This window comes from Tachyglossus aculeatus (assembly GCF_015852505.1).
Source record: "Tachyglossus aculeatus isolate mTacAcu1 chromosome 12 unlocalized genomic scaffold, mTacAcu1.pri SUPER_6_unloc_1, whole genome shotgun sequence".
Lineage (NCBI taxonomy): Eukaryota > Metazoa > Chordata > Mammalia > Monotremata > Tachyglossidae > Tachyglossus > Tachyglossus aculeatus.
In genome coordinates this window covers 11,840,276-11,954,287 of record NW_024044828.1, presented here as the reverse complement: position 1 = coordinate 11,954,287, position 114,012 = coordinate 11,840,276, and the positions used below count along the sequence as shown (strand labels likewise).

Here is a 114,012-nt window from a genome sequence, read left to right as displayed (position 1 = left end):
AAGCTGCTCCCAGCCTGGTCTCCAAGGTGATGAATTAGAGTGGGGACAGAGGTGCTTGCAGGGAATGTTTGCTCTGCTAAGCTCAGCCCAGCCCTGCCCCACCCTAAAAGCCTGTCAAAATAGCCATCCTTCACCCTGACTGTCAGTCCTCAAATCACCCTTCTAACCGACTCTTGCAAACTCTTTCCTAGGTCAGGTTTCATGTACTGAAAACGACTGTGAGGTCCCAGGAATGGTTACTTACAGCTTATGATGCCTGTTGCTGACTGTAAGCTCGTAGTGGACAGGGAATGTGGCTTGTGTACCAACTCTGTACTCTCCCAAGCACTTAGTACAGTGCTCTGCACACAGTAAGCACTCTAAATACCACTGATTGTAAAAGCAGGTGGGTTGAGGATTTGCTTTGCTGCCGGACTTTTCAGTCTCTAACCCTTCCCTTGCAATCTCAAGGAATCTTTCCTTTCCTTTCCTTTCCAACTTTACATAGCCATCTCCCTCACACTCCTTAGAAATATCTTTCTTCCTCTCCTTCTGGGCCTCCAAAACAACACACTGGAGTGGATCCATCCTTATGGTAGGCAGGAGAAGAGCAGCATCTAAAGCTGGGGAGAAGAGAATTCCTTCTGTGCTAGGCATTGTTTGCTATTATTTGCTACTTTCGATTTTAATGGTATCTGTGAAGCACTTACTATATGCCAGGCACTGTTCTATATAGATACAAGATAATCAGGTTGGGGCTTGGTCTTAATCCCCATTTTACAGATGAGGGAACTGAGGTACAGAGAAGTGAAGTGATTTGTCCAAGGTAACACAACAGACATGAGGTGGAGTTGGGACTAGAACCCAGCTGCTTACCCGTAGACTCCGGGGATTTCCTGTTATCTAAGGGAGTGAATGTTGAAGGCGTGTTTCCTTCCATGCTGGCATCTTTCCTTGAACTCGGTTGTTTAGGGTGAGCTCATCAGGACTTTGGTTAGGACTCTGAGAAGCAAGAGGCCTTAGCTAGCTTAATCGATGGTCAGTGTGCTCTGGGTATCTCCTCCACAAGGAGGCTGGTGGCCTAAGCTTGCCAGCTCATGACTTCCTATTTTAGGTTGATCTTCTGATCTTCCTACCCTAGTCCATGCCCAATGCAGGCGTGCCTGTTTTGTCTAGTTGCTGGGAGGAGTTTAGCACTTGAAAATGGAAGTTAAGGAGATTTGGCCACTTGATTACACAGGTCACACTCCATATACTTCAATCTCGAAATGTGAAAGTATGAGGCAGGGCAGCTTTTATAAACTTGCTTGAAATTCCTGTGGTGAAATGGGGGTAGGCTGTTGATCAGGCCCGTAGGTTTTTCTCCCCACCCTAACAGGTTTGATTCCATTTTGTGATTTTACTGTTTATTTTTCCAGGTTTTTTGCAGGCTTCGGTCAACCACCGAGCTCTCTCCCCTAGCTATCAGGGATCTGTTAATACTAATCTTGCATCAAGAGGCTCTTGGTCGTTGCTTGTTGTAATGACTAATGGTGCTTTTGTTCGCCAGGGCCTTACACAGAATGATGTCATCCCCAAGTACTGCTGATAAGTCATCCTAGTGGGGGGTAGAGTCAACCTTTCTTCACTCTGGTTTGTTTTCCTGCAAGACTTGTTTCTACCAGATAGGGAATGGGGACAATTGTTCTTATCTGTGTATTTATAGCACCTAAGAATTCAGCGAAGAAAGTACGCTTTCCAAGGGCATACCTGTTCATGATCTGTGTGGCCAGACCCGGGACAGAAATCTAGCAAAGAGGAGAGACCCTCCTCCCTGGGATAATGGGATAGCTGTCCAAAACAGCAAGAGCTGCTGGCCTGGTTGGAAACCCACTGGTGCATCCGGCAAACCTACCTAGTCCAGCTTGCATTCATCATGTAATTTTCCAGATAGTCCACTGTTTTAAAAAAGACTGATGTTTTCAACATGTCACACTTTTCTAATTAGAACTGAGTCCCTCTGGATGGTAAGCTCATTGTGGGCAGGGTCTGTTTTATATGATACTTTCCCAAGCAATTAGTACAGTGTTCTGCACACAGTAAGCCCTCAATAAATAAAATTGAATGAATGGTGCAGAGTGCAACCCTTTGACACACCAGTTTCAGCCAGGCCCATGGCTCCTTGCCCTGGAGATCAGACGATCTGAACTGTTTTTTCCAGAGCACAAGTGGGAAGTGAAAGAAAAAGGGCTTGCCTTGATCTGATTTTTATGATGATTGTTTTTTTTTCCGTAGGTAAATTGGTCAGGTGGTGGAATAAGGGGACAGAATGGGGCTCATGGAGTGGAGGGGGAAGTGGAACGAGAGCAGAGAGGGCAGAGGTGTGGGGAGCAGTGGGAAAGTTTTTTTTGTTTAATGGCACTTATTAAGCATTTACTATGTGCAAAGCACTGTTCTGAGCGCTGGGGAGGTAACAAGGTGATCAGGTTGTCCCACGGGGGGCTCACAGTCTTAATCCCCATTTTACAGATGAGGGAACTGAGGCACAGAGAAGTGAAGTGACTTGCCCAAAGTCACACAGCTGACAATTGGCGGAGCAGGAATTTGAACCCATGACCTCTGACTCCAAAGCCCGTGCTCTTTCCACTGAGCCACGTAGGGTAAGCACCATGAATTGCCCCGTTTGTTTTAACGCCCCTGCTCACGGACTGTTTCCAGGCCTAGATGAGTTCAAGTGGAAAGTACCCAAGGCGTTTCTTGGCTGCCTTTTTGCTGCCAGCGTTATTGCTGGACAGGCAGCCAGGCTTTGAGGCCACGGGGAACACCTCCCCATCCTGAACTGTCCTCAGTGGGTGGATTCCAGCCTGTAAATGCTTCTTTTCTTTATATCTATCATCTGGGGTCTTGAATCCATAGCCCTGCCTTGGCGGAGAGGTGCTGGGATGAAGAGATGGAACTTCGTAAAAGTGGTAGGTGACATGGAGGCGTGCACCTGGGGAGACTGCTGTTTTAGGCTGAGTGTAATGGCTTCATTCTTCTGACTGTCTGGGTGTTGGAAAATATTCAAAAACCTTTCAAGAGGGCCTGTACTAGAGAACCAGTATAAACAAGATTCTGACTTCTAGTTCTGGTTGGAATACTGCCGTGCCCTGACCCTGGAAGGAAAGAAAAAGGGGAAAACACATAACATGCCTGTCTACGAAACAGGGTGAAGTGAACTGGGCTCAGGAGCCCTCCATCCTCCCCAATCAATCACATTTATTGAGTGCTTACTGTGTGCAGAGCAGTGAACTAAGTGCTTTATGGTATTTAAGTGCTTACTATGTGTCAGGCACTGTACTAAGCCCAGGGGTAATCAGGTTGGACGCAGTCCATGTCCCACATGGTGCTCACAGTTTTAATCCCCGATTTACAGTTGAGGTGACTGAGGTACAGAGAAGTGAAGTGATTTGCCCAAGGTCAAACAGTGAATAAATGGTGGAACTGGGATTAGAACCTAGGTCCCCTCACTCTCAGGCCTGTGCCCTTTCCCCTAGGCAACACTGCTTCTCTACAAAACACAATATAACAGTTAGTAGATACGGTTCCTACCCACAAGGAGCTCATAGGACCCTAGGAAGAAGTAATGAACTAAGCTGATCGCAGAGCTTGGGGAAAACGGCAAAGGGCTGTATACACTAAATGTTAAGGAAGCTGAAGTCCATCCTTAGGCATTTTTTTCCTGTTTTTCTTTAGTCAACTAGTAAAATGTGTTCCTTTTCCCTTGATGGGGGTGGCTTCCTCGTGGTCTTCCCTGGACCTGGAATAGAGAACCCTGCAGAATTTTTTTTTTTTTCCACTTGGGATTCATACAGCTTTTCCCAGAACTGGGCTCTCCCTTCTGCCTTGTGGAACTCCTCCCAGATTAGGAAGTTCCTGCCCAACACACACTGGCTTGTCTGCCAGGTTTCCTTCAGCTGCCTCGGGAGAGGTGGAAGAAGGAGCTATTTTGGGTTACTGTATCACCGGTGACGCTGCAGCCTTCAGATTTTCCACCAGGTTGGGGTGAGCCCCGAGGAGAAGAAAACCTTGGAGGGAATCAATTGGAGCTGTGTTGTCAGCTAGAGAAATGGGAGTTGTGCTAGCAGTCAATCTGGATGTTTCTGACAAAAATAACTCATCTGAACTACGTTGGTTTGAAGGCGTCGGATTGGCTAAAGTGACAAAATAGAGGTCTGGGTACTGGTGCCTTGTGCGCCTCGGACCATTTCTCCTCGATCTGTGCTCTTGGGCTTCTCTGTAGGTTTCAAGCTAACCTGCTGCAGCTAAACTTTCCCTTCAACACACTCCACAACTGCTACTTGCCCTGGAAAACTGTGTCTCTCTGGGCCTTAAGGTTCAAGGTTACAGAGTGACCCTCCTCCAGCCCTTTTTTTAATGGTATTTGTGAAGCACTTACTTTGTACCAGGCACTGAGCTAAGTGCTGAGGTAGATTCAAGATAATTGGGTTGGACACTGTTCCTGTCCCACACTGGGTTCACAGTCTTAACCCCATTTTACTGGTAGGGTAGCTGAGGCACAGAGAAGTGACTTGCCCAGGGTCACACAGCAGACAAGTGGCAGAGGTGGGATTTGAAACCAGGTCCTCTTACTCCCAGGCCTGTGCTCTTCAAGCAGTCCTCTCTGAGCATGTTGTCAGTTCTGAAAGGCCTTAGCGTAGGGCAAGTGGGGCAAGCACAACCAGCCAGGGATTTCAGAGCTGCTGCTACTGCCCTGGATTCCTTTGAGCGTACAAACTGGGGACAGAGATGCCCTGATGTGGGAATATTAGATGGGGGGGGGAGTAAGAACCCCCCAGGGGAAACAAACAGCTTGCAAAATGTATTTTTGTCACATGATGGCTAACCACAAACTGATGGATTTAATAATAATAATAATTATAATGGCATTTATTAAGTGCTTACTATGTGCAAAGCACTGTTCTAAGCACTGGGGAGGTTACAGGGTGATCAGGTTGTCCCATGGGGGGCTCACAGTCTTAATCCCCATTTTACTGATGAGGTAACTGAGGCCCAGAGAAGTTAAGTGACTTACCCAAAGTCACACAGCTGACAAGTGGCGGAGCCGGGATTTGAACCCATGACCTCTGACTCCAAAGCCTGAGCTCTTTCCACTCCACCAATTGCCAGCTGTGTGACTTTGGGCAAGTCACTTAGCTTCTCTGTGCCTCGGTTACCTCATCTGTAGAATGGGGATTAAGACTGTGAGCCCTCCGTGGGGCAACCTGATCACCTTGTCACCTCCCCAGCGCTTAGAACAGTGCTTTGCACTTAGCAAGCGCTTAATAAATGCCATTATTATTATTAGGTCGGACACAGCTCCCATCCTGCGTGGGGATCACAATCCAAGACCCACGCGGTCTCGGGTGAGTCAAGGCTCATGGACAGAAGTGGTAACTTCGCTCCTTCCTCCCATGGTGTGGTGGTTGTGCCTTTGCTACCATCTCTCTAGGGCCTCAACCCGGATCCAGTTGGTTCTGTTCCTTCTGCAGATTCCCTGTCCTCATCACCATCCTCAAGCCTTCCAGTAAGGTGGGTGGCACCCCCCCCACACCCCCTCTACTTATAGAAATTAAGGGCTGGAAGAGGGGTGGGAGTCTTGATGGGCGCTGCCACTCCTCAAATCTGTTTCCCACCCTGCACAAAGAAGGTGAAGGGCTCGGATAACTTCCTGTGACCCAGGAAGGGGTGGCAGCAGTGGCAGCAGCCATCAACAGCTTCACGATTACCCACCCAGCGGGACTCTGATGAAAGCCAGTCCTGGACCCTGCTCTCTGAGGAGAAAACAAAAAAGAAGGGGAAAAGTCAAAAGACAGTATGTCTCCATATTGTTGGGGACAGCCAAACTAGATGATAATAATAATAATGGCATTTGTTAAGCACTTACTATGTGCCAAGCACTGTTCTAATATCACACTGTCCAGGAGGGGCTTTCTGTGAGCCAAACTGGTGGCCAATCCTTAACTCGGAGGCTCTCCGTAAAGGGAGCCAGCAGCCTAGGGAATGATTTGTGTTTTGGCATTTGACCTAGAAGTTTGAGGAAGTGCGAAGTCGTCTTTAGAATGCTAACGTTCACTAGCAGAGGTATACCACTATACCAAAGGAAAATCAAAAGGAAGTGAAAGTGAGCTCTATCTATGGTGTCCCTCTCCAGTGAAATGCTGGAGTCATTCTGGCCGGGGTGGGAAGCTGGAGGACCACCCGAGGGAGGAGTGCTACCAGGACACGTCCCCAGTTTGGTCCAAGCTGGGAGGGCTGTAGCACTGGGAACCTCTCCATTTTAAACAGTTGCGGCAGGCTTGGGAGAGATGGAAAATCTGGCCGAACTTAAGGTCACTGGGAAAGTTAAAATTTAACACATTCAAGGTCATGGATCTGACTCAAGGGCAGTGGCAGAAGCTGAAGGGTTGGAGAGAAGAGTAAGGGAGGAAAAAAAATTAATCCACTTTATTGGATCTGTTTTCTAGGAGCAAGTTAGTCACTTTAGGAGGTATTGATAAGGAAGAAATGGCATTAAACAAGGAATGATTTGGGGATTCAAACCAGATTTGTCCAAACTCTAGCTCTTGTCATTCAATTGTATTTATTGAGCACTTACTGTGTGCAGAGCACTATACTAAGCGCTTGGGAAAGTATAACATAACAGGCACATTTCCTGCCCACAATGATCTTATCTTCCAGAGGAATTGGTTGAAATGATTAATTAATCATCCTTCCGTGAAAGGGACTACTTAGCCTAGAGAAGAGCAAACTGGAAAGCAAATTGTCAGTGGTCTACTAGTTTTCAAAGGGAACTATATGGACTGTAGTGACAAGCTCCATTTAAAAAAAAAAATATCTGTTAAGCACTTACTATATGCCAGGCACTGCTTAGATGCAAGGTAATCAGGTTGGACATAGTCACTGTCCCACATGGGGCTCACAGGCTTAATCCCCATTTTACAGATGAGGGAACTGTGGGCCAGAGAAGTGAAGTGACTTGCCCAAGGTCACACAGCAGACAAGTAGCAGAGCCGGGATTAAAACCCAGTTCCTTCTGATGCCTAGGCCTGGGCTCTGTCCACTAGACCACACTGCTTCCCATTTCCTCTAAAGGGAGAACAGGCAGAAGTAGAGTTGTTGTAGCAAGAGTAATTTAAGCTAGACACTAGGAAGAATTTCAAGACAGTGAACAGTGGAATTCATTCATTTAATTGTAGAGCGCTTACTATGTGCAGAGCACTGTACTAAGTGCTTGGAAAGTATAATTCAGCAGTAGAGACAATCCCTGCCCACACCAGACTTACAGTCTAGAGGGGAATGTGTTCTTGACGGTGGGGTTTTGTTCTCTGGAAATCTTTAAAAATAGGAACAACTTTCCCCTGACTTGGATTGTTTAGGTATGCTCCTGCATACAAGCAGGGGGGTAATAATAATAATAGCATTTGCTAATCGCTTATTATGTGCTAGGCACTGTACTAAGCACTGCGGTGGATACAAGCAAATTGGATTGGACACAGTCCCTGTCCCGTACTAAGCACTGGGGTGGATACAAGCAAATTGGATCGGACACAGTCCCTGTCCCGCATAAGGCTCACAGTCTTATTCCCCATTTTACGGATGAGGTAACTGAGGCACAGAGAAGTGAAGTGACTTGCCTAAGGTCACACAGTAGACAAGTAGCGGAGCCGGAATTAGAGCTCATATGTCAATAAATACGATTGATTGAATGAATGAATGACCTTCTGACTCCCGGGCGTGCGCTCTATCCTCTGCTAGTTGACCTCCTGGGGACTCTAGTCTATAACTAACTGCTCTTTCCTCTACCCCAGCATTTTCTTAGCCTGAACCAGTGTCCTCAGTCAAATCTAACTTTTCCTGTTTGGAGTTTTGGGTGTTAAAAGGGGAATGAATCATTTTTACTGTCAAGAGAAATGCGATATGGGTGAGCGGGAAGCAAAATGATTGTTCCAGAGGGGAAGTCAGAAAAAGGCAGGAACTGCAGTAAGTGGGCGTTTGGAGAAACAAGCAGGGAATTAAAGAGAATGGTGACAGAGCGCAGAGGGTGTGTACGGTGCTTTATGGCCCACAAGAAGGAAGTCTGATTTGTTTCGGTTGGGTCAGTTCATCCTGAGGAGGTGACCCAAGGGTGGTAGAAATGCATGAGCCTGGTGGAGAGAGCATTGTAGTCTCTAAGACTCAGCTGGAGTCAGGCAGCCAATGGCTCCATCTCTCTGCTGGGAAATAGCTAGGCTGGCCGTCTTGTCCGGTTTCATACCAGACAGTCCAGTTTCTGGCTGGCCTGTCCTCTGTTCGCTATGGCCCTTTGTCTGGTATTTTCTTTTAAATGCCCATCTACCTCATCTTCTGCCAGTGAGCCCCCGTAGCTCAGAAGTAGGCCCTGTGTCTACAGGGACCTGGGAGGAGAACGCAATGGCTCCAGAGCAAGGGAAGGCTGGGGGAGGTCCGGAGGCCCGCCAGCAACACTCTTGGTTCTGCCAAACGTTCGGTGGGAAATCTTTGGGTTCCACTGTGAATGCTGAGGAACATAGGGCTGTTATTCTGGGTCAGCAGAGGGGCATATAGTATTCCTAACAGCCATTAGTGGAAATCCTAGAAAGAGCAGCCTGCTGGGCTGGGGCACGTGGCCTGAGGCTGTGACTGGACTGTATTTCTTGGCCTTCTCCTCCTCCCCTATCAGAGCAGCCTCCCATGAACTTCCAGGACAGAAATCTCTATTCGGTCTAGGGGGTGGAGTGGGGCAGGGGGCAGCAACAGTGGAAGGATTGATCCATCCATCTCCAGAGAATGTGGCTCAGCCCACAGACAACCCCAGCCCCACCCTCCTTCCTAGACTTGCATCTGTTGGGCTGCTCTGGGACAGACAGCCCACAGCAGAGGAACTGCAGGGTCAGGCCCAGACTTAATAATAATAATAATTATTATTATTGTATTAAGTGCTTACTATGTTCCAGGCACTGTACTAAGCGCTGAGGTGGATACACACAAACTGGGTTGGACACAGCCCCTTGTCCCACACGGGGCTCACGGTCTCAATCCCCATTTTACGGATGAGGTAACTGAGGCACAGAGAAGTTAAGTGACTTTCCCAAGGTCATACAGCAGACAAGTCATAGAACCAGGATTAGAACCCAGGTCCTTCTGACTCCCACGTTCATGCTCCTTCGACTATGCCACGTTGCTTCTCTTTGACAAGTAACAAGCTGCTGGACCACTTTCTCAACCCGCTACCTGCAGAAGAGCCGGAAACTGAACTGTTGATCCCACCCTGACTAGCTTGGCCTCACGCCTTTGTCCAGGGACGTGTTTTTTGTCCAGCTAATGCCCAGCTCCCGCTCTAGACTGTAAGCTCCTTGTGGGCAGGGAAGGCATTGACCAACTCTTCTATACTGTACTCTCCCCAGTGCTTAGTACAGCGCTGTGCACACAGTAAGTGCTCAATAAATTCCACTGATTGACAGTTTCAGCTGGTCTGTCCCCAAGCCATTACTGATGCAGTACTGGATGCCTTTCTGTTCAGTATTTCTATTTTAAGTCCCAGCCTCTCTCCGCCTCAGCTCCCGCCCCCGACTTCCCCGACTGGCAGGCCGTGCCTGTGTTCGTTCTCAGGGTCCTGGGGGGTGAACACCATGGCTCTGGAGCTAGGGAACAACACCCTCTAAGTTCTGCAGATTTTTTCAAAAGGTTCTACATGATGTCATTTGGGTCCATGGGCTAGCCTGTGCAACATAGGCCTAGTTACTCACAGGTCACAGGTCAGGTAATAATAATAATGATGATGGCATTTATTAAGCACTTACTATGTGCAAAGCACTGTTCTAAGGTAGGAGCTAACTGGTCTGTGTCTTCCATTGCTGCCCGCAAACTGCCCCACCCGTCCTCCCCAGACCCCCTGGGATAAAGACAAGTCCAGATCTGCTTTAAGAGCCTTAATCACCTCTCTGTGCCTTTACCTCTGAGCTCTTTTCATCTGAAGATCTCCAAGCACCTGACCCACCCTCGTTAAATCTCCTGGTAGCCCATGTGTCTGTCATTATCCCCCTTTTTAAAGATCAGGAAGAGGTAGAGCAGCAAGTCCAACTTGGTCAGTGAGTCAGGAGAAGCTGGAAAACACAGCTCTGAGGAGTCCTGACTTCTGAGCTGAGTCCTGTCCCATCCCCTAGGGTGCTGCCTGGCTACACTTCCAGGGTTCAAGCCTCCACAATAATTTAACAGCCGCATCCTCTCGGGGACCAATTTCTGCCCATTTAAACTCATTATTATATAGTATTATATTACAATATTTATAATTGTATTTGTTAAATATTGTTATTATATTACAATATTAATAATAGTATTTATTAAACACTTATGATGTGCCAAACACTATAGTAAGCACAATGACTTGGGTAAGTTACTTTACTTCTACGTGCCTCAGTTTCCTCATTGGTAAAATGGGGATTCAACACTTGTTTTCTCTTCTATTTAGACTGTGGGCCCATGAGGGACAAGGACTGTGTCCCGTCTGATTAACTTGTATGTACCTCAGTGCTGCTTGACACAGTAAGTGCTTAAGAAATACAATAATAATATTTTGCTTTAAATGAGGTTAACTATTGGGCCACAGACTTCCAGAATTCCACCCATCCTCCGACTAGAGGCGAGAAACTAATTTCCACCAGTGCATTCTTTCCCAGAGCTTAGTACAGTGCTCTGCACAGTTAGTGTTTAATAAATACTACTACTACTATTAATCAGGTTGATGTTCAATCCATTCAAGAAAGAGAACCACATAACACTTTTCCTAAAGCTACCCAGAGAAGGAGATTCTCCAGCATCTCTGGATGATGTGATCCATGATACAATGTCTCACAATCCTTAACCTCAGGAAGTTATTTCCTAATGTCTAACCTCAATCCTCCAGCAGTTTGAGCCTGTTCCCTCTTGCACCTCCTCAGGGGACAGTGGAGGTGGATTCTGTTCAGCATTACTCATTCACTGTCCCATCATTTCATCACCATATAGTAGGCACTTGGGAACAAACAAAATAAAGGAGCGATGCAGTTCTTGCCCTCAGGCAGCTAACAATCTAATGGGGGAGAAAATTGGCAAAATTATGAAGGGCACACATGTGAAAGCAACACACATGGAAGGTAGAATTCTCCTTGGAAATGAGGCCGGAGATGGGGCATGGGAAGCAGTTAGTGGTTGTGAGCTCACCTCCCTGAGGGACAGGGAAAGTGTCTAATATCCATCTGTGTATTCTCTCCCAGTGCTTAGTACAGTGCTCTGCACACAGAAAACATGTAATAAATACTATTATTACTACTACTACTCTGCCAAAGTTTCCCTTGCATGGATGGGAAAGGTGATAGCAGCAGAGCCCAGCACAGTGAAGGCAGAGGTAGAAGCAGTGGAAAATCCCAGCGTGACTGTCTCTTCCTGTCTTTACGGGCCTCGTATTAGATGGTGACCTTCTCCTTTCCCTGCTGTTGGACATTAAAGACACGGGCCTCAGTGAAGGCATGTGAGTGGGTCTTGGGGGATTGTTTGCTAGCACCTCTGCTACGTTCATTTGATATGGTCCTTGACTGCCACACTGCAGGCCTCCTCCACCCATTTCTCTCCCCTCCGCTCATTCTATCCTTTTCCTTGAGTGTGCCGCTCTGATTTTATGCAGAGAGGGGAAAGTGTTTTCAAGCCCTTGGATGATAATAATAATAACAGCGGTATTTGTTAAGCACTTACTATGTGCCAAGCACTGTACTAAGCACTGGGGTGGGTACAAGTAGATCGGGTTGGACACAGTCCCTGTCCCACGTGGGGCTCACAGTCTCAATCTCCATTTTACAGGTGAGGTAACTGAGTCACAGAGAAGTGACCTGTCCAAGGTCACACAGCAGACATGAGGTGGAGCTGGAATTAGAATCCATGACCTTCTGACACCCAGGCCCGTGCTCTATCCACTATGTCCTGCTGCTTCATCATCATCAATCGTATTTATTGAGCGCTTACTATGTGCAGAGCACTGTACTAAGCGCTTGGGAAGTACAAATTGGCAACATATAGAGACAGTCCCTACCCAACAGTGGGCTCACAGTCTAAAAGGGGGAGACAGAGAACAAAACCAAACATACTAACAAAATAAAATAAATAGAATAGATCTGTACAAATAAAATAGAGTAATAAATATGTACAAACATATACATATACAGGTGCTGTGGGGAAGGGAAGGAGGTAAGATGGGGGGGATGGAGAGGGGGAGAGGAAGGAAGGGGCTCAGTCTGGGAAGGCCTCCTGGAGGAGGTGAGCTCTCAGCAGGGCCTTGAAGGGAGGAAGAGAGCTAGCTTGGCGGATGGGCAGAGGGAGGGCATTCTAGGCCCGGGGGATGACGTGGGCCGGGGGTCGATGGCGGGACAGGCGAGAGCGAGGTACGGTGAGGAGATTAGCAGCGGAGGAGCGGAGGGTGCGGGCTGGGCTGTAGAAGGAGAGAAGGGAGGTGAGGTAGGAGGGGGCGAGGTGATGGACAGCCTTGAAGCCCAGGGTGAGGAGTTTCTGCCTGATGCACAGATTGATTGGTAGCCACTGGAGATTTTTGAGGAGGGGAGTGATATGCCCAGAGCGTTTCTGGACAAAGATAATCCGGGCAGCAGCATGAAGTATGGATTGAAGTGGAGAGAGACACGAGGATGGGAGATCAGAGAGAAGGCTGATGCAGTAGTCCAGACGGTAGAGTGCTTCTCTACTACTCCATGCTGCTTCCTCTCAGACCCACTCTGGGATGGAGTGGAGCTGTACCCCTTGGCCGACCAGTAAGTTCCACCATCCCTGCTAGGCTGATCAGGCTCCACAAACCACCTGCCAGCTAGATTCTTGGGACGCCCTTCCCTTCTGCAAGCTGGCGATGCTGCCTCCAGAAGGCTGGGCACAGAGCAAGGCTCTGCTGGGAAGCCCATAGCCCTCCTCCCTTGGGCCACCCTCTCCCGCGTGGGCGGTGCTGGCGCCGTGGCTCTAGGGAGCTGCCCGCCAGGCCCCAGGGGACAGTCCCAACCCCAGACCCATCCTCAGCCCCAGGATCATTTTCCTCCACACGCCCTCCCTCCCACTTCTTTCCCTCACTCCCTGCCCTCTTGGTCCCTGAGTCACTTCCCGTCTCGAGTCTCACCTGGAGACCTTCTGATTCGTTTTTAGCCTTTGGGGAATGCTGCTGAATCCTAATCCCACGCCCAGGATTTGAATGTTGAGTTGGGACTATACTCAGTGGGTAGTCAAGTAGAACTTTCTCCAGCAGGAAGACAATTTAGAAGGAGGCGGGAGAGGGGAGGGACGGGATTGGGGGGAAAAGGGCAAGTGTGAGGAAGGACCTGCTCAGTGGTTGACTCTCTGGGTCGGGGCAGCCCCAGTGTGATCCTCTGGCAGACCTTGCTTCTGTCCCTTCTTATGTAACAAACGGCAGGCCGCGGGAACGTGTCTAAACCCTCTGTTACACTGTACTCTTCCAAGCCTTTAGTACTGTCCTCTGCACGCAGTAAATGCTCAAGAAATTCCATTGATTGATTGATTAATTGATTGAGCCCTGCTCGACCTGCCCACCCTGCCCGGGGGAGCCAGGAGAGGGAACAGGCAGAGAAGGGTGAAGTGTTGGGTCAAAAAGGGGGTTGGGGAAGGGGCAGACCCGCTCCAGCCCAGTCAGAATTCAGGGCTCCTCTCAGGTTCCTGCCTTACTCCATTGCTGAGACAAGCTGCTTAAATCTCCTTTGAGAAATGGGCTTAGGGCAGAGCTGCTCTCTCTGAAAAGCGGGGTTATAACTCCCAATCTTCTCTATTTGACAGGGTCTTTGCAAAGATAAATATGTCAATACTTGCTATCAACTGATTGACTGAAATATAAACTATTGGGAAGGAAGATTGCAATGGAAATCAAAGGAATATCAGGTCAGTTTTTCCATTTGGAGTATGAGGATAAACTTGGGGTGGGACTTTGGCGCGTGGGGTGGTGTGGTGGCCAGGATGGGTGATCTTCCCTTTCCCTGGTGACGGGAACCTAGAGTTTAGAGCAAAAAATATCATGAATGGGTGATAGAGAAACAATGTAATTTAGTGGCAAGAGCCTGGGCTTGGGAGTCAGAGGACATGGGTTCTAATCCCTGCCACTTGTCTGCTGTGTGACCTTGGGCAAGTCACTTAACTTCTCTGGGCCTCAGTTACCTCATCTGTAAAATGGGGATTAAGACTGTGAGCCCCATGCGGGACAACCTGATGACCTTGTGTCTACACCAGTGCTTAGAACAGTGCTCAGCATATAGGAAGCACTTAACAAATACCATAATTATTATTATTAAGAGAGAGGTGTTGATTTTGAAGTCCAGCGAGGATGAAAGAACACAAACATCAACAAGCAGTGTTGCCTAGTGGAAAGAACATGAGCCTAAGAGTCAGAGGTCCTGATTCTAATCCTGGCTCTGCCATATGTCTGCTGTGTGACCTTGGGCAAGTCATTTTACTTCTCTGGGTCTCAGTTTCATCATCTGTAAAATGGGGATTAAATCCTACTCTTTCCTACTTAGACCCATATGGGACAGGGACTGTGTCCATCAGCATGGCTCAGTGGAAAGAGCACGGGCTTTGGAGTCAGAGGTCATGGGTTCAAATCCCAGCTCTGCCACTTGTCAGCTGTGTGATTTTGGGCAAGTCAATTAACTTCTCTGTGCCTCAGTGACATCATCTGTAAAATGGGGATTAAGACTGTGAGCCCCCCGTGGGACAACCTGATCACCTTGTAACCTCTCCAGCACTTAGAACAGTGCTTTGCACATAGTAAGCGCTTAATAAATGCCATTATTATTATTATTATTATTACCCCAGTACTTAGTACAATGCTTAGCACAAAGTAAGTGCTTAACAAGTACTAGAAAAAAAAATGTGGACCCATCTTAGAAGCTGCATTTCGGGTGGTTAGTTCTGGCTGCCTGCCCTGCCCAAAAGCTGGGGGCGGGGGTGAAATTAATAGTTTCGCCATCCCCTCCACCCCTCCCTAACAGTAGCAGTGCAATGGGGACGATGGTCGCCTTTTCCACAGGGAGCTTGGCACCCTGATTTCAGTTTCCACAACTGTAAAATGGAGTCGGCACCAACAGACCCTTCTCTGGTCAAGCACTCTTCAGTAGGCCTGCACCTGAACAATTTTGTTATTTGTTCAAATTCGGGTCAGCCAAAGGCCTGCGGGAGTTGTCTCCGAAAACGATACGGCACAAATGTCTGGCTGTTCACCTGGACGACTGAGCCTGGACCCACTTTCTATTTATAGCTCTGGCGTGACCAAAGGAAGGGAATGTGTTGGGAGGGAGAGGAGGAGAGAGAGGGCGGGTCTGAGAGGCAGCTGCTTCACATGAGCTGATTTTGTGAGGAAGAAATGTGTGGGGACCACAGGGGCAGGCCAACGGGGAGGTAAACAACATACCAGCATCTTGAGTTCCTGCAGGTCCGGCTCTGAAATATGCAGAGGAGCACGATTTTACCCTCCGGATATTGCTCGTCTGGGTTTCTTTGGTTAATCATTCCTTTGACCTCCCGGTAGGAACAGAACAAATGACCAAACAAATAGTCAACTAATGATAAAAAAAAAAAAAGTCAGGTTTACCGGAGCTCGGGCTGCAGGGCCCCAGCTCCCAAAGAATAGCATTTATTTCTTCCTGGTGCAGGAATCTGATCTGCATATTCATCCCTCCTGACCCCCAGACTGACCCTGGAGGGGGGTCATCATCATCATCATCATCATCATCATCAATCGTATTTATTGAGCGCTTACTGTGTGTAGAGCACTGTACTAAGCGCTTGGAAAGTACAAATTGGCAACATATAGAGACAGTCCCTACCCAACAGTGGGCTCACAGTCTAAAAGGGGGAGACAGAGAACAAAACCAAACATACTAACAAAATAAAATAAATAGAATAGATATGTACAAGTAAAATAAATAGAGTAATAAATATGTACAAACATATATACATATATACAGGTCGTGCAACCGCATGTCAATTCTTACCCCTAAAAGGAATCTGAGAAGAAGGCTACTTGGGCCAACCTGCTTACTCTTCTTCAGCTCCATTTAATCCCAAATCCCTGCTGCTGCTTCGTGCCACAACCTGTACTTGGGAAGAAGTTTGGCATAGTGGAAAGAGCAAGGGCCTGGGAGGTCAGGAGGATCTGGGTTCTAATCCCATATCGACCACTTGTCTGCTGTGTGATCTTGGACAAGTCATTTCACTTCTTCTGTGCCTCAGTAACCTCATCTGTAAAATGGGGATTAAGATTGTGAGCCCACATGGAACATAGACTGTGTCGGTCCCGGTTACCTTGAATCTACCCTAGTGCTTCATACGGTGCCTGGCACACAGTAAGTGCTTAACAATTCCCTTTAAAAAAAATTTTAAAAGGGTTCAGGAAGTCCTGTCTGCTCATGGTAATGACTTCTCTGTTCACTCTTTCCCCAGCCAATCATATTTATTGAGTGCTTACTGTGTGCAGAGCACTATACTAAGCACTTGGGCGAGTATAATTCCCCACTGCCTGCTAAGGAGAGGTTTAGCTCTATTGCCTGAAACAACACCTCTGTTTTGAAATTTGAGATTATCTCTACTTTCTCCTGCTTCATATTATTTTCCTAGTGGGTCTGAACCAGCACTGGCTTTACAGATCGGGGTATCTGCAGCACTGCTGCCTATGTGGGTATAGTTCATTCAATCATTCATTCAATCATATTTAATGAGTGCTTACTATGTGCAAAGCACTGTACTAAGCACTTGGAAGAGTACCATAAAACAACAAACTCATTCCTGCCCATAATAGTTCCTCTGTGGGGCTGGGACTACATTTTCCAGGAGAGGTAGGGGGAAATGCCCATATTTGACTGTTCCCCCAGTTGGACCAACTTCCAGTTTAGCTAAAGATTTACTTCTGTTCAGGTTCTAGGCTTGCCAGGGGCCCATAGTAAGTGCCAGGCCAGGCCTGGGGCAGGCTGAACCTGAGGCAGGCAGGGTCAACTGGGATCCCAATTTCTAGTCTTTACAGGGCTCAACTAACACCCCTTTTTTGGTAACTAACAGACAACTCATCTGGCTCCCAAATCTCTTCTTTAGGGAGCAGGGAATTGTTTCTGAATTTAAGTGACCAATCAGCTGGGGAGGTGGGAGTGTTTTCTCCCAGATTGTCAGGGCAACAGCCAAAGCTAAAGTAACCTGATTGATGACATTCCAGCTATTGTTCAAGTACACTTTTCATTGGCCAATGAAGCACATTTGCTAAAGGCTTCTGCCCTAGGTTTTTAATCAGCCAATGTCCAGCCCGCACTATCTCTTCACTTTCAGCCTTGCCTTGCTGACTGTAGATGGATTTGGGGAGTTGTCACATAAGATGCTTAAGTTTCTTTACCTTTCTGCCCCTGAAGAGCTTTGCTGACCTCTGACCTGCTGCTATCCTGGTTAGTTCATATCTATTCAGCCTCTGTTGCCGGAAGCTAGGGTCGGAGAGGTGGCTTTGTCCGGCGTGGGGCAGGCAGGGACCCCCGGCATTCAGCCAGCCTATGTGGGACCCTGGGCTGCCTTCCCCCTATAATGCACAATCAGAAAACAAAACAAAACATACCTTTTTCCCATAGCCAGTTTATGAAAATTCTAGTTTTCGTTCTGAAAAGGAACTTGGATATCCAGCAGATGATCGAAGAACGACTGAAATTGAGTTCTCTGGATATAGAGAGTTGAAATGCCTGCTCAGAAAGAGAATTTTGTCCAGATACATCAGGAAGAACAAAGCTGTAACTCAAAAAGAAGCCATCTGAGGCCCAGGGATTCAGATTGTCCAACAGGCATCAATACAGAGGAAAATACATACCACAACTGCTTTTGAAAGTCAGGGCCAATCCTACAAGCTTAGATGGAACATACTGCTGATCAACTGTCCCCATCCACCACTGCATCTACTAAGAAGTGACAGCTTTCCCTCCTATCAAGTGAATCTGAGACCTTCTGCAACAATTTGCCACTTCAACTGAATTTATTTAACAGGGCAGAAAAGTGAGATTCTGCAGCTAGTCCCATTTTGGTTCAAACCTTGAATGTTCAGCAGCTCATTCTTGATCAACTGGGCACTCTAAACTTGCAAAAATACCTAATTACCTCATCTGGGGCTCTAGGTTCATCTAGAAAAGAAAGGCAGATGACTATCTGCTCTAATGCTAACTTTCTCACCGAACCTCAATCTCATATGTCTTGCCACCGACCTCTTTCTTGCCCATGCCTTGCCTCTGGCCTTAAGCATCCTCCCTCCTTACTTTCCCCGACTTCCAAGTCTTACAGAAGGCACATCTCCTCAAAAAGGCCTTCCCTGACTAAGCCCTTTTCCTCTTCTTCAACTCCCTTCTGCAGCACTCAGACTTGTTCCCTTTATTCACCGCCCCACAGCACTTATTATACATAACTGTAATCTATTTATATTCATGTCTGTTTCCCCCTCTAAACTGTAAGATCTTTGTGGACAGGGAATGTATCTGTTATATTGTACTCTCCCTAATGCTTAGTACAATATTCTGCACACAGTAAATGCTTAATAAATAAGGCTGAGTGATGAAATATTCTTCTGGTTGCCTGGTTTCTCCAAGACACGAGGAGGAACAAGTGCCAATGCTATCTGCTCTGGCTCTCTGGGGAGTAGGTCAGTGGAAACTCTCTCATCCTCATGCAAATTCCTTAAAAAATTGGGTAGGAAGGACCAAAGAAGAATGCCATTTCAGACTCAGAGATCTGTGTTTCAGATTTGCAAGGTGAATCACATTTCACTGATTAACATCTGCCATAGCTTTTGTTTTTATTTTTTGTCCCTTTTGTGCTCTTAAAAGTGGCTGACACCTCTGTTAAGCAGCAACTACAATTTGTGAAAACGGTTTCAAACAGCATTTGGCTCCCATTTCATATTTCTCTACAGGACCTCCATGTATCTGCCACAGATCAGGACTGTGCAAATTTTACTGTTGGAGAAACTGGAGCTTTCAGAAAATATTAAAGTTCCCAAGACTACTGAGTCATAAATAGAACCCAAGACTTGGGCATCAATTCCATGTTTCATTGAATCCCTATAAGTAAGAAAAAGCAGCAGCTTTGCCTGGTTGATGGAGTATGTATGGGCATGGGAGTCAGAAGAACCTGGGTTCTAATCCCAGCGCCACTACTCATCTGCTGGGTGACCTTGGGTAAGCCATTTAACTTCACTGTGCCTGTCATCTCATCTGTAAAAATGGGGATTAATACTGTGAGCCTCATGCGGGACCCAAAGACTGTGTCCAACCTGATTAGTTTGTATTTACCCTAGTGCTTTGTACAGTGCCGGGCACAGTTAACACTTAGCAAATACTATAAAACAAACAAAAAAACCCCAAATGATCAGTCCATTTAGTAACAGCCTCCAAAGTATGACAATGAATACAGAATAATTTCCATATACCACCAGGTGTTCCCTTGCCATTGCTTATTTCAAATATAGAAACACTCTGTGGATAATGAGACTCACTTTGTCTTCTAACCATCAACAATGTGCTATTTAATGCCTTGGGCTGATCCCAGCAGCCACTACAATTGTGATGACAGCAGTGGAGCATGGAGGGGGGGATTTCTTCTTATCTGATCCACTCAATTCCTGCTGGACTCCCTGCAGAGGCAAAACCTGGGAAGCTGTTAAGAAGCAACAGGACTGAAGCAGGTAAGAATAAGCATTACTTCACTAGTTTCTGGCCTCCTTAAGAGTTTGAACCTTTGAGGGAGAACATGATGGAGAAAGTGGAGGCAGTTGCAGGGGCAGGTTTATTCCATATGGGGCTCATATTGTAGTGCAGGGGGGGGAAGAAAACAGGTATCACGCCCATTTTACAGATGAGAAAACAGGCACAGGGGAAGTGCCTTGCCCCAGTTCTTAAAGCAGGCAAGTAGGGGAACCAGGATTAGAACTCTGGTCCTCTGACTCCCAGGCTAGTGTTCTTCCCCCTAGATCACACTGCTTCTCAAGTACACTAGTAATGGTACAAAGAAGCTGCTTGTACATGGTATATTTCTGGGGAAGCTGCTTCCCTGTTCACGAGGAGTAGATCAAGGTTGATATTTGAAAACTACAGTAAAAGGGACAAACTTGGTCTACTAGAGTTTTTGAGTCAGTGAGCCTCCAGGACCCTACTCAGCGGTGACCCCAATACATAAATTAAGCAGGCAACTGTCAGAAATAAGATTCAATTAGGTTGATTTAATAATTGTGATACTTGTTAAGCACTTACTATGAGCCAGGCACTGCACTAAATGCTGAGGTGGATATGAGCAAAGCGGGTTGGACGCAGTCCCTGTCCCACATGGGGCTCACAGTCTTAAAATCCTCATTTTACAGATGGCAACGGAGGCCCAGAGAAGTGAATTGACTTGTCCGAAGTCACACAGCAGACAAGTGACAGGGCTGGGATTAGAACCCAGGTCTGTCTGATTCCTAGACACATGCTCTATCTGCTAGGCCTTGCTGCTTCTCTATTTGCTATCAAATATGAAATTGTGCTTTTGGAAGCTGAATCATGTGAACTCCCAAGTGAAAGCATATTCAACTCTCATTCACAAGGATTTTTATCCCATTCTCCCTTCTGGCATACTTGGTATCCCAACAAGGATTTGTGTGTCCTGAAGGAGACTCCCAACAGGTTGATGATGATTGGGCCACACAAGCGCCCTGGCATTCAGGTCCTAATGCGGGGGCGGGGGTTCTGAGTCTTTCTTCTGAAGTTGTTGGATCCTGCTGGAAGGAGGTACTCATCATCTCCATCAGTATTTATTTAGTTTCTACTTAGTGTAGAACAATGAACATACACCGGAAGACAGGATAGTTACAAACTATTCTCAGCCTCTTAGCAGCCCAGCCACCTCAGGGATATGTCACTAACTTTCCAATGACCCCCAGCTCTTAGTTGTTTAAGGCACTATTTCCCCCACTACTCTGGGCTCACTACTTTTGACTTTGCCGGGAATTCCAGGACTCTGAGTTGGCAAAGATGAAACTCTTTGACACATCTCACTATCTTCTAAGAACCAAACCTTAGTCTAGTAGCAAAATCTTCTAACAAAAACTGAATTTAACATCTCTCTACAGATATTAGACGACTGTTATTAGATATTAGAAGAACAGAAGACTCAATAGAGAATTCCTAAGTATTGCCTAGAGATTTGGAGAATTCTTTCATCCTTCCTCTTGAACTTCCCCTCCATATTTTCTCCCCTTTCTAGTGCTCAAGCCATGCCTTTATAAGGACTCTTGTCAGGTCACCGGTGTTTCCACCATGCTGAGCCACATCCAAGTTTTTAATTTTTTCCTCACTGATTCTCCTGAACCCTTACTCATTGCTGGTAACAGTTCCAAACTGCTTTGTCGAAAATGTCGAGATGTGGTATGTTATCTTGTAGATAACTTTTCACAAGAATTAACATTCCTTTGGGCACAAGGTCGAAACATCTGCTTAGAAGAAACGTTGAAACTCTCCCCAAGGATGCACGCTTCACAGACAACTAGCTGGTCCCAACAGATTCCAATTTACTACTCAGTGAGATTCTAAAAAACAACATACAACACATGAAATCTAAATTACAACACTTTATTGCAGCATCGGCAAAGGTCAGATTTCTGAAGCTGGTGAAGATCGGGCATTTCTGTGTGAAATGTTACAACTTTTGTTTCTTGTTTAATTCTCCATGCAGAAACAGAAAAGGTGATAAAAGGAAAAAAATTAAAATTGCTAGAAAAAAATGGTTTAATCAAGTAGAAGCATACAGATGTGCTCTTTAAAAGTACAAGACCTACCAGAAAGCAAACAAAAGACACAACTACTCTAATAAATAAAGATTGTCAGAAGTGGACCAAGAAACTTTAATTCTACTTAGGAAACAAAAGACAAAAACAAAAACAGAAAAAAAAACGAAAACAAAATAAAAGCTCTACTTGTTTCCAGACTTCGTTAGAGACAGAGGCTGTAAACCCATGAAGGTCAACAAATCTTCCGGATCCACTTCTTGTTGTCCTTCAGTCATTTTTCCGTGACATGCTGACTGGCACATTTTGGTTTTCAATGATACTTACAATGGGCTCGACTTTAACCCTGGTCTTAGGCTTGTTACCAGACTTTTAAGAGCAATCTGGATCACCACTCTCTTTCTCTCTCTCTCTCTCTCTCTCTAGGAATAGTCTTTACATTTTTCTTCTACTTTAATCGCCAATTTTATCTCATTGGCTCTGATGGCTCAAACTGATTTTCTCTCCCACGCTTTGCTCCTTGCGACGTATTCCTAAAACGAAAGTCTTTCTTGTGGGGTACCTGGCTTTTGGAGAGCTTTCATCATTTTGTTGTCCTGCATGGAAGGTTTTACTAGAAGATTTGACTGCTTGCTCTATACTTTTTCTACTGTAATCTCGGAGCCCCCAAATGTATATTCTTCCAACACAGGATGTTCAACTCAGAGACAATGTATTTCACCTCAACTTTATAACTCAAGTTCATTTTCCCTGTCACATTACCATCAAACCTCTTCTGTTCTGGCACAATCCAGCTCATTGGCAGTTGTTCTTGGAGGAACTGCTCGGTAGTAAAGTTAACCATCGCTTTTTCTTTACTTCCACTCCCAGGAGAAGATTAACCCTCGCATGGTTCCCATTACAAAAGGCCTTTTTTATGCTGTCACTGGAAGCCTCGGCTTGTTCTGGTGGTAGTGGAGGCTGGTGTTTCCGCCTCGTGGCCCCAGCTTGTTCCGGGTTTAGATTCTCAACTCTCCAGACCGACGTGCTGAGATGTGTCCACTGCTCTCGTTCAATTGCTGGAGGACTCCTCTATCCACAACATCAGAGATACAGGACCTAATGAAATGACACTTGCTGCTGGATCAACGTCTCCTAGACAGATAGATATGGGGATATTGAAGTGAGGACCGTTACCAAACTGCATCTGTTGGCAAGGAGATGGGCAGGACTTGCAACAGTTATTCATTAGAGAAGAGGCTGCATCTACAAAAAGTCAACAGCATCCCAAGGAAAATGGGAAGAGCGATTCTCCCAGCAAGGGGGGAGGAATGGGTGATGGCTCTTTCATAACTGATTTTCAAGATACTCTGAATATTCCATTTATTTCTTGAAAGACAAGGTATCTGTCATTTTGAAAGTTCATATATTCAAATGCTAAACTCTTGGGAAGGTGGACTGAAATAAGTACCTGTCAGCAACAAGTACCAGAATGCCTCCTAAAGTAAAGGAAGCTCAAAGAAATAGTCTCGAACAGAGTAGTTGGCTCAAATCTGTAGGCTTACTGGGTGAGGGAGAAACGTACATAAGTTTTCTTATATAGTATACACAGGCTATTCCTGTTATACCGCATTGTATCTGGTGCCTGAATCTCAAGGGATGCAACTGTTTCAGCTCACAGTTCAAGAGTTTTTATATCATACATCCTGGACTATATACCAGACTGCTGCTGTTTAAGGATAGAGTGTAAATAAAAATCCCATTTTGCCAATCTTCACTGAATTAAAAATAACAAAGTTTTTGAGGTTCGATAGTTATTGGAGATTATGCACAATTGCTGGGGCTTCAATCTTTGAACACTCACACTTGCCCCGTATGTTCAGTTTCCCTGAGTGCTGGCAACTGGTTAACAGAGTGGAAGTGTTGACTAACCTTATTAATGACTGAGGAAAGTTAGGTAGTTGAGGGTGTAGTGCCATTATAACCCCACTACAACCAAACATTCATTACTAGTTAGAACAAAAGAGTTCTGAGATGGAACTTCCGTTTTAATTTACATACAAGGGTCTCACTTGATAAAACAATGGAAAAAACCTCAAAATTCTGATTTGTAGTAAAGGAGTCTGTGAAAACTCCTAAGAGGTCACAATACCACAGCCATTAGGTACTTGGAAACTGCTGATATTGAAATAATTCATTTCCAAACAGATTTCCATTGGACAAGCAGTGTGGCCTACTGGGTAGAGCACGGGCCTGGAAGCCAAAAGGACCTGGGTTCTAATCCCAGCTCTGCCACCTGTCTGCTGGGTGACCTTGGACAAGTCACTTACCTTCTCTTTGCCTTAGTTACCTCATTTGTAAAACAGGGACTAGTACTGTGAGCCCCATGTGGGACATGGACTGTGTCCAACCTGATTAGCTTGTCATTACCTCAGTGCCTGGCACAAAATAGGCTCTTAATAAATACCATAAAAATGAATTTAAAAATGACAGACAGCAGAAAGCTTCTTTCACGCTGGACTAGTAACAACCCTGTTGCAAACTGCCATTATTTGAAGAGGCCCTTTGCCCAATTATTACACAGTTATTTGTTTTCAAACAACCATAAAAATAATATTCCATTTTAAACAGATCCTCGAATAAGAAAGCAGGAAGACCTTTACTACTTAGGCTTACATCTTTAGTTATCATCATTTTAACAGTATGAGTTTCATGAAAAATGGATCACTATGGACTCACTAAAGATGATCTTACCTCCCACCAGTCTTAAAGATTAGATCTGCATTAGGTGCTCCCTTTGGATGCTGGTAACGAGGCCGTCGCTCACGATTGGTGTTTGCTGGAGCCGGACGCTGTGCTAGAGACTGTAACATCTCTGTAGTTACGGGTACACAGACACACACACAAACACACACACAGACAGGCACAAAAAAAAATCAATTCTAAGGATTAACTTTGGTAAATGTCATTTACCCCCATGGAGCTGAAAGAATTCTGGGGAGATCAAGCTTAAACACCTCTGCAAGAGAGGTGGCTGAGATTAAAAACACAAAAGGACTGTGAGAGCTTGCTGTGGGCAGGGAAGGTGTCTGTTGTTATACTGCACTCTTCCAAGCACTTAGTACACTGCTTTGCCCACAGTAAGCACTTAATAAATACAACTGAATGAAATGTACAATAATAACTAGTTAAGGGTACTGGACCAGGTGGTTCTAAAACCCAATGACCAGATGATCCCAGATGTTGCTAGTTTAGTTCAGAAACTAATTCTTTCTTCACTTGGGGAAGTGTTTATGGAAACTGGATTCTACAGTAAGCACTCATTTTAATCCACCCCAAAGACCCAGCCCAAGTGGGTTCCTTCATTTTGAAAGCTCTTTCAGAAGGAGGGGCTGTGGGGGCAATGGATAAATCACCCAAGACAAACTATCCCCTATGCCCAAATGAACTGGGACCTCTAGGTGGGTTTTTGAACAAAGGTGGCCCCTCAAGTAGTCCAATGTAAGAAGCCGTGGCCCAACGAGCTAGGCCCGGGACCTGCATTTTATAAACCTTGATAATCTTCTTGTTCTTGCCGTTCGTTGATATCCAGTGTGAGTTTTTTCATTCTCATTCTCTCCTCTTGCTCTGCCTGCTGTTGGTTCCAATGATTTGCAGCAAGTTGGGAAGACATGGGGACATTAAGGATCTTAAACTGAAAGAAAAACACAGGTTTTGTTCATAGTTACAGACAGAAGTGAAGAAATGGGAAAATTGACTTTAGAAAAGAAATCATATGTTCTTATTTCCACTGCTACAATCAAGAGAATTTACTGAGCATCTATTTGGGACAATGAAACGTACCAGGTGCTAAGGAGAATATAGGAAAAACACATTTACATATCTCTAATTTTATTTATCCCTTTGTTCTTCCCCCGTCCTAGCCCCAAAGCACTTACGGGCATATCTGTAATTTTATTTACTTGTATTGCTGTCTGTGAGCTCGTTGTGGACAGGGAGTGTCCCTGTTCATGGGTGCACTGTCCATTTCCAAGGGCTTAGTACACTGCTCTGCACACAGTCAGTGCTCAATAAATACGACTGACTGAATGAAAGGCAAGACGCCATTCAATGGCATTTATTGAGCACTTACTATGCTCAGAGCACACTGATCAGAAAAAGACGCTCTTCCCCGCAGATCAACAGTCTGCCGCTGCCTCCCGTTTTTTCCTGGTGGAATTTGGGGCGAGTGCCCTAAGGCGCCACATCTCTGGGTAAGCGGCAGAGCCCCCAGGTGCAAGTCGTGGGGCCCCCTGCTTTGACTGGCCCAGTCTCAGGGACGGCCCTGACACGGTACGAAGGATAACATGGTTTTTTGGGCAGACGTCAGCAGTACGGAATTGGCTGTTAGCTCAGTGACTTACAGGGTTTATCTTAAGCAGGAAGTATAAATGGATCGGTTTGTTCGAGTCAACAAAATGACCCTTGAAAACTTCACGCGCTCCCTCTCCATGTTCAGGACCCACTTAACTTATACAACTCTAGGGTCAGGAAATTGGGCACAGTATGAACACAATTATTTTCTTTTGAATTATCTCAGTGTTTATGTGACTTCAGAAGCAAGTTATTTCTCCACACAAATTGGTGTACAAAGAGACCTTTCATTTGCTCGAGAATCAAAGATTCCTATACTGCAACAAATTTCACCTTTCTAGAAAAGCCAAAGAAATTTCTGCCAGAAAGGCCAACTCCCAAAAGCAAATAACAGTATTTTAAAAGATCAGAACAAGAAACGCTTTCTTTCTCAGACACGCCACAAAATACCAGTGATATTTCTTCACATACGATGCTCCTAGAAATTGAACATTCTTCAAAATCCCAAGAAAACAGCCTGGAAGAGCTAAAAAAAAAAAAAAATCTACTCATAGAGACTCCATGAAGTCTCTTGGCGTTCACTAATAACTGCTCTTAATGTAGCTCTGGAAAAGGGATATTTTATCCAATTTATGTTTAACCCAGAGTTCCAAGAAATAAAGACTTTAACTCTGCATCTTATATTATCACCTCTACATTTTCTAGAATGGTAGTTGTCCGACAGCTACTCTCCCCTACTTTAAAGCCTTACTGAAGACACATCTCCTCCAAGAGGCCTTCCCTAAGCCCTCTTTTCCTTTTCTTCCACTCCCTTCTGTGTCCCCAACTTGCACCCCTTATTCATCTCCCAGCCCCACAGCATTTATGTACATATCTGTAACTCATTTATATTAATGTCTGTCTCCCCTTCTAGGCCGTAAGCTCACTGTGGGCAGGGAATGTGTCTGCTATACTGTTATACTCTACTCTCCCAAGTGCTTAGTGTAGTGCTCTGCACACAGTAAGCACTCAATAAATGCAATTAAGTGACTCACCCTAGGTCATGTGGAAGGCAAGTTGCAGGAGCCACAATTAGATCCCAGATCCCCTCACTCCCAGCCCCATGCTCTTTCCACTACTACGCAATGCTTTAGTCTTTCTCCTTTTCCAGAAAGAATAACATGGTTTTTACACATATATACTTTAAGGCATACCCTCCAGCTTCTTGGTAAACCAATACCCTTCAGTAACCTAATTTTCAGAAACAAACAGGCCAGTTAAGAGTTTTTCACTGACATGCTAAACCCCTTTCTTCCCACAAGTCTAGATAATAATAGTCACATATAAAGCAAATAATGCAATAATAATGCATTCCTTTCCAAAAAAGTAATGACCAGATAAGGCTTCAAGGTAGGAGTTTATAAAACGAATCTCAAACAGAAATATTCCCCCAAAGTGGGCAAAGCAATTTTTTGTACTCTCCCAAGGACTTAGTACAGTGCTCTGCACACAGTAACTGCTCAGTAAATACCACTGATTTGATAAGTATAGCCTTGTTACACTGCAATACTACTGCTGATTATAATGCTTGAAACAGTCATTAAAAATCGAAGACAAATTGAAATATGTATGCATTTAAACTGATATAAGGTGCAATCACTTACTTGTTGTTTGTTGCCTTTCCTAGTTAACATGACAAATGGCATTGTATCTGCAGACTCGGTTTCTCCTTCCCCACCACCCAGTGGAGGTCCTTTTCTCAGCTGGCTTTTGAGATGCAAAGGGATAGCGACATCAAGTTGGTGCACTTTAACAGACTCACCACTGCGTTGCTAGACAAAACAAATGTTTTCAGAAGTGTAAAATGTGTAAAATACCATTACATACATATTAACATTTATGTAGAAAATTGTTTACATTTTAAATTACAAAATGTTATATTTCAGTTTACATTTATTTTCCAATGGATACTATAATTATTGTTATTTTAGCATTTATATTGCATTTGAGGGCTTAACTATCATTTTTATTATTCCACGCAATTCTTTGGAGGTATATCTTGAACTGGGTAATCATGAAAACTACTGCTTCTTATTTACATTTTTATTATTGAGAATCTCCTGGAAGTTATCATCTGTTTTATGGAGACCTAAGAATGATTTTAACCGACCACTAGAGATATTATTTTACACCAACCCTTTTGGAGAAATGATTTTTTTGGAATATTAACTAATATAGGTGCTAAATAAGATGTATGCAAGACTGTCAGAGAAAAGATCCATAAGACTTAGTTATTGGCAATGAATCCAGTTTAAGCAAAATCAAAACTAGATTTAAGTCTAAAAGAAGTAGCTAAGAAAAAGGAAACAGAAGAAGAGTTTGAATGAGCAGATTCCTAATTGACTTTCTTACAATTATAGTTAGCAGTGCTGCACAGTACTGGCTCAAGACTGGATGGAGGCGGTACTGAAGTCTTTTTGGCTTCTGGGACAGTGCACTAAACAGTATCCTTGTTAAATGAAATCCCAAATACCGCTTCAAAGGGTGACCAGCAGGCTTTTCCCCAGCAGGTTTAGTTCCATTACCCTCTAAATGCGCACATTTAGAGGGATTGTGATTTGGTAGAACGTGCAAGTTCTGTTTTATGTGGTCAATGTCCTGCCCTTAAAATTCAGTCTCCTTGGTTCTAGATACCTTTTAGGCTTCTGAGGAAATGCCATTTTCAGGAAGGTGAATGAAGTTAACACGCTCAAAGTCTATAATGCTAGGGGTGTACAACTGCAGTTTGGGAGGTAATCTGTTAAGAGTGGCGAGTTGGTGGAATAATTTAATGAGCATGCACCACGAATCAATGAAACTTGATCATAACAATTATCTTTGTTTATCTCTGTTTTAACAATTATCACTAGTTGAGGCAAGTTCTCATCAGTTACAGGATCACTACTGTTGTCTGAAATTCCAAAATAAGGTTTCTAGGCAGCAACTTCTCTGCCTATCTTTTGTAAAATTTCACTATTAAGCAAAATGCAAGAAAAAAGGAGAGAGGGAGAAAACGAAGCCTTGCTGAGAGCAATCTGGGCACAACGGAGGCATGCTGCCCAAGCCCTGAGGCTTTTACGTCACTGTCCCCTACCTGAAACGTGTGTGACTGGACTGAGGCTTAGAGGTCAGTAAGTTTTGGGGGAGCTATGCTGGGTTAGCAAATCTACTACAGAGGAAAGTAGTCAAATAGTGCATATAGAGCCCTCATTTTTCAAGCATTTAGAGCCTGCTTAAAAGAAACTGGAGGGAGGGTGAGAAAAAGGGGAAGGCTGAAATGCATTTTACTCATGTTTGAGTCTTCAGGAGAACCCAACAAAAACTGGTACCTGAAGATTTTCCAGCATCATTTTATCCAAAGCCTGAATGAAGTCTTCATCCTCTGCACATGGAACATGCTTTAGTCCACCTCCTTTAATCATCACCTCCTTGCAGGAAAAAGAAGATCACAAATTTAGGTGACGATCAGAGCTGGGGGGTTTTCTGTGTGTGTGTGTCCAGCAAAATGTCATGAAAAAGTGAGCTCATATGTACTACCTGTTGATAAACTGGAAAAAAATGTGAGAGAAAAAATGCCTGTGTTGTGTAATCAGATATAGTTCTTCATTTTTACTTACTTTTAAAAGGACACGATGGTAAAGGAAAAACTAGGTCCAAAAGAAACTCTCTCTATAATCTGAGTACAAAGCTGCCGGCTATCACTCAAACTACGTGGAAATGGTTGATAAATTATAAAAACAATGTCCTCAGTAATACATACTGTATTCTCTTCATCAGTCTCATTTTCTTTATTGGAGTCCGTTAAGTAATCTGTATTCTCCTCTTCTTCTTCCTCTCTCTCATCTTCATCATCAGAACCCTCCTAAAATAGTAATGTTTTTAAATTAAAAGATAAATGCCATGTTATATATATTAATTTATTTTAACATGTCACCATGGAACAGTAAAGGTATTCATGCCATATAAATCCCATTTCCAAAAGTTGAAGGTTATCATTTATTGTCACTGAGCTTCACCAACTACAATGCTTGCTTAGAATGGTAGTGCAATGTCAGCTGACAACAGTTACTGAATGCCTGTAGCTGAAAATTCACTTCATTATCTTCTCTTAATCTGGACAATACAAAGACTCTTTGTAGGGTTCTTCCTTGTTTCTAATAAAGAGCAACTTTTGCAAACCGTCTGTATTTTCCACCCTGAGAAACAGATCTGAAAACAGGTTGAATTTCTACATAGGGAAGGCTGAAAACTGCAAATATAGAATCTTACTGGCTCCACTGAACAGATCAACTTGGTTTCACCTTAATCCATCCAAACAGGAAGTACACCAAGATGCTTGGGGAAATCTCATATCAGTAAAGAATCCTTTTTTATTGATGAGAAATTAAATCATTTCTAAGATTTGGGGGTCCTTGGAATGGTGAGCACTCAACCACTCTAAATTTCCAATTTCCATCTTAGTTGATACTTATCCAGCACTACTAATTAGAGATGCTGGCGCATTTACTGAAAGAAAAAATATATTTCCCTACAAGTACGTTCATTTGACAATAATTTTGTAATCACCTCTTCCTCAGGTTCATTTACTTCACTTTCATTTCCAGACTGTTCTTCAATCTCTGCTCCCCCTTCTTCCTCTTCTTCATCCTCTTCGAGGTTTTCTCCTTCGGCCATAGACTCTTTTGAATCTTTGTCATTCATAAGGCCTATTTGTTGACAGAAAAGAAACCTCTTTCAATATCAGAGTATCTCAACTGAAATGTATATGAAATAGTTTGACAACACCAATGATAATTTACTGAACTATGAAACTCTAATGGTCAATTTCTAAATGAGAAATATGGATGGAACCAGCATTCATTCCCACAGGTACATACACATGACTAATATTTAAGTGCCAGAATTATCACATTTTTTTTTTTTGGGGGGGGGGTTCCTTATTAATCTTAGTAACAATAGCCCCCCCCACCTCAAAACTTGAGTACTAAGAAAAAGGCATTCTTTGACAATATTTTGTATTTTAAGAGTAAAGTACTCTGATTCAGGGATGTTCGGTAGTTTTCCATTGCTATCACAACTAATCCCATGGGTATTTCTTCCAAACTGGTATCACTTCACCAAATTAAGTAACGTGCCAGGCATATATTACCTAACGTTATTACATAACAGGTAAGACTAAATGTCCAAATGAAAACTGTAATTGATAATGGAATTAAGTAAAAAACCTGAATTACTCTGGCAGGTATCACTTTGGCTTTCTCTCTATATTATTTGCTTACCTAGTTTGATTAAGAATTCTCGTTCCAAGTCTTGTACCTGTCTGATAGATTCTTCCAGAGAACTGCAAAGTTTGATTTTTGGTCTTAGCAGTTCCAGAGTATCACTGATCATGTAATCTATATCAATAGGAAAAGGATGGTCTTTTGTCCAGACCTCCAGATTTTTCTTCCACCACACATATCGCTGGTAATAAATGGAAAATAAATATGAAAGTAAGAAATAGAACATATGTCACAATTTTAAATTGTCCCCAAATGAGAAGTATTTTACATAATTAACAACTGAACTTAAGGGTACCAGATATATATGATGCATTTTCAGCTTGATTTTCAACTATTTGCACAAAAAAAAGAAAAACTATTTCATTAAAAATACCTACACTAAAGCAGCCTCATCATTATTCCAAGTATCATAATAATAATAATAATGATACTCAATCGTATCCATTAGACTTTAAATGATTAACTAAAATATCAGAATGACGGTAGGAAAAGATACCAATTCTGAAACAAGTAAACTTTGTCTTTTTTTTATTGGCTTGAACAGGTATGTGCTAGGGTACATTCCTCAGCTATCCCCACAAAATTGTTTTCAGACCAAGTAACACAAAACATTACTTCAAAAAAATAATATGGACAAGAAAAGTGGTATTAAAGCTTCATTCAATAAAGTCCACATGAAACAGCAAGATCTTAAAATACATAAAAAAGAAAAATCTATTCCTGAGAATCTTAAAGTTAAATTTCAAGGGAAGAAGCTGTATAATACACATATTCCTTCATTTCATTTCTTCCTTGCTACTTTCCTTCATTTCCGGCTCCCATTTCAGAACATAAAAAGCTCATTAGGAGAATTAAAAGCTGTTAAAAAAACTGAAGCAAACATGTCCACATGAGACATTTATTAAACTTGCATAAAAGTGGTAAAATACAGGTGGTAGTTTCACCTGAATTAAAGAGGGATTGAAGAATTTTAAAGCCCACGAACTTTTACTTCAAAATATAGAAATACAAATTCCTATTTCTGGACATGAAGCAGTTGAATATAACAGCTCTTATATGCTCTCTATTAAGACCCTCTCCTCTTCTAACGCTACCAGTCTCTGGCTACCTAATTTTAGCTCAGGTTAGATGCTTTATTTCTCCTCTATCTATCCCTTTGCTTTTCTCTCCTAATTCTCTCTTCACTTTCCCCCATGTTCCTCAAAACTTTTTGTTGAATAATCTGCATTTACCTGCCTCTATTTCCAATCTCTTTGCCCCAAATCTGCTGTCCACTGCCCTTTTAATGTCTCTAATGTCTCTTTCCCACTCCTGTTCGCAGTTTTTCCTCTTGTCTTTTGTCCTCTGTTTTATTCATTCTCCTGCAGTCACTTCACCTTTCTGTTTCTCTATCACTATGCCTGTGACTCTCCTGTGGGCTCGTGCTCTCTCTCCCCTTCCCCCCTTCGGTTATCCCTTATCCCAGCATTCCTAGGTTTCACCTCCCTTGGCCTGGATTCTGCTCCTGGGTAGTTCACACAGATTAAAGAGCAGTAGTTGGAGATAGGGTTCAGAGACTGGCATAATGCTGAATTGTAGATATCACTGAATGCAGAAACTAGTATTAAAATGTACTTTGGAAGCTTTGATCCTGTCTACAGCAGGGAAGGTGGCAAGAAAGCAAAGCATTTGTTTAGGGCTCAGGGTGAATAGAGAAGTTAACTGCCTTTCCCATCACTTCTCTGTCCCTAGGGCTGACAAAAAAAAAGTCCCAGGGCTGTGTTTCTGCAGCAACAGATGTAGGTCAGGTTTTGGGTCAGGTCCTTGCAGGCATCTTACTCCTTGGGGTACAACAGAAGTGACGCAAGGAAGAAATGACTGGATAAGAACCACATGCCCCTTACAGTGAAACAACACAGAAATATCTTGTGTATGATCGCCCCATATCAGCCAATCAGTGGCATCGAGCCCCGTCGTATCTCTATATTCAGCCTGGATTTTTACACATACAGTTCTACATCACCATTAAAAAATATTTTACTACGTTCCTGTAATACATCTTTAGGAATGCATTAAACCAAGGGTCCAGATATTTAAAAATCAAACAACAGCAACTTATATCTCTATATATGGATCCATGATGTAGTTTTCAAAACTTCTTTCACTTCATAGAAGTAAAAAAAAAGACTATGCACCAATAGTGCATAAAATGCCGTACAAAGGCACATGTGTAAATTTTACCATACCTGAAAGTATACAAGGAAACAGTCCAGCTTTCGTTTACTAGAGCCTCTGTCAAAGTACTGGCCGCAGGTATCCAGAATGGTGCACACTAGTCGAATTCTAAAAAGATGCTCGGGAGGGTCCAGTGGACTAGAAGTTCCGTCAGGATTCACACCAAATGAAGTAAAGGAATAAAGAGTTCTAAAAATAACTGCCGATTCCACCATCCGATAATTGTAAAGTTCTCCCAAGAACTTGGCACTGCTGATACGCCGCTGGTTAAACTTAGGTTGGTTAACCTTCAAAACAGAAAATCATCCGATGCAAATGATGCATTACCAAAGACTAGTGGAACATGGTTGTAAACAGACCAAACTCCCCTTCCTGATGCCCTGTGACAAGTGAACTTACTGAGGACAATAACCTTTCACAGTAATAATTAGGTAAATTTCTGGATTAACTTTTTTTCCTCTTGTAACTAGAACATGCCCTTTAAGTTACACTTACTCAAAACACTTATAGCAGAAGAATAAGGAATTCCTGTCCACTATTAGCTCTTTGAGTGTAGGGACTGTCCTCCTTTTACTGTGAGTTTCCAAGCGCCTGTATACAGTTTCCTAGCTCTGTATAGAGCAGGCATACAGTAAATGCTGTTGTTGAGAATGATTAAGAAGATTCTGAACAATACCTGGACAAGCATAGATCTCTCTTCCCTACTACTTATCTATCCTCTAGGTAATCCAATAATTACCTAAGAAAGGGATATCAATATGGCTCTGATACTTTAATAAAGTTTATTATAATATATAATAATTTTCCAAAAGAAGTGAAATCTTCCTCAGTAAAAATACTAAAAAACTTATTTGGAATAAAGTAGAGAATAATCTTAAATTATCCAGGAGGTGAACGAGGTGACCTATTCCAACACAATACTTAGCAAGCTAATAAAGCCCATGAACTTTTACTCCAAAATATAGAAATACAAATTCCTATTTCTGGACATTAAACAGTTGAATATAATAGCTCTTATATGCTCTCTATTAAGACCCTCTCCTCTTCTAATGCTACCAGTCTCTGGCTACCTAATTTTAGCTCAGGTTGGCTGCTTTATTTCTCCTCTATCTATCCTATCAAGCTAAAAAAAAAATCACCAAGGAAATAATGGACTTCCAAATCATCATTGTTAAAAACAGTACATTACTAAAAGATTTTATTTTAACATTTCCATTTAAGTGGGGGGCTGGAGCCTTGAAAGAAAAATAATTTTTACCTCCATTCCTAGTCGAATATCCTCTAATACTCCATCCACAACATGAATTCCAACATCCTCCTGGTAAAGAACTAATCCAGCTAAAAGGTTGGCTACACAATGAATACTATTATATTTTACATTCCAGATGTTTATCATACAACAAATAACATAGTCTTTCACTTCTGGGTCCTGCCAGGGCAATTTGCGCATCTGTCTCAAGACCTAAATTGAGAAGATTTTACAAAGTTAGTTTTATTAATACACAGTTTTGATAGATGTCATTTTTCTTATCTCAATTGTTGAAAATATTTAACTTCAAAAATTTTCTACTTCTTTCCCAAAATTCCTGAGTTTCTGAAGTTGTGTATATCTGGAAATGACAGCACTGCCTGACTCTAAAGGCTACATTTGGAACCACAATAAAACTCTAATTTTAATGAACCTCGGGGATCCATACAAGCAAACAATCTGAAATTTTGTCCAACCAAGCTCAGTTTTTTTTGTTTGTTTTCTTTTTGTAAAAAGGAACACATTTTTAAAAATGGAAATATGAGACACTTTGGATTCTGGGACTCAGGGTAAGAAGGGGCTAGCCCCAGAATTGTCCATTGGCATCAGCCCAAAGGAATACCCAAGGATCTGTCTTAGCAAGGCAGGGGGAACTTGGGTTTCCCAAGACAAAATGAAGTGGACAAAAAGTCAACTCGTGCCCAGCAAATGAACTGACTATTTAACTGCTGAGATCATACTCACCCCACTTTTTTTTTGCTTCGTTGAGCCCTTTTTTATTTACTGTTTCTTACTGATAGCCATAAGCATATCATTCTTCATTAAAAAAGAAAATGGAAAGAGTAGAATAATTCTCTTCAACATTCAAGGTCATTTGTTTTTTTTTCCAAAAATCATATGCCCTTTGAGACTGGTTTAATGAAAAACCTTTCTGAAAACACCAACAATCAAGAGGTCAGCCTGCCTCAAATTAACCCCAATCAACACTGATTTCCCTTCACCTATAGTCAAGTCCATGACAATTCTGTCTAGTAGAAAAAATGATATTACCTGGCAATGCCCTTTCCTTTTACCTTTGCTATTTCAATTATTCCCCATTCAAATATCAAATGTTATTAGCTTCTAGCCTGATAATATGCTCCCTTCATCCCATCCCTTTAGCAAAAGACCATGTTTTTCCCTTTCCCTCATTCTTAAATTCTTTCCATTTTTTAGGCTTCAAATAATTCCTCATACCACAAACCTAGTCCCTCAATTTCTTTAATTGCCATCATCACCTCTCACCATTTGTGTACCTCCTCCACTTTTCTTTTTATCCTCTGACAAACTCAAACCATGGTCTGCTTAACAGAAAGATGGGACAATTCACGATTTCATTACACATTCCTTTGGATAATAATCATTTGTCTTAGTTTTCTGCATTGCAAAATTGAAAGAATACTGCTGCCTACCTATTTTTCATCTCGGCTGTGAAGAATTAGAATTAAAATGATCACAGAGCAACTCAGACAGGAGGGATCCTATGTGAGCCAAACACCATCATTTAATCAGCAACATTTATTAAGCACCTACTGAGCAGAGTAAGTTAAACTTCCTTTTGAAAAATCCTCACTACACAAACTAAAAGAAAGGAACCCACTTGATCAAATCCATCCTTTTTTAGAAAACAAAAGGATGTAATCTGATTGGATGGGACACCATTATATTATTACCTCAGAATATACCATCCCCTCAGTCACCTAAGGTCTCTTAAAGCACTAAAAATAGTAACAGTAGTAATAGTATTTGTTCATCACTAGCTATATATACAGCTCTGTACTAAACACTGGGAAAAAAGTCCCCAGATGAGATATAGACATAGTCCCTGATCCCCAGAGGGCTCATAATTTAAGAATACACTTCGCCTATGTAGGCGAAGTGGTTGGAAAGGGACACATAAGGTGAACCAAAACAAAAAACACCTCAAAAAAACCCCAAAACAAACAAAAGAACCCAAACAAAAAAACTTATGTTTAGTATTTACATCCGCTCTGAGGTTATTTGTTTATCCCATATTGATTGTTTCCCCTTTACACTGAAAGTTCCTTGTGGACAGAAATTGTATTTTACACTTTTAACATGTCCCTGGAGCACCTTGCTCAATGCTCTAGCCACAGGAGGTACTCAAAGACTACTGAAATGGTGATTACCTCTGCAGACACAAGATTCCACATTGGATTTACCTTCTCAGTGGTAACTTTGGAGAGATCCTTGTAAAGCAGTTTTCGAATATATTCCTGAAGAGGAGGCCGCTTCTTCTTCACGGTTTTTTCAGCTGGAGGAGGGTTACAGTAGTAATATGCATTCTCCACCATTGTGACGTAGCGGGCATCTAGATGCATGGCTTGCTTCTTTCTCATCATTTGTTCCTGAAAACAAATGCTTCTAATAAGTTCCCCAAATTTTCATTCTAACAGTTCTACACTCCAAATCCATCTTGTGTGCTTCGGAATGGGAACTTTTCACGACAGGGAACTAAAAAAATATTACTGGGATTTTGTGGCTCACTTTATATGGGACAATGGAGTGTTTCTACTTTCATAAGCTCCTGATGATTTAAAATTGACTTTCATTATGATAGACATATGAGAAGCTATTCTCCAAAAAAAACTTTCCAGAAAAATAAATTTATGACTGAGTGACAATTTCTACACTTTAATAAACCCTAAAAATTTGGTAGGCTTTAGTGAGAGTGTCGTCTCTCAGTCTGTAATGCCTTCTGGCCACCACCCCTTTCCCAAATAGACTTCTGTGTGTGTACGGACACGGACACACACACACACACACACACACACACACACACACACACACACACACACACACACACTCTCCTTCATAATTTGAAGAAGGCACGACTGATGGGGAAATTGACCTATATGAGTTTGGCTGGTTGGAAAGGTCATTGCAGGACCCACAGTCCCAGCAACATAGTGTGTGTGCAGATGATTTTCCTATTTCAACTCAGAAATAGTGGACTAAAACTGCATTTTTAAAGGAATAAAATTTAGTTTTCTAAACTCTAGCTTACAAGTTATTTTTGTCCTGGTGTTGACACTCAATAGGAAATCAATAATGCAAGACAAAGTCATATTCTGTAATGTAATAGCCAGAGCAAAATAAAATTTTATCACTCTGTCTCACTAAGACATGGAAATTTTAACCAATACACCTAAGAAAATGTGATTTAAATAACTGATGTGCAATAGGAAAATAATGAAATCTAGGAAGAAGAGTGGAAAGCAAATTAAACCAAATGTACAAGATTATTTGACTAAGAAAAGCATGTGCACAGAGGAAAAGAGGCACAGGAAAGGTAAGACTATCTATCTTATCTATAGAGAATCCATATCTACAGTCATCTTTTGACACAAATCAGAAAAACATTGAGAAAAATAATTAGGAACAATGATGAAGAAATGATCTTTTACGCCTCAACTTCTGACTAGTGGAAACATTTCTCAATCAGTACAGATGAGATGAACCTGGGAGTGTAGCTTGAGTGTACAGAAAAGTCTTTAAAAAAAATCAGATTCTGATACACACCTATCTGTCACACACACTACATGACTGCAGATTCTTGCTGGCAAAAAATTAACATTTCAGCATCTTTGCTCACTGTATTTAGGGAAAAAAAGTAGCTATGTCATATTAGGTTTAAATTTATCTGGGGATTACTAGCAAACTCTGAGAAATTGTTATGTCAAGAAATGAGTTATAAAATAAAGCTAAAACTGAATTAAAGATTATAAAACACAAAAGCCTATTTTTGGATTATGGAAAAGCTTTGGAAAGGAGGAGGTTTCGGCATTTAAGAAACTTCAACCTAGATGGGCCGAAATAATAAAAGAGATTCTAGAGAATGTGGTGCTCTTGAGTCTACTGTTCCACCAGATTTTTTTTTTTTTTTTTTTTAACTTACAGGGCAGCATTTTCCTCTTCTGAGTGTGCACTCCATCCGTACTCCCAGTTCTCATAGAAAATAGCACATGTAACAATCCTTAGAACCTAACCAGGTACGGCCCAGTGGCAGTGGCTAAGTGGTTTGCTTGGGACACTGTGTTTTTCAAAAGGTGAACTGCCGAAGGCCAGAGATCTAAGTGCCCTCGGACACTTACTATTGGTTCTTTTGGACACCCAGGGAATGAAATACTGTAGGTTAAGTATAAAATTGACCAGCTGACACCACCAACCTCAATTTGCAAAGCTGGCTGAAAACTGGAAACAAGAACCAGACCATGTGGTGCAAAGGTGAGGCAGCAAGATGTTGTGGTCTGCCCTATTTACAACTCTGAATTCTCTTTCACAAAATTAGTTAATGTTGGACCTTACCAATAAAACACTCGTTCTCAAGTGAGATTCGGGAGATCGGAATAGGAATCTTCCACACGTTTCCAGCAGGGTGCAAGCCATTTCAATATGATGATGGGAAAAGTCTGATAGAAGCATCTGAGAAAACATTTCTAAAATACTTAGAACCATTTTCCAATGGTAAAAGGTACATGCATAGTTGCTGACAAAAATCAATCTTCAAAAGTACTTTTTCTTGAATATGAACTAAAATCCTTCATTTAAAAGGATAAACTATTTCAAGTTCTCAGTCTTCCAGAGATTAATTGTCCTTACTGTCAGAAACATTTCTTCACCTCTCTCTTAAAAGCTGCTTGCTGCAATGTTTCTTGATATGACCTCAGTGGACATAGAAAAGATTTGGATGGACCCCTTTTGCCATATTTTTGATGACTATTCACTATTAAGCCTTCTTGTGTCCTGATGAAATGATTTGCTTTCTTAAATTATCATTTTATCTGGTCTTGTAAATACAGCCTAAGATCTTTGCAGGCTGCCTCATAAAACTTCTGTCCTCCAAGTCCACATAAAGTGCTCAAGAAACAATTCCAGCAAAGCAGACTTACTCGATCTTCACGAAAAAAATTCAACAAGAGCTTACTAAGAATTTACTAAATTCATGACACCAAACACTAACCTTTAAACAGTGCAGTGTATCGTTTTTAGTGAACATTTTAAACTTGGTTAGTTCTCCAATAAACCGAACAGTTTTATTCTTGGTTTCGATATTAATCTGGTCCTTTTTTCGTACCTATAGAGAAAAATACATACAGTATTAAAATGATAATTTCCCAATTATATTCAAACTTCCAATCAATCAGTTGCTTTGTTTTGATTTTTAAATTTACTCTCAATTTTTTTTAAGATGAATACACTGCATGAAGCATAATTTCTTGTGCTAGTACTATTCAGAAAAATTGAAAGTAAATTTTATCCCTTGGCATAACCAATGATGTACTTTAATGAAGACCATAATCACCACTTCAACGGTACTATTTTTAGATTACTCAGCTGGAGTCAAGATAAAATGGGTTTTAAGATAGTTTTTAATAAAATTAAGGAGAAAATGATTAAAAAGCATATTACAGAATTGCCCTCTTCCATTCATCATTTAAGCCCTTCCAATAAAACAAAATAATACAGAGTGATAACTACTGTAATGGGAACTTGGGGCTTGCTTTCCTAACTCATGCATCTTAAAGAGTAAAGCAAGACTAAAGAAACCATTTTTCAGGAATAAGCGTGTGATTGGAATGAAGTGTCATATAACAATAATAATAATAATAATAATAGAAGTGTTTATCAAATGCTGACTAGGAACTAAGTACTATGCTAAGCACTGGGCTAGATAATCACATCAGACACAATTCTTGCCCCTCATGCCCCTTGCAGTCTAAAGGGGAAGGAGAACAGACAATTAATCTCCATTTTACTGATGAGGAAACTGAGGCACAGAAGTTAAGTGACTTGCCCAAGATCACACAGCAGGCAAGCAGCAAAGCCAGGATTAGAACTTGGGTCGCCTGACTTTCAGTCCTGTTCTCTTTCCACTACACTATGCTGCTTCTCATCTAACTATATCTAATGAGCATCCTAAGGCTGAACCTATATTTTTTGAATTTACTAATTTGAATCTTGCACTAATTCAATTCCAATTCTTATATTTTTATATAAATTCAAAGGTAAAAGTTCCTCAGTGGCAGGACCAAAATATTGTTTTCCTGGGTATTTCAAAATGAAAACAATGAAAATTGAATTAACAGGCTTGAGCACAGAAATAGTGCTCTTCTGTGTTTTTGTACAAATTATACATGGAACCAATTAAAATGCTTTTAACTGTATAATCAATTGCAACTCTTCCTCCCATTTGGGTTGTGAGCCCCATATGGGACAGAGACTTTTGTCAAACCTGATGGTCATGTATCTATCCTAGTGCTTAGTAGGGCCCTTGGTATATAGTAAGTGCTTAACAAATACCATCATTATTAATCCGATTTCTTGGCCTATTTGTATAAGAAGGTAAGAATTGTAAAACGCACATGAAATCTGAAATCCCCCTTTAGCATGGAACAAAGATCCTCAGCTACATCAGACATGCAGGGATGCAGTGTGGCAACCAATCTTGCATAAAACGGTAGCAAATCCAACCTGCAAAAGTCATATGTATGGAAGGTCAAGACAAGTCAAAAGCAATCCATTTTAATACACCAGATTTCTCTATACTCAAAACAGCCAGAAAATGCCACATATATCAACGCATGCACTTACTGACACAATTATATAATTATGAAAGAACATGTGTTGACTTTAAGCAGTTGATTCTTTTGCCTTATTTTCTTTTCTGAATTTGAAATTCAGAAATGTATGAAAAGGGAACATCTGCTACTTCAGGGGTTGTATTTATTAGTAAAACAAATCACTGGGCCATAAATTCTTCCAAAATACTTACCCACCCCAATATCTGAATAGCGTATATGTGGTACAAGCACCCCCCTGCCAATCTAAACTTTCAGTTTACCCACACTACTTTGGGTTCTTAAGTGAGGATAGGGCTAGATGCTTCACTTGCCTGGCCTGGAGGATGACAAGCTTTCAACGTGCCATTGTTTAAAAGACTCTGAAGAAAGACCTGGATCTAGAATATCTGGAATTTCATGTATTGAAATATTTTTCATAATACTGGGTAATCTTAAAGGATGCTAACTCTACTTGAATAATTCCTCTTGCCTAGGTTTCTTTTTCACTTGATGTCTATTTTTCTCAAATTCTAAATGAGAATACATTGTCCAATTATTTTATCCATACTGATGCACTTTTACTCTTCTCATTTTCAAATATATTCAAGACTTGATGCTAATTGCTATTAAAATGGGAAGAAAACAAAAGAAATACCCCTCCTTTTCCACCCCAACAGGAGTGATTTAATCAAGCTTTAGTCTGGGAGCTGAAAAGGAACATCTTAAAAGGCAGAAATGACACTTTTTAACAATATTAAGAACTTAATTTCCAAGTTCATACTGCAGATAAAACCACTTCAGTAGAAAAATGCCCAGGGGATACCCTTCAGACAGAGAAAAATCAAATCTAATGAACCTGAAAAACTGTCACCCTCCCATAAGAATTGCTTTTTATGAGAGCTGGTTTCCCTGTTATGTTTTGGTAAGTGAGAATCTTCAATGAAAGCAACACTGAAGGCAAAGCAAAGCAAATGAACTTCATTTTAAACCATTTTGCATAAGGGTAAACTTACACAATTATTTTACATTGCCATTTAAAATCTTCTCAGGAAAAGTTACTGACTGTTGAAATGTAAACAGAGGCACCATTTTTTTCTCTTGAGTTTTATAAATGTTTCCGTTTCCACATTCAATGGTTTTCTCTTTCTATTTAACCAACAATAAAACTCTTGCTTGTATTTCCAAGGCCTGCTGGGCCAGGTAGTCAAGTTGGACTACTTAAAATTAATGATCGACACATTATTAAATAGCCACTAGACATTAACTCCAATGAAAATCAGTCTGAAAAATGGAACAGTGACAAAAACAAGAAAACTTTGATAGTTTGCCATCAAGGGAAAAAAGAAGACAATGTTTGCCAGTTTCTCTCTCCCAATCAATCATCTTTTGAAAAGGCAACATTGGGAGTTCCTCCTTTTAAGATCTAAGGCATTCGACTGTTGAAAGCCACTAATTTTATCTCCTAACTCAAAATATCTGGGAAAAATGAAATGTTAGAGTGCATTGTTACTGTTCATTTAAAAAATACAAAGGGTTTCCTTCATAAGCAGTGCCACGCAGGGCTGATTCCAAAAGGAGAAATATAATAAAGAAAAGCCTGGGGTCAATTACTGTGAAACTGGCATCAGAAGTACCCAAGGTAATCACATCCCAGGAAAGTCAAAACTCCAATCCAATAGCACCACCAAGTGGGAAATGTCTATTTTAAAAGAGCATACATTTTGGTTATCTCCAAAGGCTCCCAAGTTTTCTTTTTGGGATGAAAGGAAACGCTTGGGAAAGGATCATCTCCCTATCTCTGCCTTCCCAAAACTGGCCTATCACTATGGCATTCTTCCTCACGTCAGCTTCTGTGGATGACTGAATGACAAAAAGTTGGGCCTTCCCCTAGTATTCCTCCGCACCTCAACTCTTCTGATAGGGAACTGGGACAAAACAAGATTAACTGCTATCAATCTGCCTTACTTCTGAGTTCCATGAGAAAGAATTCTATTTACCAACATATTTACTATTATAGTAACTTCTGCTTGTAAGCTCTATTCTCGTAATAGACTACAAGGACACAAGACTCTGGACCAAAAGAACTCTCTGCCAAACTTATCTGTTACACAATCCTAACCCTTTGCTTAGCTTGAGTTTTTAATACCATTAGATGGGGGCTCAAACTACACAACAGGTATTTAAATACAGCCCTTTCAGAAGCATCCAATAATATCATTAGTTTTACAGTGATTTCCATATATTTAAGTTTTTAAATATCTTTCTGTTCTATGAAATGAAAAGTTAGGATTTCATATGTTTCCTACATTTTTCTAAAATAAACAATAATTATGTAATTTGTTAAGTCTATGTGCCTAGCACTATAATAAGCTCTGGAGTAGATTCAAGAGCATCACGGAAGCCTTTGGTTTCAATACATTCAACAGGCAAGTGACATTTAGAAAAACCATAAATTTGGGGTACAACTGTCTCTAAAGAAAACAACCAAAGCAATGTAAAAATTGCTCTACTGAAGCAATGTAAATGAAAATTACTCTAGTTTTTCAATGCCTACCTTTGTCTAGGAACTATGAAGAGGGCTCGTACCAACTTCCTTCTGTTTGCTTTCGTGTTCATATTCATGCAAAAATCCATTGCTGCCTAAAGTAGAAAAATCAGGTGTTTTTTTTAATTTAAAAATATACAGACAATAGAGACTCTACTTGCTACCGTGATTTCTTAATGATCCCTGAAAAATAAACAAAGCTTATTCTAAGTACATTAAATACAGTTCTCTCTTTACATAATGAAAAATTATGTGATATCATCATTAAGGTTTATGAAATTTGCATATTTAAGTAAAATTAAATTTCTAATAATAATAATGATAGAATTATTAATAATCTAATAATGATTAGAAGCACCGTGGCTCAGCGGAAAGAGCCTGGGCTTTGGAGTCAGAGATCCTGGGTTCAAATCCCAGCTCCACTGCTTGTCAGCTGTGTGACTCTGGGCAAGTCACTTCATTTCTCTGTGCCTCAGTTCCCTCATCTGTAAAATGGGGATTAAGACTGTGAGCCCCCCGTGGGACAACCTGATCACCTTGTAACCTCCCCAGCGCTTAGAACAGTGCTTTGCACATAGTAAGCGCTTAATAAATGCCATCAATATAATAATGATGATGGTGGTGGTGGTGATGGTATTTGTTAAGCACTTACTATGGGCCAAGCACCATTCTAAGTGTTGGGGTAGATACAAGGTAATCAGGTTGTCCCACATGGGGCTCACAGGCTTAATCCCCATTTTACAAATGAGGGACCTGAGGCACAGAGAAGTTAAGTGACTTGCCTACAGGCACACAGCTGATAAGTGGTGGAGCCAGGATTAGAACCCACGACTTCTGACACCCAGCTCGGGCTCGTTCCACTAAACCACGCCGCTTCAACCTGCTTTTAGGGAGCCTTTCTTGACCTGGAGTAGAGATATTAGTTTTAGGGGCTTATTTGGCAGGTATTTGATGGGAAAATGATTTGGATATGCTTTAAAAAGGTAGACTAGCATGAGACTTTGTTCACTATATGGATAGAAGAGGGCATTCAATTGGGATTCCTGTAGAGGACGAGGATTAGAAGAGAGAGGTGGAGCGGGATTTCTCATAGCAGGTCTAAGAAGGAAGGGAATGACATACTTGTATTACATGGGTCTAGAGCAACACACCTCAATCAGTGTAACTCTACAGTCTCACCCTTATAACATGAAAACCCAGTTCTCCCCTGTGTTGGCTTTTAACTGTGTGAGCTCATCTCTTCGGAGCAAGTCCATTCATGCCAATGCAAGTGTAGGAGATTTTTTACATTCTGAGCTCATAAAACAAAGGAGCAGCAGACTGTAGGTATCTTCCCACCTCTCCGCTTCCACTGACACTGAAGGGTTGCTCACGGATCCCTGGATGTGTTTGGTGCACCCAGGATCAAAAAAAAAAAAAATTGAGATGCAGTGTTTTGGAGGGCTGGCCATCAGGCCTAAGCATAATGAGGTTTACGATCAAAGGCAGTCTTCTCAGTTCTAAGGCACAATTTTTAGTTTAGAAAAAAATCAATTGACCAATGGTATGTATTGAGTGACTGCTGTATGCACAGCACTGTACTAAGCACTTGAGAGAGTACAACATAATTTTTTTTATGGTGTTTGTTAAGTGCTTACTATGTGCCAGAGACTGTTCTAAGCACTGGGGTAAATGCACGCTAACCAGGTTGGACACAGTCTATGCCCCACATGGGGCTCACAGCCTTAACTCCTGTTTTACAGATGAGGGGGCTGAGGCACACAGAAGTCAAGTGATTTGCCCATGGTCACACAGCAGACAAGTGACGGAGCCGGAATTAGAACCCAGGTCTTTCTGACTCCCACGGACCAGGCTCCGTGCACTAGGCTATGCTGCATCTCTAAATTGGTAGACGTGTTCCCTGCCCATCAGGAGCTTACAGTCTAGAAGGCAAGACAGACACTAAAATAAATTATGGAGATGCATGTAAGTGTTGTGGGGCGGAGGGTGGGGTGAAAAAATACCCAGTTATGCCATGAATTCTAGAAGACCACTGAACTGAAGATGAGGGCTTTCTAAATTAGGAACTTTATCAATATACACTATCAAAGGAAAAAAGTTACTGTTCAACTGGTTATCTTAGCTTCAAGTTAATAAATTTAAATAATTTTAAATGGAATAATTGCAGTCAAATAATCTTTTAGCCATCTCCAGCTCATATTAACCTCCCTCAGAAGGTTAGTTATGGGATTAAACATGAATACTAATTTAAAATTAACATATACCCTGTAGAGACTGTTAGTTATGATACAGTAAGTGAATTTTCAGATTTCCCTTATCAAAACCCCTATTACCACTGTTTGATAGAATGTGCTCTTACATCACATTAGAAACCAGGTCTCCAAGAAAGTGGCACTGCTTGTCACATTTAATATCTAACTATACTACACAAGGTAAGAAAATAGCTCACACATGGAAAATTACACTTCTATATTCACCAAGCTGTAATTTAAAATGTTCACTTGCCTTTGGCAGGGGAGTGAAATCACTTCTCATTTATTAACTTTTTTCTTCGGGTATTTCAAATGGACAGTATAATTAAATGAGCTATTTAAAATTTACATAGGACTAAGGTTATTATAAGCTAGGTAAAATAATACAGAAAAACAAACTATTTCAACCAGTTCAACCACACAAAAGCTTTGGAATATCAGAACTGCAGAAAACTGATCTTCTGCACTATTCTTAAGTAGACTGAAAGAACAAACATATGAATCATCATTTTAGCAGGACACAATTCCTAAAAATCAAGACCGTTACTAACAGTAAGAGCATTAAAAATGATAAAACAAAACAAAAAAGCACCTAAAGAAGTCTCTCCCAATGATCATACAATTACCATATAAATTTTGAAATATAAAATGAGAAGAATCAATGATTGGAAATGATATGTGATTTAATTTTAAACCTAAATCATCTAACTTCATCTTGGAAAAATTGATTAAAATCCTTACGTGCCACTGTCTAAGATGCGTGTTATTCAAAGAGAAAATGTAACCACTTGTTTCATCAACTGGCATTTTCTGGGGGTGCTACAGACTGGTCGGTAGCCCAGACCTTGGGAGATTGCCCAACTAAACTAGGCCAATGATATAGATTTGGTCTGGCACAGACTGTGAGGCTCAGCGTTGGTTCCCAACTTTCAGAAGATCCTCACGAACCTCGGTTCCGCACTTCTTTTGGAGGTCCCACTCCACTCAAGGGGAGGTCAGGAGAATTTCTCGAAGGGGAGCTTCTGAGCTTAATCCAAACTCCCCGTGGGTGGCCTACCTGGGATGCAGACTTGACTTGAAATAAACTCTTGGGGAAGGCTAAAAGCCCCTCAGGCCTATTGTTGACCCAACCTGAAGCCAAATGGTGATTTGGGTTCTTTGGAAGCCACCTGAAAAATCAGGATAGGCACAGCTCCCACGCTCACAGCCTGGGTGGCACGAATTCTGTCTTACCCAGACTGCAGGGGATGGCCGACAGTCCCCCCACTGTCACCTTTTCCTCTCCAATCTATTCTCCTCGACATGCCACTTAGCTGCTACTCTGATGAGAAGTTCTCTGTTTCACTGCTACAGCAGGTGGCCCTTTTCAGGACCTGGCTAGGTGCTAGGGAAAAAGATTTAATTTCCCTCACCTTATCCCCATTACATTGTCCAAGATCGCCTATGTAGCAAGTGATGCCATAGGAGTTAATGTTAATATTTTCAGCAGCTAAGTATGCACTAAATGACCTAGGGATTCAACAGAATACACTTAGTTCTGTAATTACCACCCTGAATTCTTGGTACAAACCAGTCCTCACACTTCACTCCTCTACTGCTAACTTCTCATCTATCTCATCTATGCGCACTTCCTCCCCCTAGCCTGGAATTCCCTCCTCCTTCACATCTGACAGACCACTGCTCTGCCACCTTCAAAGTACTTCTAAAATCACATCTCTTTCAAGAAGTCTTCCTTAAGCCCTCATTTTCCCTTATTCACCCCACTTCTGCGCACCTTAGAGAAGCAGCATGGCCTAGTGGGTAGAGCACAGGCTTGGGAGTCAGAAGGACCTGAGTTCTGATCCTGACTCCACCAACTTTCTGCTGTGTGACCTCAGGGAAGTCACTTAATTTCTTTGTGCCCCAGTTACCTCATCTGAAAAACGGGGATTAAAACTCCGAGGCCCACAGGGACGTGGACTGTGTCCAACCTGATTGGCTTGTATCTACTCCAGTGTTTAGTACAGGGGCTGACAGATAGTAAGTATTTACAAAAACATTAAACCACCTCCACCCCCCAAAAAAGCCTATGCACTTGCATCTATGCTCCTTAAGCACCTGATATGCTTCCATAGAGCAGTTATGTACATAACCTTATTCTCTCCCATTTCCCCTGTCATTCATTTTAATATCTGTCTCCTCCTCCAAACTGTAAGGTCCTTGTGGGCATGGACTGTGTCTACCAACTCTAATATTGTATTCTACTGTGTGCTCTGTACACCGAAAGTACTCAATCAATACCACTGATTGTTGATTGATCACTGTTATAACCAAGAGACCCTCCTTCAACTTAAAATGTTATTAAGACTCAACAAGAAAGGAAAGCCAATCACAGCAAGAACCTAAGATCACATCTTACTTTTCAATCAGCTACTGTAGGGAAATCTGGCAGGATGAAATTTACATCCATGAAAATCTGATAGACAATTATATAATCCTTTAGATGGGAAAGGAGAGAACAAAGACTCCAGTAGAAATCAGGAGCAACCTCACCACTGCTGCAGTTGGGTATTGTGCTACATTTAAGACACGGCCACTATAGAGAAGGGCAAATGTGGCCAAGAGCCTAGAGTGTCAAGGTGTTTTTGGTTACATAAATGATTATAAGTCATATAATTCAGCTAACACAACTAAAAATGGAAAATTAGAGAGGGCTACTATTGACAACTTTCGTTCTGCCATCCCATGAATAGCCCTGACGAATGGTAAAATAATACAGAGAACATACCTTGTCTATGAGATCCCGGTTGACACAGTTCGGCAAGCTGCTGGAGGAAGGCATCTACTATAAGCTTAAGGTGAGATCCAGTACTGGCTTCTTCATCCTCTTGTTCTAGTGAAATAATTATACATGACCACATAAGCATAAGCTTGACCAACATAAAGCTGGACTCTTGGTAACTGTATTCTAGACACCTAAATCAAGGACAATCAATCAATGGTATTTTTTGAGGACTCACTGTGTGTGAGGCACTATACTAAGTGCTGAGGAGAAAGGGCTGACAAAGTATTCTGCTCTAGATTAATCAATCAACGGTATTTACTGAGAGCTTATTATGTGCAGAGCACCGTTCTAAGTGCTTGGGAGAATACACTACAACAGAATTAGCAGACACGGTTCCTGCCTATACTAAGCTTACAGTCTAGATTACTGAAGAATCTAATTTAGTGTTTAAAAGGTAGTACCATCATCATCATCATCATCAATCGTATTTATTGAGCGCTTACTATGTGCAGAGCACTGTACTAAGCGCTTGGGAAGTACAAATTGGCAACATATAGAGACAGTCCCTACCCAACAGTGGGCTCACAGTCTAAAAGGGGGAGACAGAGAACAAAACCAAACATACTAACAAAATAAAATAAATAGAATAGATATGTACAAATAAAATAAATAAATAAATAGAGCAATAAATATGTACAAACATATATACATATATACAGGTGCTGTGGGGAAGGGAAGGAGGTAAGATGGGGGGGATGGAGAGGGGGACGAGGGGGAGAGGAAGGAAGGGGCTCAGTCTGGGAAGGCCTCCTGGAGGAGGTGAGCTCTCAGCGAACCCAATGGCATAGATCATTAAGGAAACCAGGACCGCAAACAAATTGCAGTATTCTTCAGATAATGGCTGTGAGTCAGGGGCAATTACTTTGGATGAGGGTAATTTTCCACCTTATAGAAACATTTTGTGGACTGGCTGTCATGTAAAAGTGGGAAAAGAGGTTTTTTTAATAACTAATCAGTTGGATTTATTGAGTACTTACTGTGTGCAGAGCACTGTACTAAGCCCTAGGGAGAGTTCAATTCACCAGAATTGGTAGATACATTCCCTATCCATAAAGAGTTTACATAATAATTATTTTGTTATCATTATTATTATTATTGCAGTTACTACGTTACTTATTGTGACACTAAACGCTATGCAACATGACCTAGAGGAAAGAGTATGGGCCTGAGAGCTAGAGAACCTGGGTTCTAATCTTGACCTTGCCCTTTTCTGCTCTATGACCTTAGGCAAGTCATTAAACTTCTCAGTGCCTCAGTTGTCTCATCTGTGAAATGGGGATTCAATGTCTATTCTCCCTCCTACTTAAACTGTGAGCCCCATGTGGGACAAGGACTATATCTAACCTTATAGACTACCCCAAAGTTTAGAACAGTCCTTGACACACAGTAAGTACTTAATAGATATTTGAATTAATTAAGCACCATACCAAGACCTGGGGTAGATGCAAGATAAAAGATTATTTGTCTCAGGGTTCTGGGAAATAAATCAGGGAAGGGTTATTGAGGAGTAGGGATTTTAGGAGGGCTTTGATTTTGGAGAAACCTGTGGTCTGTCTCCATATGAAGGGAGGGAATTCTAAGCTGAGGAAACAGTGTGGGCAATGGGACAGAGACGGGAGACTCAAGAGAGGGGTAAAACTTGGAAATTGGCTTGGGAGAGATGAAGACGGCAAATTGTGAAACAGTAGGTGAAGAGAGCAGAAAGTTAAAGATTGAGCCAAACAGTGGAGCGCCTTAAAGAAGCAACTGGGAGTTTTTGTTTGATGCAGAGAAACCAAGGAAGCCACTGGGGTATTTTGTGGAGAAGAGAGTAGTCAGTTGTTCTAAGTTAAGCAGTTAAGTGAAATCCTCTTACTCTAACAAAATCTTAATATTCTGCTTCAAATTCTCAACTGTGAATTTTTCAAGCATTTTTAGTATATAGAGTAATTTGCCCACAGTAGGTACTCAATAAATCCTACTGAACGAATTCATTCATTCATTCAATCGTATTTATTGAGTGCTTACTGTGTGCAGAGCACTGTACTAAGCGCTTGGGATGTACAAGTTGGCAACATATAGAGACGGTCCCTACCCAGCAACAGGCTCAGAGTCTGGCTGGGGGGCAGGGGGGTGCAGACAACAAAACAAAACAAGTGAACATCATTATTACCACACTTATCCAGCGGACGGTCTTTACTGAGCGCTCACAGAGTGCTGTGCACGTTGTACTAAGTGCTTATTCATTCATTCATTCAATCGTATTTATAGAGCGCTTACTGCGCTCAATTAACGTGTGAAACGATTTGAAGGCTGAACGGTGCATTAACACTGACTGCAAAGGAAGTTTCTAACAAGGTGCTCAAGCATAGCTTTAAAAATGACAGGACTGAAAGCATGAGACCTGGATACTAATCCTGGTTCCAAGATTTGTCTCCTGAATGGCCTAAACTTTTCATTGCTTCCACTTCCTCCTCTGTAAAATGGAGATTAAATACCTGTTCTCCTTTCAACTATGAATCTGAACTCCACATGGGACAAGGACTATGTCCAACCTGATAATCTTGCTTCTACCCCAGCACTTAGTACAGTGGTTGGCACATAGTAAGGACTTAAATACCACAGTTATTGTTAGTATGACTGTGCTTCTCATACTGAACAGTTTTGAAGGTTCTACAATTTGAAGGTATACTTTTTAAATAAATACTAGGACCTAATTTTGCCACAGTGCACAACTATGCAATTGAATATGAGCATATCTTCATTTTGCATGTTCAATTTAGGTATCAAACTTTGACAAATCTACCTCCAAAGTGACAGACTGACAGGTAGAGACATTTGGAAAAAAACATTTCATCTAAATTCCTTTACATAATAGCTGAAAATAATATTATCTCCTATTTCAAATAGATGGCAGTTTATACATATCAATGACTTATTTGTATCTAAATTTAGTAGACACAAGCACCTTAGAAAACATTATGCTTTGCAAAAATCCAACCATAACACTTCACAATATTGACAAAAGTCAGATTGACATAAGCAACTAGATAAGTGAGGCGCTGTCATACCTCAATGATATCTTTTCCAAAATTTCTAAGGAAATGCTCTGCAGCCTTATTAGGGGAAGGATCCCACGATCTTTTGGCTATGAAATCATGCTTCCTTTCTTAGAAAGACAAGTTATTTCCCCCTGTACTTTGGGATTTCAATAAAAAAACAAAAACCTAAAAGCTAAAAAACAACTCTACCATTAAAAGGCCCTGTGTTCAAAATAACGTGATTTTTTTTTCTTTTTACAGCCCACGTAAATAATATTACAAACTTGATCTCATCCTGCATTTTAGACTAGCTTTTGGCCCGCCTGTAAATCCTGGCCCTGGAAATGAACACAAACTAACTAGCAGATGAACACTGGCAAAAAAAATAGCATGACAGAGAAAATATTTATACCTACCATGTAGAATGTTACAAATGATGTAATTTGAAAAAGGAAATAACAGTTGCTTTTTCGCAGATTTTAGTGTTTGCTTCAAATAATACAAATTTTGAATGCCAAAAAAGGCTTAATCAGTCTTACACAGAGCAGGATTGTGATCCCAGAATTTTTTTACAGTTAAGAATAATTCCCCCACAAAGTTCCCAGAAAGCTATTCTGTGGAACACCAACGCAAAGGATGCTAAAAATGATCAAAAACAAATTCAAATTCTCTACAATGGTGTTTCACCTTGTTCATCAAGAATTTTTTTGGTAAGATCTTCTGCCTCATCTCCTCCCTCCAATTCCAAAGGGTCGTCATTGATGTCTAGGTTCTCTAATTCAAGTTCCAAATCATCTGTACATGACACATCCTTATTATCCTTAGATTCTTTAGACTCTGTTTCAAAGAGAGTAAAGGCATTTTAGAATTAAATGCTGCTAAACAAGAGTGGTATGCTAAAAAAAAAAAAAAAAAGCACACAGGAATTCAATTAAGTTCACTAGGAAAATCCAGATCCCGTGATGTAACTGAACTGCAGACACCAGCTTGCAATGAATGTGAAATAAACTGTAAACAAAGCTTCATTATACTCTTTTAATTTAAACATTCAACGAGTCAAGGGAGCGTACCACTGCAGATATGTTTTGGGCTCTACATGAAATAAAATGAAAGGAAGCACTTTTTTTTTTTAGTCTTACAAGGTATAGTTGAAGGGAGACATTTTTAATGCTCCAGGAGCTGTTACCACATAGAGAACCATCCTCGCTCTCTTCCCCGTTCAACTTGATTCCTGGATAGTAGAACCAACCCCAGCAGTCCATTAGGATAACAACAATAGTATGTTTTAAATAAGTTACATCTATACATATATCTACAAACAAAAAGTTTGGAATTTGGCAAATCTAGGCTCCAAAAGGTTAAAAAAAACGACAGTCTTTTTCCAATTGAAATCTTTCCAGTTGAAACAAACTTAGATTGTTGATTGAAAACTATACCAAACTGGAAAAGAAATTTCAGAAATGCAAAACGTGTTTACACCCAGGATGATAAAATGAAGAATTTTTTTCCCTTTAGTCCTTCTTTTTCCTATTATTAAATTAGCAAGGCAGCATGAAAAGTTTTCTAAACATTTTAGGGGCTTCCAAAACATAAATCCTTCTGGTACACTAGCATCTGGAACAACAGTTGAAAATGAAAACCCTCTTGCTAATGATGGTAATGTGGCTGAGGATGAAGAAAATGGAAGTAATGATACACTGGCCACCTTACCCTGGGCCTTTCAAAGGTCATTTTTCAGCAGAAAGTTTCTTTTTTACTGGGGTAAACATAGCATTAAGTTCCAATTAATGCTAAAATGAATGCAGAGATTAGGTTTTGGAGCCACATCCCACTTCTTCCATCTCCGAATCCTCCTTGGGCACTCTGATATCAGAGCATTTCAGGCTTCTCAGGCTCACAACTCTGTCTCCCCACCTCTCTGGGTCATACTCAGTTCAGTCTCACACTCTAGCTTGACCTGTCATGGGTGCCCTTGGGTGCTCTCCAACAGGAAGACTCTGAACCAGTCAGAAGACATGTAAAAAGGCCCAAATTTCCCCAAAATGCATCGACTCAAGCCAACATTATTTAAATTCTACTGAGTTAAATTACAGTAAAAGTTTGAATATTAAGTTCTTCCTAACAGCTGCCTATTTATAATTAGCACTTAAGGCCACATGCAGATTCCATGAAATTGTTTCCAACTTGCCATTAGAAACCTGAGACATTGTCCCATGCATCCACAGTCTCCAACTCTATGATGGTTCTACTGTCTATTCTTAAGTCCATTACATTTTGAGTCAAATACCCACTTATCTCTTAAAGGGACTTTATATACCATCTGTTGGAAACTGCAATCTTAGGCCTAGTTGCTAGTTTTGAAAAACTAATAGGCTACCTGCACCAATAAAACTCGCCTTATCCAAATACATTTCCTGGAAAAGTCTGTTTTACTCCACTCCTCTTATCCACTTTAGATGTATTATTTTAATGACTAACTAGATCAGACTTGTCTATTTTTAATTTTTTTCGTAACTTTTAAAATTACCTTTGGATTCATCTTTATTGGAGTCCTTGCTCTGAGAACTTTTTTCATTGTCTTTAAATAAGATGGCTGGAACAAATGCTTTCAAGTCAATAAGGTTCTCATAAAAATTTCTAGCATCTTCATCCTCCCAAATGCCTCCTTCCAGGTCATACTCTCCAGGTTTACCAGGTGTAAAAATATCAATTCCAGGACCATGCTCTATAATCACATAAGACATAAATAGCACCATTTCAATAATACTGCACTGAAAATTGAAAATGTACATTACACACAACTGGTCTTTTTTGTAAAATGACAATATAACTCAAGTAACAAACCACCCCAGGTGAACAATACAATTATCCGTGTTAACTACTGCAAATATCTGCTCATATGACAGCTGCACAAAAATATTACAAAACAGACATATGAGTGTTCATTTGAAGTCAAAGACAGCCATCTGGTGGCTTAACTGGCATGATATTTTAAATATTTTCATCCCTATGCTTAGATTTGCACTAATGAGAATTTAAAACCCCTATTAAATATGCTTCAGGTTAAACTGGACCAAAAGTTAACCCAGACAAATTACACTTCTAAAATAACCAGAAAGCATTTATTGAGAATCTCAAAATATAGGATGGAACAAAAAGAAATCTTTTTCATGAGAATAAGCTTGTCTGCACCCACTGCCCTCACTTCTCCTCCAATTTTCTCCCTGAACCCCTCCAATCTGGCTTCTACCCCTTCATGTCACTTGAAACAGCCCTCTCAGAAGTCACCAAACGATTTCCATCTTGCCAAATCGAAAGGCCTCTACTCCATCCTAATCCTCCTTGACCATTCAGATGCCTTGGACACTGCCGACCACCCCCTTCTCCTGGAAACATTATCAACCTTGGCTTCACTGATGCTGCTCTCTCCCGGTTCTCCTCCTAGCTCTCTGGCCGCTTCTTGTCTTCTCTTTTGCAGGCTCCTTCTCCGGCTCCCAACCCAGAACTGTGGGAGTTCCTCAAGGCTCAGTTCTGGGTCCCCTCCTATTGTCCTCCATCTACACTCAATCCCTTGGGGAACTCATTCGCTCCCACGGCTTCAACTACCATCTCTATGCAGACGACCTCCAAATCTGCATCTCCAGCCCGACCTCTCCTTCTCTGCAGTCTATTTCCTCCTGCCTTCAAGACATCTCTACTTGGATGCCCTGACGTCACCTCAAACTTAATATGTCCGAAACAGAACTCCTTATCTTCCCACCCCAATCCCGTCCTCCCCATGACTTTCCCATCACTATGCATGGCACCATCAACCTCCCTGTTGCGTGAGCCCAACACCTTGGCATTTCCTTGACTCATCTCTCTCATTCACCCCACATATTTAATGTCACCAAATTCTGTCAGTTCAACCTTCACATCACTAAAATCTGCCCTTCCCTCTCCATCCAAACTGCTACCACATTAATCCAAGCACCTATCCTAACCCACCTGGAATACTGAATCAATCTTTCTGACCTCCCTGCTTCCTGTCTTTGCCCATTACAGTCCATACTTCACTCTGCTGCCCAGACCATATTTCTACAAAAATGTTCAGTTCATATTTCCCCACTCTTCAAGAGCCTCCAGTGGTTGCTCATCGACCTCCGCATCAAACAAAAACTCTCTACCATAGGCTTTAGGGCACTCAATCTCCTTGCCCCCTCCTACCTTACCCCCCTGATTTCCTAGTACAACTCCAGCCCACACACTTTGCTCCTCTAATGCCAATCTACTCACTGTACCTCGATCTCAACTATCTTGCCGCTGACCTCTCGCCCATGTCCTGCTCCTGGCCTGGAACCCCCTCCCTCTTCATAGCCGACAGTCACTCTCCCTACCTTCAAAGCCTTATTAAAAGCACATCAACTCCAAGAGGCCTTCCTCAACTAAGTCCTCATTTACTCTTCCCTCCCTCCCTTCGGCATCACCCTTGCACTTGGATTGGCACTCTTCATTCACCCCTCACTCAGCCCCACAGCACTTAAGTACTTAGCTGCAATTTATTTACATGAATGCTTGTCTTCCCCTCTAGACTGTAAGCTCACTGTGGGCAGGGAACGTGTCTACCAACTCTGTTATGTTGTACTTTCACAAGTGCTTAGTACAGTGAGCACTCAATAAATACGATTAACTGAGAATGCCACAAAACTGTAACTTGAAGCCGACTATCTCAAAATTTGTTGAAAAATTTATATAAGAAATATAACCACACCCTATGTTGGAAAGTGGGCAGAGAAAGTCCTCTAAACTTTAAACTTTTAGAGGCACAGAGCCTCTAAACCTGAGGAGGTTCCATATGTGCTTTTAAATTGTGAAGCATGCACCAATAAAATGCACAATGAGGCGAAGTTGGGAGGAAGGTTAATGGGTCATACCACACATTTTAGGGCCAGGGGGTAAGAAGAGCTCAGTATGACATTGCGATCAAACTAAAATATTGAACAAAGAGCTCTCAACCTGCTCTCTATTTTTGAATGTTTTCCCTTTTTTGTGACTAATTTTAAAATGGAACAACCTTTAAAAATTATATTCATCAGGGTGCCTTACATCATCCTTTATATTGTGAACCCCTTGGGGACAGAGAATCCCAGGTTAACTTTAGTTTTTGTAACTCCACCTTATAGGCGTCTTTTCTGGCAGGAATGTTTCTATAACTAGAGTTTATCACCCAGTGAGTGCTTAGTAAATGCAGCAGCTTATCAGTGTGGAAAATAGAACTTGCAGATCACCAAATCAAGCACATGTTCCTCTGATAATTAGTAATTCCAATCCTGAACCAACAAATCCCGTGCAAAAAATATTAAAACTAGATTACCGAAAAGGCAGGAACTCAGTGAGGACACACTCTGGGTGTCTAAGCAGCATCTTTGGGGAATCCACTAATCAAACCAAATGCATAAGGAGGTAGAATAAATGCCCCTTCAGCAGCAAATAAAACAGCACTGCAAAGAATGATTTTTAGGTACTTCCAGTGGGGGAAAAAAACTGGCACATCAGGCACATCAACTCATATGAACAAAATGAATAAAATCTCACCAAAGATGCTAAGACTGATTACAACAGAAAATACAACTGCCGAATACCTCTACTGACATACACGCTTACATATTTTATAGAATACGTATTCTGTGAATAATCTATGCTTGAAAACTTTCTGAAACTTAATTTCCCATTATCATCTTCCCACTCACATGTTAACATTGGATTTTTATACAGTTTATCATACTATCCGTCACTTCTTACAATGAAAAGAGGGTTCTGAAAAAACCCAAAATTGAGAATTGGTACAATGTTCATTTTTAAACAAAAAGGTTTTCAGTTTGATTAGCAACTGCACATTATTAGGCTTAAACAGTGTCATGCAATAATATTTGCTACGGTGAAGTCATCCTACCCTCTGGCGTTGGTTTGTCCTGGGGGAGATCAGGCATATTTTCATCCAAAAGATCTGCTAGAGACTGAGAATTTGCCAACAGTTTCTGATAAGACATAGCAAACTCCTCATACTGCTTGTGTCGATCTTCACTCAGCTCCCCTTTAGAATGTAGAATGCGCCTAAGAAAATAAAGTCAAGAATGAAATAATCAGCAACTCTTCTTACCAAGAGAGTAGTTCTATATCTGCAACTCATGGCCTGAAAAATTCCTACTATGAAGCGTATCAATCGTATTTATTGAGCACTTACTGTGTTCAGAGCATTGTACTAAGTGCTTGGGAAAGTACAATTATAACGATATTACATGGTTGGTAGATGTGTTCCTTGCCCACAACAAGCTTACAGTCTAGAGAGATAGAGTCTACGGGACTTGTAAGCACTTTTTCTATTAGCCTAAGACAGACTTCATAAATATGCTTATAATTTGCAAAATCCAATTGAAACTTAAACGTCGTACACCCCAGGGACAGATTAAGCTTCTGGTTGGCCCAGGGTAGAGGATTCCTGGTGATTACTCATGCAAGAGTGTATCCCCTCCTATCTACCATCCCTAGGTCTCATCCACCCCTGCTCCCCGTTTTCCTTCCCAATAATGTGAGGGCTATTTTTTTTAGGGAAATGCTGCCTGGATCATCATGAGGAGAATCCTCCTGAGGCTTAGCCAATGGCTAAAGTGGACCTATATTTTCAAATTAGGCGATAATCTTCAAAACCATCATATTCCACCCTAAAACTGCCAAAGTACCAGGAAATTCTTTTTTAAAGGTCTCTCCTCTAGGAGGCCTTCCCCGACTAAGCCCTCATGTCCTCTTCTCCCACTCCCTTCTGGGTCGCCTTTGCACTTGGATTTGCACCCTCTATTCACCCCTCAGCCCCACAGCACTTATGTATATCACTGTCATTTATTTATTTCCATTAATGTCTGTCTCCCCACCTCTAGGCTGTAAGCTGGTAGTCAGGGAACCTACCAACTCTGTTATATTTACTCTCCCAAGCACTTAGTACAGTGCTCTGCACACACAGTAAACGTTCAGTGAATACAACTGATTGATTAAATAGAACACAGCTGGCACATCAACACTCCTGTGGATGACTAATATATACAACTACTCAACAGAAAGCAGCTTACGTTTTACTGATGCAGATTACCAAAAGTATTTATCAAATTAATTTTTAGCGACCCGATATAGTGTACTGAGCTTTCTCAGTGATGTGTCAAACAAAACTTGCTTTTCTTTCATTCACAAACCAAGATAAGCAGAAGTTAAAGTAAATTAATTACAAACTGTAACTTGAGTATGAGTGCGGCCTCCTTACCTTCCAAGTGGTTTCTCAAGAAGCGGTCTCTCCCCTGCTCTCTAAATCTACCCCTCTATCTGTGTCTCTGGCCCCATCCCCCATCACCTCTTAAAAACACTCCCTCCCTCCCTGCTCCTGTCACAGACCTCTCACTTCTAGAATGAATCCTTTTCCTGCTGCCTAAAAACAGTCAAGTCTCTCCAATCCTAAAAAAGCCCCCTCCAACTCGCCCCCCGCCCGTGTGCAAACCCCTTGAACAAGTTGAATACATTTTCTGCCTTCACCTTTCTCCACCAATTTTCTTCTCACACTATTACTCTTCTTCACCTCACTTTACAATTACTCTCTCAGGGAGGTGATCCACTCACATGGTTTTATCTACTAGCTCTACGCTGATGGCTACCAAAAATACATCTTCAACCTCGCCTACAAACCCACCCCATATTTCTTATTGCCTCCGGGATGTTTCCAATTCGATATCCTGCCAGCATCACAAACATTTTCATCTTCCCTCCTAGACCACCTCCCCCACTTGATTTTCCCATCTCCTCCAACAACATCCTCCTTATCCCAGAGGCCTGAAACTTTGAGGTAATAATAATGATGGCATTTATTAAGCGCTTACTATGTGCAAAGCACTATTCTAAGCACTGGCAGGTAGTTTTTCAGCTCTAACAGTCAATCAACTATGAAATCCTGCTGATTCTTCCTCCACATTTCCTGAATCTGCCTCTTCTTTGCCCCCACTGAAATGCTACCATTCTGGTCTGAGCTTGTGTCAGATTATGCTTAGATTCATGCATAGTTCTCCCACTCAATAGCCTCTACATTCCCCTACAGCCTATACTATATACAACTGTGGGGATCACCTTCTCAAAATGCCATTCAGCACTCACCTCCCTCCCATCAGAAATCTCCAATGACTACCCAGGACCTGGGTTCCAATCTCGGCTCTTCCATGCATTTGCTGTGTGACCTTGGGCAAGTCACTTAACTTCCCTGTGTCTCAATTACCTCATCTGGAAAACGGGGATTAAAACTGTGAACCCCACGTGGGACAACCTGATTCTCTAGTAACTTCTCCAGGGCTTAGAATAGTGCTTGGCACATAGTAAGTGCTTAACAAATACCATAATTATTATATGCTACGATAAGCTATTTATGTTTAGACAGTTCCCTTATCCTATAGAATAGGTTCATAACAGTCAAAAGACTCCCATTTTATTTTTAATTTGAAAGCAAGTTTTAGTTGTTTAGTAAAATCATCTAATATAGCCAGCACTTTGTAAAATAGAATTCCTTAAAAGTTTGAAGGCAAATTATAGGTCAGGCCCATTAATGAAACCTAGCAGTGGGCTTTAAAAAGTAAAAATTGCTTAATACCATCATAAATGACAGTGCTATTTGGGTGCTTTTGGTGCATAGAGCACTGCTCTGAGGACTTGGGGAACATACAACAATAATACAAGGTATGGTTTCTGCCTTCAAGCAGTTTGCTATCCAACAGAGATGTACAGGCAACAAATTGCCAAACATACCATTCTAAAAGCATTTCAATACTTGTAGCTTTAAAAATAGACTTCGTATACTGTAGTATATGTTCTTCATTCAATAATAATAATGATGGCAAATAATAATGATGGCATTTATTAAGCGCTTACTATGTGCAAAGCACTGTTCTAATTCAATGCAGTATGAACTAATTAATACACCAATTCTATCTTGGAAGTTTAAAGACTCAGAATTGAAGAGCTTTTTCCTTCAGCAAACTTTCCCATTCTAGTCATCTGAACAAACGAGAATATCCAGTTAGACAGGATACTGAAATGATTAGATATTTCCAGTATGCAAAAAGAGATTACTTATCAGAATGATAAATTTTGGATTGGAATGACTCCAATTCATTCCCTCATGAAGTAAATTAAAGGTGGAGCTGAATGTTGTTTTCCTCCACCTTTGTAATGAGAATAATTAAGAAGTTCAGGTAGAGTCAACATACAAAGGAACTGGGATTTTAACCTCTCCATTTACATCAAAGACAACTGATGGTTAAAATTCATCAATGTAACCTATACTGTTAATGCCAAGTGATGGAATTTTAAATTAGTTGTGAGAGGTAACAGAAAGATAACTTTAAAGATAATTCTGAAGACCATGTGACTATTTTCACATGGAAGTAAGAGACTCAAGGTCAGGACTTTTGAAAGACTAGGCTAAGCAAGGTATTTTCTGTTTCAAATGGATGTACCAAGTGGGCTCTCTACTAGTTCAATTCAGTTCAATCATATTTATTGAGCGCTTACTGTGTGCAGAGCACTGTACTAAGCGCTTGGGAAGTACAGGTTGGCAACATATAGAGGCGGTCCCTACCCAACAGCGGGCTCACAGTCTAGAAGGGGGAGACAGACAACAAAACGAAACATATTAACAAGATAAAATGAATAGAATGTGTACAAATAAAATAGAGTAATAAATATGTACAAACATAGATACATATATACAGGTGCTATGGGGAGGGGAAGGAGGTAAGGCGGGGGGATGGGGAGGGGGAGGAGGAGGAGAGGAAGGAGGGGGCTCAGTGTGGGAAGGCCTCCTGGAGGAGGTGAGCTCTCAGTAGGGCTTTGAAGGGAGGAAGAGAGCTAGCTTGGCGGATGTGCGGAGGGAGGGCATTCCAGGCCAGGGGAATTTCTTTTATATTTTCCTAGCTGATATATTGAAATCAACTTGGAATTTTATATTTATTAAGTCCCCAGTGTGCATTAGGGAATGTATACAATGCCACTGTAGAAAGACATCAACTATAAACCTGATTTAAAACATTAGGCAAAGCAATGGGAAGGGTCCGTGAGACAGAAATCAATATTACAGAATTCTCTCAGTAGTTACAGCGTAGAAAATTACAGAATCACATTAGTTCAAAAATTCTGTAAATTGTCACCACACTATAAATCAAAAAACCTTGGCAATTACACAATAAATTCATTTTGGTTTTAACCTTGTGCAGTAATGCGAATTAAGCACATGCCCAAAAGCTAGAGAAATCTGTCACCAGTAATTCTCTGCAATATTTTTTCTGCTTCCTTACTGTCCAGTTTTCATGGAAATGTTTGTGAGAGTACTCTGATTTTATTGTGCTCTAGGCAAAGGAAGGTGACACAAGCTAATAATCTGATAAGTGCCACCTTCCTATGTCTTCAGCCCAATAAAATCAGAGTACTCTCATACACATATTTCCACGAGAAAGAAAAATCTGCCATCAGAGCCAAATTGAAATCTAACATGGAATGCAGTTCCCTCATATCATCAATGGAAGCTGTGGCTAAACAGTGGGAGCTAAAAGCAAATACACAATTTATATGTCCTTCTGGGACCAAAACAAAAAGATTGAAAACATGCATTTAGCATCTTTCTTTCACCTCAATCTTTCCTTAAAATTGGGCTGGTAGAGGAGGGAGGTGGGAGCTCTCTGAGCTTGGCCAACCCCAATTATGTTCAGCTTTGTGTCAGTCCAACCTGCCCCATCGGGAAGTTAGTGGGCCTTATGCAGATGAACGTGGGATTGGACTGCTCTCTCTCCCTCCCTCCAGGCTCGTATCTCCTCTTGCCTTCAAGACATCTCCATCTGGATGTCTGCCCGCCATCTAAAACTCAACATGTCCAAGACTGAACTCCTTATCCTCCCTCCCAAACCCTGCCCTCTCCCTGACTTTCCCATCACTGTTGACGGCACTACCGTCCTTCCCGTCTCACAAGCCTGCAACCTTGGTGTCATCCTTGACTCCGCTCTCTCGTTCACCTCTTACATCCAATCCGTCACCAAAATCTGCCAGTCTCACCTCCGCAACATCGCCAAGATCCGCCCTTTCCTCTCCATCCAAACCGCTACCCGGCTCGTTCAATCTCTCATCCTATCCCGACTGGATTACTGCATCAGCCTCCTCTCTAATCTCCCATCTTCCTGTCTCTCCCCACTTCAATCTATACTTCACGCCGCTGCCTGGATCACCTTTGTGCAGAAACGCTCTGCGCATGTTACTCCTCTCCTCAAAAATCTCCAGTGGCTACCAATCAACCTACATATCAGGCAAAAACTCCTCACTCTTAGCTTCAAGGCTCTCCATCACCTCGCCCCCTCCTACCTCACCTCCTTTCTTTCCTTCTACAGCCCAGCCCACACCCTCCACTCCTCTGCCGCTAACCTCCTCACTGTGCCTCATTCTCGCCTGTCCCGCCGTTGACCCCGGCCCACGTCCTCTCCCTGGCCTGGAATGCCCTCCCTCCGCACATCCGCCAAGCTAGCTCTCTTTCTCCCTTCAAAGCCCTACTGAGAGCTCACCTACTCCAGGAGGCCTTCCCAGACTGAGCCCCCTCCTCCCCCTCCACCGGCCTTACCTCCTTCCCCTCCCCACAGCATCTGTATATATGTATATATGTTTGTACGTATTTATTACTCTATTTAGTTTACTTGTGCATATTTATTCTATTTATTTTATTTTGTTAATATGTTTTGTTTCGTTGTCTGTCTCCCCCTTCTAGACTGTGAGCCTGCTGTTGGGTAGAGACCATCTCTCTATATGTTGCCAACTTGTACTTCCCAAGCGCTTAGTACAGTGCTCTGCACACAGTAAGCGCTCAATAAATATGATTGAATGAATGAATGAATGTGAAGTGCAAACATGCCCAGAGAGACTTTTGTAGAAAAGTGAAAATGGGTCTGGGCTGCCCAATTTTTAAAACACATCTACAAAAGCTGACCTCCAGTAATACGACAGCTCTAACAGTTGAAGGGCTGGCAGCAATTAATGTCAATAAAAATAAAAGAAATCCCTAGTAGACTCCCCAGTTTTCTGGACAAAGCCTAGGGCAAATGAGAATCCAAACAGTGAGACTGACAAAAAAAAAAAAAAAGAGCCAGATTTTTCCAAATGCCTAAGAAACTCTTAGGCAAAGGCACAACTCCCAAGTATGAAATATGTATCTGAAAGTTCAACTTTAAAGTAAACAATTTATTATGAAATCTAATTTCCCATAGACCGGACAACAGAAATAGGGGCTTCTAGTCCTAGACATGTCAGTTACACTGACCAATACAAACACACACCTACATAGGTACAAAAGGATTTTTTTGCATTTTGCTCTTTTGATAAACTGAAATGAAAAGTGCTAAGAAAAATCCTTTCTTGTCCTCTTGACTTGTCCTTTCTTGTCCTCTTAATGAAAATGAAGATGTGCTTTCTCCACTCAGGCTTTGGATTTCAAAAGAATGCCAGTTTAGAAAAAAAAAAACATTAAAAACCCTCAAAGTGATGCTTTGCAGCACCTGACTGCAGTGACCACTCAATGAAACGGTTTTGCCAATTTCTCCTGAAGATCTTTTGTAATGGAGGAGAAAACACACAGCTAAAGAGCTTTGTAAACTAGAAACAGTTAGAGCACAGGAAGGACTCCTTGGGGATATTGCTGTTGGGGTGTTCTGAAACCTGACCTACCTCAGCACAGACCCTGTCTTCCAGGAAGCCAGCCAAAGACTGGAAAAAGACTCCTAAAACAACTCTTCCAACTTTCTGGAAACAGAGGAATTGGCTGAAGGGCAGAAATCGGCACCACATAGGGCCAGCCGGGCTGGGAGTACAGCAGAACAAATGTTCCAATTCTAGATGGGCCCACACAGCTTAAGGTCACCAGTTCTACAGTTGTTCAGATAACAGGGAGCACATTATATAAATGCTTAAAGCTAAAAGGATGTCCACACTGAACAACAGCAACCAAGAATGGTCCTTAAGAGGATCTACTGAGCAAGCCAAAATTCTGGAAGGAGCTGCCGATTTGGGGCATCCACCATGACTCTGACCAGGTCCCTAACACGCAACATCAGCATAGAGGGGCATGTCTGGAGGGGGCCCAGGTCATGGCTTCACTTTCAGTTCTGCAGCAGCGAGGCCTAGTGGAAAGAGCTCGGGCTCAGGAGTCAGAGGACCTAGATTCTAATTTGGGTTCTGTCACTTGTCTGTTATGTGAATATGGGCAAGTCACTTCTAAATTCCTCATCTGTAAAATGGGGATTAAGACTGCGAGCCCTATGCGGCATAGGGACTGTGTCCAACCTGATTATCTTGTATAATAATAATAAAAATGATGGCATTTATTAAGTGCTTACTATGTGCAAAGCACTGTTCTAAACACTGGGGAGGTTACAAGGTGATCAGGTTGCACCACAGGGGGCTCTCAGTCTTAATCCCCATTTTTACAGATGAGGTAACTGAGGCACAGAGAAGTGAAGTGACTTGCCCAAAGTCACACAGCTAACAATTGGCAGAGCTGGGATTTGAACCCGTGACCTCCGACTCCAAAGCCCATGCTCTTTCCACTGGGACACGCTGCTTCTCCATCTACCCCAGTGCTTAGTAGAGTACCTGACACACAGCATTAAAACCAACAAAAACAAATGAGGAAAAAAAAAACTATTCTGGATACCTGTATCACCAACTTGGAAACTGACTCTAAAGTGGCCACTATAAACAAGCGATGCTACCTTCGTGCAAGGTGATTACATTCTACTGTGCCCCAGCCTAGCCTATAGATACTTCCCCAACCCAGGCCATAGCACATGTCCACTCCAAACTTGAGCAGCACAGCCTAGATGACCTAGATCCTGGGAGCTTTGAGTATTACCTCTCTACCCATCAATTAATCATATTTACTGAACACTTACTGGATGCAGAGCACTGTACTAAGCACTTGGGAGAGCCCTGTGTAGTCGAGTTGGTAGACACGCTCCCTGCCCACAGTCTACCCCAATCAATCAGAATGATCAAATCCACAGGCACTGTTGACTATTGTGCTTGTGTGTAATATAATAATAATGATGGCATTTGTTAAGCGCTTACTATGTGCAGAGCACTGTTCTAAGCGCTGGGGAGGTTACAAAGTGATCAGGTTGTCCCACGGGGGGCTCACAGTCTTCATCCCCATTTGACAGATGAGGTCACTGAGGCCCACAGAATAATCATAATAATAATAATAATGATGGTGCTTTTTAAGCGCTTACTATGTGCAAAGCACTGTTCTAAGCGTTGGGGGGATACAAGGTGATCAGGTTGTCCCATGTGCGGCTCGCAATCTTCATCCCCATTTTCCAGATCACTTCTCCATATGAACTTAGAGTAAACACCCACAAGCCCACCCTCACTCACTAATGAAATCAGACTGGGCGTAGGAAATCCAAGCTGAGAGAAAATTTAAAGTCAGGTCATGACTATAAGCCCCACAATTTCTGGGATCAACCTTTTTTTTTTTGTGGCACTTTGTTAAGCGTTTACTATGGGTCAAACCCTGCTCTAAGCACTGGGGTAGACCCAACTGAATTAGGTTGGACACAGTCCCTGTTCTACATCGAAACAGGATCTTGGCCCACGCTCAGCTATACCAGTAAGAATGGCCTGACACGTCATGCTAGGATATATGTTGCTACTGGCTCCTAACTCTTGCCGTCTAAGACTAGATTCCATTACCTTCAAGAGTTCCTCTGCCCCTACGCTTTCCCACAGCAGTTTGACTCCCCGGAAACATTCCTGTAACCCATTTCAGATTTCCATTAAGGAAAAGGAGGCAGGTCACTTTCTCCACATGGTCCACTCACCTAACAAACCCAGTCTAGTGAATCAAACTTTAATACAAGAATCATTTTCAAAACTATATAGTTATAACTGCTTTGCAGGCTTTTATAACTTGATTATTTCTACTTCAAAATGTCAAGGAAAAAAATGCCTCTTGAAAATACCAAAAAATGCCTATTATGTTTACTAAAACTAACCTCAAACAGAAAACTAGAGGAATATTTTGAATACTGAATTTTTAAAGGACTGTGGCTAGGTATAGACCTTGAAAGATGCAATCCAGATGGTCAGTTCTTGTAAGAATTCTAGTTTAGGCCAGTAATAGTAATGATGGCATTTATTAAGCGCTTATTATGGGCAAAGCACATAGTACCGAGACCTCAGAGCACGGCCCTGGGAGTCGGACGGTCCTGGGTTCTTGTCCCGGCCCCACCACTTGTCCGCTGTGTCACCCTGGGCAAGTCATTTAACTTCTCTGTGCCTCAGTTACCTCATCTGTAAAATGGGGATTAAGACCGTGAGCCCCATGTGGGACTTGGACTGTGTCCAACCTGATTACCTGGGATCTACCCTAGCATTTAGAGCAGTGCCTGGCACATAGTAAGCGCTTAAATATCTCAATATAAACCTTAGTTTTGCTATGTAACAAAGCTGCAGTAGCACCCCACTCTCCTGAGACTAGAACTGGGGAAGCCGGTAAGCCGTTTCAGCAAATAATTTCTTTTAATATAGTAAAGATTAGTCTAGAGACACAACTCTACTTGTGAAGCTGGCTGAGTGAGGTATCTATTCAGGAACTGGCTCCTCCCTCTATTCTCCGAGTCAAGCTCCTACCCAGCCTTCCTCTGTAGCCCACGGGGCAGGGCTGAGCATCAAGCTGCAGCAGGTACAGGAGATGGATAATTGCCAGCACCTTAGGCCAGCTCCTTCTCACTGGGGTGAGGGAACTCACTTTCCTCCACAATCCCTCATCTAGTGATTGACTTTTTCTTTTTTTTTTTTACCCATTATTACTGACATTATGCATTCACTAAGTGCCAACCACAGTACGATGCACCGCAGCAAATATAAGATTGTCGATCATCTATCGATCCCTTTAAGTATCTGCCAAATGAGAAAAATGGAAAACTGACCCTGAAAAACAGAGAGAAAATGAAAAAAAAGCTACTCTAAAAAATGGTTAGTGTCGACTTGGGTATGTGGGATGCAAGTGCTCATGTCATCTTAGCAGGAAAGTTCCCAGGGGCACAAACTGGATCCTGTGAGCCCTCTCATGGGCCTCTGCCAAACTCGAGAAGTGTGAACTGGTACCCTGCCTGACACCTGACCTCATTTAAGGTTAGGAGGGAGAGCACACGAGTAATTATCCCTGAGGAGAGAAGAGGGGCTTCAGGACACTATCAATTCCTCACGCACGTACACCAGGCTCCATGTGATTAGAGGCCCACAGAGCTCTCTAACCCAAGGAGGCCTAAAATGTAGGGGAGGAGGAGGAAGAAGGTTCTGCAGGCCAAAACAAATAACCGCTATTTTCTCATTTGCCTGTTGGATATGTTAAATTCTCAGTCTGTTCAAAATTGTTCCTCAGGTGAAATGAGTAAACTCTACATGAAAAATCATCAGTTGCAAAGTGCCAAAATGGCATAAAGTAGTTCGAGGATATTATTCAGTCTGAAAATATACTTAGAAACTGCCTCCTTCCAGCCCAAGGCAGCCTCAGAAGTAGTAGTAACCCAGTATTTACTAAGCTAAACTACGCGCTGGGACAGAAGACACAGGTGGGATTCAGACATGGTCCCTGTCCCTTCGGAGGGTCAACAGCATAAAAGACATGCAGGTATACCTTTTTTTTTTTAATGTAGCCAAGTTCACCTTCAAAACTGCCCTCTTAGACACACAAACTTAACTCCAGCACCATTTCCTGAAGCTCTCAGCGGTCCCTTCTCGGGCATTCCTGTTCCTTCCTGAAACCCAATGACTCTGTTGCAATCAGCGGCTCATTTACGGCATCCCTGCCAGTCAAGTTGCGCCCATCAGTACTCCCATTCTCATATATTCACCTAAAACAATATTCACCGACACCTTACGCTACAGGCAAAGTCAAGAGGACAAGAAAGGACTTTTCTTCTGCCACACTAATGTCCTCAGAGCCAGAACACAGCCAGTTCTGCAATGACGCATGTTTTCATTACACACTTCAGATAGAACATTTTTAGGTACTTGGGGAATGTTCTTTCTACCTGGATACAACCCAGGGGGGTGCTGAAAGAAACGGTTTTTACCTACGGGTACTGTGTCAGTCAAGGGGTGAGTACCGTTGCGTGAATTTTCTGTACTGTAAGGTTCTTTAGGAACAAACCCCACACTGCAGAAGAACTGACCCTATGGGAAAAGTAATAATTTCAGAGGATCAGGCTTGCTTATAAGAAGCAGCCAACTAGGTATCTGGCCCAAAATATAGTTACAAGTGAGACTTCCATGACAACAATGACTTTTCGATGCTCTTGCTCCTTAATTTCCCAGATTACATGACCATCACAACAATGACAAGAGTAAACAAAAACACAACCTAAATTAATCCACTTGAATGGGAAAAGAATTCAGAGGGAAATGGGGCAAAGAGGAAAATTACTCAAGTGGCAAAGAAAGAAATGCAGTCCTTGATCTTAATGGGGCTGTAGCAAACCAAAGCAAGGGAAAAAAAAATTCCACAGACTAGAAACCGCAATAAAATTGCCAGACTCACTTTAACTAGGAAACAAACCCAGCAGTTGTTCCTAGTTCAAAGAGCTTATGACACTTTGAAAATTTCCCAGTATTTCCACGATTAATCTGCACTCACCCCTTTTCTAAATTTTTCTCCACAGACACCAAGACTAAGAATAAGATTTACTCCAGAACAAATTCTCAAATCCTGAGAAATATCTGAAAAATCACCTGTTTTGTCTCTCAATATTCTGTAGCTCCCTGTGGTCCCTTTTCAGGTGTTTGGTCAAAGATGTAAAGTATTCTTTTAACAGGTTCTGGAAAGGCTGCTGTTTCTCTGGGCTGATTATCTCACTAGGAGGAAAACTCAAATTAAACTTCTCTGCAGCACCCTTCACTTTTCTTGGTACCAACCCAGCAATATCATCTCCACAGTGCCGGCAAAAGCTAATCACCACAGAAACGTGAGTATGGGATTCACGATCTGCATTAATAATGTTTTTCAGCTGCTCATAGATTAAGGATAAACCTTCCTTGTCAGTGAAAATCCCAACTATTGTCAGCTCTGCAATGAAACGCAAGTCCGTTCGTAATTTGGTAATGTTAGGAGTTTTTTCCTCTTTTCTTGCTTCAAAATGTTTCTTCCAAACCTGAAGAAGTGATGGAGCAAAGTCAGCATACCGCTGATGAAACAAAGAGCACAAGTGCACAGCACAGTTCACATCTGATATTTTCAGCTTCGCTTCCACGATGGACGCGACAGCTTCCGCGATGTATTTACTTAAATTGAGGCCATTAAAATCGTGGGACAAGGAGTCTCTCTGTTGCTCCGTAATTGTTTTTAGCTTCTTGACGAAGGCGGTGTTCTTCTTCAAACTTGAGTCCAGCCTGCTGAAGAAATTCTCCTCAGGTCGGTTTTCCGGCGCATTCTGATTTTTGCTACGGAGTTCCTTTCTCGCCTGGTGGCGTTCCCACGCTTCCTGGTGGAGCTGATGTGCTTCCTCTTTCTCTCTAGGATCAAAACAAACACAACTACGAATAATACTTTGCATTTTTATTTTAGCCATTCATAAATTATACATCACCCTCAATTTCCTTATAATTCAAACCAGGAAACCGACGCAGAAGTAAGCAGTCAGCCTACCTTGTGGATGTTAGAACTTGGCTGGCGTACAAGGACAACCACCAACCATCCTGCAAAACGGGCCTCTATTATCAATGCCTCGAATGATATAATAAAAAGTGTATTCATTACGTCTGCTGCTAACTCTGGGACGTCCAGGGTTTGGAGGTAAATCGAAGTTAAAAATCAACGTTACTATGGCAAATTGGAGAACTAAGTGGCTTTTAATAGGATGGGCTTCAATAGGGACAAAAGCAGAGGGATGCCTCTCGAGAAGAAAAAGACACCCCGCAACATAGTGAGCCACAACTGTCTTCATGCAAGAACAGACAAGAAAGAACCACAAGGAGTATGAAACACAAGGAAAGAGGAGTCAGCAATGTAGCGCTTACTGTACTTTAAAAGAAGTTATGAAATTCGGATGACTAACAAGAATGTAGCGGGAAGCACATCATCTTCGTCTATATTGAAATGACATATAAGGGATAGCAAACAGTTGTTCCCACTGAGGACAGAATGAGAAAACAGAAATTGCAGCAGAAAGGATGCGGTTAAACCTTAGAAAGAACTTAAGTTTGGAATACCCAATGAAATAATGATAAATGTAGACTCTGTCTCTGGAGATTTGAGAAGATATAAAACAATTCTCTTCCTGGCTGGAGTAGAGAGAGATGGCCAATCCTTGGATTCTCTGCTCTCCCAAGGATCACCACTCCTTACTTGCTAAGAAATATTTAGAGGGAAGAGTCTCCGAGACCATAAAGCAGTCTGAGTTCCTCTTGTAAATATCCTATTAATGCATATACAAAAGTAAATACTGCCTTACTTCTGATATTATATCTTAGAAGCATGAAGCCCCTTGATAGTTGTACAACTCCAATTTTCTTAAGTTACTGAAGGCTTTCTGTATAGATGATGCTGTATAGATATACTGTGTTTTACGTATAAAGTTTTAATTTTAAAGTTCAGTATGACATGGGAAAATGTGCTCTCAAAAAAATTACAAAAAAAACCAGGCTTCTGATTACTTTGGATCCAAAGGACATCCCCCCCCATACTCGGAACAATAAATAGGAGACTGACTTAGTAATAAAAGTAAACAGAACTGTCTTACTTTAACTGAGCAGCTGCTTCTTCCTGCTGACGCTTCACCTCTTCTTCTTGCTTCTTTCTCTCTTCCTCTTCAAGTTTCTTCTTTTCCTCTTCCTCCTTTTTCTTTAGTTCTTCCTCTGCTTTTACCTTCTCTTCCTCTTTCTTCTTTCGCTCCTTGTCCTCTTTTTTTCGTTTATCTTCTTCCAACTTCTTCTTCTTATCTTCAGGCACCTTTATTGCCTCTCTCTTGGTGCTAATTTTGATATCATCTTTGGGTTTTTCCCTGCTGCTCACAGTTCTCCTTTCATTGCAGTCTTTCTCTTTGCTGTTCAACAAAGATTCTTTTTCTTCCATGCTTGCCGGCTTTTTACGCTCAGCTGGCATTATGTTTCAAAGTCAAACCTGCCAAAGTAAAAGAATATCAATGGACTTCGTGATTGTTTTCCTCTGCACTTTCAAAGAACAGTCACTCCCCCAAAAGACCCATGAAATGCAAATCTTCAAATGATGATGAGCAAATAACAACTGAAGCAAAACTGAGCCCATTTTTAACATTAAACAGACAAGTTTGTAGTCTCACTTACTACTGCTTTTTGTAACCCTTTCCTGGGTTAAAGCGCATTGAATTTTTTTTAACGTACATGTTTCATAAGGCTACCTTATGGCTTTTTATCCACCTGTTTCATAAGGCTTCAATAATGTTCCCAAAATGCAGCAGCTGGCGTAATTCCTGCATCGCAAACAGAAATACTAGGACTTGGAAACATCAGATTAATCGGCCAAACAAATCAACATTAGGAATATATTTATGGTTCAAGACATTCAATGATGATCTTGTTGCTTTAACTACCACATTAGATCACTTAAATCTTTGGCAAAAACAAAAAACCCAAAAACAAATAAAAAACCCCACTCTTTTTAGACAGGTTAAAAACATTCAGTTCTGGAAGGTACTTTAAACGCCAGGCTTTCCACGAAGCTCCTTTACAAGAGGTTTAAAATGTACCCCCCCAGAAAAAAGAAAAGGTCTTTGCAGGAAACAAAGTGCAATTTCTTTTAGAAAGCTCCTCATCATCAAATATAGCTGAACAGTTCTACAAAAAGTTCTAGTTATTTCTTGGAGATGGCAGACTTTTAACTTAGCTTATTCTTTCAAAGATACTTGAACTTTTAGACTCGTAAACTGCCTGACGATATTAAGCATGTCCCAAAATAGTTGTTTTCTAAAAGTCATGTGTGGTTCAAAGTTCTGCATATTTAAAAATCTCCCTGGAGAAGGAATTTTTTTTTTAATCAAAAATTTTGAACTCACGCAGATTCATGATTTTCACACTACGGGATCTGCAAAGGATGGTTTAAAAATGATCATGATTTTAATGGCTTATGATAGAAGGATTTATGATTTACCACTTTTTGAAAAGCACATCTATCAGCCAGCAGGCAGAGCATTACCCAAAATGATGGCAATCAATACTGAATTGCCCATCATCTACATACCTATTTGACCATTTTTTTTTTCACATATTAGGGCGCTGCTTACTAAGACACTCTTGTCTATTACAACTAAGCCTTGGAAATAATCAAAGTTTCAACTAAGAAAGTTATTCTCAGACATGTAGACATGTAGGGGAAGCAGCGTGGCTCAGTGGAAAGAGCACGGGCTTTGGAGTCAGAGGTCATCGGTTCAAATCCCGCCTCCGCCACTTGTCAGCTGTGTGACTTTGGGCAGGTCACTTAACTTCTCTGTGCCTCAGTTCCCTCATCTGTAAAATGGGGATTAAGACTGTGAGCCCCACGTGGGACAACCCGATCACCTTGTAAACTCCCCAGCGCTTAGAACAGTGCTTTGCACATAGTAAGTGCTTAATAAATGCCATTATTATGTAGACAACCTAGAATTAGAGAACTAGAGAACTTAGCCCAAGGTAAGCAGGTTCAAATGCTCTTCTGGGAACAAGATAACCTAGGCTGTATTCTTGGCTCTGACATAGCATCCTCTTTTGACTATGAAAAAACCCATGATCCTCAAATTCCATCAAAACAGAGATTTTGGTTAGATAAATGACCAGCAGGGCTGTAATGAAAATGCCTGAGGCACTTGAAGTTGATAAGACAGAAACTGATGATCTCTACGTTAGTTAGTTTCAGCATTTTCAACTACACGCACTGAAGCCAGCGCGCAGTAACAAGTGTGCTTTTCCAGAGACCATCCTGACATTTCCTGGCTATCTCCTGGCAGCCTGGTAAGGTACTTCTCGGCAGAAAAAATCCAGAGGTAACACAATGAAATCACGATAATTTTGGAGTGGTGAAGTTTAATCTCATAAGGCTGTGCTTTCTGAAACAACTGTGAACCTAGCTTCAAAGTTATACCTTTTCACAACAGGAATGATTTATTAAACTGTGTCCTACATGTCACAATAAGACTTCCGACGTGTGAGTTTGCACAACTGACAAGAGGGAATTCTCCACAGTAAAAAATTAAATCCCTCTAACAGGGTCTCTAATGATGAAATCAACCTTACCACTGTCCCCAAACTATTAAAAGACGACTTACTGGTAAACCGGCATATAAAAAAAAGATGACCCCAAATTTAAGAATCTCAATACGTTTATGAAACCCAAGTTTACTTATTTTAAGTAAAGTGCACACAGAGTGCATGGGTCCAAACCAGAGTGCTCAACATTTAAGTTGCACGAAAGTCCCAACGGAGCTCTAGATCCACTTTAATGTAAGCCTGGAAATTCTTATTTTACCTGATTCGAGTTATGATTTAAATTTAAATCTGAACCTTTCATTTAGTCCAAATGCTTCAATAATTAAAGTAACGAGAAGCGGTGTGGCCTAGTAGTCAGAAGGACTTGGGTTCTTTAATCCCTGGCTCTGCCATTTGTTGTTGGCTATGTGACCTTGGGCAAGTCACTTCACTGAGCCTCTGTTTCCTCATCTGAGCAACGGATTAACACTGAGTGCCCCATGTGGGACAGGAACCGTGTCCAACCAGGTTATCGCAGCACTTAATACAGTGCCTGGCACGTAGTAAGCGCTGAAAAAATACCATAAAAAAATGAGTACTTACATTTAAAGTAGATATGGACAGAAAAAGCCATGGTAGAAACATAATTTGAAAGGGCAGAAACTGTGTCTTTAGCTGTACCCTTCCAGGGGCCTAGAACACTGTGATGCACCCAACAGATGTTTGGTAAATACTAATGATGATGAATTTTCCTTTTAGCATATTAGTATTACAACACCATGTTTAGTTTGAAAAGATCTTCGATGGGCACCCATTTTGACAAATCTGTTGAACTGCCCACTGTCTTCACCTCATTCAGAAAGTTACACAGAACCCTTGAACTTTAATTTATTTGAAGGGAGTGGGTGTGTTCATTTGCTCTGAGTGCCAATGTTCAATTATCATCGGGTAGTTTTATACAAGATTTTGAAACTTATTTGGCATCTTAGGGGCAACTCTCTTAAAAGAAGCACAAAAAGCCCCACTATAATCTACTTCCTCAGAATGAACAGATTTACCAATGTCACAGGATGCATTCAGGATACGAATTGGCATAATTTTTTGAAGTTCCTCTCTAGTCCTAAGCTCCTACTTACTGAGGCATGCAGATGTCTGAGATGGTGAGCACCCATTCACCACGTATACTAGAAAAGTTAAAAGAAGTAAAAGCCGCCCATGTAGGTTAAGCTGTTAGGAGCCAGGCTAGCAGCAAGTGGAGAATCAATCAATCAATCAACTGTATTTATTGAGCGCTTACTGTGTGCAGAACACTGTACTAAGCGCTTGGGAAGTACAAGTCGGCAACACGTAGAGACAGTCCCTACCCAACAGCGGGCTCACAGTCTAGAAGAACTGGTCTCCCCCTTAAATGCATCCCTTAAGGACAGGACATGTGGACTACAGGAGATACGAATTATATTTTATGAATCCTCATGCCCGTAAAAGAGAATATTCGTTTCTCCCATACTCCCACGGATTGGTGTGGTGTGCCTCGGGACAGAATCCGCAAACTTCCAGATCCAGCTCATCGTAGCCTTTGGTTTAAATGTGAAGGGACGTTACCGGTGTGCGGGACTCCGGGGTCTGGTGAAACACGAGTTCCAGACTAGCCCCCAGGCCAATAATAATAATAATAATAATAATTAATAATAATAATAAATAATTTTGGTATTTGTTAAGCGCTGACTATATGCAAAGCACTGTTCTAGGCGCTGGGGAGGATACAAGGTGATCAGATTGTCCCATGTGGGGCTCACAATCAATCCCCATTTTACATCATCATCAATCGTATTTATTGAGCGCTTACTGTGTGCGGAGCACTGTACTAAGCGCTTGGGAAGTCCAAGTTGGCAACATATAGAGACAGTCCCTACCCAACAGTGGGCTCACAGTCTAAAAGGAGGAGACAGAGAACACAACCAAACATACTTAACTGAGGCCCAGGGAAGTTAAGTGACTTGCCCAAAGTCACACAGCCGGGATTTGAACCTATGATCTCTGACTCTCAAGCCCAGGCTCTTTCCACTAAGCCACGCTGCTTCTCTAGTCACGAACACGTTCATCCTTCTGTAGCAAACCACCCACCCACCCAAGTGGGCCGGTACCACGCCGCTGGTCATCATCAATCGTATTTATTGAGCGCTTACTGTGTGCAGAGCACTGTGCTAAGCGCTTGGGAAGTACAAATTGGCAACATATAGAGACAGTCCCTACCCAACAGTGGGCTCACAGTCTAGAAGGGGGAGACAGATAACAAAACCAAACATACTAACAAAATAAAATACATAGAATAATAATAATAATAATGATGGCATTTATTAAGCACTTACTATGTGCAAAGCACTGTTCTAAGCACTGGGGAGATTACAAAGTGATTGGGTTGTCCCACGTGGGGCTCACAGTCTTAATCCCCTTTTTACAGATGAGGTAACTGAGGCACAGAGAAGTTAAGTGACTTGCCCAAAGTCACACAGCTGGCAATTGGCGGAGCCGGGATTTGAACCCATGAACTCTGACTCCAAAGCCCAGGCTCTTTCCACTGAGCCACGCTGTATGTATCATCATCATCATCATCAATCGTATTTATTACGCGCTTGCTATGTGCAGAGCACCGTACTAAGCGCTTGGGAAGTACAAATTGGCAACATATAGAGACAGTCCCTACCCAACAGTGGGCTCACAGGGTAGAAGGGGGAGACAGAGAACAAAACCAAACATACTAACAAAATAAAATAAATAGAATAGATAGGTACAAGTAAAATAGAGTGATAAATATGTACAAACATATATACATATATACAGGTGCTGTGGGGAAGGGAAGGAAGTAAGATGGGGGGGGATGGAGAGGGGGACGAGAGGAAGGATGGGGCTCACAGATGCCACGGGGGTAGAGGAAGGGAGCGCGGAGGTCCGCAGATGGTGTATTTTAGTTTCACTCGGGTGGAGCTGGCGCAGGCGGCCCACCCTTCGGTCCCTGGGTGGGCCCAGACCCGTGGTGCAGACGCCCCGTGCCCGGTGGTCGTCATCATCATCAATCGTATTTATTGAGCGCTTACTATGTGCAGAGCACTGTACTAAGCGCTTCGGAAGTCCAAATTGGCAACACAAAGAGACAGTCCCTACCCAACATTGGGCTCACAGTCTAAAAGGGGGAGACAGAGAACAAAACCCAACATGCTAACAAAATAAAATAGAATAGATATGTACAAGTAAAATAAATAAATAGAGTAATAAATATGTACAAACATATATACAGGTACTGTGGGGAAGGGAAGGAGGTAAGATGGTCATCATCATCAGTCGTATTTATTGAGCGCTTCCTACGTGCAGAGCACTGTACTAAGCGCTTGGGAAGTACAAATTGGCAACACATAGAGACAGTCCCTACCCAACATTGGGCTCACAGTCTAAAAGGGGGAGACAGGGAACAAAACCAAACATGCTAACAAAATAAAATAAATAGAATAGATATGTACAAGTAAAATAAATAAATAAATAGAGTAATAAATATGTACAAACATATATACATATAGACAGGTGCTGTGGGGAAGGGAAGGAGGTAAGATGGTCATCATCATCAGTCGTATTTATTGAGCGCTTACTACGGGCAGAGCACTGTACTAAGCGCTTCGGAAGTCCAAATCGGCAACACATTGAGACAGTCCCTACCCAACATTGGGCTCACAGTCTAAACAAAACAAAACATATTAATAAAATAAATAGAATAACAAACATAAACGGTAGGTCTCAACTGGGGAGTACTATCAATCAATCAATCAATCGTATTTATTGAGCACTTACTGTGTGCAGAGCACTGTACTAAGCGCTTGGGAAGATACAAGTTGGCAACACATAGAGACAGTCCCTACCCAACATTGGGCTCACAGTCTAAAAGGGGGAGACAGGGAACAAAACCAAACATGTTAACAAAATAAAATAAATAGAATAGATATGTACAAGCGAAATAAATAGAGTAATAAATATGTACAACCATATATACATATATACAGGTGCTGTGGGGAAGGGAAGGAGGTAAGATGGTCATCATCATCAATCGTATTTATTGAGCGCTTACTACGGGCAGAGCACTGTACTAAGCGCTTGGGAAGTCCAAATTGGCAACACATAGAGACAGTCCCTGCCCAGCATTGGGCTCCCAGTCTAAAAGGGGGAGACAGAGAACAAAACCAAACATGCCAACAGAATAAAATAAATAGAATAGATATGTACAAGCAAAATAAATAGAGTAATAAATATGTACAAACATATACACAGGTGCTGTGGGGAAGGGAAGGAGGTAAGATGGTCATCATCATCAATCGTATTTATTGAGCGCTTACTACGTGCAGAGCACTGTACTAAGCGCTTGGGAAGTCCAAATCGGCAACACATAGAGACAGTCCCTACCCAACATTGGGCTCCCAGTCTAAAAGGGGGAGACAGGGAACACAACCAAACGTGCTACGTGCAGAGCACTGTACTAAGCGCTTGGGAAGTCCAAATTGGCAACATATCATCATCATCATCAATCGTATTTATTGAGCGCTTACTACGTGCAGAGCACTGTACTAAGCGCTTGGGAAGTCCAAATCGGCAACATATCATCTTCATCATCAATCGTATTTATTGAGCGCTTGCTACGTGCAGAGCACTGTACTAAGCGCTGGGGAAGTCCAAACTGGCAACGTATCATCTTCATCACCAATCGTATTTATTGAGCGCTTGCTACGTGCAGAGCACTGTACTAAGCGCTGGGGAAGTCCAAATTGGCAACATATCATCTTCATCACCAATCGTATTTATTGAGCGCTTACTACGTGCAGAGCACTGTACTAAGCGCTGGGGAAGTCCAAACTGGCAACATATCATCTTCATCACCAATCGTATTTATTGAGCGCTTACTACGTGCACAGCACTGTACTAAGCGCTTGGGAAGTCCAAACTGGCAACATATCATCTTCATCACCAATCGTATTTACTGAGCGCTTACTACGTGCAGAGCACTGTACTAAGCGCTGGGGAAGTCCAAACTGGCAACATATCATCTTCATCACCAATCGTATTTACTGAGCGCTTGCTACGTGCAGAGCACTGTACTAAGCGCTGGGGAAGTCCAAATTGGCAACATATCATCTTCATCATCAATCGTATTTATGGAGCGCTTACTACATGCAGAGCACTGTACTAAGCGCTGGGGAAGTCCAAACTGGCAACACATAGAGACAGTCCCTACCCAGCATTGGGCTCCCAGTCTAAAAGGGGGAGACAGAGAACACAAACATGCTACGTGCAGAGCACTGTACTAAGCGCTTGGGAAGTCCAAATTGGCAACATATCATCATCATCATCAATCGTATTTATTGAGCGCTTATTACGTGCAGAGCACTGTACTAAGCGCTTGGGAAGTCCAAACTGGCAACATATCATCTTCATCACCAATCGTATTTACTGAGCGCTTGCTACATGCAGAGCACTGTACTAAGCGCTGGGGAAGTCCAAATTGGCAACATATCATCTTCATCACCAATCGTATTTATTGAGCGCTTGCTACGTGCAGAGCACTGTACTAAGCGCTGGGGAAGTCCAAACTGGCAACATATCATCTTCATCACCAATCGTATTTATTGAGCGCTTACTACGGGCAGAGCACTGTACTAAGCGCTGGGGAAGTCCAAACTGGCAACATATCATCTTCATCACCAATCGTATTTACTGAGCGCTTGCTACGTGCAGAGCACTGTACTAAGCGCTGGGGAAGTCCAAATTGGCAACATATCATCTTCATCACCAATCGTATTTATTGAGCGCTTGCTACGTGCAGAGCACTGTACTAAGCGCTGGGGAAGTCCAAACTGGCAACATATCATCTTCATCACCAATCGTATTTATTGAGCGCTTACTACGGGCAGAGCACTGTACTAAGCGCTGGGGAAGTCCAAATTGGCAACATATCATCTTCATCATCAATCGTATTTACTGAGCGCTTACTACGTGCAGAGCACTGTACTAAGCGCTGGGGAAGTCCAAACTGGCAACATATCATCTTCATCACCAATCGTATTTACTGAGCGCTTACTACGGGCAGAGCACTGTACTAAGCGCTGGGGAAGTCCAAACTGGCAACATATCATCTTCATCATCAATCGTATTTATTGAGCGCTTACTACGTGCACAGCACTGTACTAAGCGCTGGGGAAGTCCAAACTGGCAACATATCATCTTCATCACCAATCGTATTTATTGAGCGCTTGCTACGTGCAGAGCACTGTACTAAGCGCTTGGGAAGTCCAAATTGGCAACATATCATCATCATCATCAATCGTATTTATTGAGCGCTTACTACGTGCAGAGCACTGTACTAAGCGCTGGGGAAGTCCAAACTGGCAACGTATCATCTTCATCACCAATCGTATTTACTGAGCGCTTGCTACGTGCAGAGCACTGTACTAAGCGCTGGGGAAGTCCAAGTTGGCAACATATCATCATCATCATCAATCGTATTTATTGAGCGCTTGCTACGTGCACAGCACTGTACTAAGCGCTGGGGAAGTCCAAACTGGCAACATATCATCTTCATCACCAATCGTATTTATTGAGCGCTTGCTACGTGCAGAGCACTGTACTAAGCGCTGGGGAAGTCCAAATTGGCAACATATCATCATCATCATCAATCGTATTTATTGAGCGCTTACTACGTGCAGAGCACTGTACTAAGCGCTGGGGAAGTCCAAACTGGCAACACATAGAGACAGTCCCTACCCAGCATTGGGCCAATCGTATTTATTGAGCGCTTACTACGTGCACAGCACTGTACTAAGCGCTGGGGAAGTCCAAACTGGCAACATATCATCTTCATCACCAATCGTATTTATTGAGCGCTTGCTACGTGCAGAGCACTGTACTAAGCGCTGGGGAAGTCCAAACTGGCAACATATCATCTTCATCACCAATCGTATTTATTGAGCGCTTGCTACGTGCACAGCACTGTACTAAGCGCTTGGGAAGTCCAAACTGGCAACATATTATCTTCATCACCAATCGTATTTACTGAGCGCTTACTACGTGCAGAGCACTGTACTAAGCGCTGGGGAAGTCCAAACTGGCAACATATCATCATCATCATCATCAATCGTATTTATTGAGCGCTTACTACGTGCACAGCACTGTACTAAGCGCTTGGGAAGTCCAAATTGGCAACATATCATCATCATCATCATCAATCGTATTTATTGAGCGCTTACTACGTGCAGAGCACTGTACTAAGCGCTTGGGAAGTCCAAATTGGCAACACATAGAGACAGTCCCTACCCAACACTGGGCTCCCAGTCTAAAAGGGGGAGACAGAGAACACAACCAAACATGCTACGTGCAGAGCACTGTACTAAGCGCTTGGGAAGTCCAAATTGGCAACATATCATCATCATCATCAATCGTATTTATTGAGCGCTTGCTACGTGCACAGCACTGTACTAAGCGCTTGGGAAGTCCAAACTGGCAACATATCATCTTCATCACCAATCGTATTTACTGAGCGCTTACTACGGGCAGAGCACTGTACTAAGCGCTGGGGAAGTCCAAACTGGCAACATATCATCTTCATCACCAATCGTATTTACTGAGCGCTTGCTACGTGCAGAGCACTGTACTAAGCGCTGGGGAAGTCCAAACTGGCAACATATCATCTTCATCACCAATCGTATTTATTGAGCGCTTGCTACGTGCAGAGCACTGTACTAAGCGCTGGGGAAGTCCAAACTGGCAACATATCATCTTCATCACCAATCGTATTTATTGAGCGCTTACTACGTGCACAGCACTGTACTAAGCGCTTGGGAAGTCCAAACTGGCAACATATCATCTTCATCACCAATCGGATTTACTGAGCGCTTACTACGTGCACAGCACCGTACTAAGCGCTGGGGAAGTCCAAACCGGCAACACATCGCGACTGACCGTACCTCCTGGAGTCCGCGGGTCACCCCGGCGGGGCCCATCCTTCGGATCGGCCGTCCGGGCCCGGGGGTCGCGACGGCCTGGGCGAAAGTTGGGGAGAGGGAAGTGGCGGCCTCGCCCCGCCCAGCCTCAGTTTCCCCGTCCCTCCTCCTCAATCGTATTTATTGAGCGCTTGCTCTGTGCAGAGCACTGGACTAAGCGCTCGGGAAGGACAAACTGGCAACACCTAGGGACAGTCCCGACCCAACAGTGGGCTCCCCCCATGGCCCCCGTCCGATTCCTCAGGCGGCCCGGGGAGCCTCCCCCTCCCCTCCCTCCCCAGTGGGGGGGCTGAGGGGAGCCCCTCGGCGCTCACCTCCCGCCCGTTGTCAACGTGGGCGCTCAGCACAGTGCTCCGCACATAGTAAGCGCTCAATAAATACGATCGACGACGGTCAGCCCCGGGTTTCCCAGCACCAACTCCGCCACCCACCCACTCACTCTAAGGCTTCTCCTCCTCCCCGTCGCCGCCGCCGCCGCCGCCGTCGTCGTCTTCCCACCCTCCCCTCAGAGGGCCCGCCTTCGCCTCAGCTCCCCGCCCGCCACTCACCGGCGCGGCCCCGCCGAGGGGAGGGGGCGAGGCCTGCGGGCCGGGGCCGTACCGTTACCGGTCGGTCGGGGGGGGAGGGGGAGGGGGGGGGCCCGGGCCGGTGCCTCAACGGCGGCGGGAAACGGCGGGGCCCAACCGGACGGCGGAGGGGGGGGACACGGTGTGGGAATGTGGGACTCGGACCGTGTATATGTGTGTGTGTGTGTGTGTGTGTGTGTGTGTGTGTGTGTGCGCGCGCGCGCGCGGGTTGGTCACCAGGAAGGGCGGGAGCAGGAAGGGGAGACGCGCATGCGCGGGCGCAGGCGCACTGGCGCCACCGAGGGGCGGGGGGGGGGGTGGCGTGAGGGGAAGCGAGGGGCGGGGGGCCGGCCTCCTCCTCCTCCTCCTCCTCAGCATTTATTCACCCAATCGTACTTACGGAGCGCCCGCTGTGTGCAGAGCGCTGTGCTAAGCGCTTGGGAAGTACAATTTGGCGACAGTCCCTACCCAACAGTGGGCTCACAGTCGACAAAACCATACTAACAAAATAAGATAGATAGGTACAATCAATCAATCAATCCTATTTATTGAGCGCTTACTGTGTGCAGAGCGCTGGACTAAGCGCTCGGGAAGTCCAAGTTGGCAACATCTAGAGACGGTCCCTACCCAACAGCGGGCTCCCGGTCTAGGAGGGGGAGACAGAGGACAAAACCAAACAGACTAACAAAATAAAATAAATAGGATAGATAGGTACAGTCAATCAGTCAATCATATTTATTGAGCGCTTGCTATGTGCAGAGCGCTGGACTAAGCGCTCGGGAAGTCCAAGTTGGCAACATCTAGAGACGGTCCCTACCCAACAGTGGGCTCACGGTCTAAAAGGGGGAGACAGAGGACAAAACCATACTGACGAAATAAAATAAATGGGATAGATATGTACAATCAATCATATTTATTGAGTGCTTACTGTGTGCAGAGCGCTGTACTAAGCGCTTGGGAAGTACAAGTTGGCAACATCTAGAGACGGTCCCTACCCAACAGTGGGCTCACGGTCTAAAAGGGGGAGACAGAGGACAAAACCAAACAGACTAACAAAATAAAATAAATAGGATAGATATGTACAGTCAATCAGTCAATCATATTTATTGAGCGCTTGCTATGTGCAGAGCGCTGTACTAAGCGCTTGGGAAGTACAAGTTGGCAACATCTAGAGACGGTCCCTACCCAACAGTGGGCTCACGGTCTAAAAGGGGGAGACAGAGGACAAAACCATACTGACGAAATAAAATAAATGGGATAGATATGTACAATCAATCATATTTATTGAGCGCTTACTGTGTGCAGAGCGCTGTACTAAGCGCTTGGGAAGTACAAGTTGGCAACATCTAGAGACGGTCCCTACCCAACAGTGGGCTCACGGTCTAAAAGGGGGAGACAGAGGACAAAACCATACTAACAAAATAAAATAAATAGGATAGATATGTACAATCAATCAATCAATCAATCATATTTATTGAGCGCTTACTGTGTGCAGAGCGCTGTACTAAGCGCTTGGGAAGTACAAGTTGGCAACATGTAGAGATGGTCCCTACCCACCAGTGGGCTCACAGTCTAGAAGGGGGAGACAGAGAACAAAACCATACTAACAAAATAAAATAAATAGGATAGATATGTACAAGTAAAATAAATAAATAAATAGAGCAATAAATACGTACAAGCATATATACGTATATACAGGTGCTGTGGGGAAGGGAAGGAGGTAAGATGGGGGGATGGAGAGGGAGACGAGGGGGAGAGGAAGGAAGGGGGTCGGTGTGGGAAGGCCTCCTGGAGGAGGTGAGCTCTCAGCAGGGCCTTGAAGGGAGGAAGAGAGCTAGCTTGGCGGATGGGCAGAGGGAGGGAGGGCATTCCAGGCCCGGGGGTCGATGGCGGGACAGGCGAGAACGAGGCCTAACGGTGAGGAGATCAGCGGCGGAGGAGCAGAGGGTGCGGGCTGGGCTGGAGAAGGAGAGAAGGGAGGTGAGGTAGGAGGGGGCCAGGTGATGGACAGCCTTGAAGCCCGGGATGAGGAGTTTCTGCCTGATGCGCAGATAGATTGGTAGCCACTGGAGATTCATTCATTCATTCATTCATTCAATCGTACTTATTGAGCGCTTACTGTGTGCAGAGCACTGTACTAAGCGCTTGGGATGTACAACTTGGCAACATGTAGAGACGGTCCCTACCCAACAGTGGGCTCCCAGTCTAGCAGGGGGAGACAGAGAACAAAGCAAAACACATTAACAGAATAAAACGGGTAGAATAAATATGTACAAGTAAAATAAATAGAGTAATAAATACAAACAATCAATCAGTCAGTCGTATTTATTGAGCGCTTACTGTGTGCAGAGCGCTGTGCTAAGCGCTTGGGAAGTCCAAGTTGGCAACATCTAGAGCTGGTCCCTACCCAACAGTGAGCTCACAGTCTAAAAGGCCTCCTCCTCACACCCCCACCGAACCTTCATTCTCGGGCCGCCGTGCCCAGTTGCGCGAGGGAGGGGGTGGGAGCGAGGGGGCGTCGAAGACACGGGGGGCGAAAGAATAACTATGGCATTTATTAAGCGCTTACTACGTGTAAAGCACTGTTCTAAGCGCCGAGGGGGGATGCAAGGTCATCAGGTTGCCCCCACCACGGGGCGCACGGCCTTCATCCCCATTTTCCTGCTGAGGTGACTGAGGCCCAGAGAAGTGAAGCGACTTGCCCAAAGTCACACAGCTGACAGGTGGCGGAGCTGGGATTTGAACCCATGACCCGTATATCATCATCAATCGCATTTATTGAACGCTTACTGTGTGCAGAGCGCTGTACTAACCTTTGGGAACTACAAGTTAGCAACATCTAGAGACGGTCCCTACCCAACAGTGGGCTCACAGTCTAAAAGGCCTCCTCCTCACACCCCCACCGAACCTCCATGCTCGGGCCGCCGTGCCCAGTTGCGCGAGGAAGGGGGTGGGAGCGAGGGGGCGTCGAAGCCACGGGGGGCAAAAGAATCATAATAATAATAATAATGGCATTTATTAAGCGCTTACTATGTGCAAAGCACTGTTCTAAGCGCCGAGGGGGGATACAAGGTCATCAGGTTGTCCCCCCCCCACGAGGCGCACGGCCTTCATCCCCATTTTCCAGCTGAGGTGACTGAGGCCCAGAGAAGTGAAGCGACTTGCCCAAAGTCACACAGCTGACAAGTGGCAGAGCTGGGATTTGAACCCATGACCCATATAGCATCATCAATCGTATTTATTGAGCGCTTACTGTGTGCAGAGCGCTGTACTAAGCGCTTGGGAAGTACAAGTTGGCAACATATAGAGACAGTCCCTACCCAACAGTGGGCTCGCAGTCTAAAATCCCATGACCCCCCTCTCCATCCCCCCATCTTACCTCCTTCCCTTCCCCACAGCACCTGTATATATGTATATATGGTTGTACATATTTATTACTCTATTTATTTATTTATTTATTTATTTTACTTGTACATATCTATTCTATTTATTTTATTTTGTTAGTATGTTTCGTTTTGTTCTCTGTCTCCCCCTTTTAGACTGTGAGCCCACTGTTGGGTAGGGACTGTCTCTATGTGTTGCCAACTTGTATCTTCCCAAGCTCTTAGTACAGTGCTCTGCACACAGGAAGCGCTCAATAAATATGATTGATTGATTGATTGATTGACCTCTGACTCCAAAGCCCGGGCTCTTTCCTCTAAGCCACGCTGCTTCTTTATGAAGTGACCTTTTGGAAGGGGCAGTGCTCTGCACACAGTAAGTGCTCAATAAATACGATTTAATGAATGAATGAATGAATAAGCCCTGGCAGCCCCTTCACCACTGTCGGGGCTACACTCCTGAGTACTGCCTGCCCCCTAGATTTCCAGCCACTTGTCTGCTGTGTGACCCTGGGCAAGTCACTTAACTTCTCTGTGCCTCAATTACCTCATCTGTAAAATGGGGATTAAGACTGTGAGCCCATGTGAGATAACCCAGACTGAGCCCCCTCCTCCCAGACTGAGCCCCCTCTTTCCTCTCCCCATCCCCCCGCCCTACCTCCTTCCCCTCCCCACAGCACCTGTATATATGTTTGTACAGATTTATTACTCTATTTATTTTACTTGTACATATTTACTATTCTATTTCTTTTGTTAATGATGTGCATCTAGCTTTACTTCTATTTATTCTGATGACACCTGTCCACATGTTTTGTTGTCTGTCTCCCCCTTCTAGACTGTGAGCCCATTGTTGGGTAGGGACTGTCTCTATATGTTGCCAACTTGTACTTCCCAAGTGCTTAGTACAGTGCTCTGCACACAGTAAGCGCTCAATAAATATGATTGAATGAATGAATGAAAGGGGAGCCAAAGAGAGAAGCATTGGCGGAAGGGATTGAAGGATAAGAGGAACAAATGTTCGCAGTTGGAAAGGAGGGTCGGGCCACGCTCTGCCTAGGCCTTCCCCAACCCTCCCATGGAAATGACATAGGAACACGCCCACACTCCTCACACCAACCGTCCCCAACGCCAATAAATTCAACCAGCTTTGGGGGAGAAGAATGAGGCAACTTGAGGAAAAGGAAATGGCGGGGGTGGGAGGGGGGTGTCAAACAGCTACCTACATGAAGCCTGAGTGCAAACAGTCTGTTTGGAGAAGCAGCGTGGCTCAGTGGAAAGAGCACAGGCTTGGGAGTCAGAGGTCATGGGTTCAAATCCCGGCTCCGCCAACTGTCAGCTGTGTGACTTTGGGCGAGTCACTTGACTTCTCTGGGCCTCAGTTCCCTCATCTGTAAAATGGAGATTAAGACTGGGAGCCCCCTGTGGGACGACCTGATCATCCGGTAACCTCCCCAGTGCTTAGAACAGTGCTTTGCACATAGTAAGCGCTTAATAAATGCCATCATTATTATTATTATTAAACAAAACAGGTCATTAGCCTCTAACTGCCCACCTCAAAAACCGTGGAATCCATCAGTGGTATTTTATCGAACACTCACGACGCGTTGTACTTGGCAGAGTACGATACCACAGAATTAGCAGAAATGTCCCTGGAAGATTAAAAAAACCCTTTGGAATCCATTGAAATCACTTAGAAAATGGGTGGCATTGGTGGTTGGTAGGCATGAAGGTGTCCCCAGTTATTCGGATGGTGCTGGAAATCCTTTGGTCTCGGGTCGTAAAGCATTCCATAGAGCCAAACGTGCCCCTGGCAGAAATGGTGCCAATGGTTGATAGGCACGTTTCCTGCCCGCAAGGAGTTTACAGTCTAAGGGGGAGCAAGACAGCACTAGAAATAAATAATGGATGTATTCGTAAATGCTGTGAGGCTGAGGGTGAGGAGATCATCAAGTTGTTTAAAGGATTCAGATCCAATGAGTCGGAGTCAAGCAGGGAATCAATCAATCTGTACAGTCACTGTGTACAGAGCACTGTTCTAAGCACTTGGGAGAGTACAAAACAGAGTTGGTAGACACGTTCCCCACCCACAACCAGCTTACAGTCTAGAAATATGGTGGATTTGTGGATTTGGCACTTGGATCTGTCGCTTTTAATGGTATTTGTTAAATGTTTATCATGTGTTAAACACCATTCTAAGCACTGGGGTTAAATGCAAGTTCATCAGGTCGGACACAGTCCCTGTCCCACACGGGACTCATAATCTAGTGGGGAGGGCAAACAGGCATTGAATCTTCATTTTAGGGTTGAAGAAATTGAGGCACAGAGCTGTTAACGTGACCTCACATAGCAGGCAAGTGGCAGAGCGGGGATTAGAACCCAGGTCCTTTGACTCCCAGAACTGTGCTCTTTCCACTAGGCTATGTTCCTTCTCAAAGGGTGATTATCCATGATTCAGCAACAACCCGACAGGACATTATGAGACCTAGATGGAGGCATTACAAGCCTATTCTGCAAATTTGCAAATGCTTTAAGCACTTGATATTCACCCTACACTCTGCCCCAAAACACTTATGTACAGATCCATAATTTTTAAATTTGTATTAATCTCTGTGTCCTCCTCTAAACAGTAAGCTCGTTGCGGGCAAGGAGCAGGTCTCCCAATTCTGTTGTACTCTCCCACACACTTAAATACAGGTGTGCGCACACAGTAAGCACTTAATAAGTATTATGACTGATTGGATTGCAAGTGGGGAGAAGCATGAGAAATGCTTGAGGAGTAGTGTGCGCAGAATGGGGGACGTGGTGTGGAGAAACAGAGGACTCGACAGGGAGACATTGGAGAATGGTGGAGTTTTGGGTTAAAAAGAAAAGTCCTCAGCAAAATAGACTTCAGGCATCAATGGTTTAGATCGTGCTATTTTTTGGACAGTTCCCAGATGTCTTAAGGTTGCACCCAAGGGGTGATTATCAACGATTTGACAACAGCCTAAAAGAACATAGTGAGGTCTGAATGACGGAATTGGAGGCCCACTCAGTGAATTTACAGATACTGGAATTGGGTAGGGTGGTTAACAGTTCAGAAAAGAGCAGAACTGAAATTTCAAGTGATCGTGATAATTAAAGAATTGGTCCCTCAAAAATAGCATGAAGTTGAATAAAGACAAATGCACCATAGTCCCTATTTTTGGGATAAAGAAAGGCAAAAGATCTGAGGGTCAATAAGCGGTAGCCTTAAAAAATGAGTCAAAATGAGCAACGTATTCTAATCATCTCATCCCCAGACTGGCATCTTTCTGGTTATGGTTCCTCTAAACTGTAAGCTCAGTGTGGGCTAGACATGCCTACCAACTCCATTATATTGTACTCTCCCAAGTGCTTAGTACAGTTCTCCGCCTACAGTAAATGCTCAATAAATACAATTGGTTGATTGATTTCAGGTAACGTCCTAAAAATGTCAAGCAGATGGTCCCAGATGCTTTCAGTTCTTCTTCAGCTGGCTTGAGAGTAACAGAACATCACCTGTGGCTTGGGGTAAGAAAAAAAAAATACTTTGGGTTCAGACCAACTATGTTACGTTGCTTTCAATTTCTCCTACTTTGTCACAAATGTGATGGCAAAACACCATAATGTAAATGCAGATTAACAATAAACTTACCCCCTTGGAAAAGTTTTTCAGAAGTTTTTGACAATTATAAGAGGAATTTTTCTGCCTCAGAATGTTGCTTTTAGTTTTCAGGGTCAAGTGCCCGTTCAGGTAATACGTTCCAAAATAAACTTTCCAAATGTGACATAAAGATGCAAACGGCGGCTTATGCTATTGTATTACACATGCAAGTTGTAGAGTAAGTAAACAGCCAGAGAGGGTATTCAAGTCAAACAAGCAGCATGAACTAGTTTATAGAGTACGGGCCTGGGAGTTAGAAGGGCCACTTGTCGGCTGTATAACCTTGGCCAAGGCACTTCACTTCTCTCTACCTCAGTTTCCTCATCTGTAAAATGGGGTTTGAGGCTTTGAGCCCCATGTGGGACATGGAGTCTGTCCAACCTGATTAACTTGGACCTACCCTGGGGCTTAGAACAGTGCCTGGCACATAGTAAGCACTTAACAATTACCATTTTTTTTTAAAAAAACCAAAGCCCAAGCAAACAATTCTGTTATCATTCTGGACTCCAGGTTGATTTCTCATATCTTCGGATCAGGTAGAAATGTCCGAAAGGACAATCGGTTATACCAGCTCGAGTCTTATGTAAAAGCTGTTGAAAGATCATAACTTCACCATCGTGGAGGAAACACTCAAAGCCCAAATGGGAAATTTCTGGAGCATTTTTCAATTGAAAAGGTGACCTGAACATGGCAGTATGTTTAATTTTGAAAACCATGTAACACTGGCTGAGCTAGATTAAGGCTTTCGGGGCTCTGGCCCAGGGCTTCAGGCTAATAGGGAGCCTACACAAGTAAATCCACAATTTTTTTGCACGAAAATAAAACAAATACGGCCTATGATTTGGGGTGTATATAAAAGCTGTTTTAAGGCAGGAAGTAGGGTATTTGGAATTAAAACTCTACTTTCATGCTTTCAGACGGAAATGTAGTCACAGAATGTCTTTAAATTAATTAAAAGGCAGTTTTAGGGTAGTGTTAATAGCCTCAGTGTCAGAATCGTGATCGTTTTATTTTAAATTAGGAGAAATATTTGCATAATCTACCCTCCCTCAGTGGACTAAGTACAGTCCACTGTACTAAGTACAGTCCACTTAGTACAGTGCTAAGCCCTTAGTACAGTGCTCTGCACATAGTAAGCGCTCAATAAATACGATTGATGATGGACTAACATTGCCGAAGGGATTACACAGTAGGATCCTGGTTCCTTGATTCGATCATATTTATTGAGTGCTTACAGTGTGCACAGCACTCTACTAAGTGCTTGGGAGAGTACAATATAACAATAAAGAGACCCATTCCCTGCCCACAATGAGCATACTGTTTAGAGATATTCACAACAAGCCCTCATTATATAAGCATTAAATAAGATCCATCTGGCCCACGGTTTCTAGCCAGTTGTAAATATACAGGCAGTCCCCCCCAAAAAAGACCCAAAATTGGTTGTTTCCTGGAATCCTGGAAAAATAATTTGATGTTTATAAATAAGGTGACTGCCACGGCAGGAAGAATCCAGTGCTTCCCTGCTGCCTGAAGCAGATGGCCTGGCCACTGTTGGGGTAATGGCAGAGCCACCATGGCCTGATGGAAAAGGTACAGGCCTGGGAGACAGAGGACTTGGCTTCTAATCCCAGCTCTACCACTTGCTTGCTGTGTGACCATCATCATCATCATCATCAATCGTATTTATTGAGCGCTTACTATATGCAGAGCACTGTACTAAGCACTTGGGAAGTACAAATTGGCAACATATAGAGACAGTCCCTACCCAACAGTGGGCTCACCACACACCTGAAAACGTCAAGCAGATGGCCCTAGATGCTCTTGTCTGAGTCCCCCTCTAGACTGTAAGCTCGTTGCAAGGTGGGGAGCGTGTCTACCGACTATTATATTGTACCCTCACCAGTACTTAGTTCAGTTCTCTGAACACAGTCTTGACATGTCCTATGATGTCAAATTGCCTCCGAACCATAGCGACTCCATGGACGCATCTCCCCCAGAATACCCACCTCCATTTGCATCTTCTGGTAGTATAGTCAGAGTGTTTTCTTGCTAAAAATACAGAAGTGGTTTACCATTGCCTTCTTCCGTGCAGTCAGCTTGAGTCTCCGCCCTCGATTTCTCCCATGCCGCTGCAGCCCAGCACAGGTGAGTTTTGACTTGTAGCAGATCACCTTCCACTCGCTAGCCACTGCCCAAGCTAAGAATGGAATAGGTAGGCCTCTGCTTGACTCTCCCTCTTGTAGCTCAGACTGGTAGAGTACTTGAAACTCTCCACGTGTGATCCTGAGAGGGACTGCACGCCGAAAGTGCTCAGTATTGATTGTTTGTGCCTCAGTTTCCTCAACTGTCAAAATGGGGATTCTATGCCAGTTCTTCCTCCTACTTAGTGACCCCCTTGTGGGACAGGGACTGTGTTCTACCTGATTAACTTGAATCTTCCCCAGTGCTTAGAATGGTTTTTGACCCCTAGTAAGCACTTAACAAATACCGTAATTAATCCTGTTTTCTGGAAGGGTGGGGAGGAAGCCCTGGCTTCCCTATCCCATTAGGGGTGTCGAGCAGCTCCAGCCTTGAAGCTTGAGCTCCAGGGCTTCCTCCTTCACTGATGCCCTGGTGTGATGGATCCTGTCCCCTCAGCCCTTTTTAGGGTGGAAATAGCCGACAGAGTTGCTGGAGGCAACCGTGTCCAGGGATCCTAAAGCTTTCCAATTTTCCCCTCCGGGAAGGGGCGAGAGTTGGAGACCTCAGGCAGAGTAAGCCTCAATCCTTCACCCACTCAGGCCACTGCCACCACCCCTTGGCTCGCCGAAACCATTCAAGAGCCACAAGGAGATCATCCAGCGAGCTAGTCAGCCATCCTATTTCCTGAGAATGGCTGCATGAAGCACGTTGTGGTCTATTCCTCCCCTCAGCCTCCCAGCCAAACATGGCTTTCTGACAACAGGAAATCCAGAAATGAATGTTTGAGCTCTAAGTTCATTGCAATAGAAAAGTAGATATCATCTTAAATAAATAAGTAGCCAAGATAAAAAATGCCACTTTCCTTTTTTTTTCTAACATGTTCCTGCCAAGGGTTATCTTTTTTTTAAAATGTGCCAGACACTGTACTAAGCATTGGAGGAAATATAAGCTAATCAGGTTGGGTAGAGTCCCTATCCCACATGGGGCTCACAGTCTTAATCCCTATTTTACAGCTAAGGTAACAGACAAGTGGCAGAGCTGTTTCTGGTGCTTCCCATCCCATTAGAAGTTGTCAGAGGTGGAATTAGGTGAGCTGAGGAGCTCATTAGGTGAGATTAGATGAGGAATTGAGAAGCAGCATGGCCTAATGGAAAGAACTGGGCCCTGGAAGTCAGAGGACTTGAGTTCTAATTTCAGCTCTGCCACTTGTCTGCTGTATGACCTTGAACAAGTCACTTAATTTCTCTGGGTTTCAGTTACTTCATCTGTAAAATGGGGATTAAGACTGTGAGTCCCATGTGGGACAGGGGCTGTTTTCAACCCAGTTATCTTGAACCTACCCCAGAGCTTAGAATAGTGTTTGGAACATAGTAAAGTGCTTAATGACTACCGCAATTATGATTATTATTGTTATGAGCTTTAGGGAAGAGGGAAGAAGCCTTGTTGAGTCCGGGCCAGGCTGGACCACTGAAAGCTGGACCAGGGTCCAAACTGGCTGGCCTCTACCTTCACAATTTGGACCTTCCTGGTCAGGAGAGGCTACAGCCCCCAGCAAGTGCAGTGGCTGTGGCCCCACTATGAATCCTTGCAGAAGGTTTTATGTGCCTGCTGAGATTACAACCCTCCAAAGACTGGCATGTGCTTTACATTTATTTTTTGTGGTATTTGTTAAGTGCTTACTGTTTGCCAGGCACTGTACTAAGCCCTGAGGTGGATCCAAGCTAATCAGGTTGGACACAGTCCATGTCCCACATGGTGCTCACGGTCTTATTCCTCATTTTACAGATGTGGTAGGCAACAGAGGCACAGAGACGTTAAATGACTTGCCGAAGGTCACACAGCAGACACATGGCAGAGCCGGGTCAAGAATCCAGGTCCTTTGACCCCTAGGCCTATGCTCTATCCACTAGACCATGCTGCTTTTCACATGCTACTTCACACGGCTACTTCACGTGTGAACAGTCCCTCCCTGTCACCCTTACCCCTGCCACTCAGCTAATATGGCAGGGCATGGGCCCTAGTCTATATTGGCCAGGTCTGAACAGATTTTGATGAGGCACATTGCAAGGTTATCTTCTCAAGCACACCTTTGCTTCTCTGTTAGGGAATTTGGAAATGTTTTCCTAATAATCACGTTCATCATTATCATCAATCATATTTATTGAGCGCTTACTATGTGCAGAGCACTGTACTAAGCGCTTGGGAAGTACAAATTGGCAAATTGGAAGTACAAATTGGTTCATCTGATGCAGTATCAGAAGAAACAGCTATGCATATACTAAAATGAGGTTTTCCTTAACCAGGATTCATCAATCAATCAGTCAATCAATCCATCAGTGGTATTTATTGAGCACTTATGGTGTGCCTAGCACTGCACTAAGTATCTGGGAGAGTACAACCTAACCGAGTTGGTAGACCTGTTCCCTGCCTACAGTGAGCTTACAGTCAAAGACCCATCCCCACACTGTAGGAGAATGGATGAATGTATTCAAGGTAATGCACAGCTTCCAGATAGCACTTTTCAAAGTGGTGGGGGAAGGTAGATGGGCCAGACTGGGTTTGATGCCAGCTACGTGGCATCATAAAATCCCATCTGATTTGTCTCATGGGAATGTGAAATGTGGCCCCATGGTCAGGATTTCTGTTCCTATTGCAACACCTGCTCCCTGGATACAAACCTTGGTTGTTGACATTGGCAGCACTCTTTTATACCCAGTTACGGCTTTCTAGTTGTCAGGAATCCAAGAGAGAAATCTTGCAGCAATTATGAAGGAAAAAAAGGAGGAATAAATACTTCTAAAGTGTTTACTGTTAGTGGGTCTTAGAATCTCAAAGTGAAATCGTGTTATATTGTACTCTCCCAAGTGCTTAATACAGTGCTCTGCACACTGTAAGTGCTCAATGATGATGATGGCATTTATTAAGCACTTATGGGTCAAGCACTTTTCTAAGCACTGGGGTAGATACAAGTTAATCAGGTTGGACACAGTCCCTGTCCCTCTCCCTGTCTAAGTAGGAGGGAGAACACGTATTTTGCAAACTGATGGAAGCAAATTAGTCTCTTCAGGCATTTATCCTAGGGTTACTACCATATTCCCAGCACTCTTTGCCTAGCCCTTCCCTCCCTTCTGCCAACCCTCCTTACCACTTTGTTTCCATCTGCCCTTCTTTTCTGGTTGTCTCACAGGACTCAGAAATTTATCTAGAGAGAGCAGTGATTTTCTAGAACAAGCCCAGTCACAGTATCTCCTGCTTTGTTGAGGAAGGGAGGGAAGAGGGCCCAGAAAACAGAATGTGTTTTTCTTTTCATTAAACCAATTAGTAGTAGCTATTAGTCCTGCTTTTGACTTCAAAACCTAGCTTATTAAGAGTAGTCATCCAAAGATGATTAAGGCCACCGTGATAGATTTTAAAATTGCACCATCCATTCCCGCTGGCAGAATCTAAGAAAAAAATATCCATCTCCTGAATAGAGCCATCAGGTGAAGTGAAATGGGTTGTGAAAATGGAAGTGTAATACTTGTAACTAGTACCTAGTAAGAGAAGCAGCACTGCTCAGTGGAAAGAGCCCGGGCTTGGGTGTCAGAGGTCGTGGGTTCTAATCCCGAATCCACCACTTATCAGCTGTGCGACTTTGGGCAAGTCACTTCACTTCTCTGTGCCTCAGGTACCTCATCTGTAAAATGGGGATTAAGACTGTGAGCCCCATGTGGGACAACCTGATGACCTTGTATCTCCCCCAGTATTGATACTGACACAGATTCATTCATTCATTCAATCCTATTTATTGAGCACTTACTGTGTGCAGAGCACTGTACTAAGCGCTTGGGAAGTACAAGTTGATAACATACAGTGACGGTCCCTACCCAACAACGGGCTCACAGTATAGGTGGGGGAGACAGACAACAAAACAAAACATGTAGACAGGTGTCAAAGCCGTCAGAACAAATAGAATTAAAGCTAGATACACATCATTAACAAAATAAATAGAATAGTAAATATGTACAAGTAAAACAGAGTAATAAATCTGTACAAATATATATACAAGTGCCGTTGGGAGGGGAATCAGTCAATCAATCGTATTTATTGAGCGCTTACTGTGTGCAGAGCACTGTACTAAGCGCTTGGGAAGTACAAGTTGGTAACATATAGAGACAGTCCCTACCCAACAGTGGGCTCACAGTCTAAAAGGGGGAGACAGAGAGCAAAACCAAACATAATAACAAAATAAAATAAATAGAATAGATATGTACAAGTAAAATAAATGAATAAATAGAGTAATAAATATGTACAAACATATATACAGGGGAAGGAGGTAGGGCGGGGGGGATGGGGAGGAGGAGAGGAAAAAGGGGGCTCAGTCTGGGAAGGCCACAGATCAGGAGTCATTACGACAAACGTATACAACTTAACACTAACCCGAACAAAAACACCACCCAAAAAAAGGCCCAGATGTTTTCTCTGCCCGGATTGCTCCTCGCCTCCACCGCTGATCTCCTCACCGTACCTCGCTCTTGCCTGTCCCGCCATCGACCCCCGGCCCACGTCCTTCCCCGGGCCTGGAATGCCCTCCCGCCCTCTGCCCATCCGCCAAGCTCGCTCTCTTCCTCCCTTCAAGGCCCTGCTGAGAGCTCACCTCCTCCAGGAGGCCTTCCCACACTGAGCCCCTTCCTTCTTCTCCCCCTCGCCCCCCTCTCCATCCCCCCCATCTTACCTCCTTCCCTTCCCCACAGCACCTGTATATATGTATATACGTTTGTACATATTTTTTTACTCTATTTATTTATTTATTTTACTTGTACAGATCTATTCTATTTATTTTATTTTGTTAGTATGTTTGGTTTTGTTCTCCGTCTCCCCCTTTTAGACTGCGAGCCCACTGTTGGGTAGGGACTGTCTCTATACGTTGCCAACTTGGACTTCCCAAGCGCTTAGTCCAGTGCTCTGCCCATAGTAAGTGCTCAATAAATACGATTGATGATTGATGATGTTGGGCAGGGACTGTCTCTACACGTTGCCAATTTGGACTTTCCAAGCGCTTAGTACAGTGCTCTGCACGCAGTAAGCGCTCAATAAATACGATTGATGATTGATGATGTTGGGCAGGGACTGTCTCTGTATGTTGCCGACTTGGACTTCCCAAGCGCTTAGTACAGTGCTCTGCACGCAGTAAGCGCTCAATAAATACGATTGATGATTGATGATGTTGGGCAGGGACTGTCTCTATATGTTGCCAACTTGGACTTCCCAAGCGCTTAGTACGGGGCTCTGCACACAGTAAGCGCTCAATAAATACGATTGATGATTGATGATGTTGGGCAGGGACTGTCTCTATATGTTGCCGACTTGGACTTCCCAAGCGCTTAGTACAGTGCTCTGCACACAGTAAGCGCTCAATAAATACGATGATGATGATGATGACAGGGACTGTGTCCGTCCTGGTGAGCTTGTGGCTACCGCGGTCCTCAGTACAGTGCCCGGCGCCTAACAAAGACGGTGGAAAGGGGAAAAAAAAATCAGCGTCGGCCCCTTTAAGGCTAGCTCTCTTCCTCCCTTCAAGGCCCTGCTGAGAGCTCACCTCCTCCAGGAGGCCTTCCCAGACTGAGCCCCTTCCCTCCTCTCCCCCTCGTCCCCCTCTCCATCCCCCCATCTCACCTCCTTCCCTTCCCCACAGCACCTGTATATATGTAGATATGGTTGTACATACTTATTACTCTATTTATTTATTTATTTTACTTGTACATTTCTATCCCATTTATTTCATTTTGTTGGTATGTTTGGTTCTGTTCTCCGTCTCCCCCTTTTAGACTGTGAGCCCACTGTTGGGTAGGGACTGTCTCTACGTGTTGCCAATTTGTACTTCCCGAGCGCTTAGTACAGCGCTCTGCACGTAGTAAGCGCTCAATAAATACGATCGATTGATTGATTGATTGATTCTGTTCTCCGTCTCCCCCTTTTAGACTGTGAGCCCACTGGTGGGTAGGGACCGTCTCTATGTGTTGCCAACTTGGACTTCCCGAGCGCTTAGGACAGCGCTCTGCACGTAGTAAGCGCTCAATAAATACGATTGATTGATTGATTGATTGATTGATTCTGTTCTCCGTCTCCCCCTTTTAGACCGTGAGCCCACTGGTGGGTAGGGACCGTCTCTATGTGTTGCCAGTTTGGACTTCCCGAGCGCTTAGGACAGCGCTCTGCACGTAGTAAGCGCTCAATAAATACGATCGATTGATTGATTGATTGATTCTGTTCTCCGTCTCCCCCTTTTAGACTGTGAGCCCACTGGTGGGCAGGGACCGTCTCTATGGGTTGCCAACTTGGACTTCCCGAGCGCTTAGCACAGCGCTCTGCACGTAGTAAGCGCTCAATAAATACGATCGATCGATTGATTGATTGATTCTGTTCTCCGTCTCCCCCTTTTAGACCGTGAGCCCACTGGTGGGTAGGGACCGTCTCTATGTGTTGCCAATTTGGACTTCCCGAGCGCTTAGTACAGCGCTCTGCACGTAGTAAGCGCTCAATAAATACGATTGATTGATTGATTGATTGATTGATTCTGTTCTCCGTCTCCCCCTTTTAGACCGTGAGCCCACTGGTGGGTAGGGACCGTCTCTATGGGTTGCCAACTTGGACTTCCCGAGCGCTTAGCACAGCGCTCTGCACGTAGTAAGCGCTCGATAAATACGATGGATTGATTGATTGGAAAGGGGAAAAAATCAGCGTCGGCCCCTTTAAGGCTTGGTTCCGGCCCCGGCTCCGCCCCCCCCGGTGTTTCGGGGACCCCGGGGGGGCGTGAGCCAATCAGATGAGGGGGCGGGGGCGAGGCCACGCCCCCCCGGGGGGGTGTCGACGAGGCCACGCCCCCCCCGGGGGCGCCACGTGGGGTTTAAGCGGGCTGAGCGCCGTCCGCGCGCCATCCCGGAGCGGGGCCCGGGCAGCATGGCCTTGGCCGCGGGGGTGGTGGGGAGACGGGGCCTCGGCGGCGGCGTCCCCCCCGCAACGCTCCTCCTCCTCCTCCTCCGGCGCGGCTACCGCACCGAGCGGGGCGTGTACGGCTACCGGCCTCGGAAGGCCGACCACGGCGACACCCGGAGGGCACCGGCCCGCCCGACAGGTCCGTGCCAGGGAGGAGGTGGTGGGGGGGGTGGTGGTAGTGGTGGAGGAGGATTGGCAGGTGGTGGCACTCTATTTATTCATTTATTTTATTTGTACCTATCTGTCCTATTTATTTTATTTTGTTAGTCTGTTTGGTTTTGTTCCCCGTCTCCCCCTTTTAGACTGGGAGCCCGCTGGTGGGTAGGGCCCGTCTCTGTGTGTTGCCAATTTAGACTTCCCGAGCGCTTAGTGCAGTGCTCTGCGCATAGGAAGCGCTCAGTAAATACGATTGATGACGATGGTGGTGGTGGAAGAGGAAAAGGCGGCGGTGGTAGTGGTGGGGGAGGAGCGGGAGGAGGTGGTGGTGGGGGAGGAGGAGGATTGGGAGGTGGTGGTGGTGGAAGAGGAAAAGGCGGAGGTGGTGGTGGAGGAGGAGCGGGAGATGGTTGTACATATTTATTACTCTATTTATTTATTTATTTTTTTTACTTGTACATGTCTATCCTATTTATTTTATTTTGTTAGTGTGTTTGGCTTTGTTCCCTGTCCCCCCCTTTTAGACTGTGAGCCCACTGGTGGGTAGGGCCCGTCTCTATGTGTTGCCAGTTTGGACTTCCCGAGCGCTTAGTCCAGTGCTCTGCGCATAGGAAGCGCTCAATAAATACGATTGACGACGATGATGATGGTGGAAGAGGAAAAGGCGGCGGTGGTGGTGGTGGTGGAGGAGCGGGAGGAGGTGGTGGTGGAGGAGGAGGATTGGGAGGTGGTGGTGGTGGAAGAGGAAAAGGCGGAGGTGGTAGTGGTGGAGGAGGAGCGGGAGATGGTTGTACATATTTATATGGGTGTACATATTTATTACTCTATTTATTTATTTTACTTGTACATATCTTTCCTATTTATTTTATTTTGTTCGTGTGTTTGGTTTTGTTCCCTGTCTCCCCCTTTTAGACTGTGAGCCCACTGGTGGGTAGGGCCCGTCTCTATGTGTTGCCAGTTTGGACTTCCCGAGCGCTTAGTCCAGTGCTCTGCGCATAGGAAGCGCTCAATAAATACGATTGATGATGATGATGATGATGGTGGTGGAAGAGGAAAAGGCGGCGGTGGTAGTGGTGGAGGAGGGAGGAGGATTGGGAGGTGGTGGTGGTGGAAGAGGAAAAGGCGGAGGTGGTAGTGGTGGAGGAGGAGCGGGAGATGGTTGTGCACATTTATATGGGTGTACATATTTTTTACTCTATTTATTTTACTTGTACATGTCTATCCTATTTATTTTATTTTGTTAGTGTGTTTGGCTTTGTTCCCTGTCTCCCCCTTTTAGACTGTGAGCCCACTGGTGGGTAGGGCCCGTCTCTATGTGTTGCCAGTTTGGACTTCCCGAGAGCTTAGTCCAGTGCTCTGCGCATAGGAAGCGCTCAATAAATACGATTGATGATGATGGTGGTGGAAGGGGAAAAGGCGGCGGTGGTAGTGGTGGAGGAGGAGCGGGAGGAGGAGGATTGGGAGGTGGTGATGGTGGAAGAGGAAAAGGCGGAGGTGGTAGTGGTGGAGGAGGAGCGGGAGGTTGGTGGTGGAAGAGGAAGAAGAGGACGTGGTGGAGGAGGAGCGGGAGGTGGGGGTGGTGGGGGTGGAAGAGGAAGAAAAGGACGTGGTGGAAGAGGAATCAATCAATCAATCGTATTTATTGAGCACTTACTGTGTGCAGAGCACTGTACTAAGCGCTTGGGAAGTCCAAGTTGGCAACATGTAGAGACAGTCCATACCCAACAGTGGGCTCATGGTCTAAAAGGGGGAGACAGAGAACAAAACCAAACATACTAATAAAATAAATAGAATAGATGTGTACAAGTAAAATAAATCCTGCTGTAGCTGCAGTACAGAGAAGGTGGTGGAAGAGGAAGAAGAGGACGTGGTGGAGGAGGAGGAGCGGGAGGGGGTGGGGGTGGAGGAGGAGGAGCGGGAGGTGGGGGTGGAAGAGGAATCAATCAATCAATCGTATTTATTGAGCACTTACTGTGTGCAGAGCACTGTACTAAGCGCTTGGGAAGTACAAGTTGGCAACATATAGAAACGGTCCTTACCCAACAGTGGGCTCACAGTCTAGAAGGGGGAAACAGAGAACAAAACCAAACATACTAATGAAATAAATAGAATGGGTATGTACAAGTAAAATGAATGAATAAATAAGTAGAGTAATAAATATGTACAAACATATATACAGGTGCTGTGGGGAAGAGAAGGAGGTGAGATGGGGGATGGAGACGGGGACGGGGGGAGAGGAAGGGAGGGGCTCTGTCAGGGAAGGCCTCCTGGTGGAGGTGAGGTCTCAGTAGGGCCTTGAAGGGAGGAAGAGAGCTAGCTTGGCGGATTGGCAGCCAAGCGCTTGTACTTCCCAAGCGCTCACTACAGTGCTCTGCACACAGTAAGCGCTCAGTAAGTACGATTGAATTGAATGAATGAATGAAAAGGCAGAGGTGGTGGTGGTGGTAGTGGTGGAGGAGGATTGGGAGGTGGTAGTGGAAGAGGAAAAGGCGGAGGTAGTAGTGGTGGAGGAGGAGCGGGAGATGGTGGAAGAGGAAGAAGAGGACGTGGTGGTGGAAGAGGAAGGGGAGGTGGTGGTGGTGGAAGAGGAAGGGGAGGTGGTGGTGGTGGTGGAAGAGGAAAAGGCGGAGGTAGTAGTGGTGGAGGAGGAGCGGGAGATGGTGGAAGAGGAAGAAGAGGACGTGGTGGAGGAGGGGCAGGAGGTGGTGGTAGTGGTGGAGGAGGGGGGGTGGTGGTGGTGGAGGAGAAGCGGGAGATGGTGGTGGAAGAGGTGGAGGTGGTAGTGGTGGAGGAGGAGCGGGAGATGGTGGTGGAAGAGGAAGAAGAGGACGTGGTTTTGGAGATGGTAGTGGAGGAGGAGGAGGAAGAAGAAGTGTCTCTGTCCTTCCCTGTAAGCCCTCCTTGGAGGGTGAATAATAATAATGGCATTTATTAAGCACTTACTCTTTGCAAAGCACTGAATAAAGATGAGACCTCCTTATCCATTTTAAACGCTGAATATCCTTGGACTCCTGAGTAATTTTGATCAGGAGCACTGTACTAAGCTCTTGGGAGAGTATAATAGTATGACAGAGTAGGTGGACCTGTTCCCTGCCCACGAGGGGATTACTGTCTAAAAAAGTCTCTACCTGATATTAAAAGGAGAGATTTCTGTTGGGTGTAAAAAGCCACATGCCCTTCAGACACAAACTTCTGCACACCAAAACTTTCCCTTTTCTAGAGTCACAAGTCCTTCACATAATTTACTGTCAAGTCTGCTTTTGTGCTTGGTGTTACTCCATGTCCCCAAACTGACCCTGTTTCACCACTGACTGTGTTGGTCTCTTTAAACTGTGGGACAAATCTACCCTCAATCATTCATTCATTCAATTGTATTTATTGAGCGATTACTGTGGGCAGAACACTGTACTAAGCACTTGGGAAGTACCATTTGGCAACATAGAGACGGTCCCTACCCAACAGCGGGCTCATAGTCTAGAAGGGGGAGACAGACAACAAAACGAAACATGTGGACAGGTGTCAAGTCATCAGAATAAATAGAAATAAGGCTAGATGCACATCATTAATAAAAAAATAGAATAGTAAATATGCTCTGTTTTCTCCACTGCCTGGAATCGCAATCTTCCAGTTGCTGCATTTAGACAAATTCCTCATTCCATTAGCAATCTCTTTCCTTCCTTGTCTCCACTTCCCCAGTGCCTCCACCCCAAAAGCAACTCTATTAAGAATGCTGATGTTGAGGGCATGGTGGGTGCCAGCCTTATAATTCAAACAATTGTTTATTTAAAAATAAAAGTAGCTCAAGCTACCTTTCTGTTGGGTAGGTAAATCGATGAGATTCATTGGGGATTTTTGAAGCCATAAATACTGAGGTGAGAATTTAGGATTCCAGTTTTCTCCCCAGGCAAATTCCAGTTTTCTCCCCAGGCAACTCTCAAATGATTCCCCTACCTTCCTCTTTATATCGTGTATTTTGCTGAGGCAACAACAAGCAGATCTAAGAACACAATAAGTAAAAGTTTTTGCTAATTAACCAAGGCCACAGTATTCCCCCCCCCATATAATTTATCCTGTGATAAGACTTGAAAAAGATCTTTGGATAGTTGTGCTGGTTAAAGTTTGACATGTGTTTGGTGTGTTCTTTGTAAGCTAACTAATAGTAACAGCGTGTACTTAACCTCCTTGTCAACTCCAGTTTTCAAATTAACTTTGTTATGCTCCTGGCAATTCCTGATTTCAAATGGAGGAAAGGAGATGATGGTGCAGGGTGGGTTTCTAGTGGAGTCAGGTAAAATGGTTAGTGAGTTCGGCTTCACTACCTTGGGGAAGATTTTGTGGATAGTGAATTCAGCTTTACTACCTTGAGGAAGATTTTAAATTGAATACCAATGGGGAACAAAACAAAAAAATCTGAGTAGTTACTCAACTCTGGGATCCATTCTGAGGCCTGCCCCCTAAAATATTTGTATTCTGTATGTATGATAGACCTTCAAAAACAAGTCTGCTTTTTTTTAATGGTATTTAAGCACTTGCTATGTGCCAGACACTGTACTAAGCACTGGGGTAGGTACAAGGTAATCAGGTTGGACATATCAATCAATTAATCAATGGTATTTATAGAGTGCTTACTATGTGCAGGGCACTGTTGTAAGTGCTTGGGAGAGTACAGTACCACAGAGTTGGCAGACATGTTGCTTGCCCACAATGGGCAATATGGAAGGGGAGACAGATAATGATATAAATAAATAATTTGTAATATATAATTTAAAGATATGTACTTAAGTGCTGTGGGGTGGAGGACAGGGCAAATAGCAAATGTCCAAAGGTCATAGATCAAGGGCGGAGATGACACAGAGAGGTGGGGCTCACAGTCTTAACTCCCATATTACAGATGAGATAACTGAGGCCCAGAGAAGTTTAGTGATTTACCTGAGGTCACACAGCAGACAAGTGGCAGAGCCTGGATCAGAACCCATGTCCTTCTGACAGTCAGAACCATGCTCTATCCATTAGGCCACACTCCTTCTCTAAGCTGGTTTTCCTAAAATTGGTGTGTTTTAGCACCCTAGATGTGTAAATGTGTAAATACCAAGCAAGACGCATATGTACAGTCAAAGGAGGGAGGAGGAAAAGCAAAGTTTGAATTTTTTTTAAAGAATTGTGTATCATACAAGAGACATGAAAGAAAGACTATAGAGAGGTTACAGTTGTGATTTCAAATATTTCCTTCATTGTCAAGGAAAGCCAGCTCAATTTGTGCAGATGAAGTGTGTTCTCACTAACAACTGTGTTGTTGGAAGAGTTTGTGTATGTTTTCCAAAAACTTGTGCTAGCAGTACTGCATTTGGACATACAGCACATCAAAAAGCTCCCTGACTCCTTGACTATGTGTGGTGACAGTAGGGAATTTGGTGGAGAACATTGGAACATGTTGTCTGTTTTCTGTCAAAAGAGTAGTTCACAAATGCTAATTTAGCATATAATGCATTCTCGTATGAATACTATCTACCAGCATTGGAAGAACTAGTGTATTTGTATTTCTCTACTGCAGAGCTCTACAAATGTACTGTTTCCAATGAAATGAAGTAAGATTATTTGTGGGTTCAGCCAGTGGTCCATTCAGCTCAATATTCTGTCTCCAAAGAGTGCTTAGAGGAATGATGTGAAGGGTGTCTTCCTTAATAACCACCCTAATTTTTTTCAGATTGGCTTTCTGCAGCCTTAACTTTTCCATCTAGTAAGCCATTAACAACTGTTTGTCTATGAATTTATTCAACCTCCTCTTGAACCTACTGATATTTTCTGCTTGCATAACTTCTGGTGGCAACAGATTACATGTGCTTGCCATCCGCTGTGTGAAGCGTTACTTTTTTGAACACTTTTCCCGTAATGGGTATCCCATTGCCCTGGTGTTGGGGGATTAGGTAAACAGCAATTCTATATCCCCTCAGCCTGTGTTTTTCTCCAGGCAGAGGAGTCCTAAATTTCCTTTTTTTTATGGTATTTGTGAAGCACTTACTATGTGTCAAACACAGTTTTAAGCGCAGGGATAGATATAAGTTAATTAGGTTGGACACAGTACCTGCCTTGCATATGGCTCACTGCGTAATAGGAGGGAGAATTGGAGAACTGAGTCACAGAGAAGTTAACTGATTTGCCCAAAGTCACATAGCAAGCAGTTGGCAGAATTAGTCCTGTGAGTCCCAGGCCCATGCTCTTTCCACTAGGCTATGCTGCTTCTCATTCTTCCGTCATCAACTTGGTTGCTTTCTATACCATGTCCAGTTCTGATATGTCCTGCCAAAGATGCAGGGACCAGAACAGATGGTTTGATGCAGCCTTAACATTCTGTTTTTTGTTTTGTTCTCTATCACCTTCCTTTTGTTGCTCAGCATTCGGTTAGTGTTTTGGGCTGCTGCCACACATTGGATTGATGATTTCTCCATAGCACTTATGTACCCACCTGTAATTTATTTATATTAATGCCTTTCTCCCCCTCTAAACTGAAAGCTTGTTGTGGGCGGAGAATATGTCTACCAACTCTGTTATATTCTCTCCCAAGTGCTTAGTACAGTGCGCTGCCCTCAAATACGATTGATTGATTGATAGTCAGCAATGGGTCTGATAGTCTTTCTTGAGTTGGCTGTCATTTTGCACTTTGAATAAAGCTGTTAGAAAAGAGTTTACATGGATCTTTAATAGTGAATGTTGTACCCACTTGGCAGGCACCATGTCTACTTTTATGTCCAGTAGGGCATCTAAGTGCCCTGCCGGTCCTCAGTTGACTTATGCTGCTGAAGTCCAAGTTCCTGTGGCTGCAGTCAGCCATCTTGCTAAAATGAAGCTCTAAGATAAGCTTCCTTGGGAAGTGGTGGAGTGCCTTTCCCTTCTATCTTTAAGATTAATATCCATTCATCATTCTCGAATAAATCATTCTCGAACACAACCCTAAGGCAGGGGAATGTGAAGACTCCCCTTACTTTGAATGACAGGTTTGTTTTATTGAGGTGATGAGAATAAATCACTTCAGTTGAATTAAAATCTTAATCCCACTTGGTTTTCTTTTTCTCCCTTTGGCCTTAATTTTGGCATTTGGGGGTTTTAATTACCGGGACCAGAGCATATCGCTGCCATAATTAGCTGGTTTTGGGGGGTCCGAAACATTTCTGTACCTTTGCACAGGCCACCTTTAGACAATCAGCACCAACCCACGTTTCTCTTCTCTTTCTGTTTTAGTTGATCATGGCCTTGCCCGTTTAGTAACAGCGTACTGTGAACATGGACATAAAGCTGCCAAAATTAACCCTCTATTTACTGGACAAGCAGTGACGGAGAGCGTGCCAGAAATCCAAGCTCTCACTGAGACGCTTCAAGGCCCTTTTAATACCACAGGTAACTTTTACTCATTGCCCAAGGAAATGCTCGTTGAGGGGTCTGGGTAGATGGGACCTTGATGTCAGAAGACCGTACTGGGATCCTTGGGAACCAAGGGAGTTCAGATGGTAATCAGAAGAGCCCCGGAGCTTTTCCAGTCGGTAATACAGAAGGAATAATTCATGGAATATTCTGAGTCATCTTCCTGTGAATATCTTGTATCAAGCCCTTGTAAATTCAGTCAGTACGTGGTGGGAGAACTGGCCTTGTGTTTTGGGAACAAGACTACACTTGCCAACTTTTTATTTTCAGGGCAGCGGTTTTCAGAACGTGGGAGATGGAGGCAGGAGGCCTTTTGGGGTGGTGGGGTGGGGGGGGGCACCTCAGGGTCCTAGTCGGGTGGATCCCTTGGTCCTGAATCTAGGTAGAGTTGCAAAAAACCCCTGGCCCAATCTAGAGTCCACTGCAGGAGATGTCCAATCTCACCAAAGTAGGACAGTGTTCTGCACACAGTAAGCGCTCAATAAATACGATTAATTGAATGAATGAATGGTTCCTGCCCTTATCGGCCTCCCCGAACCTGGCTTAGCCTGGGGGTGGCTAGAGAGGTCTTAGCCTTGGCGGGGAGAAGGAGGTGGCATGAGTCCAGGCTTGCTGGGGCCTTTCTGGAGGAGAGGGAACTGCAGGATCTGTAATCTTGCAGCTTTGCTTTCTGCTGGTCCCCCTCCGGTTCCCAGGGGCGGGTGCTGGGATGGGGACGTTTCAGTTCTGAGGGCCAGGCACAATCATCCCCTTTGCTCCCTAGGAACTGCCCTTCTACCCCAGGTCAGACCTTTCCTCTGAGTGGTCAATTCCCAGCTCCGATGTCTTTTATGACAAGTGCTTGACTTTCATTTTAAAGTACACGCCAAACCAAGATTCAACTCTGGCCAAAGGCTTCTTACAAAAAAATCTGTGGATCCAAGTTTCAAGAAATCCAAACAGAGCAGGGGACTAGAATGCATATCCTTAACGTGTTGATAAATTCAGACTGGAGACTCGGGAAGATATCGATCAAGACATCATCGCTTCAGATAACAGGAGGTAGTGGGGTGGATAGTGCTGATGGATAGAGCTGTGGCTGGGTAAAGGGAGATGTGGGTTTAACTCTTTGGATAACAGGGCACTTAATCTCCATAAACCTTGCTTTCCCCAATTTGTCTACTGGAAGTACTGTCTTCATTCTTCCTCATAGAGCTGTTGGGAGAAGTAACTTAATAAAGTGCATAGAGTATTTTGAGAGCCTTTGTTGAAAGTGGCGGAGGTGAAAGCATTTATTATGGTTAAATAGTTTGGTTCATGGCTGGTATTCCTCTTCATTTATCATGTATCATTTCCACTTCTTCTTGCCCTAGGGTTGCTGAACATAGGGAAGGAAGAGGCCTCCCTTGAGGACGTGTTAGCCTACCTCAATCATATCTTCTGCGGACAAATCTCTATCGAAACAGCCCAGCTGCAGAGCCAGGAGGAGAAAGACTGGTTTGCTAAGAGGTTTGAGGAGTTGAAAAAAGAGACATTCACGACCGAAGAGCGAAAACACTTGTCCAAACTAATGTTGGAATCTCAGGTACAGGGAAAAACGTGTTCAGCGGGACTCATTTCACACAAGGTTGCCTTAAGTTGCTCTGGTTTTTGGAGGGTAGAAAGGGAATGAGGTCTTCGTTGGACTGCTCTTTTATGTATTTTTTCTGTTGGCAGGAGGGAGGAAGTAGGTTGAGAGTTTAATGAAAGAAAAACATTCTTATGCTTAATAGTTTCCTCTCTGTTTCATTCTTTGCGAAATGTAGTTTCAGGGATGGTACCCTGTTCTTTTAAGCATCCCGTTGACACTGTTGGAGACTGAATAGTCAGTCGCATTTATTGAGCAATGCGTATTCAATTACTCAATTTATTGAGTATGCGAAACACTGTACTAAAGCACTTGGGAGAGTACAGTATAACAATGTAGCAGACACATTCGCTGCCCCAAACGAATCTACAGAGTACAGGGGAAGACTTACAGTAAAAATAAATAAATTATAGATGTATACATAAGTGGGTTATAGTGGATTGGAGAGACCATTGATCTGGCCTGAGAGTCAGAAGGACCTGAGTTCTAATCCAGGCTCTGCAGCTTGTCTGCTATTTGACCTTGGTCAAGTCATTTACCTTCTTTGTGCCTTATTTACCTCATTTGCAAAATGGGGATTAAGACTGTGAAACCCCATGTGGGACATAAACTGTTCCCAACCTGATTATCGTGTACCTGTCTCATCGCGTAGTACAGTGCCTGGCACATAATGAGCACTCAACAAACACCATACAAAAACAACAACTCAGAAATGGCATATTATGCTCCCAGCTAGCAAGAATCTGAGAGATTGCAGATTTCCCAGAGGTCAGTGGCAGAGTAGATTTTAGCCCTTCTGGCAGCCTAGGTTGAAGACCTGGGGATGGCTGTCTTTTCCCCAAATCTTAGGCAGTTTTAGGAAAAGAGTTTCATGCCACTCTTTCCTTGTTAGGGCAATTATACTTATGGTTTCAATCAGCAAGATGCAGTGAGCACCTATTACAGGCTGAGCTCTGTGCTAAGTAAGTGCTTGGAAGAGTACCTTAGAATTAGACATGATCCCTGCCCTGATGGAGCTTACAGTCTAGTGGGGGACACTAAAAATAAATTAGGAGTAGGAGGAAGTGATCAGAGTATTTCTATTCAGAAATGATATGGGAGGTTGTGTGTACTTAGTATTAGGTGATGTGGAAGTGCTGAAGTCCCAATCAGTGGTGACAGTGTATATAAACTGGAGACTAGAAATTATTTCAAGTCCTAATTGGGGTGGGGGGTGTGTGGGTGTGGGTGTCACGGGCTTGGGCATGTTACATAAGAAACTGTTAAGGAACTTGAAGGAAAGGTAGTAGTGTTTTCTTACACATCTTTCAGGTGGCATACCCCTTGGCATTGTTAAAATGTCTTGCTTTATTCCAGGAGTTTGATCACTTCCTGGCCACCAAATTTGCCACAGTCAAGCGATATGGTGGTGAAGGGGCTGAGAGCATGATGGGTTTTTTCCATGAGTTGTTAAAGATGGCAGCCTACAGCGGAGTGACGGATGTCATCATTGGGATGCCCCATCGAGGGAGGCTTAATCTTCTCACAGGTCTGCTACAGTTCCCACCTGAGGTAAGATAAAAACACTCTATTGCTTCTTTCTGACATTAGCTAGAATCTTCTCAGTAATAATAATAATCACCTCTGGGATTTCTACAGCATCTTCCTTCCCAAGAGTTTAAATATTTCCTCATTTGTTATGTCATTTATCACTCATCATCCCAGTGAGGTAAGGTGGGACAGGTAATAATATTGTTGCCACGATCACTCAGCGTGTGGCTGTGCTGGGACTAGAATCCATCTGCCCTGACTCCTAGTCCAAAAATCTTTCTCCTGGGCCAAGCTTCAAGGCCAGAATATAACCCGGGATAAAATTTACTCTTCTCCGCTTTGAAAATCCAACATAGCAAATGCATTATACATGTATCCTGGTGGAGAGAGCCTTGTTTAAGAATTGAAATCTGGCTTCTTAGCCTGTTCTCAGGCTGACTTGCTCTACAGCACTGGCCTGTTCCCTTTTTTGTGGGCCTTGATTATCTGCATCTATAAAGTGCGGATAATCATCTGATCTTCCCTCCTACCTCACAGGGATGACTGAAGGATGGATGAATTTTTCTTTGGAAAGGACAACTTGATGAAGGTACTAGGGAGTTGTGGATTCCCTAACTTTTTTAGATATTTTTGTCCCGTTAAAGAGGGTGCATTTTTAAAAATGATATTTGTTAAGCACATACTTTGTGCCAGGCCCTGTGCTAAGTGCTGGGGTAGATACAAGCTAATCAGGTTGGATACAGTCCATGGCCCACATGGGGTTAATAGGCTCAATCCCCAATTTACTGTTGAGATAACTGAGGCAAGTGAGATAAGTGAAGTGACTTACTGAAGGTCACACAGCAGTCACATGGTGGATCTGGGATTAGAACCCAGGTCCTTCTGAATCCCTGGCCCGAGCTGTATCCACTAGGCCATGCTGTTTTATTACAGAAGCAATACTAACACTACCTTTCATCCCAAGAAGACTGTCCAAGTGACAGCTTTACAAACAGTTGGATCTCTATTTCTCATCTCTGGGCATTTCTATAATCCACCTGTTTTACAAATCTCTGTAAACTTTGGGACTCACTGTAGAATAAAGATTAATAGCTGGGACATTAGTGAGGTCTCAAGTTAATCCAATTTTCTTATTACTATCTACGACTGATAATTTTTTTTAGTATGGTTTGGTGACAAATTTTTTGGAAGTAATTAAACCTTAAAAAAAAAATCCATCACGTTAGATCAACAAAGTGCATTGAGCAGTGCAGTGGCTATGAGACAGTAAAGAACATCTATGTGTTTGAAGCATTGGCCTGGGGAATTTAGATTGTATTCCAGGCTTCACCAATGGTTCATTGTGATTTTGGGACACAGTACACAAACATCTGTGCCTCACTTTCTATGTTAACTTGCCTTGAATCTCATAGTAATGCTGGGAGGATGCCTCAGTTCCCTCAGTTCCTTCATATGTAAAATGGGGATTAAGACTGTGAGCCCCACGTGGGACAACCTGATCACCTTGTATCCCCCCAGTGCTTAGAACAGTGCTTTGCACATAGTAAGCGCTTAACAAATACCATTATTATTATTATTATTATTATGACTGGGGTGATGTTTGTCCTAAACAAAAGAAACTGTAATTGCTGAATATGAAGGGGGACTGTTATTGGGTCAAGCTATAAGTAAACGTAATATAACGTGTTTTTGTGTGTATGCCAGTGAAAACTGACTTCCCCAAAGTATCAAGAGCAAAGAATTAAGCGATCACCTTATGCGCTTCATTTTTGATTAATTTTAAATGTCTATTGCGTTGTGAACTATATATAACATGCAGTTACTTCATTATTCCAGTATCTATATATTTGAGGGTGTGAATCGCATCTCCAGATGCTTGTATCTGTGCTCAACAATAATAAAAGCCCACTGTCTCCACCCATGAAAAGCTATTAAAGCTTACACTGTGGGAGTGTGACCTGTACATACTTGCTCTGAACAGCTGATGTTCCGAAAAATGCGAGGTTTGAGTGAATTTCCTGACAACTTTTCTGCCATCGGAGACGTTCTGTCCCACCTGACTTCCTCCGTGGATCTGGACTTTGGATCTCACCGGCCTCTCCATGTCACCATGTTGCCCAACCCCTCCCACCTCGAAGCTGTCAACCCGGTGGCGGTCGGCAAAACCCGTGGGAGACAACAGTCCCGGCTGGATGGGGATTATTCCCTAGATGTTTCTGCTCAGCCAGGGGACAAAGTAATCTGCCTACAGGTACCTTGAACTTCTCTTTCTTTTGCCAAAGGAGAATGTCAGGGTTAATAGCAGTAGTAATAACAGTATTTATTAAGCCCTGTACTACACTCTGGGAAAAATGGGTAATAAGACCTGGTCCCTGGTTCTCAAGGGGCTCACGATCCAAAAATATCACGGGGAGGAGACTGTCGACAGACACATAAGGAGAGGGTTGATTGTTTTCGAAGAGGATGAATCTGGACCGGGGGAAGAAGGTTACTAAAAGAAGACACCTCTTAACACTGTCAGCACCATATTTGAGGACCCATCTCCAAGAAATTGACTTCCATCTGGGGTTTCCAAGCGTGTTTTCCAACTCACCAGAGTTGTGAATTTGTGTTGTTCATCCATCTGCCTCTTTCAAAAAAAAAATATTTGTGATGTGTAAGGGCTTACTACGTGCCTAGCACTGGAGTAAATACAAGATAATCAGATCTGGATGCAGTCCCTGTCTCATGTGGGACGCACAGCCTAAGAGGGAGTAACCCCCATTTTACTGATGAGGAAATTGGAGCACAGAGAAATTGAGTGACTTGGCCAAGTTCCCACAGCAGGGAAGTGGCAGAGCCTGGATGAGAACCCAGGTCTCTTCCTCCAGTCCTGTGCTCTTTCCACTAGGTCATGCTGCTTCTCATGAAGAAATATGTCATTTCCCTGAATTACAACAGTTTAGGGATGCTGCTTGGATGTGCCCAGGAAAATGAGCAGATATTTCAATTTTCTTCTGGAGCCTGGTGGGGAGAAGAGAGTTTAGTCAGAAGTCAGGAGGGAGTGGTGTGCTGCCCTGATTTGGTCTCTGCTTTTGTTCCAGATGTCTTCTGTCACACTGAAACCATGCAAGCATGGTTTTGTTTTGTCAGAGCTACACAATTCCTCTTTCTGCAGGCAGGGGCCTTTCTCTGCTATCCCCTCTATTTGATTTGTCCTTGTCTTGGTGAATCACTAAATCCTGAATTGTGCCAAATGAAAATGGAGACAGTTTGACTTAGGGAAAAGTGACAGAAATAGGAGGTTTGTCTTCCTGTGCCACACATTCTTATTTGCTATAGAATATCCTTCTGAAATATCTCGGTCCCTATTTTACCCAGGTGTTTCAGTTTCCTGTTGGAATCGAACCCTTATTATCTGTTCTTATGGCTCTTGATGAATTGGTGGTGCTTCAGCTATGAGCTCTTTGTCCAGAGACATTTCCCCGAAGACTAGGACTCTCTCTTTGTGACCCAAGGCAAGATTGATAATCTTCAGGAAACTCAGGGAGCAAGGAATGACTTCTCCTGACCTGTCTAAAATGGCTTCTATGTTTTTCGTTTGGGTTTTTTTTAGTTGAAAATAACTTCATTTTTTATCTGGGATCATGACCACAGATGATTACAAAAAAAAAAGGGGGGGGGGGAACAAACCTTTTTTAAAAAAAAAAAACACACAAAAAAAACCAAATAACATCCTTACAGAGTGGCCAGTTGTCCTTCCATTTTTCCCTTCTGCTGCACAGCTAATTCCGCAGGTTCTATGGCTGCTCTGGCTTCCTCTTTGCTCCTTTGTACAGTTCAGGGTATTGTTTTTTTTTTAGATTTACAGTGGGACCCGCTTATCTCTGAGATTGAGATTGCCTCTCCTTAGGCTCCCACAAAGGAATAATTCCACCAACAGGCCCTAGACTCCTATCTTAAAGAACCAGAGGGAGAGTTTTCTCAGCAGCATCGTTGCCCCCAAACTGCCAGACTAGTTCTATAAGCTCCAGCAGTAGTAGCCCACTAATTCTTGAAAGGGGCTTTAAGCTTCCCTTTCTGG

General features: G+C 43.2%; 2 protein-coding genes and 1 non-coding gene across 3 annotated transcripts in view; 1 reads left to right on the top strand and 2 right to left on the bottom strand.

The window, feature by feature from the left end:
• Positions 1 to 21,620: 21,620 nt before the first annotated feature.
• Positions 21,621 to 82,529, bottom strand: UPF2 (UPF2 regulator of nonsense mediated mRNA decay). Its single transcript, XM_038741021.1, is given in 23 exon segments — positions 21,621 to 22,894; positions 24,530 to 24,650; positions 25,328 to 25,469; positions 27,772 to 27,939; positions 29,476 to 29,574; positions 29,907 to 30,008; positions 30,713 to 30,852; positions 31,426 to 31,609; positions 33,654 to 33,929; positions 34,901 to 35,104; positions 37,114 to 37,299; positions 39,260 to 39,376; positions 39,915 to 40,028; positions 41,317 to 41,425; positions 44,069 to 44,154; positions 49,079 to 49,114; positions 49,116 to 49,183; positions 52,843 to 52,992; positions 54,683 to 54,880; positions 58,088 to 58,248; positions 69,982 to 70,761; positions 71,988 to 72,367; positions 82,440 to 82,529. Coding segments are annotated over 22 exon segments (3,903 nt in total). The 5' UTR covers positions 72,350 to 72,367; positions 82,440 to 82,529; the 3' UTR covers positions 21,621 to 22,794.
• Positions 82,530 to 92,240: 9,711 nt separating this feature from the next.
• Positions 92,241 to 92,378, bottom strand: LOC119921190. The gene has a single exon (XR_005448495.1). It is a non-coding gene; the product is annotated as a small nucleolar RNA SNORA7 (small nucleolar RNA).
• Positions 92,379 to 99,183: 6,805 nt separating this feature from the next.
• Positions 99,184 to 114,012, top strand: part of DHTKD1 (dehydrogenase E1 and transketolase domain containing 1) — a 30,669-nt gene continuing 15,840 nt past the window's right edge. The window contains exons 1-5 of the mRNA XM_038741173.1: positions 99,184 to 99,380; positions 106,634 to 106,789; positions 108,166 to 108,377; positions 109,776 to 109,970; positions 111,931 to 112,200. Of these exons, the coding sequence (XP_038597101.1) occupies positions 99,206 to 99,380; positions 106,634 to 106,789; positions 108,166 to 108,377; positions 109,776 to 109,970; positions 111,931 to 112,200 (1,008 nt within the window). The 5' untranslated portion in view covers positions 99,184 to 99,205. The remainder of the gene's footprint in view (positions 99,381 to 106,633; positions 106,790 to 108,165; positions 108,378 to 109,775; positions 109,971 to 111,930; positions 112,201 to 114,012) is intronic.